General features: G+C 29.6%; 5 protein-coding genes and 1 non-coding gene across 12 annotated transcripts; 3 read left to right on the top strand and 3 right to left on the bottom strand.

The window, feature by feature from the left end:
• The first annotated feature begins 22,266 nt into the window (after positions 1-22,266).
• LOC132938594 (hepatic leukemia factor-like) lies at positions 22,267-88,617 on the top strand. Of its 5 annotated transcripts, none has more exons than XM_061005512.1 (7): positions 22,267-22,726; positions 65,920-65,976; positions 84,089-84,237; positions 85,140-85,446; positions 85,787-85,890; positions 85,994-86,131; positions 86,964-88,617. In XM_061005512.1, the coding sequence occupies exons 1-7, from the start codon at positions 22,648-22,650 to the stop codon at positions 87,045-87,047; spliced, it is 918 nt and encodes a 305-aa protein (XP_060861495.1). In that variant the 5' UTR covers positions 22,267-22,647; the 3' UTR covers positions 87,048-88,617. The 5 variants fall into 5 exon arrangements, with proteins under 5 accessions (XP_060861495.1, XP_060861497.1, XP_060861496.1 ...); XM_061005513.1 differs by lacking the exon at positions 22,267-22,726 and adding an exon at positions 46,588-46,952; XM_061005514.1 differs by lacking the exon at positions 65,920-65,976.
• A 7,089-nt stretch (positions 88,618-95,706) lies between these two features.
• LOC132938428 (ubiquitin-like modifier-activating enzyme ATG7) lies at positions 95,707-102,117 on the bottom strand. 2 transcript variants are annotated; one of them, XM_061005259.1, is made up of 16 exons: positions 101,869-102,115; positions 100,619-100,690; positions 100,299-100,527; positions 100,022-100,220; positions 99,829-99,942; positions 99,518-99,756; positions 99,046-99,143; positions 98,863-98,974; positions 98,651-98,795; positions 97,359-97,517; positions 97,028-97,204; positions 96,820-96,951; positions 96,626-96,735; positions 96,434-96,566; positions 96,184-96,303; positions 95,707-96,126 (listed from the first exon to the last, which is right to left on the bottom strand). In XM_061005259.1, the coding sequence occupies exons 2-16, from the start codon at positions 100,632-100,634 to the stop codon at positions 96,067-96,069; spliced, it is 2,043 nt and encodes a 680-aa protein (XP_060861242.1). In that variant the 5' UTR covers positions 100,635-100,690; positions 101,869-102,115; the 3' UTR covers positions 95,707-96,066. The 2 variants fall into 2 exon arrangements, 1 of the variants encoding a protein (XP_060861242.1); XR_009663913.1 differs by lacking the exons at positions 95,707-96,126; positions 96,184-96,303 and having other exon boundaries at positions 96,626-96,725; positions 101,869-102,117.
• Positions 102,118-102,850: 733 nt separating this feature from the next.
• LOC132939992 (U5 spliceosomal RNA) lies at positions 102,851-102,974 on the bottom strand. The gene has a single exon (XR_009664045.1). It is a non-coding gene; the product is annotated as a U5 spliceosomal RNA (small nuclear RNA).
• A 5,189-nt stretch (positions 102,975-108,163) lies between these two features.
• On the top strand, positions 108,164-112,526 carry LOC132938278 (ATP-dependent RNA helicase DDX42). Its single transcript, XM_061005026.1, has 14 exons — positions 108,164-108,564; positions 108,646-108,790; positions 108,902-109,002; positions 109,091-109,193; positions 109,829-110,126; positions 110,196-110,335; positions 110,399-110,627; positions 110,701-110,969; positions 111,033-111,183; positions 111,529-111,621; positions 111,685-111,818; positions 111,874-111,981; positions 112,051-112,173; positions 112,254-112,526. Exons 1-14 carry the CDS (start codon positions 108,362-108,364, stop codon positions 112,368-112,370), a joined length of 2,214 nt encoding a protein of 737 aa, XP_060861009.1. The 5' UTR covers positions 108,164-108,361; the 3' UTR covers positions 112,371-112,526.
• Positions 112,527-113,795: 1,269 nt separating this feature from the next.
• On the bottom strand, positions 113,796-122,459 carry LOC132938277 (citron Rho-interacting kinase-like). The gene is made up of 26 exons (XM_061005025.1): positions 122,040-122,459; positions 121,733-121,908; positions 121,474-121,655; positions 121,180-121,393; positions 120,731-120,923; positions 120,362-120,576; positions 119,924-120,301; positions 119,757-119,866; positions 119,404-119,686; positions 119,002-119,319; positions 118,623-118,733; positions 118,283-118,543; positions 118,055-118,216; positions 117,749-117,943; positions 117,489-117,683; positions 117,193-117,405; positions 116,921-117,126; positions 116,606-116,845; positions 115,699-116,128; positions 115,472-115,625; positions 115,177-115,402; positions 114,960-115,108; positions 114,727-114,903; positions 114,497-114,655; positions 114,272-114,410; positions 113,796-114,165 (listed from the first exon to the last, which is right to left on the bottom strand). Exons 1-26 carry the CDS (start codon positions 122,227-122,229, stop codon positions 114,054-114,056), a joined length of 5,388 nt encoding a protein of 1,795 aa, XP_060861008.1. The 5' UTR covers positions 122,230-122,459; the 3' UTR covers positions 113,796-114,053.
• An 8,430-nt stretch (positions 122,460-130,889) lies between these two features.
• On the top strand, positions 130,890-133,710 carry LOC132938377 (flightin). 2 transcript variants are annotated; one of them, XM_061005169.1, is made up of 4 exons: positions 130,890-131,047; positions 131,118-131,338; positions 132,355-132,698; positions 133,393-133,710. In XM_061005169.1, the coding sequence occupies exons 2-4, from the start codon at positions 131,174-131,176 to the stop codon at positions 133,481-133,483; spliced, it is 600 nt and encodes a 199-aa protein (XP_060861152.1). In that variant the 5' UTR covers positions 130,890-131,047; positions 131,118-131,173; the 3' UTR covers positions 133,484-133,710. The 2 variants fall into 2 exon arrangements, with proteins under 2 accessions (XP_060861152.1, XP_060861153.1); XM_061005170.1 differs by having other exon boundaries at positions 130,965-131,047; positions 131,154-131,338.
• The last annotated feature ends 1,234 nt before the right edge of the window (positions 133,711-134,944 follow it).

Raw genomic sequence — 134,944 nt, 5'->3', positions numbered from 1 at the left:
TTATCTTAAATATCTAATATCTCTAATTATCTACAATATTATCTGAAATTATATTAACTTAAGTTTAACAAAATTTCCTTTAGTCAAGTTTTGAAGTTTAATGTATTTAAACATAGATGGAGCTCGTTATTCAATTTTAAAATTAACAAAAGAATGAGACAATTAAAACCAGGATCCAATTCCCACCTTTGCTTGCTTTGGGAGACGAATATAATATGACACTTATAAATTCGTAGGTAGGTAACAAAATACTTTGATCACACATATTTGTTTGCTACCTTAAACCTAAAAACCAAAATCGATTTTGTGAAAAACCGATTTTGCGTAAAAATAACTGTTTTTCCTTAATATTTATGTTGTTTTTTTTGGGTCTTTGATAACCATGGAAAATTTGAAAATTTGACCTCCCGAAGCACCAACTAGATCTAACTTTAACCAGTAAAATGGGCGAGACCGTGAAAAGTCAGCCGAAAAGGCAAGGTTACATTTTTGGTCGAAAACGGCGATGCCCATAGTAAAATAAAAGGAGTTGATAAAAGTATATTTAATAATTTATTTATTTTCACGTTATAATATGCTAGCATAATATAATGTAGTTTGTATGTGTTATGGTAACTAATTTTTATTTGAAAATAACCTTGAATACGATATAATTATCGTCGGTGATTATATGATAAGGTATTAAATATTAAATGTATTATCGCTAAAATAATGTTCATCAAGACGTTTTCATATAATTACATATTTGTGTGTGAATTTTTTGTTGTACGAGCTAAATATTCAAAAGGATAAAAATGAAAAAAATAAGTTTTATAAATAATTTATAACTATCTATAACATATGACATATAATATATAAACCATTATTATTAATCGTTATGAACTATATGTACAATAGTTGCATTTTAGATTTAAGGAGAAATTGCATACTACAAAGAATTAGTATTATAATATAATGGTTTTATTATTTTTTTTTTTTTTTATCTTTTTCGTTGGACATTTTTTTTTGTATGGAACGAAAACGAGATGGGTGGTACTTTAAATAGATAAATTTCGATTTTCTCAGCGTAATGAAAAATTACAATCAAGTGACAACCATCGAAAATGTTTGACAAGTCAGCAAGCGTGGTTTTTACCGAACTCTGACGTAGAATCGTTTTTTTAACAATGATGTTTTTATCATTGTGTTCAAAACTAATATCAGAACACACAGGTTTTTTGAACAAAGCGCAAGACAAGTTTCCGTTTACATTTTTACAATTATAAATTATTACTTCATATATATTATATATTGTGAAATAATAATATTGATAGTCGATAACAATTGTACCAATGTACATAAGGTATATAAATACACAATTATATGTCATTACTCACTATATTCATTTCGTGAGCATAATGTTTTTTTTTAACACATAAATCATTTATAGTAACAAATTAATAATATGAGAAAAAAATTATATGGATATGACAGGTGAAAAATTTCATTTGAATTACAAATATCTATTAAGTGATCGCCTCAAATATATGATATATCCCAGGACGCCACCCGTTTGAGCGCGGGTACGTTTCTTTACTAATAAGGTCATTTTATCTCACTTATTTTAGCCCATTTCATGTACGTTTTATAAGGTGGTTTGCGTTTGAGAGAATTTTTAAAAATTGAAATGTGTTATGGAAATTTAGCGTAATGCGTTTGGGCAAGTGATTTTAAAACATTGTAATGTGTTTGGGTGATCTTTTATAATATCCTGGGATTTAATATCCATTTTCTCTCTCATTTTGACAGACTTGGGTTGTTCATGAATTCCACGGGTATGATTAAAAGTGGATTGTTTTGTGTGTGTGTGTGATTAAGAATTGATATGATTTAAAATCATTCTGAAATATTACTAAAATTAAAATAATATGTAAGTTAAATATAAGTGTGTGTAATTAAAAATTGAAATTATGTGCCATATTTTAATATTTAGATTGATATAAAATGCTCTATAGATTTTATATATTATTTTTATCTTAATCTTTACATAAAAGTTATTATTTATTTAATTTACTTAAGAGTTCTGAATAAAACAGCTACCTGGCACAGTGCGTTCCAATATTGGTCATTTAAATCACGGAAAAAAAATTACTATAATATTATAGTTAAACAAATTATAGTAAATACAACTATGTAATAGGTAAAATAACTTAAATGATTAACTTATTATTACTATATAAATATAGTTAATAGTTATGGTAATCTTTACTATATTTTATAGTTAATGCCGTTTTTAATGTTTGAATTAACTAAAAAATATAGTTAAAATAGCACATTTCAGTTCGAATAACTATAATAACTTGGCTATAATATTTTAGTAAATCTGATTAACTTTATAGCTATCCTTATAGCAATTATAATGTACAGTCAATCCTACTATTTTTATTGTACCAACAAACAACTGTTTTGTTTTTTCCGTGATCGCACTCACATGATCTAAAATTTCATCTAAACACGCTTCGAATCGCTTAACTTGATATCCACTACGATAACTCGAATTGTATTTTATAATTTCGGTTACTAAATTATTGTCGGAGCAAACACGGTGAATCGCCCTGTATAGTATCTGTCTATGTAAATAGGTAGTGAATACGTATATTAACATAATTTTAACATAATATTATAACATATGCCGATAGCCATGATAATTTATTATAAAATATGTATTCAATAAAAAAAATATTGGATATAACACAAAATATACAGATAAAAGTATTTATACTGCACGTGTCCTCTATACGAATCAATAGAAACCTGAAACGCATTACAATATTTAAATACTTCAAGTGATTACCTATTATAATTTATAATTGACATGAAAAACTGTATTGTCCTCACGGTCACAGCTAGTATTAATTTTCAGGACGCAGAATAAGAATGTGATCTCACTCACTCGGGTCTATCAAGTCTATCGAATGTCAAGTAAATAATTACGAAGATCATTGGTACTTGGACTGGGAACATGAGCAGTTCAAAACGTAATTTTCGTATTTTGGGCGTATACAATCAAAATATTATGTATACCTAGATAATATTATATAAGTATGTGTTACATATTAATATATTATAGGGTATAGTCGTATAGACTATAGGACAAAGAGACATAGCTGAGTCGCTTCTGAGAGGTCTCTCTGCAGGTCACCGAGGAATAATATATAGGCAGTACTGTTGGAAAAATATTATACGAATAATAAAGAAGGAAGAAAACCCGAACTTATTATTATACATATTATTTGATTGTTGTCTGTTACTATATTTCAGTATTCGTACAATAAAAGCCTTTGTGCATTAACAATAGTTAAATTAAGATTAAACCGCGGAATTCGGACGGTAAAATCAGTGGGTTAAGCGTAACCTAGGTTTAAACTATGATTGTAAAACGGGCTCTAAGTGTACAACTGTATAAGACGTGTTTGGTCACCTCTACCTGATTACTTCATTCTTCTGTTGAGATATTTTTGACAAATCTCCCAAAACATTATTGCTTATCCAATCTGAATTTAGCTGTCATCGTAGAATTAATAACCAAACACAACCCAAATATAATAAAAAATATAAAAAAAAAATATATAAAAAAAAAACTCAAATAGCCTCTATCTACTGACCCCCAAGGGATAAATTCAATACAAATCTATATAAATATTTTTTTACCACTCTCAGTCATTACTTTATCGTTGGGGTACACCTAAACTCAAAAAAACGAAAAATGAGGCTGTAGGTCAATCAACTCAAAAGGCATTTCCTTAAATAATGCTATTAATAAAAAATAATTTTCAATAATAAATCGTTCAAGTCCAATATACTGGCCTATCCCTCCTAAAAATCCGGATATACAAGAAATATTTGTGACTAACATGAGTAACATGTCAAAACAATTATATTTAGATTTTAAATTTTCTTTTGGATACAAAAAAAACATATTGTAATAAAAAGAGCATGGAACTTAAAATAAATAACAATAATCTATAAAGTCATTACTCATTTGGCGAACATATATATTATTAAAAATAAGAAAAAACATATTGATAAACACATGAAATGTAGGTACCTATGATGCGTTGTGCGGTTTTATTCAAAATTGGATAAAACATACTTTGGAAATTAGAACTGCACAATATGTTTTAGTGCTCCTAAACTCATTATTCTAAGCAATTTATTAGTATAATATACCTAGTACAATAATTTAATAATATATTCACTATTGGTCCACGGCAATAATTATATACTGAAATAATAGAATAAATAAAATATTACAACTCGTTTATACACCTATACTTAGTAATTACTGCATTCTTCAGCTAAGCGCATATAGGTACATTAATAATATAATAAATGCAATTTAATTGCATATAATTTATAAATTTTCGTCAGTCCACGTGCCGTTCCCATACGACGGTAAATGTACCTATCTATTATACCAAGGTCCACAACCATAAAATCTTTAATAAAGGTCGATCAACACCTGTACATTTTAGAAGCATGCTTTAATCAAAAAAACTAAAATCTAAGAGGTAACAAACTCAGTGTTGTAGGTAAGTAATTACATTTCTGGTATGACTTGATGAATCAACATTTATTTCAAAGTGTATACAACAATTAAAAAATAATCATAGGGCGAGAATAATAAAAAACAATTAAGATTCCAGTTTTAGAGCAGCACTTTTCAAAACTAACTACAGCATTAATTTTAATATACATATTTATTTAAAATTTTAAAACCTCTATTAAATTACTATCTATGTTATTTGATAGCTTTTAAAAAGCTATAATTGTTAATTTTATATGATAAAAAAGTAACTGATTTTCAACTAAGTTAAGTTATTATTTTCTATTCAACATGTAACTTTTACAAGTTTATAAAAAAGAAATAAAACTTTAAACTTTAAACTTAACTTAATTTTTATTTTATTAACTTCACGTAACGATTTAAAAAAAAATTTGAACTTGCCCAGTCTTGCTAAGTACTAACCCATGATCGTTTTACCTTCGTATTATCTAAGCTAATGAGTATAATGACTAATGAGTAATGACCAGTCTTGAATAGTAAATTAGCCAGCGTCTCAACTTAATAATATTATGAGGTACGGCTAAACGGCGGTATACGATTAGCGATTAACGTTCACTCCTTTAAGTGAGTTTAAGACCAATTTGACTAATACCAATGATGATAAAAACTATTTACACCCCAGCTTATTCAGTCTCAAAGGTCGATCGATTTAAGAAAAGTTTATCACAATAATTTTAGGACAGAAACACATATATATAGTACATATATATATATATAATATACTGTATTAACAATTAAAAATATAATATATATAGAAAAAATATATTATTCAGTAGAAATCGGTTACAATACGAGTTTTAAGGGCCAGCAGGTTTTTTTCGTTGTAACTATAGTAGGTACCTCGTTGTAGGCATATACCGCGGTTAGACTTGGAAGTTAGAACGTTGTAATTCTGATTTTCCGATCAGAAGCGCTGCATCCAAGATTCAGAGAATTTGAAATTCTCTATCTTCATTTTTTCAGCCAGTTGTTGGTCAGTTTTTGCTTGATACCAACTTATGCTACTCGCAATTATAATAAACTTAAAAACGCAAGAACTCGTAGAAATCATCCTTAAATCAGCTTAAAGGTACATAACACAAAAATAAAATGTATATGCGTATACCTGGGGTACCTAATTGTAATAAACAATATGCATATTTACACAACTGAAAAAAAATAGACATAATATAACGTTCGTAGTAAACGGAAAGGACGTTAGCATAGTTCGTTTTATTTTACTCGTTGTAGCATAATATTATATATTTTGTACGTACAATCATATTATATTAGGTTCGTGCCGGGAGTCGGAACCTAGCGTCTTCCTAGATATAAAGTATAACTTGTACAAGCATGCAGTATCTGTATCTCGTTCTAACTGATGCTCATATAGTAGTGATTCCTGTACTAGTAGAATATATTTGCCAATCCTGGGACAACTCGTCCTCGTCCTCGTCTTTTGCATTTCGTTCATCGTCATTTGTCGTCGGCTACGTAGCGGACAGGTGTACCGACGAGTGCATGCGCGTGCGTAAATAAAATACATCGGCCACGTTGCCGACGAGAAACGACGATGAACACAAAAGGACGAGCAAAAGACGAGGACGAGGACGAGTTGTCTCCCAGGATTGGCAAATATATTCTACTCTTACTGTATATATTTTATAGTAAAGTATTTTATTAAACTTTCAATTTCACGAAAAATTTTACGGTTTATGATTAAAAGTGTATCGTTATATTATAATATGTGCGCGGTGAGCTGGTGTGAAAATCCGCACACGTATAGTTATAGTATACACATATTATGAGTATGTTCACTACTCAGTACTCACTATAGAGTATACTAGACAGTATAGGCATTTCAGTTGATGCTCAAGTTGGAAATGGTTAGGGACCTCTGCAGTATATTATACAGTAAGTATGCTATTATAGTACCGATATGTCCTGCATAATATTATATCGTGTGCTGATATAAATTATATACTGTAACCAGCATATAGTAACCAGGTTCATTAATTCTAGTCGTTGGCCGGTCAGTGGTATTCTTTCGCATAGTCGTTCTACCTTTATGGCTTTATATACCTAGTAAGTTTTCATTGATCGCGACTATATGCTCAAACCTACAAAATCAAACCCAATGAATTACGCCGTGCTATTAACTATTTCGATGTCAGCTAAAAACACGGTTATAATAACATAGAATATATAGTGCCTATATGCTTATAATAATAATTGGTATTTACTGCACTATAACGATAACGTAGTCTAGCCGTCTGATAAATCAGCTAATCCTATCCTTCCTCCCGTCTTGAATTTAAATCAGATTTTATGGTGAGTAAATAGTAAATACTAGTTAATAATGTTATGTATAAACTTAAGCGCAAACCAAATTATAAACGTAAACTCACGCACTGGGGAAAAAAAATCTACAACTAAGATATTTCTTTAAACACATTTAAATGTAAAAATTAAAATGTAATGACTAACAGTTACTTGATCTTTTTTTCTATATGCATATAGAAATGTAAAAAGAAAATAGTTAGGTAGGTACTTATATAAATCACTTCTATTCATACTGTTCTATTCTGAATACAGAATAGTATTTGATAATGTGAATATAGTAAACTCAATTAAGTGTTAATTAATTAATAACCAAAATAACATAATTTATTAACAAAATATATTTACTGTGTGTATCTGTAAAAACCTTGTGGTAAATTGGGTATAATTTTTGATTGTGTGGAAACCAAATTTAAGTAATTGTTTTAACGGAAGCTCAGAAAGTTTTAGGAAATATATCAATTAATAACTTTTTAATAAATGGGTAATATACAGTTCACTCAACTTCAAAATATAATAAAAATCAAAACGACGATGCTGTAGATTACTAAGAAGTCACATTAAATTTTATCTCTGTAAATTAAATTAACTCACGAGCTATAAACATTAAACAACCTTATAAATTACCTTTAAAGTATCGGAAATAATATTTTTGATTTATGATTACCAAATAATATTATAGACATAGCTTTACATAAATTAAATAACATAATAATACTGTTAAATACAGCTATTTTAAAAACGGCTGATTATAAAATTATACTAGGGGACTACATCGACTAGCTTACTTAAACCATCAAAAATAAAAGAAGATTATCTCATATTCTTATGTTAATAGCGTAGTTTGGGTTCTATCAATGTTAATTAAAAATTTAACTAGTCCCTCATCAAATACTTTTATTTATCATACATTTGTAAAGAGTAAAAACATGCAAAGTCCATAATATTATATTAATTATATTGATATAATGATATAATATTATTATAATATTTAATTTATATATATTAAATAATTTAAAATAATTTCTAATATATATATTTTATTAATATAATACCAATAACTGTATATTCCAAAATAACCTATCACTATCCAAGTAATTTTTAAAAAACATCCTTTTAAATTTAAATTAAAAGCTTATTAATTAGGAACAAAATAACAAAATATATTATAATAAAGAAACTAAAACCATGTATCTATTACAAAAAAAAAATTAAATAAATACGGGGATAACAAAAAACGGTGGTTATTTAACGATATTATGTAGATAGAAATAATAAATCGAATAATCTTAAAAAATAATTAAACAACATAAACAAAAATAATGAACTTAATGGCAAAGAACCGGCATATATTTTAGCTAATCAATTTAATAACTACTTTATTATAATGCGGCTTCCGATTTAGTCGACTAAGTTGAAAAAGATGATTTATATACCCAATGAAACAATTACGTGAGAAACTACCTTAAAACGACACAAGAACTGTTATTTAACGCCGGAATAGTAAGAATTGCTGTTATCTTTGTTAATTAATGCTTTGCAATGTTAAATGTATATTGTTAATAATACCTATTTGTAAACTACGATAATCCTGGGCCTCCACACAAGTTTCTCTCAGTGAGGGCCAGTAGTATTTTGATATTAAATTAAATAAAAGCAATTATTTCAACAATGGTATAACCGCCTTTTTGTCACGTCCATACGTCATTGGTACGTGTGTAGACGTGTAGTGTGAGCCTATAAGATGTTTTTAAGTGGCTCACCTAAGTCGACAACAACCGACTGCGTTCTTTTTTTGCCACCCATGGCATTCATCATCGCATTTACAATATTTTTTCTTCAACTTAAAAAACATTTCTGTTTAGACATTGACTGTCTATGTGGTAGAGTGGATAACCATGGTCGAAACGTAGACGAATATTTCGTTCGTGTTCCAGTTTCCAAAATATCCGGTTTGCCGCGACTGTGTATATAAGGCCTATACAGTTTAACCTGAAATTATTTGAAAGCGTTTCAAGGTAATTTTTGAACAAAAAATAATACCCAATACTGTTAAATAATATTCCGAAACTCGACGCTATTTTTAATGTAAATCGAAAGTCAAATATTTAAACATATAGTTGACGCAACACAAAATGCAAAAAAAGGTTTCATGGCCATTCGAAAACAAAAAAATTATTAAATACATTTTATTACTTTATTTAATTGTATATACCTACCATCCAAGCATATTATGTTATTCAGCCATAATAACAATTTAAACTGTTGAATATTAAATAATATATTCCGTCTCCCATTGAAGATGTCCCTAAAAAGTAATTTCTTAATTTCTTTCTCGTGTAATTAGCAGCCAAACATCAGCATTACCCTCGCCATATATACCAGTCCCTAAAATATCCAAATTTTCGTACTATACATATAGTCCCAAATCGGTCAAATCTAAATTATTTCTAGATAAACACTATATACCACCATTCACTACTAAGCTGATAATATTAAAAATAGCTACTCTTAATAACAATAAATAGTTTATTATAATAACTATAATAAGAGTATGAGACGTAACAACACAAAATATTGTTTACTGTGTGTCTGTGTAGAATGTTGATAATAATTAAAATGTTATTTGGCCAAAAACCATTAAAATATTTTAAAAAATGCGAAGATGTCGCTCTAATACAGTAGAATACAAGTGGGTCATTGTATAATGGATTGTATTAAACTTGAATTCAATGATATAATAACATTGTATAAGAAAAGCGATTTTGAGCGAAGACGGTTTGTCAGTCTAGATATTTTATATTGTTATTATTTTTTATTCGTTTCTATGGTGATAAACAAAAAGTTAGAAATTAAAATCCCATTTTTAGTGGTTTTTCGTAATTTTTTGGTGGTTTTTCCTGTGGCATTCAATAACTATTGAGAAAATCGAAAAATGACCTCTTTAAAGTACCATATTGATCCAATTTTCTAAAAGATGAGGTACTATATGTTGAAATCGAAGCACTCCTACTGGTAAAAATTTTGTATACAGGATATATAAAAAAAAAAAATAAACACCATTGTAAAACCACTAGCTTCCTCGCTCCGCTCAGAATCTAAAATGTGAAGATATAAAATTATACATAATATTATTATAAAGATTTAATATTAGAATGAAACACTTTTAAATTTCGTACTACACACAATTTTAGGGACTGGCATATACGTACATCGTACATTTTATGTCGTATAAATTATAAGTAACTTATGAATAATAATAAAAAAAAATCGGGCAAAGTAAGTAACCTCTCTGCTGTACAGTGATCAGTGGAAGTCAAGTCCAGTACCTTGTCATTGAGTATACATTACTTATTACTTATTACCGTATTGGATGCGCTAAATTTGAATTCAGTGATAGGTACATTATTCCATACCTACGTAAAACGATTCTGAGTGGAGACTGCAGTCTGTTAGTCTATTATATTACTATTGATTATTGTAGTAGTAAGTTTTACTAGATATTATAATCACGCGCTACAAACACACGTAGGTACAAACTTTAAATAGGCTATACCATATAAAATTAATCTACATGATTTAAAACTATTACTAAGTACCTATATTTTATGAAATATTTATTAAATTTATATTATAATGATTTATATTAACGTATTATAATACTGCGGGTCCGTACATTAGATACTGGACGACACTCGGAGCGATATTCCTGTCACTGACGAACGTTTTCTCTGCGAATATATTATACCAGGATGGATCCCAGGATGGTCGAATAGCGTGTGGTCGGCGGTCTGCGAGGTTTGGTAGTACAAGAACAAAATGCATCTTAATTTTTTATCGAGTTTTAAAACAAATAGGTTTAGACTACAGTCGGTACAGAATAACACTTTGAATTGACGTCTAGTATCGTATCTTGTACTTAATATTAAATAAATACAAATTAAGTAATTCAAAGTAGCATTGTTTATTTTGAACGTTTTATAAATTGAATGTGGAAATCATAAAATACAGATATTGTACATATTAGGCACAATATTATATTGTAGATACATTAAAAATAGTTTAACCTGTGGCCAGTTGTAACCTCACCCCGCCAAAAAAAAAATTGTTACGCATTATCATTAATTAATTATTTTTAGATAAAATTCGTCAAAAATGAATTAAAAATAACACGCCTCTTGAAAAAAAATTCCGGATACGCCACTGAGTTCAACCATTTGTCCATATAACATAAAATATATTAAATATGTAATAATATAACTATTTTAATTAACTGAAACAGTTTAAAAATAACTTAATGTAATGTTAATTTTAATTATAGTAACTGATAAGTATGTCCAACTATTTATAAGAGTTAATATTTTAATATAATGAATATCGTTGTACAATGTACATACTACATATCTAATAATGTATTATTATTGTCTACACTCAACAAGTTGAAATTATTAACGCGTAATTTGTATTCAAAGAGTGAACTAAATTACCAAGATCAAAACGGTCTCTTATCATGCCGCTTTAATATAATTAACAACCCTGCTATCAATGAATAATCGTATAACAAAGTGTAGAGAGTTTGGCTATGTATAGCTACAATAATATTTAAAAATCAAAGTATAGAAAATCACTGTTTACAAGCAGGCTATTAAATTCAATGTTAGTACTTAGGTAATTTGAGAAAAAAATTTTACAAACAATACTATACACCGGAGAAATATGGCTCGGTTCGTAGTTGCTGCATAGTATCCTATACTATTAGTATAGAAACCTCGTCATTGAGTAAGTAATGTATAGTACTGTATTGGATATTAATTATGGTGTTAAATTTAACTCCGATGAAAAATCAGTGCATACAAAAAATGACTCCGAGAGGAAATCCATCAGGCATCTGCCACTATCTGTATTCTGTTAAGTTCTAAGGATATTTTATTATATCGTCAACTCGAGTGACTTGAAACAGTTTGCAGATTTGTATTTAATCAAATCAATATAATATACTCCCAAGATTTAGGAATACATGGAATACATGAAGCATTCTCGAATTAAAGGACTTTCGTATTTCTGATACTAAATATTCTTATCAATCTGATAATTTTTCTAAAAAAAAAACGAAAAAAAATTTTAAATCTGGTAAAAATACGATCGAGAACGGTCATTATCATCGATACTCTTATATATTTATGAGATATTTATTATTTTTTACTATGACGATCGAAAAAGCTGAGTTTTTAAAACTCCATGTATATTCATGCAACGTCACCAAATATATAGAAGTCTGAAAATCCAAGTATATATAGACATATAGTTATATCAACAATATATAATATATATTATTATATAATAATCCATACTTTGAGTTGAATAATTACCTATTAATTGCTGTTTGTAATACTATATCTATTACAGAAACCATCAATAATGATAACAACCTATATAAAATTAAAATACAACGATAACGATTGCTTGCAACGATAATAGGTAATCAAAATATACTCATTACACCCAGAGTACGCCGTGGTTTATGCGTTGTATGTGCGAAATATTTTACATTTATATTTTAACTAGCCGATCCTGTGCACTTCGTTGCCCGTTAAATGTACCAACTCTATATGACTCAAACTTTGTTCAATTCGTTATTTAATATTCGGTGTACGGTGTTCAAAATTTATCTTAACTTTTCTGATGCCTGGAATGAAAATTCTGATTCGCAGCAGTATATTATCAGGTAGGCAATCTACCTGCGGTAGATCGCGGACCCGGTGCGGTTTGTACGTAAGTGTATGATTTAACTCTAAAGTATCAAAGTTATACCAAGTTTATTTTGATATAATACGGCGGATTAATGTAATCAATTAATACATAGTCCTAACCTAACCTAAACGTACTAAATTCCGACGAATAAGAACCAAATTTAACTCTTTTTAAATTAGCCTATCTTCTTCACAGAGACCTGCACACAAACGTATATATTTTAATATAGGCTATAGCTGATCCTGCACACTTTGTGGCCCGTAAAAAATGACAACTCTTAAACAAATTTTGATTGTTCAACTCCTTTTTGGTGTAACTCACTGCAGTAAGTGCAACTCAGCCACCCTGGTAGGCAATGTGTGAAAATTCGATTTGATGCATGCTTGTACCTGATCTGCCCGATTAACCAATAGCAACCAATAATAAATAAATACTATTTCTATTAATTATTTCTCCTATAACCAATATCAATCATTTATAAACAAATATTTCTATCATAAATCTCAAAATCTCTGTTTGAGCACTTCTATTAATTGAATGTAGCGTGATGTTATATAGCCTATGACCTTCCTCAATGAATGGACTATCCAACAAAAAAATAATTTTTCAATTCGAACCAGTATAGCCCCTTACAGCTCTTTTTAAGTAATAAAAAGTAGCCTATGTTTTTTCTCAGTGTATAAACTATCTATGTACCAAATTTCATTTAAATCGGTAATGTAGTTTCGGAGCCTATTCAATACAAACAATCAAATATTTCCTCTTTATAATATTAGTATAGAATAGATATAGATAAAATAGAAAATAACCAAAACGTGTAACTTATATCCTATATGAGCGTGGTGGAAAATTAATTGTTTTAAAATCCCCCAAATACAGATTTATTAGACGGAGGAAAGATAGTTTTGAGAAATGGACATACACTAACAGTAAGTTCATACCTATAGCAAGTTCAATAATAGAAGGTAAAAATCACGCTGTTATAGAGAAATTTTAGGTGAGCAAAGTTCGGAAGCACGAATAAAATATTTACGTTTGTGAGAATTCAATATCGGGGGATTAAAATATTATAACTAATTTTTTTTTTAACTATATTGTTTAATTTCTTAATAATTTTGTGTAATAATTTATAAATGAGTTTTGACTTGAATTTTGAAATTTGAATATCAGAATATGAAATACATACATGCCACGTTGCATAGAATTTCGTTCTCAATAGAACTGTTTTTTTTTTTTTTGGTTCGGCGTCTATTTTATTGTTCCATTTTGAGCGTTCTCGATCGTACGCCAAAAAAGGTAAAACGTTCTCAATCGTTTTGTGACCAAAAGTCTAATATCAAAATTATTACCATTTACTATTTAGTGATCACCATCAAGTGTTCTAGGTTTGTATGAAGAATGTCATATTATAAGGTTTTTATATTTTTGGAAGCAGTTTAAATGCAGTGTTTGGAATTATCTAGATAAAATTAATTGATAAGATTTTTTTGAAATAAATTATCTTTTAAAGTATCTACATAATTATGTTACGATTTATCTAATGTTTAGCTTAGATAAAAAATGGGCTTATCTAGATAAATATTATAATGCCCCTACAAAATTATAAAACCAATGTTACTAAAATTCTAATATAATATAAATTATTTATAAAATTAGAAGAATATATTTCTTGTTATTATTGCCAACGACAATATTACGACAATACGAGAACCTGCATGCGGGCTTGCACTATAAATCGTTCTCTACTACTTACTAGCCATAGGTAATAAGCATATTAAAATTAATTAGGTATAGGTTGATTTCCCCATCCATTTTAAAAATAAATTAAAATTAACTTCGTAGAACTGTATTTCGAAGGCCCAATTCGTTGTTATTATAAATATTATACCACATCTAATATTACAAAAACACTTAAAAAACAATAAAAACAAGCGTGAAAAAATTATATTTATCTAGATATTTATATAGATAAATGTATTGTTGTATTTATCTTTATCTAGATAAATTACATTTATGTTATCTTTATCTAGATAAATTACATTTATGTTATCTTTATTTTTATCTAAATAATATTTTGTTAAAATTATCTTATCTTATCTAGATAATTTTTTAGTTATCGATTCTCAACACTGTTTAAATGAATATATTTTATTCAATCGAAAGTATAAAAAATGCTATCCTTATGTGATTTTTTTCAGCTCATAAAAAGAAAAAGAATATCAAAATCGTTCGAAGTCACTCAGGTTGACAATATTAGATTAATTTATAATAGTAATTTATTATTTTATTAGTAATATGGTAGGTTAAATTAATTTTTCCAAAACCAAATCACATATTTTGTTTAATAACTAAATATATGTTTAATCAGACTTTTCCCGGGAAAAATTAACACACATAATACGGCACATACGGCGCTATATCAGTGTATCTTGGTTTTAGTGTATCAACCTTACTAACCTCAGTTTTCGTGCAAATTGTCAATTGGCATAGGTGTACCTCGCTTTGTAAACTAATTCTACCGAGATAGGACATTCGTTTCTATGGTGATGAACAAAGCGTTAGAAATTAGAATTCCGTTTTTAGCGGTTTTTCGTAATTTGTCGGTGGTTTTACCAGTGGCATTAAATACCATTTTAAGAAAATCTCTAAGGTTCCATCTTGATCCAATTTTCTAAAAGAAAAGATACTATATGTTGAAATTGAAGCACTCCTTCTAGTAGAAATTTTGTATACAAGTTAAAAAAAACACCGGAAATCTAAAATCTAAAATTAAACATTTAATACATTTTAACTATACGATTATTTGTACTAAATATTTGAACTTCAAACGCTAATAAACAATTGTTTAAATAGATGTATTTATATTTTAGATTTTGAGCGAAGCGATGAATGTATTGATTTTACAATGATGTGTGTTTTTTTTTTTTTTTGTCATCATCTTTTAGGACAGTAAAAGTGCTTGGATTTTCTTCAACAGTAACTTTTCTGATAGGAAAGTGAATCTAGATGGTACTTTGGGGGGTCAAAAGTAAACATTTCTCAGTAGTTTTCAAACGCGACGTGAAAAACAAAAGAAAAATTAAAGGAAAACGGGAATTTTTACGCAAAATCTGTTTTCGAGAAAATCGATTTTGGTTTTTGGTGTAACAAATGACCCTACGGTACCTACATGAAATTGTGACTGAATGTTTATATTACCATTTTCTATACACCATAACATTTTCCAAATATTTCACTGTAAAGCAAAGCGACATCCACTCACCCACCTTTTTCTTTTTAAATCTAAGATTTGAAAACGTAATACAAGATTATCCATAAGTTTATCTACCTTTATCAAAAAAAAATGTCTACAAGAAAGTCAAATTAAATTTTTATGAGCGTTTTAAATTCATATTTTTACAACATTTGATATTCACTCGATATCTCATATAACGATTTTCTCATTTTGTTGTAATTAAAAAACGTATGACTGTAGATATTTAAAAATTTCACTGAATGTTTATATTAGCATTTTATATACACCAAACAATTTTGAAAATAATTTGACTCTTTTTGAGCTGTGTACGGACATTGTCAGTTTCCAATTTTTTTAGTTTTTTTTCTACAAATATCAATAAAATGTTATTTGTTGAGTAAAAAAGCGTGAAAATTTAATTCAAGGCTCCTGATATATCGCTACAATAGCGGCTGAAAAATATAAAAAATACATAGGCACAATTTTTTTTTATAAGCATTTAAAGTTCAAATTTTGACAAAATTTATTACATTTAGAATTTAATAATTATTTTGTAGTTAAAAATTTATTAAATGTTCAAATTTTATAGCTAAGGATTGAAAATTGAAAACAAGGCTTCACGTAAATAGGTTATATATAAATTACTTTATTCACAATAATATCAACAAATATACTTGGTAATATCATAGGCTGACTGACCGTTTTTGCTCAGAATCGTTTTTCTTATACAATGATATTACATCATTGAGTTCAAATTTAACACCATACTAATCTAAAATATGTCTATAAATAGTTCAAAAGAAGTCGTCATATTTCAAACTTCATAATATCATGGATTGAAAATGCAAAAAATATTTATGAATATTTTTGAATTACAATGAATTAATTAAAATCGTTATTATTCGATAAAATATAGAATTTCGTCCAATTTTTATTTTTAAAAATAAGTAGGTATATTTTAGATTCTGAACGAAGCGATTTGTGCATTAATGATGCATGTGTTTATTTATTTTTAATTTTTTTATGTGCCCGTATGCCAACACTAAAAGTAGTCGAAAAAATGCTTTGATTTTAAACTTGAAGTGGTTTCTCTAGAAAATTGGATCTAATTGATACTTGTTGAGTGGTCAAAATTGAAAATTTCCAGTAGTTTTCAAAAGCTTCAAGAAAATAAAAATAAACTATACCACGCTACTCAATATTTTTCCCTTACAAAGAAAATCTATGGATCATAAAATAAATATGCTTTTGTTAATAAGTAACCATGACAACAAAAACGTATATTTTGCAAAATCGGTTAGAAAAATAAAATATCTGTACCCAGTCCAAAATCATATTTATGTTATTAAAAAACAAATTAAGAAATTGCCTCAGCACAGAATAGTTTTTCGTTTGATTGATCATTTAATACAAATTTAACATAATATTCATTTAAATAATTACATTTTTTTTTTAAGTCAAAGAAATAAAGAATAAAATATAAAACCGATAGGTTTGTTAAACCCTTAAAAATATGATTTTCTATAATGTTCGTTATAGGTTATAACTGAAAAATCGTTAGAATGATCATACGCGAAAGTCTTTGGTGTGTGAGAGAAAATAAATATTGCGCTGACATTATCTTAACTTGGTGATTGGTTTTATTAGATTGTGGATTAAAAATTGAGTGGGTAAATGGATTTAAATAATCTTGTATTACATTTTCAAATCTTAGATTTAAAAAGAAAAAGGTGGGTAAGTGGATGTCGCTCTGCTGTACAGTAGGTTACAAGTGGGTCACTGTAATCGATGGTGTTAAATTTGAATTCAATGATATAATATCATTGTATGAGAAAAACGATTCTGAGCGAAAACGGTCAGTCAGCCTATGATATTACCAAGTATAATTGTTGATATTGTTGTGAATAAAGTAATTTATATATAACCTATATACGTGAAGCCTTGTTTTAAATTTTCAATCCTTGGCTATAAAATTTGAACATTTAATAAATTTTTAACTACAAAATAATTATTAAATTCTAAATGTAATAATACTGAGAAATGTTTACTTTTGACCCCCCAAAGTACCAACTAAATTAACTTTCCTATCAGAAAAGTTACTGTTGAAGAAAATCTAAGCACTTTTACTGTTCTAAAAGGTGATGACAGACACACAAAAAAAACACACATCATTGTAAAATCAATACATTCATCAGAATCTAAAATCGATTGTCAAAAATTGCTTTTACTTAAAAATTCCCGTTCAACACAAATTTTTTTTTCCAAATTATTATGAAAAGTACTGGGAGTTTTTTACTTTTAATCGTCCCATGTACCAATTTGATCCACTTTCCTACCATAAAGATATTGGAGTTGAAAATATATACTTGTTTACTGCTCCAAAAGGTAATGAGTAATGACGGACACACAAGGAATAATAATTAAACATTAATGTAAAGTCAATGCACTGGATAATAATTAATATGTGCTGCGGATGCTATTTGTATGGTGTAAAACCATAGATTACAATGTAGCGTTATAAATTAACTAAAAACTAGTATAATCTTTAATTAGTTAAATACCTAAGCAAAATGTAAAAAATAATTAATAAGGGGCTTATATTAGGTGCACTACATAGAGTCCTGCAGACAATTCAATATTTGTTTTAGTCAAAACATTTACATATTATAATCGTTGCCGCGTGGCGACTATATATAGTTACACGGCGGAACGCAAACCGAAACAACTGATTATAATATTTCTAAAATATAAACATAATATGCAGTCTAATTAATAGTTGAGAAACATCTTCTATTTATTTAAAACAGCATAATAAAGTTACAAAGTCGGCTTTGCGTTAACAATATTGATGATAATATTTACAACTTAAGTTTTAGTCTTTATGTCTATCGTGGATATACAGTTGCAAATTAGTACATTTATTGGTAGGTTATGGGTATATATAATATTATATTGTGCCATACTGCCATATTATGTCCTAAAATATTTCAAATCATAACATGTTGACGGTTATAGAATAATAAAACGTACGTGTGTTTCTGTGTGAGAATAATAGTTTTTTTTTACCTAGATAACATCGCACAAAATATAGTTTGTTGTTTATATGTGTACGTGAAAACTAGAAAAATTTTTGTTGATAAATATAAAATAATTTAAGCGTACTTACATATCGTAATTTACTTGATTTACACGGTTATTTATGATTATAAATTATATCTGAAGAATAATATAGGTAAACAATCCTTCACTGAAGGTCTTTTAACTCGTTTTATAAGTTTTTTTTTCCAATATAATATATCCTTGGATACCATAATATCATAATTTATTTGCTCGAAATTTATCTTTGAATCCTAATGACAGCTAATATCCCTATTATGTTTATTTCCCCAATAGAATGAATAAAATGGCTCCGGTTGTGGACAGTAATTAATGGTAATTTTTTTCTCATTAAACTATTAAAGTATAAAAAAAAATTAATAAATATAAAATAAAAAATAAATTATTAACAAAAAGTTATAATGAAATGTTATACTTTCGTCATTGTCCATTGATCATGTTTCATGGGTTGGCTTTAAATATTTCAAATTTGCCTACATTTTAGATAAATCCGTTAATTTCAGTTGTAGATTGATCTTCATACCTATATAGATTTCAAGAAACGTACCTATTGGTTAATGGTTTTATATATTATACCTAACGAACGATGTAAGTTTATTTTTATGTCTTCTATTATCGCCCTAAACAGCTTCAATCTACAACTTTGAGCGTGGATTATAGTTGGTAATTTGTGGTCGTTTGTTGGAAATTCTCATTTTCTTAATAATTGGGAATAACAAACAAAAAACCTCAGTTAAATAGGAATATTTAGTTTACTACACCAGTTTTTGACAAAACTGATTTTTTTTTTTATTGTTATTTAAAAATTAATAAAACCATAGACTTGACATTTTCCCCAAATATTAATTATACTTATTTAAACTTATAACGAAATTATAATTAATATTTAATAATATGAAATGTATTATAAAAGTAAATAACACGAAATATTTTAACAATAGAATGTATAAATATAAAAGTACTAAAAATATAACTTTTTTTCTTAAATTATGTTTTGTAATTACTCGTCTTCCAGTAATGTAAAAGAAATAATTTCAAAAACGTTTATAGTTTTTTAGATTAATTATTATACCTATCTTCTGTTAACAACTAACAGAATCATCCAGTAGAGGCAATGCGTTAACTTTAGGCGGCTTTTGGAAAACATACTAGGGGGCGGTGCTTAAATTCACAACAGGTAAATAATAGCAGTTAATCCCCTTCAAAATTACTTTGTTCATAATTCTAATTTTTCGAATTATTGAAATTATCAAATCATCTAAATATTTGTAGGAGTGTATAATATATTAATTAAAATATACTGAAAATGAACAAGCATTATAACAATTCAAACCTAAATTACATTTTAATATAAACATAATTTTAGCCATAAATTTAATAAATTTAAATTTCTAAAACATGAAATCTAACTTAGTTTATATTTAATATACTACATGGACATATTTTTTTAGGGTAATTTGAAGATCAAATTTTTATGAAATTGAATATTTTAATTAATAATAACGATTTAAAATTTTCTTCTGTGATTCAAAAAATATTAATATACCTAATCTTTAATTTATTTTTTATTACCTATTTACAACATTCATACGATACCAAGGTATACTTACTGAAGTTAATAACAATCGTACGTATGATTTACATTTCATACTATATTGTATTATATAATATAGTATAATAATTAATAATTAATAATATTATAACATAACATTCAATGGTTTTGGTAAAAATTAGTTGGACGTTCCGCATTATAAAAATAAAAAAAAATACTTATTGTAGTATAATTATATTATACATAATACGTAACTAAAATATAAATATTTTTAGATGTATAGACGAACCGTGAACCTTTGGAATCGTTTTTCAAATTATATGATTATTATCATTGAATTCAAATGTTTTATGTTATACATATCCATGTAAGTGACCTAGACCGAGCTAGACAATAATAACAAGGTACATAATATATTGTATCCTATAATAGTATACAACTGATCGAATTCTCCTGTTTTATTCCGTCAAAATGAATTGTGAAGTTGCCTAGCTCAAATATATGATAATATACACCTAATATTATTTTATTTCAAATACGACTAGTTAAATATATAGGTACATTTAACTTTTTATCACTCCATCAAATTGTTTTAGCATTAACGCCTTACGGAAGATTTAAATACTATATTATGTAGATAATAATATGTACCTAATAATATATGTTATATATATAATTGAAGTATGATCGACGATTTATTAGGTACAGTGACTAGTGAGACCTGATTTTATATTCTTCGAAAAATATATCAATTAAAAGTTAAATAGGTATGAATTGATTAATGTTTATTGTATTAACTTACGAGTAATAACTAATAATGAATAGAAAAAAAGGTAAAATAATATAATGGTTTTAAAATGTTATCAAGTTCATTGTATTTTATAAATTTTAATACATCATACGAGCAGTAAGCAAAAAAAAAAACAACGTTAAATGTTAATGTAAATTTATATTTTACAGTCACGTTTGATTTACGCTTCGATAGTTCGATGTGTGTTTAAAGTGTGTACACTATACGCTGCAGAAAAATAGTATTATTCGTACCAAAAATTTCTGAAAAAAAAAATACATTTATTACTATTGACCAGTTTTAATACTATTTGTCAACATCAACAAACTGCTACGCACAAAAATGCACTGTTTTAATCTCATAAAATATGATTTATCACGATTTTTACCTATCCAACGCAATTCTGTTTTGATATTCAATATTATTATACAGTACCCATAAATTCCTAAAATATAATTTGTATCCATTTTAAATTCGAAATTAAACGCAATATACGTCAAATAGGCAGGTAATCAAAATGTGGTTATTATCGGTACGGCCGGCGTTCATCATAACAGTGTAGTACGGTCGTCACTCCGTCGATGGCGATGATTTTTTCAAGTACTTACCTATTTTATTATAATAATATAATATCATTGCGTCTATTCGGAATAGGTACGTGTTTACACGGCAAATTTTCATGTGTCGTCTACCAAAATATTAATAGAGACCGTCTGGTAGTAAAGTTATCACACTGTTATCAGCGTTAGATAAAATGATAATATGGATTTGCCCAAACGCGGGTTAATGAAAAATATTAAAAACAAACCGGTCCAATTAGGATGACGTCATGGCTAGATATACCAGACGCTTCTGCACGTCGACCCGTCGACTGTTCGTTCAATCGCCCCGTTCAGTAGGTTGGTAAGTGTCGGGTGTTTCGCGCGTGTTACTTATATACAAGTACTATAGTTGCACTCAGTTGTATTCGTCCACTCCTCGTTTGTTTTGTTTTTTTTTTGTGTTGTTTCAATTCAAAACAACCGAGTTAATTAATCGTTACTGAAGTATATTGTCGATTGTAAAAGCAACGGACACCCATAAATCGTCGATTGCATTTAAATCGTAATCGTGGTTTTCACTGGCATAAAATAATATAATATACGTTTTTTTTTTTCATGTCTCGCACACGTGATCAAAACTGTTTGAGTTTCGTACGTTGGTGACGACGGTTTTTTTTTTGATTAAATTTTTTTTGTTCTCGTATTTGAACGGATACAGATTATCATACAGACGTCATGTGCGATTTACGAACCAACAACGGTGAGTCCATGTTCGATGACATGATACTAGACGAATCGTTTCATCCATTTTTCGGTAAGTAAAAGTATTTTCTTACACATTTTTAAACTTTAAACGACAATATATTATTATGAATTATGATACAATGTAATTTTAAACGTGTAACTAATGCCTACCTACCTAACAATTATTTATTTGAAAATTAGTTGATTATATATTTTTAAAATAGTTACTACTGACTACTAGTGCTTTCATTTTTCAAAAATATTATGTTGATTAACATATCTTATTATAATTTCTAATAATTCTTAAATGTATTATACAAAAATAATTATTAAAATTCATAAGAATATTCATTAGAATACATATTCTAAGTCAGGCTCTGAACCAATATTGCCATTATACGTAAGTGCTAATAGGTATATACAGGAATTAAATTACTTTAAAATGTATTTTAAAACAAAATTACTCTCACAGGATATTTATACAAATATTAAATGGGAATGTGAAAAGTGATGACGCGTTTTGAAAATTATAATTGGAATACTTAATGTCATGTGCGTTATGACTTATGAAAATTATAAACCACGTGGTGCGCAATTGTCTTCATTAAATCATCAGCTTTGATTTAAATACATTTATTTAATGGCCCAGCAACTAATAATCGAGTTAATCGATTAAGTAAATAGTTATTGATATTTATTAATCACATCTATGATCATTATTACATAATAATGTTATCTTATCAAATACAAGTTCAAGTTGTAACGATAGTAATAATAATAATAATATGAAATTCAAAAAGAACAAGATATCTCTTCGGTACAAGAAGCTCATTCAAGGCTCGCTTCTCAATTTAAATTTTTTCATTTAATGTCCATGATTACTTCTAAAAGTAATTGTCGTACTGTGGTTTATAGAAAATACATGGCATTCTAACTTGGGCACATCACGCATTAATGCATTATAGAAGCTATATTATAGTAGCTAGTTCAATAAACGTATACACGCTACAACATAATTGTACTGGTTTTCAAATCCCTGCATGTGAGCACTGGGCGTCTGAGCAATATTACTGTAATTCCGAATTCGATACTTAGAACACCAAAAATAGGTCTATAAAACGGACATTACACACTTTTGACAATAACAACAATAATATTCTTAGAACCCAATTGTATATTATGTGATTCGCATTATAGAGGTATATAATACCTACCTTTATGGCTATATCTAATGTATACGGTTTATTATTTTTAACTGCTTTCGCAGCAAACTATGATGTTTAATTTTGTGCTTCCATTCTAATAATAATTACATCAGCAGATCCTGTATTTTATTCATCATAGTTCATAATGGTATACGCACATATTTTTGCCAGTAATCGTTTACAGGTTATGTACAATACCGTATTTTAATATTCTAACAATCTTAAACCAAAGGTGCATCATCAAAACTAATTACCTGCTGATCTCATATTATCAAATTGCGTAAAAGTAAACCTAATAGTAAACCAAATGTGTTATGATTTATTGTACAGATAATGTCCTAATCTAATAAGTACCTAATAATAACTATAATAATAATTATATTACCTTTATGTAAAAAGTTTAATTCGTACTATTACGTTATAAGTATAATATCATAATATAATTTACTGAATAAAAAATAAAAATTATACACAGCAGTCCTAGTAATAAGTAAACATTTGCAACGATTTCAAACATATTTTGTTATTAATCCTAAACCTATAGGTACACAATCGAACATTTTATTAGAACTACATTTAAATTATTTTAACCGTCTAAACTGCACATTCTACACGCCTTTTTAACAACAAGTCAATCAGTTAATAACGATATACCTATAACTTTCCATCCAACAGCGACATTTCATACATTATTTTGAAAAGTCCATTAATTTTCTCCCGATGCAAAAGTTTTCTCACTTTATTTAATTCCTTAAATACCCCTAGCAAATGCCAGTCTCTCTTTTCTTCTAATTAATATATTATTGTTATTTTTCGCAAAATTAATCTGTTCTACCATGGTGGTTTTAAAATATAATTGTTTTCTATAATAGGTATTTTATTCGGTTAATATTTATTAATTTGTTTATCTCTAAAATATGTAAATGTAAAAAATGATGGTTGTCAGTCTACGAAAAAATAATTACAATAAGACAGTACCTACCTACATTTTTTCCAAATGTTTTGAATTTAACAAAATAATAATATCTTAACATTAGAAATTGCAAGTGGTATTATTAAATATATACGATATTATGTCATAATATATATTATTATTAACTATTAAACTATTTAAACTAGTTCATGGAAATAATATTTACCTATTGTTAATATAGATAAATTATGGTAGACAGATAATTATAATTTACACCACAATGCATGAAACATGAAACATTTCGCAATAGCAAAAGCTATTTTCCAGAAATCATTTATTCAAAAACCAATTCGAACCATCGAAGAAAAAAAATAATTAAATGAACGATAAATACGTTATTTACCTACATCAAATATTGGTGAGGAGCATGATGTCGCCCATACCAATATTATGCTTCTATCTATACGAATACATTTTTTATTCCGTAGTTACAAGTGTTACTACCAATTTTCGTTCTTTGATTTTTAGACGTAATCATCGGATTTTATAATAATATTTACCAAATATCAATAGGCAGACATATCATTATGAGCTATGACCTTAAAAAGAGATCCAAACCTAAAGAAGAAGACTATATAGGTAATGCATTATCTTTAACACAAGTTATCTGATTGTCGGCAAGCACGTAGTATTGAGATAACCTATACTGTTTAATAATAATATTATTATATTTAAACATTTTGTAAATTAAATTGTGAATTTTGACACTGATATCTTCACAAAACCGAGGATGTCTCAACCACGTGTTGTCTACGTCTTACAAGACGTGTGTAAGTAACAGAACATTTACGTTCAGTCGTACTTATTTAGCTTCGTTGGTTTTATTATTAAATTTAATTTACCTATTATAAACTCCAAGGTGAAAAAATTTTCCGTGGTTTGATAAAAAGTTTTTTTGATATTTTAGTTATTTTGAAGCGAGTTATTAGCATTTTGAAATTGTAATATTTTATTGCATATTAACTTGCTTCAAAATTAAAATATCGAAAAAAACCCTTCTAATAAACTACACCAAGTATTTCACCTACACTTAAGTTTAATAACTAGGTAAATTCGCTCTAATATTTAAACTAAATAATCAAAATATGATAACTTCTGAACTTAAATTATTTGGCTTCTTACGCACTTGTTAGACAGAGACAACACTTGCTAGTGTAATGTTATTTAAATATAAACGTTAAACATTAAAGTCTAATAATATTATCACTGACAATAATTCTATTTTCGGATTATATATTTGTGTACCTGTAATCTTTGATATAAATACTAGTATTTTTAATCAATGCTATAATCTATATAATATAATAATATATTACAAACAATTGTCGCCAACCACTACCTCTATGTTATATTATTATTTTAAAACGTTGGCGAACTGCGCACATAATATATATGACGTGCATTTCGTTTGACATTCACTCAATCACACACGGAATGTTCATTAGATTTTAATATTAATGTTTACTACATTGTACGCCAATCGAGACGAAACTTAGATTAGCAGTAAACTGTCACCTAAAGTAGCGTAGACGCTTGTAGGTACAACCATTGGCCATTGGCGTGATTTGTGGGATATGCGAAGGTTAGTTGGCCAAGATTTGCTGGTGATTTCTCGCAGTTCGGAGACAATCAGTATTCACCTCGTTTTAATAAAATCAATAAAATTATTTATTTATACACATAAACATAATATTATCTGATATAATAAAAAATAAATATAATGTATGATAACAATATAATGAAATAAATATATTTGAAAACCGTGGTGGCCAGTGAACTTTTCAGTTATTTATATTTTATGTATGTACCTATAATATTAGATTGATCGATGTCAATGGTCTTGTGATAGATTTAACGTTAAGATAAGGACAGATATTATAATAGTTGTAGCAGTAGATAGTACATCATGTCCTTATAGTAGCATTGCTATGCCAAGAAACGTATCCAATATCTTTGTCGGCTAATTAGACATTTTTTTTAAAACTCAATAGGTAACTGATTTTATGGTTCTAAAACCCAAGTATCGCCGAACTAGGCATAAACCAAACCCATTTTCTTCCATAAATTAGTGTTGGGCGATCTGAATAGATCTTTTTGCAGATCAGTCTTCAGTGTTTACCTTCACAATATCTTAAATTTCTTAATCATATTAGATTCTGAGTGGAACGATAAATGTATTGATTTTCCAATGATTTTTTTGTGCCTGTCATCACCTTTTAGGACAGTAAAAGTGCTTGGATTTTCTTCAACGGTATATTTTCTGATAGGAAAGTGAATCTTATTAGTACTATAGGGGGTCAAATATAAACATTTCTCAGTAGTTATCAAACGCGACGTGAAAAACAAAAGAAAAATTAAGGGAAAACGGGAATTTTTACGCAAAATCTGTTTTTGAGAAAATCGATTTTGGTTTTTAGTGCAACTCTATAACAAATGACCGTAGGTACATGAAATTCTGGAAGAATGTTTATACTAGCATTTTCTATACACCATAACATTTTCCAAATATGTTGAGCTGTTTACGGACATTTTCAGTTTCCATTTTTTTTAGTTTTATTTTGTATAATTATCAGTAAAATAAATCAATAAATCAGTAATAGAAGGCTTTTAGGTGATTGTTTCAAAGGTAGATGAAAAAAATTAAAAATCCTTAGTCACAGTTTTTATTTATAAGCATTTAAAGTTCAAATCTTGACAAAATACGGACAAATCACGAAAATTGGCAAATTATTTTGAGTTAAGAATTCATAAAATTTTTTTTTTTAAATTTAAAATTTGAAAATGTAATGCAAGATTATCCATAAGTTTGTCTATCTTTATCAAAAATAAAATGTCTACAAGAAAGTCAATTTAAATTTTTATGAGAGTTTGAAATTCATATTTTTACAACATTTGATCACTCGATATCTCATGTAACGATTTTCTTATTTTGTTGTAATTCAAAAACGTATGTCTGTAGATAGTTGAATATTTCACTGAATGTTTGTATTAGCATTTTCTATACACCATACAATTTTGAAAATAATTTGACACTTTTTGAGCTGTGTACGGACATTGTCAGTTTTAAATTTTTTTAGTTTTTATTTCTATAAATATCAATAAAATGTTATTTGTTGGGTAAAAAAGCTTGAAAATTTAATATAAGGCTCCTGATATATCGTTCTAATAGTAGTTGAAAAATATTAAAAATACATAGGCACAATTTTTTTTATAAGCTTTTGAAGTTCAAATTTTGACAAAATTTATCAACTTTATAATTTAATAATTATTTTGTAGTTTAAAATTTATAAAATGTTCAACTTTTATAGCTAAGGATTCAAAATTGAAAACAAGGCTCTTAGGCTCCACGTAAATAGGTTATATATAAATTACTTTATTCACAATAATATCATCAAATATACTTGGTAATATCATAGGTTGACTGACAGTTTTCGCTCAGAATCGTTTTTCTGATACAATGATATTATATCATTGAATTCAAATTTAACACCATCCATTACAGATACCCACTTGTAACCTACTGTACTATTATGGCTGGCAAATTTTATTGCATTCAAAGCAAAATTCTGAAATGCCAAATGACGCATCTGGGTACAACAGGCACCTCCTTGTGACGTATTCAAATATACCTAAGTATGAACGGTATTGTTTATATTTTACGATTGAATGAATAGTACAACCAATTAAAGGCGAATAACCCGATATTTTTTTTATGTATTATTGGTGGTTTTAAATAATGAATAATTATATAAAATTCGCATTTTCAATATAGACATATTGAAGACGGCTAATAAGTTGTACAGACAACGACAAAATGTTCTATTTTTGTCGATTGCTGGCTTAGACTAATTGAAAACCGAGGTTATTTGATACAAAATAATCCGATAGCCTAACCATTTCCGTTTAAATGGGTCAAAGGCGAATGAGTATAATCACAGGCCAACGGCGAAGTTGATAATATGTTTATACTGCGTGAACAGTATAAACGATATTTTTCGTTCACGAAATAATTTGACTGATAATATGGCTACGTGATTATACTTCTGTAGCAATAAAATATGAACGGAATATTGTTTAAATTTCGCATTTGGCATTGGGCAAACTGTGTTGTTTTGTTATTTTTCGGCTTCCCGTATACGTAGGTATATTCGCATATTAATAGTATACACGTTCAGCTGCATAATACTGTACTATGATAATTCCTGTATATAATCTACCTATACACAGGTTCTTCTCTGCGTTTTAAAGTGATGTTCACTTCTTCTTAAGAGGATTTCGTACCTACCATGTTCCGTGATATACGTTGGTAAGACGGAGTCGAGTAGTCGACACACGCAGGTACCGACGACGTCCTTTTAACCGTAAACGAAACGAGTGACGTGTGGATAATTGGTCGACCATCAATGGATTCCCACGAAACTCGATACTTCCACACCAATTCTCAAGAAACCCGAGAACGCAAAATCGTGTAGGTTGTAGGTATATAAACAACAGAGGCTTCGAGTCTCTATTAGTTTTTGAATCCGTACACTTAAAATAATGAAAATAAACTGTAACATACCAGTACATGTTAAAATAATGCATCAAACTTTTGCATAGAAACTCTTATATCACGTTTAAGGGAAGGGGTACTAATATATTATATTTGTATTTCAATTTTTTAAATCAAAACAAAATTGACTTTGATCGCATTAATGTCATAGGTTAAATTCATAATGGGCAACAAAGCTTACCTATAAATAGTATATTTTATATATTATGATACACTATTTATATGGTACATCGTACTTGCACTAACCTCCAGCGGCGTGTTGGTAAATAAATGTACGGGCAACGCTAACCATCTAAAAAAAATTGTTAATTTTAAGCTTGAAGTATTACTAATTTTCTAATGTTTCATACTTCAACAAGTAAATATATTTTAGTTTTTTAATTTGCAAATTATAATATGTTAATTGTTCATACTTTAATTGAATTTTGAGTACAATAAATTATGCCACAAATAACTTAAAATAAATAGACTATAGTTATCAATCGATCGCTTTTTCAAAATGTAACGATTTTACCAACTAAATATGCCTCTTTATAGGTACCTACGTACAGATTAACACTTTCTACAACATCTCTATGTAGAATTATAGCCTCATTCAAAACAGGGACAGTTTTTACTTTTAGATTGTCATTAAATAATGATTACAAACTATTTTCAGAAATAAATATTTGGTAATATCTAATTTAATACATTGTAAATTATATATTTAAAAAATAATATAACGAGAATCAGTGTACTTCAACCAGTACAACCTTGTAATTAGTTAAATGAAAACTAAGTACCAATACTGTATAAAATGATTATCTTACAATGATTATCTTACTTGCATGCAGGATTTATAATTCCATTGTGGTAAATTGCACTTAACTATATAGTTTAAATATACAAGGCAATTCAACGAGCATGATCACCCCCTTAATAATTTATATATATTATATTCAAATGCTGTTGTTTACATTTTTTAATATGCCTTAAGGATCATATTATTTATTATTATTATTTATTTATTTGGATGGGCAAATTGCCCAGTTACATTATAATTTTTGTTTATAGTACCTATACAATTTACACAAGAAACAATAATATTAAAATTTAAAAGATGGTTTGTACATTGACAACTACACAGACTTATTTACTAATATTGTATATCTGTTATGCATGATTTTAGTTAGATAGTTTAAAGAAAGTAAATAAATTATTTTCAAATTCTTGAATTTTTCATACTACTTAAGGAGTGTCTGCGATGATCCAAACTTTTGTTTTTCAAATGACCGGGGGGGGGGGGGGCATTTGTACTGAAAATTATTTATTGGATAATTTTTTGAGAATGTTGACTTATCAAATTAAAAATTCGAACGAGTAGTTTCTCAGTTATTAAAATATTTATATTTCATTATATTAAGGCCAATAGTCCTAAGAATAGCTTTAAATAATATAAATTAGATGTAATGGAGCCTTGGAAGATTAAGTATATTTTATTTTACTTTGACAAGTTTTACAAATAACTAAAATTATAAATGACTATATTCTTACTCCTTAGTGCACAAAGTTAAAGAACTCAAAAACTACTTGTTCGAATTTCTATTCTGCTGTCAACATTTTCAAAAAAATTATCCGTTAAATAATTTACTGTAGTAAGGGAAGGTTCTCATTTGAAAAACAGAAGTTGGAATATCCACACGATGATCCTTAAGTAGAACAAAAAAATCTCAATTATTTTGCTGAAGAAAAAAGGGGTCAACATGCTTGGGAATCACCCTGTATAACTTTATTATGTATAAAAATTAAAAACAAATAATAGGTACATACTTAAGTTTATAATAATTGAAAAATTATAATATTCATAAGCATAATACCTATAGTTGAGTTATTTTCCACAGACTTATTTTATAGGTACCTGTTCCTATTTTCTCGGCGAGTAAGGTATCTATATAACTCTATTTAGTAAATATAATAGTAATCTGTTTTGTAATACAATTATTTTTAATGTACCTATTATAATTACGGTTAATAGTAAGTTATTAGTTATTACGGTTAGGTTTTTTGAACAAAATACAGCCATTATCAATATTATATTAAATGGTATTATATATTAATATGTTATTCCTTGTTTTGGAATTTTCTCTGTAATATCATTTTTCTACACTGCCTTGTGTTTATTTTAATTGTTCTATAATATGATTATAATATACTCTATAATCGAATTATGGTAAACATTCAAGTCAAAATAGCTATTTATTATAGCCATTCACTGATACTCATGCCTCGTACTCAGTAGTCAATACCAGTATAAAATGCATCGTCATGACGGTGTGACAACATTGATAAATATATTATTAAAACATATTATATGACTACAACATGAAATGACTGCAATAATCATGCATTTAGATACAATGTATAAATCTTATTCTTCTTCGAAAAAATTATAAAAATTAAATTTTAGATGGTAGGTCTTAGGTATTGTAGTGTCGGCCAATCTGTAACCAGCGTTTACCAACATTATATACACATTTTTAATTACACATAATATGAAGTATATAACCTTCATACAATATTTTTGTCTGAAATTCGTCAATAGACATAATAATATGTCCACTGCCCGATGATATGTTACAAGAAAAAAACTTTTATTTTATTGACTTTACGATTACCTATAATATATAGTGTCCTATTGGCTATTACTTAATAGACAGTTAATAAATAGTTATAACCAAGTTTGATAATTAACCCGATTATTATACAACGAAGGTGATAATTATCTCGTTAATTCCTCATAAGACTATAACTGGATTTTCAAAACTATAGTCTATTATAAATTTATGTTGACACGCCTAATAGTCTATGTTTTATATTTTCCATTTAAAAATTTATTTAAAACTGATATTTCATTATTAAGACATGATACTCGCATTTGTTGCCTCCGTCTTACATAGCAAATGTTCGTTCGCCAGTTTCAATTTAATATGCTGTCAGTTTTAACATTAGAATGAATAATCAAACATTTAGGTAAGAACATAATCCGTGTTCTCTCTTTGGTTTTTACGATTTTTAATTTGTAAGTGAATTATGAGAATTTTCAAATATTAATATTTTACATACTCATATAAGTCATAACTCACCTAAAAGGTTGGTAATAACTAATAACTAATAGGTCAATTCACTCTAATATCAAAACTGACGGAACGACAATTTGCAATATCGTCCACGTATAAGACAGAGACAACACATGCGGGTACCACATCTTTTTGGAGGATATCAGCGCACCGTCTGTTTTCTCTCTCTGGCCCACGCGCATCATAGACAAAACGCATTTACGCAGAATCATTTTTTTTATGTTTTTAAGTAATCATAAAAAAAAAATTTTAAATCTCCCATTGCAAAAACGATAGAGAATAATATTTTTGAGGGTATGACATATCGATTTGTCTAAATATTGTCTCAAAACAATTTAAACATCATTTAAATGTACAAACAATTTTTGTTTATTTTGAAAGTCGGAATACAAAGTCAAACAACAAAAAAAAAACAATTTTAGGTGAAAGCATCTTATATATGTAAGTCAGAGAGAAAACAAATATTGCGCTGACATCCTCTTAATATTATTCGAAATATTATAATATAACATAAATTATGTATCCATCGACCAGCTTTTCTAAGTTACTTTGACTACTGTCTATGTATAATCCATAGGTTATAGATTATGCAATAGAAAATATAGTGTAAAATATAAGCACATTCTTCTAATAAGTACCAATAAGTAAAACCTCGAGTAAAACCAACCATTCAATGTCATGAAGTTCAACCAATGAAAGATTTATTTACTCAAGGCTCCTGCCTCTTGACTACTATTTTCAAATAATTATTTACAGATAGTGTAAAATAATATATATTAATGTATGAGTAAAAATCTTACTTCTTAACATTATAATTAAATGTAAATTTAATGTAAAAAAATTAAATAAGTTATATTTAATAAGTACCTTTGCAAATAAAAAAAAAGTGAAATGCCTATAATTACAATAAACAATATTTTTTGTTTAACAATTCACGTTCTTCGTTTATGGAAAATAAACTATTAATTTATTCTTTGTAAGTTGATTATAATATAAATGAATAATTTATAGTTTAATCTTATTTTCTTAAATTACGATTATTCATTCACATCTGTTGGTATTTATATCAACAAATTAATAGAAATATTGTACTGATACTCAAAGACAGCACAGTACTATTATCTATCTAAAATTACCCTTTTAACTATTCAATATCAGTATGTCACAAATCACATTAATAATAATTACGGGACAAAATGAATGGAACGTGGCACCACGATTTGGTATGGACCCTAATAAATATAAGATTGTACAGAGTCAAATGGATAGATTAATTAAATTGTCTTTTACATACGATATTCGAGTACACAACTACACAAGTGCAGTAGTCGTAGTAATCTTCGAATATACTTAATATTATCTTGAAAACTAAAAAGCCATCTTGGGTGCAAACAAAAATAATGTATTACTTTGTTAACCAAATGTCGTAAAAATATTTAATTTTCCATCCCTAATCTAATCATTATTTTACGCGTTAAAGGTGAGTTCGATTTTACTGGCTCGCACGTTTTACTTATCACTATCCAATAGTCACATACTCACATGTATATAATATGTCCAATAGGTTAATTTCCATCGTCCTTTCCTTCTGAAAATGATATTATGATATTTTGTTGTTAACTATTTTATGTTTTACACAACATATTATAACAACTTCTTTTTATGTACATAATAATTAATATTATGTTAATATCAAAGTTCAGAATGATCAACTATAATTATCAGAAAAATGTCCAAGGTTAACCGAACATTAGAATATATATATTTTATGTATTTGACTACCTATATAGTATTTATTTTAATATATACTTATAATATGTGCCTTGTCCTCGTACATTCCTACCACTATATTTTGGCTTTGCTCACTTTATACCAAAATGCATATCGTACAGCACACATAATTAAACGAATATTACAAATATCTACTTATCGTGTTATTAGTATCTAACTCTAACTAGGTAAACCAAAATAATACGTAAAATGTATTATAATAAACGTGATTTTTTTTATATATAGTTAAACATTTTAATAAAAATTGTTATTAGTTAGAACAATTGCGGTAAGACACATTGAATGACATTATATGCATTATAACACTTTTATCAACCAACGTGTGTGTCGTCTATACAGGGTGATGCACCAAACATGTCTTGAATTTTTTTCAACTACTTTAAGTGTATCCTGTGGCAATACAAGTTAATGTTTTTCAAATAAGAACCATTTTTATTGTAAATTATTTAATGGGAAAAGTTTTTGAAATTTTTATGAACTTAATTCAAAATTTGAAAGAGTAGTTTCTAGGTTATTAAAATGTTGATATTAAAAAAAAATGGTTTTACAAAAATATAAAATATATATAATATAAAATTTAGAATTTATTTTATACTTTAACCTTTTTTACAAATTATTAATGTTGATAGATTAATATTAATTACTAAAACATTTTAAATGACCATAGCCCGTATACCTTCCTAACTCATTATCATTAGTATACAAAGCTAAATAACCCAAAACTACTACTTTGATTCTGATACGTAAAACTGTTCATAAAAATAACCCGCTAAATAATTTACATAGAAAAGGACCCCCTCACAGGACACTTAAGCAGAAAAAAAATCTTAGGAATTTAAATATATTATGACCTTAAAGTATATTTAAAATTTAAAAAAAAATAGATTTTGTATAGTTGTATTATTGGAGAAAAAGGGGGTGAGCATGTTTGGTGAATCATTGTGTGTAAATTACCTATTATAAAAATCATGCTTATACTTTAATACAAGCTGGTCTATATTGTATATTTTAGTACTTATAGGCACACATTTGAAATTTCTATAATATTATCGTTATTACACGAGGCAAACATGGCCATTAGGTATATGCATGCCTTTTTCGCATTTCCATTGCCTGCAGAAATGCAGAACTGACAAAAACAAGTGGTAAAAGTTTTAAAATGTTTTTACTTTTGCAAACAAGTCACAATGTCTAAAAATTATTTATCTACGAAACTTAATTGGTATTTGGTCCGTTGCCTTTCATACAACATTGGTGAAATGTTGGGGAAACGATATATAGTGATCACAGTAGTTATATTGTGGGTATCTAGTAAATCGGAAAAGGCCAGCTCTCCCCCCTCCCCTGTTTTCTCATTTCCTGTGAAGTGCCGATCACGGGACGCGTAATATAATCAAATATGATATGATATTATAATTTGACGACGTGCAGAAAAAAAGCAGTGTGCCAGCGGTACACTATACCATACTTACCTACATATTATTATTATTATGTGCTTGCAGCCGGTATATTTCCGATAAGAGTGATATACGATATAGTGACCACAGAAACCTGGTGTCGGGCTTCTTCGGCTGGGTGTCTGCTGTCGTCGATATGTCGATATGTGGCGCACCCGATACAATATAATATAATATAATATACAGGTAGATATTCCCAACAGTTGACAAATCGTTCAGTGACCCTAACCTACGAGGAAAAAAACAGTTCTGCGGCTTCCCCCGTTTCCCCCCTGGACGGAACGAACACGCAGCGAAAGTAATATACGCACAGAACTAAATCCTCCCTAGAAAAAAAGACACGCGCATTGTAGGGTCGCGTGTATAATAGCCAATATAGGTAAACATATTATAAGGGTCGAGTCAGCGTTATTCGATAAATACGTGTGGTCATTACGGTTTGGAAACGTTTAAAACAGGAGCGGAAAAAACTTTGAAATTCGATAGAAATAATAAAAACCTAACAAGTGTAATTACTATTCTACACTCGAGAAAATATTACACAAAGAAACGGTATGGTTACAAAAAAAAAAATATTTACCAAGACTCGTATAGACTGGGAACGAGAACTTGACATTTTCAACGAATCATTTATTTTTTAGTCAACGTGCGATTTACGTACCTACAGAGTTTAGTTTCTCGTCAGACCACTCAACATACGCAACTTTAAATTAAAAAAAAATTAGGCTATCGAACGATTGAAAACCTTACACCTTTTTTGCAGAACGATTGAGAACACTTAAAATTAACAAAGATCTTATACCACCGACCCAAAATACAATACAATTGAAAACGGTACGTGTAACGTTGCCATTTATTTGTTTGCAATTATTAGTTAGATATAAATTTAAACTTATAATAATATGTAGGTATGGATTTTTTTTTAAATTAAATTTCTATAAATGTAATGATTAATGAGTTAGGTACCTATATATCAATTATAGCGGGATAGCGTAAGCCAACATACTCTAAATATTTTAATAAATTACATACCACATAGATATAATTATTATGAGAGTATTTTGTCTTTTTATTTTATTGGCATTTCTTTTTTTTACCCAGTTATACTACCGTAGCTATTTTCAATATCGTTTTTAATTGAGTTTCAATTATAATTTTAATAACCATCCTTCTCTCGTATCTGGTATCTAAATTACTAATAATATCTGGTGATCCAATTAAATTCCAATAAATATCAAAAGATTATCGTTCGATTACAATTATTAAATTTGGAAACGTCGGAAAAAATAAATAAAGTCGAGCATTTTTAATCGTTTTACTAAAAATGCCGTACTGTTCTCGATCGTATTTTACCGAAAATGTATAGCTAGTTTGACATAACTAACGTTTTGTAAATCAATCATTGTTCAAATCAAGTTCAAGTAACACATTCACTTAATTTCGATCGACTCCAAAAGTATGGTAAAAATAACAAGTATAATAATATATCAAATGGATTTTTGAAATAATTGACTTTGCACCGCGCCATTGGAAAAATAAAACCTGAACACGGACTGCCTTGTTGTAAATAAAATATATCCGCATAAAAAAATCTATTGTACATTATAATTGTTATCATACATTTTTTTTTTTTTGAGAAATGCGTTGTGAATAATATATTGTTAAAACCTTGCACGGTTTAAAGATTTTATTAGGACACTACACCCGCATATTGTGTTGTCTCCGTCGTAAAAATGTACAATATAACAAAAACTGTTTTGGGCGGGACAACTATACTCGCCCAGTATTTATGGTAGAATTACCGAAATTCCACAACGCATAGGGAAGAACGTTATCCGTGTTGTAGCGTAATTATTATTATTTGGATAGCATAAATACAATTAAAGTTATCAGTTTGAGAAAATTAGATTTTTTTTTTTGATTTTTTCGTTTAATTATTAAAAATCATTAATTTGTGCTATCATTAAAATTAAAACGCTACGCCACTGATTAAGTTATTCCCTGTGCGTTGTGGAATTTTGGTAATTCTACTATAAATACTGCGGAGGGGGTGTAGTTGTTCCGCGCAAAAAAGTTTTTGTTATATTGTACATTAATTGTACGACGGAGACAACACATGCGGGGTGTAGCGTCCTAATAAAATCTTTAAACCGTGCAAGGTTTTAACAATATATTATTCACCACGCATTTCTCAACAAAAAAAAATGTATGATGACAATTATAATGTACAATAGATTTTTTTATGCGGATATATTTTATTTACAACAAGGCAGTCGTGTTCAGGTTTTATTTTTCCAATGGCGCGGTGCAAAGTCAATTATTTCAAAAATCAATTTGATATTATACTTGTTACTTTTACCATACTTTTGGTTGTACATTAATAATTGTGAGACTTCTGTGTGTAGCTTCTTCTTAAGACACCGTTTTGTTGGTTAGTGGGCACAAGAATAATGTTTTCAATGGGGCAATACCGATTCACGGTAAAATAGGTAGGACCAGTGCTCGAATTGGGAAAAATCAAGTAGAGTAGCTCAATCCAACGATTTGAAAACTGCGTTCCAAGGGCTCAATTATTCAACACAGACCCGTGGGGAGCCATGCCCACCACCCTACGTACCTCTGCGCACCCCCCACCCCAAATCCGAGCACTGGGTAGGACTGAAGACGACGTGATGTCCGCATGTGTTGTCTCCGTCTTATACACGTACAACTGTAAATTTATTTGCGTCCTACTGCAGAACCCATTATTAGTTATCAAATTTAAAGGAAAGAATATTATCTGTGTTCCGTCGGTTTTTTTGTGTTAATTTTAAAAAGAATTATAATTGTGCAAAGAATTAAAATTTAAATAAGCTCATAACTCGCTTTAATATTAAAATAACTAAACGAACGAGAACGACGATAATATTCTTACCTTTAAATTTGATAATATACTGTAATATTAAAAATTTAAAACTAACAACACAAAAATATATTCTGTTAACGCAAATTTGCTATGTTGTACGTTTTTTAAGACGGAGACAATACATACGTGCATCACGTCCTCAGGGGCGCTATTTCAGAATTTGCGTGGAATGCAAAATAATTTATCAATAGATAACCTTATAATCAGAGCCGATTGCTTTGCTCGCAAAATATTCTAAGATTCAAATATTAATATCATTTAAACAACACAGTAATGTGAATAATTTTCAATAATCGTAGTTTCTTTGATACTTACAAATTGAAACTAGTAGGTACATACTTCATAATGCTGAAATAAAAGATTATAAATATTATTTTTAATTTAAAATGATTTAGGAAAAGTAAATTCAGAAGATAAACTATAAGAGAATTAATTTTATTAAGGCACAAGAATATATTTTATGGAATTTGTGAATAAAAGAATTATGTAATGGTCGATAAACGATAATTATGGTAGTAATCGGTAAAAAAAAATGAAGTTAACAATTTTCAAAACATTCAAATTTAAATTTAAATTTGTTGGTTTTTAATACATATAGAATATAGATAATATTTGTAAAATTTAATATTATGGCAAATAACAGCAGATGTCAGGTTAAATGTCCTCACACACTGCACAGCGGTGGCGATGGCGTTAAATTCTATTGTCTTGTCTTTACCGACGCAGTGAACGGTGAAATGTGTCCTGAAGCAATTCCCCGCCACCGCTGTAGTGTGCAGGGAACTTAATTGTTTTCACATTATTGTGATAAGAATAATACTACTATGTATATTTAAATTAATTAATCGATTATTATATAAAAAAAAAAATCAAATTTGGATATAACTCTGGTTATAATGACGTATTTTTAACGATCATCGTTTGGTCGTAATTATTGATAATACCAACTGTATATTGACTTTAAATATAATAAAATAATATATATGTATATATTATTTAGATATTATGTTAATAATATGGTATACTAGTGCGTATGAGTAACCGAGCTGATGATTTGTCAATTGTTTATATATTCTGATAGAATATAGAACACTATATTATATAAAAAACAATACAATATAGAAACTACCGTTAACAAGGATTTACAAAGATGTTATTTTATTATTACTTTTTTTTGTGTCTGTCATCACCATTTAGGGCAGTAAAAATGCTTTGATTTTTTATTTCAACATCTTTTCTGGTAGGAAAGTGGATCTAGTTGATACTTTGGGGAGTTAAAAGTAAATATTCCAAAAAATAAATTAAGTATTAACATTTTAAGTTTAAATTTGGACAAAATTAAATATTTAAATAAAGAGATTTTAGTTATTTTTTAATTTCAAATATAATTTTTGGGCAAAAAGTAATTTAACCTACTGTATATTACCGACTAATGCCTAATCGTAAAATAAATTACTTAAATCACAATAATATAAAATATACTAATAGTAATGTTATAAGCTGACTACCGTCTTCGCTTTTGCATTATTCAATGATTTTAAATGATTTTAAAGAATTTAACACATCCATTAAAATGATTCTCTAGACACCTAATTTTACAGCAGAGCGTTTCATTATTTTTTTTTCAACCATATTTGATTAAAAATCAAGAAAGTAAAAAATTTACTATACACATTTTACACTGTTACTTATATAAAATAATTCTAAGTATTCTATAACTTTTTTTTGATATTAAATGAACCGAATTTTCTCCATATAATATTTTTAAGGTTCTAAATTTGAAATATTTCAAAATTGAAAACTTCACTGTTCTTGAAATATTTCAATGAAATTATGAAAAATATTTTTTCTTCTTTTAAACGGTGTTTGGTTGTAGATGATTAGAAACAATAAATTGATAACACACTTAGAATTAAAGAAAAACATATTATTTTTGTTGATTTATTATTTCATATTTGTATATTCTATATTTTATAGCGCTGAAAAATATTCCTGGCATTATTTTGAGAATAAAAACATTTTTTTTGCATGAGTTTTAAAATATTGTTATATATCAGCGATCCAAAAGATAATGATTTGTAATAAAGTTGAAGTAAATTCCAACAAAGAAAGGAATAATAGTGTATTTTCAGTAATTATTACCTAAATAATTATGCGTCGGGATATGCACATGTACACACTCAGTTAAATATTTATTGTATAATGATATTATATATAGTTGCAGTTTTTACCATCACGGATCCGATTTGAATTCACAGGTTTGGTATATGAATATAAGGCCTCTATGGGCTTTTCTTTCTGAGAATAATAATCTACAATAATATAATTTATGCATTGATAAAATAATAAAATAAAATTAAGCATTATGAATAAAATGTATATAACTTTAAAAACATATTATTTACATAGTGATATTAATTAATGTACGATCAAAACGAGTTTCAATACAATAAACTTTGTGAGACTCCTGTGCATCTTCTCAGGGATATTTCAGTTTAGAAATGACCAGTTTTCGCGGTAAACAGGTTCCGGTCCTCAAAAATTTGTTATTCATTAATCATTAACATTAAACTGTTCGCCGACATCAATATTTGTTTACAAATTCTTGATAAACAAAAGTCGTCCTATCCCAGTATATCATTTCATTACTGCTTTCACTTACAGTATATTATAATAGGTATACAATACCTAAATATGTGGTCTTGATCTAACATTTTATTTTATAGCTTATAAAAACATATTATGGTAAAAGTTGTTTAGGTATATTATAGAAAACTGAAGTATTACTGATAAACACTGTACTGCACACGTGGTAGGTAGGTATGTTATTTTACGAAAGTATATTACTAGGTACTCATTTTGTGAATTAAAAAACACGTACCTAATTAATTTCTTGTTACAAAACTATTTTAAGTACAAAAATATGATTTTTTACATTAAATTATGGTGAATACGTATTACACAGTTATTCCAAGGATATTTGTACCGTAGGTTAGCTGCATGTAAAAGTGAAACGCAATTATTGCTAGATACAACATGAATGATAAAAATATATCTGATTATACCGCCATTATTCTATCATATATTATATTGTATGTATAACTAGTTTCTATTAAAAACTCGATAGCAAGTATTAGCGTCCTCATACTTGTTTTCCTCATTTCCTAAAACTATTAATATTTATTGTAAAATCTATACCTAATCGAAAAGAATTAATTTAGTTTAAAATAAAAAAACTAATTGCATGCGCCTGAAATACTCATTCGATGATACCGTAAAATAGGAAGGTACCTATTGCATTATTTCTGTGATAAACTAAATTTATTAAATTATAATATTGAATCATTTTTTTATATTGCAAGTGGAGCCGCTTCGCTGGGGCAAAGGTATTATACTATTTATCGGTTCTATATGTTGTTTTTTGACTTAAAAACTGTTTTTCGGACAGCTGAAGTTGCACATTGATTGCAAATTAAACTCCGTTGGTAATTAAGTTTTAGTAATTTTCTATTGATGTTCTAGCTAGTAACTAAATGGAAAAATTGGTAATCTGAGTTTTCTTAGAATTATTTTCCGCAGAATGCCATTATATATTAGTTTAAAATAGCAATAAGTTACTGCTGCAGATTACTTTTGATTTTTCAATTTTTCAGCCCGTGTGATATATGTTTTATATGCTTATAGCATATATCTACCAAGAATATCTTTTCTGTAAATATTTACGTATGCCTCTATGATATATTATTATGTATTCTTTTAGTCGTATCCCATTTTGCCGAATTTATTTTTCAAATAAATTTAATAATTTAAGTTAAATGTATAAGAAATAAATATAGACATATAGTCAATACAAATATATGCCAACAACCTACGCGTAGAGCGCAACATAATAAAACTTATACAGTATATTATATATTTATATTAATACCACAGAAGCAAAAATTAAATAACCAATTAGTAAATAAAAAAAATTATTATTTAAGATACTAATCTTTTTATTGATTATTAACAAGTATTTATTCCGTAGTCGAAATATTAATAATATACAGGGTGTATCTTATGTTATTGTACGTGGAGTTTTTTTAACGATTATGGATCGATGACATGGAATTTCGTTAATACGAAAAAAGACGTGTTTTTTTATTTTTAACAGGCAGTTTTTTTATAACAATTTCAAAATGTTTAAACACGCAGGTGTACCAATAGCAAAATCAACTTAATTTTTTCAAATGGCAACTATTATATTTTTAATGGATTATGGTAAAGCTTTTTTTTTCTGAAAATTTTGAGAGTAAAAGTAAAATAATCAATTTTGGTTCGCTAGTTTATTAACTATGGTCCTCTAAAGTTTAGTAAGATCTACATTAATACTTTTAGTTGAAATAATTGGTATAGGTTTAATTTACAAAATCTAAATAACTTTTTCTTATAACTACCTTTTTTATACACTTAAGTAGTTTAATCGGTAATCTAATGACGCTCAAAAAAAAAAACATAAACAAAATTGTTGGCAAACATAGTTCATTATTTTTATTTTAACATACAATCATCAAAATCAATGTTATTATTTTAATTTGTTATTATAGGTAATCGTAATTAATTACTCCACAGTTACTTTCCCACAATATCATAAATTTGGATTCTTTATTAGGTGGCTAAAGTAATAATGGTAAATTGGTAAATGGTATTCGATTGTTGACATTAATGTCTTAGGTATGTATGGGGGTTAAAAAAAAATTGTGTAATGAAAAAAGTTTTGTGGTGCTCTTCTCGTACTGGGATAAACTTAAAATTACTTATTGGTAGGCATATATTGGTAGGTATCCCATGCAAAGTATGAATTTAGGAGTTGAAATTCATAACCCCTCTTATTTTTAGTTTTTGACATTTATAATTTAAATTTTATTTCGTATTTTTCATATCATAAATTTCTATCATACTTTTCTTACAACAGCATTAATTTGGATTCTTTATTGGGCGATTAAGAACTTAGGTAATAGGTACCTAATGGTATTTGATTCTTGTCGTAATAATATTAAAAAATCTGTAATTAACTTAGATTGACTATTTATCTAAATATCTTGCAAATAGTTTATTTTAAATCACGATTATTAAATAATTCTTAAAGAATTTCAACTGCTAAATTCATACTTTGCATGCGATACCTACCAATATGGGAACTATGGAACTTATGGTTCAAATTTCAAGTTATAAAAGTTGGCAATAAGAAAAATGTATTTAGCTCTTGTAAATTAAACCTATACCAATTATTTCAATTAAAAGTATAAATGCAGATCTTACTAAACTTTAGAGGACCATGATAGTTAGTAAACTAGCGAACCAAAATTGATGATTTGACTATCAAAATGTTCAGAAAAAAAAGCTTTACCATAATCCATTAAAAATATAGTAGTTGCGATTTGAAAAAATAAAGTTGATTTTGCTATTGGTACACCTGCGTGTTTAAACATTTTGAAATTGTTATAAAAAAACTGCCTGTTAAAAATAAAAAAACACGTCTTTTTTCGTATTAACGAAATTCTATGTCATCGATCCATAATCGTTAAAAAAAAACTCCACGTACAATGACATAAGATACACCCTGTATATTACGTCTGAACAAAAAACGACTTAAAGTAATTAAAAAAATATATAACAATTATTACTAATATTATTATTGAAAATCGTCTCATCGGATTATTTAACGCACTTTTTAAGACCTCATATTTTACTATTTTATTTATTTTATACCGCAGTCAGACCTTAAATCCTGACTAGTGAAGATGAAACATATTAACCTCTGTTCCTAATTTTTTATATCAAAACACCTTCTTATCTACTGCTAAAACCAGAGCAAACTTTGAAACTCTGGATAAGCTCTACGTTTTTAATACCTATTACAATAGGACAATTGTAAAATCTTTGTTTTCCTAAAATGTATTAGTAGCATGTATAACTTGTACATCAATTATTAACATGTATTATTTTTTAACTATTTTTTTTTTTATTAATTAACCTGCATCAACTTAGGCCATTAGGTGGTTTTTAACTGTGGGGGAGGGTACTGTAGGTTTAAACACGTGTGTTTTTTAGTGGGCACCTGTAGGTATCTGCCATGCCCGGGTGGGGGACGGCGGCACTTCTCTCCGGACACCGTGACTTGCCCGAAGAAAATTGCCGCCCGCGGCTGAGGTTTTGAACCGGCGTCGGTCCGCTCGGCCACCCCGTCCCCCTTTTAACTATTTATATTACCTATTCTATTCTGTAACACGATTAATATCGTATAAGTGCTTTTAGTAAATTTTTTAGCTAAGTTTATAAAATTTAATGAGTTTAATGTATATTTTACATTAATTCCTTAGTTGTTGATGCTGGATCAACAATAAAATAAAATAATAATAATAATAAATAACAAATGGTGGTCCAATATAAAACAACCATTTTACTTTTGAGTAATACACTCAAAACGCCATACACGTTTTTTTTTGTTGTTGTAAAATGTGATAAATATAGACTCAAGGTCAAACGTTGGTTTCAAATTTAAATAATAAACTACTCTAAACCCTAAAGTGATGCTGTACAAGGCGAGTTCATTGAATAATTATATAAAAAAAAATATTATTATCAGATTATTATGCCTAACATAATAGCATACCTACGCATATCTATGGCGCATAAAATATATCACAATATAACTGCTACTTCTTGTCGCAACTAAATTTTAGTATGCCCACGACGATATGCGTTGTCGATAATAACGAAAAAAAAAACCCTTAAAACCGCGTGTGATCGTTAAAATATTACAGTGACGTTTATTAATTATGATAATGATGATATCGTTGATATCGTTCCAAAATCACCAATATGGCAATATCGCTTTAGAGTAGGTACAGACTATAATAGTATTTACATGGCACCATAATAATATTCACGGCGGCCCTATATCAACGACAACGTTTTGAAGGAATTCCGATATTTATGTACACCAAATAAAATGAACGGATCTTTAGGTATACAAACGACATTCGTTTACAATATTACCTATATTACAATAATATTATACTCAGTTACGATGACACGCGCAAACGCTGAACCACTTGCATATAGGCGTGGCCAGACTTTTACAACAGGTGTTCGCTGAAGCCCGAAATGTTCTAAAATATTCATCGGAATAATGTTTATTAATATTTTGGAATAAAACGTCGTTAGGAATAGACGCGCAGAGCAACGGGCTACACTCTTATACTCCATGAGTATTTTTCATGACATTTTAAACATTACCGTCAGGGTTTAAATCGTAGTCTAGTCTGACGAAAAGAAAAAATATAATAATGATGCATGTGGCGCTATAATATCATACCGCGAGGCACCCGGGCCAGCAACACCCGTAAAAACACGCATGTGACCACTTGTAGTGTTGTATCGTGTGTGCGTGCGTGCGTGCATATTATTGTCAAAAACAATAATTATTAATTATTATCATCACTCCATACAACAACTTGAACAACAACTATAATACTATTATAATTTATAATATATATATATATATTATACAGTACAAACTGATGTACAGTGTGCAGCAACTACACACAGCCGCCGCTGCCGCGCACATCGCAGCCACGCAAATAATGGGCGTCGAAGAGTCCTTGAGCGCGTAAAGATAGCATAACATTATAATATAATATAATATTATACTCTTTTTCAATGATAATATTAGGCGTATCGCAGCGGCGGACGTGCGGGCCGGCGCGGGGGGAAACGTGTATAAAATATTAAAACATTATCAGGTTCTCGATCAAACCGGTTTTATTTAATATTTTTTTTTTTTCCCCATTTTTTTTTTTTTTTTGTTTATCTTTTAATTAGCCGTGACGAAATAAGAATCGGACAGAACGCGTATTCCGTGCCGTGCTGCACACTGTATAGATAGGTACGCGCCCGACCGCCGTCCGTCCGGCTAATATCATACGCGGCGACTATAGCGTGTAGTCGTTTTGCGTTCACAGTGTGTTCCGTCCCAGCCGAATACATTGTGATCCGATCGTTTTTTTTTCCGCGCGTTTACTCATTTCGTGATAGCGTTGCGTTCGTGCCGCCGCCGCCGCGACACGTCGTCACTATAGAGCAGTATCACAACATTGCATTGAGATTTGTTAATAATTCATTTCTCTCGTGAACGGTAAAAAAAAAAAAAGTCATTGGACGCACTTCTAGGCGTTTCTACTTCGGTCGCAGGGAACATTGTATGGACCATTCGGGTCTAAAAGAAGATATCGCTGAAGAATCGGTAGAAATGGGTAAGACGCTGTTGAAATAATAACATTCTCGTAAAATATTAAAATATTATTACCTATCGACGATGTTGCGCACCGCTCTACGTGACCGTATAATAACTATAGCTAAAATGGTATTTTTGTTCAGTAATGACTTTAAATTGTTTGCTTTGCGTTTCTTGCGACACGCGACGTATGAGATGATAGTTCGCTGGGATGCGTACAAAACGAGACGTACGTGACTCGGGGGGGGGGGGGGGGGTCAAAGGTCGGTTCGGAACGTTTTCATACGACGGCCGACGTGAGAAGAACGATGATCCCCGATCCACGAGTTTTTCTTGTTCGAACCCGACGGAGTAACAATATTATAATAATGTAAAATAATTTTGACTACGATAGCGGGAAAACATGTGATTTGCCTAAGCTATTGTCAGTCTGCCGCGATTGTGCGCCTCGATTTAGTCGTTTTATTACTGCAGTCTACAATACTGTCTGTCTGTCATTGTACATTCAACATTGTGTATTATAATATCATGGTTTTTTTTCGTCAGCCTTGCCCGGACGCGCACGCGCACATGTACGACGCACACGCACGCACACGTAAGCCGGAATGTCGGTCGATTAATCGGCGGCGCTCGTTCGATAATATCATATCATTAATATTATCATTTGCACGCGTTTATGATTATTGATTAGTATATTATTATTGACTATTGAGAATGCTTTTCGCCTTGGTACAATTTTGGTGGTTTTACGTTAAACTATGAGTTTAATTACTAGTTACTCATAATAATATGACCTGAAAACACGTAGCGCGTCTCTAGAATATAATATAATTATTATAGCAATATAATGTTCTAAAAAAAATGATTCTGCATAGTAGTGGGCAGTACACGATACTTTATAGTGATGTACTTACACATTTTTTAATGAGTCCTGCAATATAATATTTATATTATAATATTTTAATGGTAAGTGGCCAAAACGTGTCAAGAATTAACCAATAATATTTTGATCACCTAACGTTGTAACGCGAGTACGTTTACACTTGGCTATAGTATTCATATTATAATGATGTTGGTAATACACTAATACGCTTCTCCTACCTTGCACAATATGGTTGTAGCCTGCAGGTACGAAAATTTCAGCTTCGTAAACACTTAAAATAATTAATAACGAAAAATTCCAACGAGTCTTGTTAAATACAATTATATTTATAGGTATACGATAAAAACTTATGTTGACTAAAATTATATGCATTAATATATTAATATTTATACATAAATAATGTGTTTAATGATATCACCTACTTTGTAACAACTTCAATATATGCAATTTGCATTTTAATCTGATATTTACCAACAACCAACTGACTGGTATTGTGGTAGGTACGCAGTCACCAATGTTAAATGTTTTAAGGACGAAATATCTAATGAATTGTACCATAATAACCGTATAGTCTCGTTGATAAATATTAAAATAGTCGTCTCCCTATATAAATTGTTATATCTATTAAATTTAAACATAATCTGTTAATTTAAAATTGCCGTTTGGCGTTTATATATTATAAATAAATAAATAAATCATTAATAACTAAAATATAAGTAAAAATGATAACCTGATTAGGTAACAAATGTTTTTATTTTGACTTTGTTAAACCACGTGTATATTACTGAGCGTTATGACTCCCTATAACCTCACTATGATGCAATAACTACACGTATATTTAGTTGATAATACATTTTAGTTATATTTTAATTTAAAAAAATTACAAAATAGATATTTAAAAAGTAGGGAAACACAAATTTCCAAGTATAAATTAAACTTTTTTTAATACTATTCTTACCTTTTTTGTTAACATTAGCTAAACAAATAAATAATAATTACACTATATTATATTATATTAATACACATGTACACATAACGATTATCGAACACATATACACCTACTTTCAACCATTCAACCCAGAATTAACGTATAGATGAGGTAGGCATTTGCCTGGGGCTTTTTTTTTCTAGTAATAAATTATAGTAGGTAATTACTAATAAGTAATAGTAGGTACACCGAAATCCAACATATTTAAAAAAATTAAAAATTGTATAGCTGTTAATCATTTTAGCTAAAGCATAATATCAACTCACAATAATTATCATATTCTATTTTATAGCAATGCCTGAAGCCTGAAGGTAATAATACCAGTCGTGGTTACGGTTAAAGAGTAACCGTGGCTTTTATGGTATTAGTCACGGATGTAGATAGAGCTTCTATCTACAGCCATGGTATTAGTGGTACATTGTTATCAATCATTGGATAACAATAACAATATTAAAATTATTCTTAAACTATTATGCTTAGGTATATAATACATAATACATTTATATGAAATAAAGAACATGGTATTTACTACTTGCTATGTCAGACGAAAGATGGAACGCCTTTACATTATACACAATGGTGTATCACTCTGTAGCCCGTGTCTTACTTAATAGTTAATAGGTCACAAATAACTAGAAAATAGATGTTTAGATTGAAAAATATGAAATATGTGTACCTTTTTTTAAAATACATAGTGTAACTTTTAATTCATAAAATATTGAAAATTCTCGAGATTATATATTTTGAATGTACCTACCTATTATTTATGTTGAATTATGTGGCCTTACTAATAGGCTTTTAACAAATATCTGCCTATTATCCGGCCCTTCAACTATCCAAAACACCCCAATAAAATATAATATATGTATATATCGTCTTGAATTCTAATTACTTGATATAACAAACATTCTGATTGTAATTTATTATATTATGATCAATTCTGGTGTGCGTGTGTCGTTTACTCCTGTGTATACCGTATCACCCATGTGCTTACACTGTAACATGTGATTTCAGAAAAAATGCCAATGTGGCAATGTTTTATCTGTGAATATGTGCGGCAAGTATTTGAAAATCGCTATATGTAATAACGAATAACGATAACTGAGATTAAGTGATTAGTCGGTACCGGAGAAATAATATATTTTATAATTCCTTCTCATCAGCCATTACTCTATGAATATAACACAAAGTCACACTTGTCAGGCATCATTATAGAACTATAAAAGATAAAATTAAACTAAGATCATTACTCATCAGACGAAGACAAGTATTTTAATAAATATGAATTATCTATTGAAAGCGTCTTATAGCTTTTTAAAAAAATAGCACCAAATAAGTTACAAGTACTAAGGACGTCGATATTCTGTTAGTACAGCTAAAATACTATTTACTTATTGATTCGATACTGACTATACCTCCTACTGCAGATTCGTTGTATTTACTCGTGCGCCCATACAATGCCTATATTAATATATATTTATAGGAAGTGTTATTCAGTAGTAATTCAAATGATGTAGGTACATTTGGAAAAAATCCACTGCGCACCTTATGCGTATAATGTTGGTTATAACCTATAACAGTAGTTAGTATCAGACATCAGCCATTCAACCATTATAATATTAACGACAAATAACGAATGAAAAAAAAGTAAAAAAATAATATGTATTCCCTCTCTGTGGGAAATATGGTTCGAACATAATAATATTATGCTTAATATTATGATACCGTTGTAGTCGCTATAGTCAATAGCGCAATATTGACTGACCTCGCTGTGTCAAACATTCTGTGTACGTCTGGGGTTTCTCTTTCACATATCGACACGCAAATGGTATGCACATAATATTGATTTCCAGTAATGCGGGCGAGAGAAGAGGGAACACACGTATATTTTGTTTCTGAGATTACTGAATAAATCTTTGTCACTCGGCCGTTATATTATAATCACTCCGTAGTGGTTTTTCTCTTCATACGTTTCGCAGCCCAGCATCGGGTCGCGATTAACTATAGACATTGCACCGTACGGCGTACGTATAACATTGTGCACGCTGTATGGATTTACGTGGATAACGTTAATATGTACCTCGGGTGCGCATGCGCATAATTTATACTTCTGCGCCATGCCGTGTTAAAGATATTCACTTTCGTAATAATATACATGTCAATTTATGCAACACGTAAATAACATTTGTATGCATTAAAAAAAAAAAAAACCACGAAAGAAGACCAACGTCATACAACGGCCAAACTTACGATTATATTTTAGAACGATTTTCAAGGCAAACTGGCCGTGCCACATTAACTGTTTCATGAGTTTTCTATTTTATTTTTTTTTTTTTTTGTTTCAATTATGCGCGTAAAATAATATTTTGTTCGGAATAAGACGTGTCCAGACATTGAGACAAACGTTTAAAAAACCAACTAATAATAAATCGTGAGACGTGGGAAGGCGCGCAGCATAAATTAAGTACTATACAATCGTTTAATGATTTTCAATATATTTTTCAGACTTAATAGTTTTTATCTAAATGATTTTTTTTTTTATACTGGAGTTTTAAAAATATCAAAAAACACTGAAAGAATATATTTATATTATATTCAATTTGAAATAAAAGTAAACAATTGGCAATTGAATTTTCGTATTTACGAGTTTTTTTTTAAATTGTACTAGGTAGTTAGTAACTAGGAAGTTAGTTGAACATCAATATTATTCAAATTTAATGGAACTATAATATAATATATATATATTATTTATTGTCATCATATATTCTGTGTTTTTAATGGTAAGCTAATGTTATAAAACGATTATTTAAATGAATTCAATTATACTGAATTATTTATGATTTTTTTATTATAAATAGATACTTACTAAAAAAATGTTTCTTCGATTAGAATAAAATTTAAATATCTAACATGTTCTGAATTAGTTGTTAGATATTGATGTTTTATAATATATAGGTATAGCTAGACATAATGTTTCCGGCATTTCGGTATACACAATAAGTTCAAAAATAACAATATAATATACGAAATAGAATATTTTCTATAGTATACTATGATAAATTACAATAAAATAAAAAGTTGGTAGTACCTACAACCTAACCACACAAATCTTCAATGTACAAATCATACTGAAGTTACAGTATATAAAATAAGAAAAGGCAAATCAATCCATTTTCAAATAAGATCAAACACTATTCAAGTAAAAAACTGTTCACTTATTCGGGAATTAATAAATACTAAATTAATAACCATGAGATATGGGTTGGCCAGGTTGGTTTTAAGATTTAGCGACATGCCGACACGTCAGGTATATAAGATCTAACGGTAAGTAATAAATCATTGAACAAAATATTATACTATTTTTTCACTATTACAAAAATGTGCTTACAGTATCATGGCCGTTCTGTCTCACGTATAAAAACAAAAACATATCTACACTATAATACCTTTATAATATCAACAGTATATAAAAAAACCAGCAGATGCACAGGCCTATACCTGATTAAAAAAACAGGTTCTACATTATATACTATGATTAGAGTATAGGTAGGTACACTGGTACAGAATACACGATACAAATGTATTGAAATCAAATACTGTCATAGTCCATAGTAAGGTTTTCATGATCACATTACAGGAAAAAAAAAATATTGTATTATATTAATTTTTATGATAAATACAGTAACGATTAAATAAATAAATGTATTATAATAATAAAATATTATCATGTATGAGACTGCATCATTCGATTTAATTTTGTACTCAAATTATGCCTCTGTATATATTGGGCTCACGCTCGTAATTTTATTATTATAAATAAATAAATACACTGTTTTCCTATTCAATTTAAATTAAAGATAAAATATGTAAACCGTGTAGTAGTTTGGTAAGTAGGTAACATATTGTTGTAATATATAGCGGTATGATAGTAATGCCGTGTAGGGCCGTATAGAAGAGATAAGCCATCAAATATTGCACCCAGGATAAAACCTCAAAATGCACCATCATTTGTACATATTCACGTACATGAGGGGAATCAACCGCCCCGAATTATTTTAACTTTATACATTTAGTAGCCTAACACTGATTTTGGTTGGTGACTATAAACACGTGTACTTTATGTTAGGTTAGCTATTTTGCTGTAATGTACACAAAGTAATTTTTTATAGTGATTTTCTATTATGTCTATAACAAATAGGTAGTATAAAATCAACAAAGTACTTAAATAATGGTTTTTGAAATAATAGGCGTATCACCTAACAGAAATAAATGTATAGGTAAATTGTATAGCTGACTACAGGTGGATCAGGTTAGGTCACTAATCAGGGTTCTAAAAATCATGTAGATATCATCAAGATAGATAAGAATCGAAACCTCATTGGCTCCTTTAGCCATCTCGATGTGTATTATATTGTTTATTTTATTATTTGTATTTTGTAAATTCGGTAGGTTGACCTTAATTTTTGTTAAAGACATCGCATAAAACGTATAGTAAATAACCTAAGACCAAAATACCGTACAATGGTATTAATTTAGCCAAAAAATGTGTTTAAATATTTTGAAAATTTCACTGTGTATATTGAAATGATAATTTAAGTAGAAATGAAATCAAGTTTCTACGATCCACATTTTTGAATTACCTACAACAAAATTACTATGATGTCGAATTTTACGTGTGAAGTCCAATATTGTCATGATTTGAATATCAAACGCTTATTAAAAACCTGACCGTAGATTCGGTATTTTTTTACCTATGAACCATCTATACTTTTAATAGCAAATAAAATAATACATTCATATAATATTTGAAATTAGAAATTTTTTAAATTATTATATTAAATAAATAAACGTTTATTTGGTTTAAAACATTATTTTTGTTTTGTAATAAAGTTGCGTTTACTGCAGCAACAATGCAACATACATGAATAGGTCTTGTAATGTATTATATTGTTACGTAGTTGGATAAGAATTAGCGTATACAGGTGAGTGTATGACAAATGTCTATTGCCTGCATTATACATTTGAATAATATTTCCATTGGAAACATTATAATATATTATATACTTAATATTCGAATTACACTCAAAGAAACGAATATTTCAATTTTATGACAGGTTTAAAATGTAAAACTATTATTCAAATTAAGTTTTGGCGTACTTACTACTCGTATTTATTGATACTTTGGTACAAAAGGTGTATCCTTCGATTAACTATAGTGATTGATAACACAACATCCTTAACTATAAGCAACATAATAGGATAAAAATATAATAATATATGCCATATTCATTTAGAAATCATGTACTATTATAATACTGATATACCTATTTATACTTTTGGGTATATTTATGAATTATGGTTAAGATGCGCTGCTGAGAATATAATATATTCGTGAACATCTTAATTAATAATATATTATACGTCTGTTTTCATAAAAATGTATAATATTATAAGATGTAAACTGTAAAGGAAAATATATCAATGTAGGTACCTACCTATTTATGTATGTTTTCAAAAAATTTATATTTTATTTTATGGTATCGCTTTCAAGTGGGGGGAGGGGGGTTGACATTACTTCTCCCTAACCACCAAAGTATATTGACCCAATATATTTGATTTTAGTAGCGATATGTTTAAATTTCTTCGACATCAAATTGCGCAATCTATTATCCAGTTTGAATACATTCAAATTGAGGTGCATGCCACATAGGTACCCACATAATATTTATTTATTCTAGAGTAGGTAAATAATGATGTATATTGTATAATATTATAAATTATAATAATAATGAGTTGTGGCATTTGTAACTTTCCGACTTGTAGTAGGTATATCCAGATGTAGATACAGTATTAACGTACCTACCTTGCAGTGGTCTAATGAAAAGAACCGAGATTTTATAAGTACATTTTTTTCCCCGAGATGTTTTAATTTTTAAACAAGAAATTGATATCATTTAATCGATCGGAATAATAAATTATTAACGTTTTAGGTAGGCCCGGGTATCTGACTTATTAAAAATAAAAAGTTGTTTAATTTTGTAATATTTATACAAAACACGCGTAGGACATCTATGTTACCCTAGAAGTGTAATAGAAGTTTAGATTATAATAATATTATTATGATGATTATCGATGAATACTTGTCCGTATTACATTTTACTGCGTGCGGTAGTATTTAACAAATATACAACATCCAAACCGAAACAGTCGTAGCCGGTAGGTATAAAATACGATTAAAAAAAAAGACGGGCACCTGTCAGTTTCAATACCGCACGTCATATTATTATGTACGTTTATAAAATATATGTAAGTACCTATATTATTATTAGGAAAACTGTTGAATATGACACAGCTTCAACTGCAGTCTCTTTCATTCCGTTATATTTATTTTAAATTATGAACGCTGAATTGATTTTAGTTGTAATGTATATACATAGATAACATTATAACAAAACAACAAAGGTTATTAACAGAAAAAAAAAACTCAGTAGAGAACATTTTATAATATTCTACGTATTAATGATGAGAAACATTGCATCATCGTAGTTAAAGGTGCATTACTCTCAAAGTCGGTTTGACCCAACGTCAAATAAAATATTATGTATAGTGTATGATATAATATTAATGCAACACGCATGGGAATTTAGATTTGTTTTCAACTGCGACGAGCGTCAATGTTATTAGTTATTACTTATTATTTATTACCCACACATTTGAACGTGGATATTGTGCTTTGGATTTAGAAGTGTTATTTTAACTGCAGAACTGCAGTGTTATGGCCGTGTTACGCAGGGGGTATCCGAATCATTCTTGAAAGCTGTGGTGATGCATCTGTATGGCCGCTTAGCAGCCCCCATATAAAGGGTGTACCATACACCATTATGTTACCTTACTATAGTGTTAATATAACGTTACTATAATCAATAGCATTTGTTTTATTGTTACTATTAATTAATGTATAGTGTGCGCACTGTGCAGCGCGAAATCGTAAAGAAAAACGTTATGAATATTCGGTACAGGAAATCGTATTTTCATAAACCGTATAATTGAATTTTTAAGTTCGATACCTAGTATAGAAAGTTGTCGACAAAGAAAAGTCTGTATCCTTAGAATACTACGATTCACGTTGAGAGTACACGTGACGTAACGGCACAGCACGTGGGTCCGTGCACCCTGCTCTGTCATTTGGGATACACGGCCCAGGTTTTCAGTTCAATAGTTAGTCAAGTTAGTGTGCATGCGATGGATGTATACTGCGCTTACAGACACTGGATTTATTTTCGACGACAAAAAAATAAATTACAACAATTGCCAATTGGCGAATGACACGCAATGATATTTCCTTACGCAAGTTGCATTTAAGACCGCGGCCCGTATCATATCGCACGTATATACCTACATCGCATCGCAAGATAACTCATCCCACTCGATCGACCCGTCAGTCCGTCGTCCCTTGCGTTTTTCGTCGGTTTTCAGTAGTTCTTCTGGCGAAATTACTATTCGTTTTTATTTCTTTCGAACGTACACATGTGTACGATCCGTTTTATCATCCGACGAAAACATCCGCGTATAAACCGTATCGCCCTATGACATAAACACGTGTCGATATTATAATATTTGTATAATACATTTTATAATCTCGTCTGCGCATCGACTTTAGAATCGGCACCGACATTTTGTACACGTTTTCACTCGAATCGGCCGGTATCACCAATGACACCAATGAGCGTAATAATAATAATAATAATGAAATAGTTTTGTCCTGCCACAGATTGTCGTACCGTAGCCAGAAGATCGCGTTCCCTTTTAATTTTTTCACCATTTTCGTCCCCGTTCGTGTGTCACGAATCCCGTTCACACCTTACTATTATTCGCGTTTACCATAATAATATTTTATATTCTACGCATGGCCGCAAAGTCGACACCGACACCTCGTGCGCCCCTGTAGGAACTGACGTACTGTAGGCTTTAATTTTTTTACAATAATAATTGTACGTTATAATATTGTATTCTATACAAAACGAACAACACCATATACCGACCGCAGACTGTTCTTAATGTGCGCTTAAAACGATCGAAATGATACAAAACCGTCAAGTGAAACAACAGTCACCGATGTCAAATAACCAATGGACCGCTTCCAATCATGAGTACTACCCGCCAAAGACTTACCTCATACCCATACCAGGTATATGATTGTCTCATGATATACCACGTTATAATAATAATATAAGGTATAATATGTATTATTGTGCAGTGTGAATGTTTGATTTATTTTAACGTAAATAAAAATGTTTTGTTTTTGTATTGTTATTATTATAGGTAGGTACGTTGTTTTCGCTGTATATAATATTATTTTCTGATGTGATAGAACAAATAGACGGTTTGAGACATAACATCATAATATAAGACGTAGGTATGATTGATATTCTATAGTCCGTGGGTACACTGGCTAGTGTACAGTTCATATCACATTGAAAACAATTTTATAACTAAACATTTGAGTTAAACGTTTGAATCCCAGATCTATGTTCTACATTATTACCTACTCATTATTTGTAGGCATCAATTTACAATTCTACATAATATCTTTATTTATCGAAAATAATGATTTTAAGTACTTTGATATAGAAAATAAATATGATGGTATTATGATTGATAAATAATAATTATGCTAAATTAAATGGACTATAAACGTTCAACATTATTTATTTTTTTATCAAATTTGTTAATTACATTTTTTCATGTACTATATAGTCTACAATCAGTATTCAGTTGTATTTGTCTTGTTAATCAGCATTTGTATTTTATAAGCTCAAATTGTACAGTTAAAAATTAAAATGTATGACTCATGTTTGTTTTACATGAAATTAAATTTTTTAAATATGTTTTGACTATATTTTTGTATCTACAATTCTATTTAATAATCATTCTCCATTATTTGATTTACCTATTTCGGAGATTACAGAAATTTCAATTAACGAGGATTTATAGGATTGAAAATATAATACAATTAATTTTGGGTGTCTAAATAGTGAATACTACTTAGCCACATGAGTATATTAAATATTTAAATGTTATAAAGCGTGTTAATGTTAATTAAGTTTTACATAACAATTTGTTTAAACTTTATAGTTTATATGACTATGAGTACCTTTATTTTAGTATCTTAGTAAGTAGTATTTTAGCAATTACCTAAAATAACTCCTATCTATTGTTATAATACTGTAGGTACGCACTTCTTTATTTTTTTTAGTTTTTAATTAATAATTATATACATTATAATCCATTTACAGGCATAGCGTATCTTTAAAATAACAATATTATTAAAAGAATTAAAAGGATTTTTAAAGGTTTAGAAAAACATTTATAGATATACTGACTTATTCCCATTATAAAATTAATAGGTTAGCAATTTAAATTATTAAAATATAATATATTAATATAGTATCTAATGATGAACAAAAAAAATTTCAATTCATACGTACAAATAATATTTTTTTTGTACATAAATAATTTATTTATGTAAAGTAAAATTCGCTTTAATATTTATTAAACTATAGAAATTAATATTTACATCGCATATATTTTCATAGTAAAATATTCATTTGATAATATTACTGTAATCTAGGGATTCAATAAAAAATATTAACACATTTTAGTTGTATAAAAATCATTGTTTTAAAGAACAATGTACGGTATATAACTTTTCAAACTTAAATCTGTATTTTAAGTTTAATTTTAAATAAACATTTTATTACTATCGTGTATATATTGCAATATATTGTAAAAAGTACATATTTGATTTAGTAAAATTATATTTTCTGCAACTTATTTTCATTATTTTAAAACACTTATTATTCATTTCTTATACAAAAACTACGATGAAATATATGAGGAATAGAAGAATAAATAATGAAAAGTATTTAAGTTCTATATATTATATTTAGTCATAAACACTATATCATAAGTATATTAAGAGTGAAAACAATTAGGTACCTAGTTTATAATTTATTTTTAAATTGATTTATAAAAATGTGAACTTAAAACTTATACTAAATAAATTATCAATATTTAAGATTTTATATCCAATATATTATTTATAAATTGGAAAATAATAATTGGTATTATAGTATCTATCATTTTAAAGCACTTAGTAATCAGACATTAATTTACGTTCTGTTTTCCATTATTAGAGACACAGTGTTCCATTACAATTTAAAAGTAAAAAAAAAATTTAAATAAAAACAAAAATATTACTATTAAAATAGTTAATGTATTTTGTTTTCAAGTGTCGTTATTAATTAATTTAAAGTTAGTTATATTGTTTGACTTAATATAGTTTATCTAATACAGTAATATATTAGATTTTGATCTGAGTTATGAATGTATTATTTTATACCTAATGATGTGTGGTTTTTTATTTTTGTGGATACACTATTTATATTTGAAAAAATACTTTGATTTTCAATTTTGAGAGTGATTTCTTATAGAAAATTAGATTTAGTTGGTACTTTTGAAGTGTCCAAAATTTCCAGAACTTTCAACATAATCAGATAAAATCTTTGAAAATCGGAATTTTATGGAAAAAACCGTTTTCTACAAAATCTTAGTTTATTGTAATACAAAAAAAAAAAAACCATAGAAACGTATTTTTATGCTTGGTATAATTTTCTTAATATTTTGAATAATTGTTAAGCCTATTTTTATATACATTTGACATTATTGATTTCTATAGGTTTGTTTCTATAAACAACGATAAAAAATGTTTCGCTTGATAAAAAAAGTATAAAAATATAATACACGGTTCCTTATGAGATTCATCGAATTATAAAAAAGTTGAGTGTAATTACACAAATATTGTTTATGAGCGTCTGAAATTTGAATTTTGATCATATAATATATTCTCACCTATAAAATAATGATTTTTAGTTTTTTTGGAATCCAAAATCTATTAACCGTAGTACCTTGAAATATTCCATATTATTATATATTATATACTACCTATTACTTATTTTGTAGTTAAAAATGTATTAATCAAATGTGTAAAATTAGATATTTAAACGAAAAATAACAATTTTAGTTATTTTGTTGTACCTCAATCGAAAATATTATTCATGATGGGGATTTGAAACTTTTATTTATATTAGTATATTCTATATTATACTCAATGCCATTTTTAAAATGTATTTAAATTAATTTTCAGTTATTGCCTATTTAACAAGATAATAAAAGTTTGTACTAGGTACATTGGAGGATCATTTACAAATTTAGAATGTATCAAAAAACATTATTTCAATATTTGTGTACATTATACATAATATGACGTACCTATATACTAATAATAACGAAGACTAAGTTATATATTTTTTCTAATTTAATCTATATAGGTATCATTAGTCCAAGAACTGTAACATCGTGATTGGAAAGTTCTTAATGAGTAACTTTTGCCGGTTTTTGACAAACATCGTCATTTATAGCTGTTCAATGTTCTCTTTAATTTATGAAGTCGTTGGTAAATTCAACTACTTTCACCGGTTTTTACTATGAACCATATGGTTGTAATTTAAATTTTCGAAAACGATTATTTATTTATTTTATCCTTTAGGTAATATACAAAATTTAACTGATTATAAGTATGTATAAAGATCTATTTGTTGTAAAAAACTAAAAACATTGAAGCCATTGAGAAATTTTTGATTATGTTATCGGTGTTAATTGCCGTTTTAAATTTTAATGCACTTCCAGAGATTGATAGCATCAACGATCGTTATTTAAATCTTGTTGCAACAAAATACAAATACTTAATAAATTTCTACCTAGTAACAAATTTTAAATAATATGATTGGCCAAAACAATTTAAATTCATTATTTTGAAGTTATTAAAATGTAGGTACGTGGTTATTTTATTTTATTATTATTAAATACATGTATTAAGTAATAACTTAAATTGGTCTCAATTATCCATAATTTTTTTTATTTATTTTACTATTTTTTTTTGTTTATACTTATATAATTATTATTACAATTTGTATTATTATTCTAACAAAAAATATTAACCATATTACCAGTCGTAAAATTGTCCTATAGAATTTATAAATAAATACACTTAAGCCTTATAAGATCTGAATTGTGCTCAATTAATATAAAAGTCTTCACATTTTTACGTCGGGACTGAAAAATATTAATAATCATTGAGTTGTTGTGCCGTTGGAGACAGAAATTGGATGTGTTCGACGGGACTATAATTTATAGTTAATCATTTATTGAAATTATTTGTAAGTTTGTAATGAAACTAAGGTGTAACCTTAATATTGAGTCATACACTTAGTTCCACTATAATCACGTCTTGTACTTACCAGATTTTAAAATCTCTATGTCACATTGCGAAAATAACATTTATTAATAACTATGAAGTCAGTATTTCAATAAATATAATATTGGTTTTGACCGTATATAATTACACATGCCATGAAATAATTTGTATGTAAAAGTGTATTTATTAAAATATTTAATAAAGCCAATATATAGGTATATTATAGTACAAGCATAATTAGAAGTGAATTTTAACCTCTCGAACCAACTATGCGGATGAAATTGTATAATCGTTCGTCCGTACATTATTTTTTATTAGTTTGAATTTCTCAACCGACAACCGTTATTACTTTGTAGTTAAACATAAAAACGTTTTCATTTGTCTTACATGTTAAGAGGTGCTGTGCAATCTCATCCATCAATACTGAAATATCTGTACTATAATTATGTGCATCACATACACCATTATATTGCTTTATAACGACGGTGCTTGTTAAAAATTAAAATGATGATATTTTCTTTTGTCGAATAAAAATACAGTTTCACGTTACAGACAATATGTGTAACTGCAGTAATAGCCAGCAATATTATCCAGCACATCATGTACAATTGACAAAACCATTCGTTTATCCGAATACAATTTTTAAAAAATTATACAAGTAATATACATATTGTACTTGGTAATACTATCAATTGTATAAATCGTAATGATAAATCTGACAAAAGTCTTGATCAAAACACGACTGTCGCGGTCACTTGATGATTATTATACTGTACGTGTGTATATACGAATTTACGACATTGCAGTGTAAATGTCGAACAAAATAATGCATGCCATTGATGATAATATGCATGTTGGGAAAAATTCAAAAAATGATATAATGGTTACATCGGAGTTTTTGTTTATTTTTTTGCTTTCCGAAGATATTGTAATACAGATACTAGAGAGTACAAGACATGGATAAATTATTATAAACTGTGAGGTAGACAAGAAAAAAAATATCATACAATATTCGAATTAGAATCGAATTTATACCATTTCTTCGGATCGTATCGACAGTCAGTTGTGTGTGGTGCGTGTGAGACACCTGCAGTACCCGGGCGACACGTGTTTTGAAAATCGTTGTGCCGCAATGACGAGTGGGGACAATACGGCGTTTTAAAACCGTACGAATTTCATACCTCCTACCTTCAAAAATATGTATAATAATAATTGTATTATAATATCGACTCGACGACGACGACGATAATCCAGCGGCAGTGTATTATTTCCAGCGATTCTCCGAACCGATCGACATTTTTGTGGCCCGATTGGTGTTGGGTTGGGGGTGGGGTTCCTCTTACAATGCATGCGTTACGGGACACGTGTCCTGTTGGGTTAGCGAACGGGCGGGCGGTCGGACTGGTGAGAGTGGGTGCCGCCGGGTTTCGTGTTCGTGTGGCAAAGTAGAGAGGGAAGGCGTGTTAGGCGGGTGGTGGTGGTGGTGGTGGTGGTGGTGGTTGTGCGTACTGCACGTAACGTGCGCGTTCGTCACGACCGACGTGGAAAACACTCGGACCAGCCGGATTCAAAATATAATTGTTCGTCGTGATGGGGGGGGGGGGGGGGGGGGTGATGATGTGGTAGTGGGTCACACACCCCAACCTCGTTCGTTGTAGTATCTTTTAGTCGGCAAATTCGGTTGTCATGAACAACTCGTCTTATTCTCGACGAATAAAATGATGTGATCATATTTTACACTACAAGTCTACAAACTATATATATATATATATGGAAAATTCTCAATAACAAGGTGGATTGCTCTGCAGAGTCGACTAAGGGATCTTATGAAGTGATTTTAGAAACAGTTCAAGAAATGTTTTTTTCCCTAAAATCTGGATAAAAATACAAAAACACTAGCATTAAGACTTTCTAAAAATTGTTATCAATTGATGTTTCATAGTAGTTCTGTATTTCATGAAGAACATAATGCATAAAATTAAAATGTTAACAGAAAAACTTGAAACCATTCATCTTAATACTAATGCATTAATGCTGTACATTAAATAATAGATAGGTATTAGGTACCTACTATTGAGATTTCAGAAGATATTAATAATGACGATGTAAATATGAGTAATTATAAATATTAAGTATAAATACCTAGTTACCTCTTAAGTCTTAAATCTCTCATCAATTATGTATAACAATAATTAGTAAAATATAAACAATTGTAATACTTGAAGGCTCATTAGCCTATAGCTTTAGACCTAAACAGTCGAAGCCTTCTTTGTAATAGAAAAAAAATAGAATAACCTTGTGAAAAGTTCAATTCAATTAGGTATTGATCCAAATTATAATTATTTTAAGAAGACTGTACCCATGCATTTGTTTTCTCCGTCTTTCACACGTACCTACGACATATCAAATTTGTGTTAGCTAGTTTCATTAGTGTGCTGTTAGTTTTGATATTGACCTATTATCAACATTTAATGAAGAACATTTGTAAGACTGAGACATACGCAGACAACAATCGCATGGGTAGCATTCTCTTAATTGAGTTCATAGGAAGAGATTAGTACCTAAGAAATTAGATTCACATTTATAATATTTATACCATGAACACTTTTTATAGATCAGAGATATAGAATTTTTAATAGATACATAAAATATGTATGGTACTAGTATATTGCCGCTTAAACTTCTGTTCAATGTATTTGAAACCCATCAAACGATTTGCGCAAGTGTTGTCTCTGTCTTACTAACTCGGAACATGTTACATTTTACAATCAGAAGAATCCACTTTTCTCTGTTATTATTTTTGGAGTGAGTTGACCTATTATGAAATTGAAAGGTAATAAATAATAATATTATACAGGCCCCCGCACCATACGTATAATTTATATGATATTTTAATTTTCAAGCAAGTTATATGTGCATTTTAGAGCACAAAAAAATTGTAATTTAAAAGTATACGTGGGGCCTTGAATAATATGTATTCTTACCTTTAAATTTGATGATAGCTAGAGGTCAATTCACTTTAGTATTAAGAATAACAAAGTGAAATTAATTATTTTAAACTTAAAATGTGGTAGGTTTATATTGCGCGTTAGTAAGACGGGGACAACACATCGACTGGGTACGACGCGACGTCCTCTTAAGGGAGTAGTAAATTAAGAAAACACGAAAATGATAATATTGCCGTGCAGGTTTATTACACGAGATATGCCTATTAACAATAATAATATTTTAAAAAACCTTGCGTTTTTAAGTGATTGACGTGAGTGGCGACGAAGAGAAATTAACGTATACGATCGATCGACCAGTCGAGGTCCCGCGCGTGTATAGGTAGGTACAAAATATTATATTATTGAACACTGGAGAAAAATATTATAATAAAACGATACACTCGTCCCCGGAGATTGGCGTGACCGGCGCCCGTCGTCATTACTATAATAATATTAGGTTACAGGTACGGTGGGCGCCGGCGAAGGGTCCTCTCTTCCGGCTAGTTTTCCTGCGCCGAGCACCGAGTGAAATCCCCTCGGTGGTTTTTATTATTATTCGGTCATTTTTTTTTGTTTTTCAATTCGCTCGTCCTCGTCCGGGAACCCTAAACGAAGGAAAACGATTTTTTTCTAGCACAACTTAGTAGTACTAAAATCGCGCTGGTATAACACACGTTTTTAATAACCTAATGGATCGCGACACGATATACAAAGCGGCGGGCGTCTTATAAATATGTAAAACAGACACGTATGCCATATATATGTGTGTGTGTGTGTGTGTGTATATATATATTGAATACATATAAGCGATCGTTTTTAATACACCATAATATAACTTGTCGTCACAAGTGTAATATTTCTGTATATTATACGGGGATATTTGGCTGGGAAAACAAAGTACTTAATACCTTGTTACTGTTGTTGTTGTTGTTGTTGTTGCTATACCATTAGGTACTATTTATTATTATAAAACGTTTAACCGAAAAATATATTATAACATTTATTCATAATGGTCGTCCCATACTATAATATTATTGTAGTGCACGTCGTCGTGTATTGTGGACGGAAATTATTTCGAAAGGGACAAATTATTCACAATAATAATAATGAAATACGCGCGTAAAGAAGAAAAAAAGGTATATGAAGCAACATTACATAATGTAAGGTAATTTATTTTTTATATTGTGAAATGGATGACAAAAATTTCGAAACTAAAGTAAATAAATATCATTGATTATAAATATTTATAATCGATGGTGATTCTGTGCACAATTTTGCCCACCGTGGTAATTGCAATGATACCGTCGTGGTATTGCTGCAAGTTAGAAAAATCTGACTGAAACGTATAAAGTGTAATCGTTATTTTGGGAGGATTCCCATAACTATATTTTTATACATCAGAGCAATATTTTTTTTTCACACATCGGTACAAAATATGAGAAATTTTACGGAAATACTTGTAACGGATAACCGGTCAGAAGCGCTCGTTCGACGTTCCCCCTGGACGTGCGTGCAGCACAACTATCTTGTATGTTCGACGAATTAACTACCTGAAAGTATTTTAGGAGTAAATTAACGATCGGACGACGGCAAAAAATAATGTTTTACGTTTATTGTGATGCACTTTGATCTTTATAAATTATAATATTGCAATTTTTTTCGCAGATATTGCAGTATATTAGTAATTAGTTTTAATGATATAATTTGTATATTATTACTTATTAGGTATATTATTATTATGATGGTTTTAATTGCAACGAATTTGAGCTCATATTTATTATTTATTTATAATTTTGACACGTTTTGTTGCAGGTAAGAAAACTCAATCGCTGGCCAGCGTCCCAAAAAGAGTCAACCGCAAATCTTCAGGTATTTTGTTTGCTCATAACATATCATAGATTTTAACACTGTACTAACACACACGTTAATTGTTCTTCGTTCACGCCAGTAGCAGATTTGATTCATTATCTGGGGGGGGGGGGGGGGCAATATCCATTTGGTCTAAAATTCTACTTATACTCTACTTCTACGGGGCTCGACGCACTGCGGTAGATTTGCCGTTGGGTCCAAACGGTTCTACCGTTCGCGGATTAAAAATAACTTATTATTTCTAGGCATGGACATATAAATATTTTTATGTCTATGTTTATAGGTAGTTAATGATGTCTAGGGGGGGGGGGGCATGGCCTATGGTTCACGCGGAGTTACAATCATTGGTTACGGTAATCGAAAACTCCACATTGTAGACAGTGACAGACGACAGTAGACATTAGTATTTAATAAATAATAAAACTATTAAATAACAATTGGACGGTCGACGTTACTACAATTTTCTACCGAATATGTACCTACACTTTTGCGTTTGAATAGTGATGATACATAATATATAGTTCGAGTGTGTGACTCCTTCTATCGCGACTGATTGAGTACTTTCTAAATATGAACGACAAATAATGTGCATAATTAAAGAGCTAGGTATATTATCCTTTTACTCGGCGACTCGTACTTACACTTAAAATTCTTAATTTTAATTAGCCAAGTTAAAAAAAATAGATAATATACTTTTAATAGTAATTATATATTTTATTGTTACCTATATACAAACGATATGGCACCGGTCTCGAATTTATTCACTTCCAAACGTTGTACCTACTTTTAATCATAAAAATGTTGTACTTACACGCTTTACGTATTATCATATATACTTGCATACTTATATACTTCCATTAATTTCAATAAATGTATATAGGCATCGTATATTCGTTACTTTGAAAATGACAATTTAAAAATGGTTAATTACGAGAAAGTTATAAATTAATTACAATACACTATGAAGTATCGAATGCCATTACATAGCCAAATCGAACACGATATTAAGTAGTTGCCTAAGTATAACGACGTTGAGTCTGGTTTGAAATTAATTAGTGCAGTGGATCTCCCACTAAAACACATTACTTTATAATTTCGGTTGGGTTACGTATGACACGTTGTTAAATTCGAAATCAGTAATAATCACCTACGATAAAATAAATACACAGTTGGATTGTGTTCAAACCATTATTAACATAATATATATATATATATATATGTATGCCAACTATACAAGTTAATTAATTTGTATCGTTCTGATTTGGCACAATTTATAACTCTTTCTACCTACTACGAGTACTACGTACCATAATATTATGCGCTAGCTATTATCAAACAAAATTTTTTTTAAATACGTTATGTTATAGTTACATAAATGTATTCAGAAAATTTATTTATTTTTAATTCGAATAATATGAAATCTACAAGTCTTGACGTCTTGATGTACACACAAAATACAGTGAATAATAATTTATTATATAGCATAAATTAAGAAATTATATGTATATAATATATAATATTATATTTTATTTTATATTTACCTAAATCAAATAAAAGGTAAATATTAATTGAGGCAATAATACAGGGTGATTCGCCTAAGAATTATAACCTTTCCCCCCCCCACAACATCCACATGTAACCGTTCATAATACATTTTTTAAATTTTGAAACTTTTATAATGTACACTTATAAGGACCATAATTTCAGATACTAAAATGTACAATACAATTTAAGAGTATCTTTTGAAAATAAAAGATTTTTTTTCATACGAGAACCACTTATTCTTTAAATTGTATAGCAGTTTTTTTAAAATATGAATGTATCTAAACTAAAATTTGAATTTGCTGCAGTTTTGAATTATTTAACTTTTTGGATAATATTATATTCATGATTATAGGTTTGGAAGTTATGGAATTTTGAAATTATAGTTATTAATATTTAATAATTGGTAAAAATGATCGAAGTATTAAAACTAACTACCTATTACACCAATACATTTAATTTATATTTTAACCAATATTATGGATTGAATATCTTGAGTGCATACGTTTTAATAATTTTGAAACTACTTTATCGAGTTTCATTAAAATGTTCATAAAATCCATCCACTTATCAATTTGTAGTAAAAATGGGTTAGTAGTTCTCATTTGAAAAAAGTAAGCACATTCGTGTATCTACAGAGTATATTCCATTAATGGTATAAAAATTGTAATTGAAAATATGGTCCTTATTTATACTTAAAAACTCCAGAAATCAGATTATGTATGAATACATTCTTGAATGAAAAATTGAGGTGAGCAGTAAGCACCCTGTATAATTATGACATTTTCACTTAAAGTGTTTTTTTAATTAAATATGATTTTAACCTTCAAATCATACCTTATGTAAGTATTGATAATTATTAATATAAATTTAATAAAAAAATATTTTTGACGTTTGTCTATAATAATAATTGTAATATAGCATTTTCATTTAGAGTTTTAAAAACGGAATTTCCAAAATGTTTTTTTTTTCTTTTCTTTTTATATTGGTACCTATATTTTGCTGTTACGCATAATGAATATTTTAACGGTGACTGCGTTGACACGATAATTCATTTCCTGGTTATAGTTATTATTATAATTGGGAAATATAGCTATTCAACATCATCTTCATGGAACGCGAACATATATATAACAAGTAATTTATAATGAATCAAAAATTTAAAAACAAAAATCAAACAGAGAAAATGTTTTTGATTATTTTATTAGTTTTTTACAATTGGAGTAGTAGGTACCTATAGGAATTAATATACTGTCACAAGTTATTATATTAACGGTTTATAAAAAACTATTTAGTTGAAGAATATTTTCAGTACCTAACATGCGTTTCGATCATATTACAATAACTATATATAAGTCTACAGATTATTTTATTTGTGTATTTACATATTGACACGAATTCGTAACTATTAATTATTAGGTGCTTAAATCAAAAAAATAGGTTTAGGTTTTAGGTTTTGCAAATTAAAATAAAATTACACGAATTCTTATTTATGAATCCACTTAATTCTGTTTGTTTTGTTACCTATTAGCTTTTTACAGGAATATTTTTTATAAAACTTTTATCACAACGCGACTATGCAGTAATATTTAAAATAGCGTTAAAATGTTTATATCGAAATTAGATTTATTTATCATTAATAAACTACATTATAATTTATAATTCTGCACATTTCACATTTCGCTAGAGCAAATGATTTATGAAAACCACAATGAAAAGTGTCTACTCGACAGCTTAGACGATTATTATTATTATTATTATTATTTATGTTTTATAATTTCCTAGTGTCTCGTTTGTTTGAATTATTAGAATGCGTTAAGAAATCACGGCGAGAATTTATGTCAATATGGAGATGAGTTTTGAAATATAAATTCTAGTATTGGGTATAACGTTTTTGCACAAGGTTAGGATTTTTTTTTTTCTCTCTTTCTCAAAACGGCTCTCAATACAGCCTTGTTCTCGGCCCGGTATCTCGTTTTATTGGAGGCCACGCGTTGTTCATGGATGTGGGAATAGGAAATCCTTGATCTTGTGTTTGCTACGCAAAACTACCGTGCACAGCCATATTGAATGCCGTCGCCCATACCAGCTGGTTCGGTCCTCCGAATTTCTCGGTAATTGGCTCTGAAACACCGCAAGAAGGATCTCCGCGAGTCCTTATTTTCCCACCGCAGCGTTTGCCTACGGATTACATCGCGAATATACCGTTCACTTCCGCGTAAGAGTTTGTCTGGACTGTGTAGTGGAGTATACCTAACTGTTTTAGAGTGTGCGTGATTGTTATCACGCGCTCGTGCGATTTTCTCCGCGACTATTGGTTACCAAAATACGTTTACACGTCTTAATTTCTAATTGTGACCACCATCCACGAAAACAAAAAAAAAAAACAAGAAAAAAACCAACAGGACAAACATTTTTCAGAATTATTATTATTCAACAAATAACGCGGGTTTGTCTCGTATAAAAGATTTTAACGGTCGTGCACTTTGACTCAGATATTTTCGAATCACTCAAAAGACAAAACAAAACAATTTATATTAAAATCACAGTAATCACATACAGTATTTTATATTTTATTATACTGGCTTATCGTTATAGCCAATAAAATGTTTATAATTTCAACTCTGTATGGTTTAGTTATTTTATATATAAATCGGCCATTTAATTCATTAACCACGAGTATTTGAACATTTAAGACACATATTAATATGACTAGATTCCATAACAGCATTCTTAAGTTGAACCTGAGGATGTCCTATATCTATTATATCTATTATTATTATTATAGACGAAATATTTTAAATTGTATAACGTACACAATTCGATGCATGTATTGCGATTTTTAGCCTTGTAAGTACTATAATAATTAATAGCCAGTATTGGTGTAACAGGTGATTACTGATTTGTTGCTAAAGCTCAAAACAGTAAAGTAGATGCGGTATTCTTGTTGAAAACAAACGGAATTTATTATTCACTGCATTATTGGGTATTCGCTCGATACACAGATATACAATTAATACAAGACTATACCGTACGTAAAACCTACCTATACAAATTGTAACCGTCTAATATTTGTAATACGACGGTGGATTTATAATAATAAACGTGCCAATTATTGCTGTAAAATACCAAAAAAAAAACACGTGGTTATACTGATGTTTTTTTAGATTTTATTATTACATTATTCTGGTTTCTTTCACTTTCACGTACGAAAAACATTAGCGCGTGCTAAAACCGTCGTGGGTTTATAAATAAAACAAATAGGTACCTACGATATTAATATATATTATAATTATACAAACACTTCGTGGACCATAAGTGGGTATAAGGTACACACCAATATCTATATATTGGCAATGTAAATTTTCAATTAACTCGGCTTAAAACCGGATGTGTTTCAAATGCATTCAGAGGGTGTCCAAATTGTTGGTAAACGAGATATGCGTAAAGAGGTTTCTCTAAAAACGGTACACCAAAGGAAAGGCGAACTGGTCTAACGAGATATCGTGTTTGCACTTCGCAGTAGAGAGTGCAAGTGTGTCCAGCTGAACATGTCGTGACGACTTGCCCACGTTATTTAGCCGCACTTAATATACGCTGGGAACATACCTGAAAAATATAAAAATAATATTGAGCATGACTCTTAAAACACAACTGAAAAGTATGAGTTATGACTGAAATACTGTTGTAGGTATATACATTATATACCTAAATAGAGGTATACTTCTGCAGTACGATAATATGCGGATACCCGCGACTTACAGACTCTATCTATTGTTTCCGTATGTTTTTACGATTCTTTAGAAAAAATTCGCTCGTTTTTGGAATACGTTCCAATACAGCTTGACAAAGCTATAATATTATCTGTAGTATTTTTATAGTTTATTATATTTTACAAGGACAATATTGGCTATTTTACCTACAACACGCCGCTAACAGAAGATACGTAAAAACTCGTTAAACAACCGTCAACACCATATGCGATTTGACATTAAGACATAAACAAAACAAAACATGGCGGACAAAAATAAACACCATACAAAATTCAATGTAGTAATTATTATTATGTGCTCCCATAAACTGGAATTTTAAATTCGTTTAACGGTACGCACGCCATTCTTTCGACGATACGTTTACCACCGGTTTAAACTTGTTCAATTTGTAAGAGTAAAAATATAATTTCACTTTTTAAATAATATAAACATTTTTAATTATCAGATTGACGAAGAAAAATTAATGGTTGCTTCACATTGCTAAATGTTATAACAATTTAAAATCATATCATATTTGATAACGGTTATTACTTTTTATTAAATAAATATTAATATATTATGCCATTTACGACAAATTTAATGTTTTTACTAAACGTGTTTTAATTTCTTTCAAACTTAATTACTTGATAAATTCTATCATTCCATATATATTATGTGTGTGTGTACAGGGTACAATTGAGCTATTGTAGTAATTGAGTCATGTATGTTAAATATTAATATATTGATGTAGGTAATGATGTTAAAATTTAAAATTGATTAGATATTTTATCGTTTATCTAAATCAAAACATTATTAGTACATTACTATGTGGTACTCTGACAATCATGTTAACTTTAACTATACAAATATTTCACGGTTATAGGTATTATTATTTATAAGTAATAAAATGTCTTGTATAAATGAAACTGTTTCAACGTATCATAACATAATATTGCATATAATTTCATTTATTATAATAAAGTTTTTGAATGAATGTGCGTAAAATTACTATAATATACTACTACCGATAAACTCAATATAAACGTAAATCATATTTGTCGAATTTTCCATTGAACTTTGATATACTTACATATATTTCATTTGCATTATAAAATATGATTGTTGTTGCTAATGTAAAGCCCTTCGTGAAGTTATCGCAATAAAAGTATATTGTTAATATATAATATACAGGGTGATTTTGCCTCGCAAAATATTTCGTTATTAAACATATTATATTCTTAATCGTTATTATTTCTTAATTTTTTTTCCTTTTCTGAGTAACCATCCCTATATATTTTTAATTTAATACTCCAAAGCAGAATATTCTTCTGAGAATTTTTAAGATAACAATTACCTTTTGATGGAGCTTATTTAATTAGTTACAAGTTTTTGAATTTTAGACATTAAGTAGAGTAGAGTGCCACAGGATACTTAATAATGATAACTACTCAATTGAAATTTGAATTTTATCCATCAAAATTCTCAAAAAAATATTTTGCTTCGGAACTCAAAACATAGGTATTTTTTCAAAAATCTAATACTTTTTGTAATATTGTGAGTAAACAGTTAAAAGAATCATCCTGTAGGCACTATTTATTTTAAATCCGTAACTGTGATTTATTATTTTACTTAATTTTTATATGTCACTATAAGTAATGTATTATAATAATATAACCTACACATTTGAATAGGTTTACCTATATTACCTAGTTTTGAAACCTTCGTATCTGTGTGATTGTATAATAAATAATAGCTATACATTATATATATATATTATACCTATATTGGTATATAACATGCTATGAAACTGAAATAATTTTTTTTTCTGGTTCAAATTAAATTTTATAGTTAAAAATGTATTGCATGCATAAAATATAAAAATTGTCAGGATTATAGAAGATTATTGATTTTTAGTCCATTTTAATTTAATAAATAGTTGTTATGTAAACGTGAAGAGTATAACATTTATTAATGTATCTACTATACCTACTATACTTAAGTAGTTAAGTATGATTCTTTAAAAAAAATAATTAATTTTATTAGATGGCTAATTAATATTATTTAAAGACACATTTTTAAGAAAAAAAGATAACTGTCCTTGAACTACGAAGTGTGGTTATGATCGTAATAAGTAATAATTTTTCCGATATTCGTTTTATCGTATAATATTTTAATGGTGTCTACCATCACTACTGCATAATTCGTTGGCTGTAATGTATACTGCAGCTCACACAATATTATGAACCCAACGGAAACAATATCGTATATTAATATTGGACACAATAGCATCGACGGCCAATCGAAATTCAAATTGACGATTAAGAAAGGATAGGTCCCCGGATATGGATGGTGGACAAATGTAAATTTGGGAGCGATTTATGTGCACATAATATATACATTTTTTCTTACATATTATTATTATTATTATCATCATCATCATCATCATTATCGTCATTATTATTTATGAGAAGCAGATAAGAAACGAAATTGATATGATAATGTCTGGTGAGAAGCCGCGTGGAGAGGGGTACCGTGGTTCGGCAGTTGTGGGGGACCGTGCGTTGCGAGCGCCAAGACGGTATCGGCGGCGTCGGGACTGCCAGTCAGCGCCGGTGCTGCGTGCCGAGATCAGTTCCCCCGAGAACACGCGTGCCCCCGTCGGTAGTCGAAGCACAGTAAAGCTTAAACGTTTCCAGAAAAATTAAATAAAAGACGATTTCATTTTTGTTGTTATTTTATTTTTTCGAAATTTGTTTTTAAGCCGTTTTACGTGATCATGCTGTGATTGGACGTTCGAATTCCGACGGATTTTTTTACGGATATTGAGAAATTATTGTTTTAAGTCTCGACAAAGCTGTCCTACTTGTCTGTCCACCGAAATATATCGTACTGTAGTTTTTGCGCTCGCAATTTTTTTTTTTCGATTTTTTTTTTTTTTTTATTATTATTTCGCGTATATTAACAAACCAAAAATGTACGAGGCAAAGTGTATTGTAATGGACTACCAGCACCACAATGCTCAACTGCAGGCGCAGACACAGCAACACCTACAGCAACTCCAATCGTTAGCTCCGGATTCGACTAGATGGAATCAGTACCAACAGTTTTGGCGACATCAGATGCTAATGAATGGTATTAAATGTTTTATACGAATGATTATTTTGTATTATGTTACGCGTTTTCTACAACTGCTGGACAGGTGTTTCGTTTTAAATTCGCAATGTTTATTCTATGCCGTATATACCTACGCATGAATAATAAACAACACAGTTTAACATATATAATTCGTTTTTGAATTCGTGATTTTCAATTATTATAAAGTTATAAATAACTTCCCAATGTATAATAATATAATAAGTCTTATGCTATCGTCTTAATAATTATCGTTGGAATATTTAATATTAAAAATCACTATTTGAGTATATTTTATAAAAAAAAAAATAACAATTTAATGATACATTTTAACGTACTCGTGTAAATTACTAAGTCATAGTTCAACGTATAGGTATCTTACTCTGTTTGTTTAAATGTATAAAATATAACGTAAGAACTAATTTATTTTCTTCCTAAATATGAAGCATATTTCTTAAGCATTTTCATCACAGAAGAGAGAAAAATAAAGTTAATTCCAATAATGTTCAATTAATGATAATTAAAATATATTATAGTATATCTATACAACCATATTGATGGACAAGTTTGTGTGGTCACGTATACAACATTTCAAACCTCAAGGTGACATTTTTAAGGGTTAAACATAAAAAATTTACTAAAGGTCGACAGTGCGATAAGTTATCGTTTGCGTAACAAAAAAATATTTTTGTTGGTGTACGATTTGATTATTTATCTATCAGCAAATATAGATATTTTTTTTCATTTTGCTGGTAACATTAGGTAACGCATCAAATGTACGTTTTTTTCTATATTTTTTTCCAAAGCTATAATCCACTAACGTTATCATCGTAATACCTCTGAAAAAATTAAACCATTATAACAACATATTAATTACAACATACATTGCACGTATATACTAGAAAATAAAAAAAACGAAAAAGAACTAGTGAGTTTCTTTCGCAATGAAATGAAACAGATGATAATAATATTGTCTCGTCACATTTTGAATACCCAAAAGTGAAATGTCTGTAGAGACGACCTTGAAAGAGACGCACACCACTTTCTATTCGATTCTCGAGCGCACACGTGATTAAGCTTTCATAATGAACAACAATACATTTGGGTCATTACTCATTACAAATGATTTTCTTCTCTTCTGCAACCCCTACTCACTGTGTTATTTATTGTACGTCCGTGTACACCGTACAGGCAATAATATATTAATATCATTGTACGCCGCGACAAATTTATTGAGATTCAAGTGAATTATCCATGAACGAACACGGCAGTACATTTCCCGCTGCAACTGAACTGAATATATGAAAGTAAACATGTCTTATTCACTATTTGTGTAGGTACACTTATCGCCTTAAAAACGAATAAATAGTAACGTACAGAGTGTCATATTATCTCGGCTAACGAAATTTATTGTAATTTATCTTTGAATTACATTTACTGAAGTTTCTAATCCGTTGGGTGTTTACATTGTTCGAGATTATTAAATAGATATCACTTGCGATCATAAAAAAAATAGAATATAGTAATAACAATAAGCACTTAATGCGTTTGCCATGTTAATGTAATAAAACATAATTTTTTTTCCCATTCCCTGCGTAAAAATATTCACTCCTTCTAAGTGACACGTGCAGCTGTTAGTTTATTTGTTCTAAATCCGTTGGACTTTCTGCCGACAATTATTCCACGATGTGCCATTTAACAGAAAATATACATATACACACGGTATATGCACGCACTTTCAATTTCAATGGTCAGCTAATTACTTTTGTATATAATACATAATATGCACATGAGAACGTCCTTAACGAATCTTAATGAGTGAAATTCGAAAGTTTTATAATCGTCATTAATGATCGCAGGGATTTTAAGACGTTAATCAATTTATTTATTATTACACAATATACATTTTATGATGTACGCGCACGCGTTATTCTTTCGATGTGTTTTTTATTCATATGATTTTCACACCTTTGTCTAGCCAATAAATGAAAACAGAAAGCGATATTGAACACTGCAGCGACAACAAAAGCAAACCTATTACCTATATAATATAATATATCCGCTCACGTCAGAACGCGTATAGAATAAACATTGTAATGTATATAATATATATCTGTGTGTGTGTGTGTGTGTGTGTGCGTGTTCGTGTATTGATGAGTGTACACTGTACACCTATGATATTTTTGATTTTTTTTCCTCGTGGCAACTCATACGAAACTTTGTTTCAAGGAAGACGATAGCATTATATTATTATCAATAAGAGTTTGGAGACTTTAACGACAGACCACAAATGCGAAAATCTGGTTGTAAAGTATATTATTATGCGGTTTTTTTTATATTTGTAGTCACGTGCAAAAATAACGTTAAATTCGAACAGTACTCCGCTATAGTCGTTTTTACTGCACGCCGAGGAGCCAGCCGACTGTATTATCCACTTTCACTTGTGCGCCGCTCCGTTATTTCCGGGGTAGCCTTGTTCGACCGGTTAGCGCCTTAAAGAAAGAAAGAAGAAAAAACAAATCAACGACGTGGGCATAGAATAAACTACATTTTTTTTTCATTTCGTTTGTTTTCTCAAGATCGATATTACTGGAATAGAAATTATAAATTACTATTCGACGATAGTGTACAACGCGTGTGTAAACACGGAGATATTAAAATAATATATTATATTATATTTACCGTTGTAGCACTATAATATATAATTCACATATTGTGTGTGATTTTTCTCTTGTTACCTATATTATTAAACGCATTCATCGAAAGTGTATTGAAACAACTGATGTACAACACATATTTTATAGTTAACTTGTTATAGGTACCTACATTGAAATTAATATTGAAGAATTCAGTTAGTATACCTATATGTACCTAGTATTTTGACTATTGGCAAGATGAAAGTATGCTGCAGAGAGATGCTCGAATTAACTCAAAGCATATCTTAGTGAAAATCTATAGTTAATCTATTCGATTATAATAGTATAATGTATAGGAGGTACCTAGATTTCGTTTTGAACTTCTGACGTCAATCATTTTTTTAAATTTTCGAACTTAAATTAAGTTTTGTTACAAATCCCGAACGTAATATTGAAAGGCGCCTCTGTAATACTCGCCTGCCGATATGTATATAGATGGCAAAATGATCATCTATATTTGTCGGTGTATTATATACGTAGCTGTGTTCGTATATTATAATATAACGGGATAACTCTGCACGCGCGGGCAGTGTGAAATAATATTCATATAGCTGCCCTGGTGGTGCAGTATAATAATATTATGCCTATTATACGATTTCCCCTGTCGTGGCCAACACGCAAACGCAGTCACTTTTTAATAATAATAAAAAATAATACACTTAAAATATTCGTCTCTCCCGACTACGTCGTCATAATATACGTCGAGATCCGATCGTGCCCGTGCACATATACACATTATAATGTTATGTGTACGCATATACATTTACTTAGAAATGGCCGCCCACCACGGAGACCTGCAGCACCGTCTGTGATATTGACAATTCCGTCACCGCAGAAGTGAAAGTGTTTTTATTAATTTTTTTTTTTTTTTTCGTCTATAAATAATATGTGCATTTTATATATTTCGTTTATGCACGCGCGCCGGTCCGTCCGTTAGCGTATTTACGCGCACACACGCACACTGCTAAAATATCATATTATTATATTAGTATACATCGTATCCCCTCGGACGTCCGCTCGTTAATCGGCGCGTACACGAAAACTCTCACTTTTTTTCGCTTTATCTGTGTGCCCACGCGCGAATCCCACCGTCCGGCGGACAGTTCGGTCCGGTCGGGATAAACGATAACGGTACTAAATGAAAAATAATAATGTTTATGACTGTAAAAATTGTCGGAGCGAACTTTCCGGTGGGGTCGGCTGGCGGGCGGGCGGGCGGGCGGGCGGGTGGTTGAGTAACATCTATTAAAACTCGCGAATAATAACGGGACGCGCGTTTTTTAATCGGTCGACAATGGGACGCGAGGGGAAGGTGACGGAGAAAGACGTTCGTTCGGTCGGTCGGTCGGTCTTGGTACGTTGGTCACACTACCGCACGTGGCGGTGTGGCGCGACGGGTGAAAGTGAGATGGGAACCACTTTCGCCGGGAAATACCCGCTTGACGACGCCGACGCAACCGGTGTCCTTCCGGAATCCACGCCGCCGCCTTGCGTGATTCGTTTTTATTTTTTCCAATCTCCTACCGAGCCCGGAATCGTTATTAACAGTATTTTTTTTTTTTTCACTGCCGTCTGCAAATAGAAAACACAACGGTAAAATAATTGCCACGCGAACCTCCAGACAACCATAGGCCGCGACCGACGTTATAATACCATGGTATACCTATACTCTCGTTCTCTACTTTATAATGTGTACATTGTACATAATATAACGGTCACAATATTGTTGAAATACCCTTTATTGTACGAAAGTCTAACTTGTGGCAAATATTTTTTTGGGAAATTTAAATACATTTGTGCTTTGTACACTTTGAATCTGTACCGTACCACCGCTGAAATAGGTGCCGGGTTTAATGTCAAGTACGATTTTCTGCTGGTACGATATAATATTAATGACCAATCGATAAGTACTGTAATGTAATAATAAGTGTACACCCTACGAAATTAAAAAACAGGTATGTTACCAAAAATATAAAAATTTTTTAAAAAATAATTAGTTCAATTAATTTGGTTCAAACATTGGGATGTGCCAAAGTTGTTCCCCTGACAAATAATATTCTAATTCGGTATTTGCACCAGCGACAATGTTAGCTTCTTATTAATACCGTAATATAACACATATAAATCAGTGCAGTGTAATAATAAAAAGGATAAGAACGTCTAATTTTCACAGAAGGTGGCTTAAACATTTTGTTTTTACGGTATATTATTAAATATCTGGTGTACTAACCACCCTTGCCGATAATATTATATTTTATATGATTGTTTTGCTGTCGTCTGAAGCTGGTCCGACAACCGGACAATATTGCAGTGTTATTGTGCCATTAAATTGTACATAATATTACATTGTACTGCTCAATTGGAATTATTTATTTATTTTGGTGCAATTAAAACTAATATACCTACTTTATTGTTATTAACGACGTATTTATTTTGGTATTTTAACGACCAAGACGTATACACTTAAAACTACACACGCTATAACAATAATCAATAAGTAATAACTAATGAGTAATGTTGTGCTTTACCCTAATAGGTATTTTATATATGTTGACGACTTTACATGTGCTCGTGAAGACAGACTTTCGTCCGAAATTATTTGATACTCTGATCCTATATTTCTATCCATATACTAAAATGATAATAAAAAACAATTATTAATAATAGGTAAACTGACTACCTTACTAGAATGAGATTATTCATACTTGTATAGTTTTTTCTGTTATCTAAAATGTATCGGATAATAGTTAGTATTGCTATCTTAAGCATATGATTTCGATTTCAAAATATTAGGCTTGACATATTTTATAAAAGAATCAACTACGAAGAAAAAAAATCGACCACAAAACGAATTAGCCATGTACCGAAACTGGCGTTGATAAATGTTACTAATGAGTGAAACGATATTCGTCATCCAAATTCCTGACGAATTCGATATTTTGCGTTACAAGTAGTTGTATACTCCGTTCGTCGTATATGATTTCAAACTGGTTTTTGGATTTTTTTCGACTCGAAAAAAAATGAGATGCGAGAAAGCCAAAAACCCATTGTTGACGGGCCAACGGATGATTTTATACTCGCAGTTAACGCGAAAAAAAATATAAAAAAAAATATTTAATGATGATAATAGTAGCTGTGTAGTTGCGGGTTCTTCGGGCCGGACGACTTGCTCTTCTGCAGACGTTGCGCAATCGGAATAATAATAATAATAATAATATTATATATCCGGACTCTCGAGCAGCACTTTCACTTCGCGCAAACTGCTGCCGCCGCCGCCGACGTAGTCTGCGAGCACGGCATATAATCACATTATACTATAATAATATAATAATGCACGCCGGTATACCGCTACTATTAATGAACACTGCGAATCAGATAAAAAATAAAAAAAAAAAAACGTAATACGTGTTTGCGGACGATATATTTTTCTGAAGAAACGCGCCCGACCGTTTCCGAACGGCTTTATCTAGACGGATTATCAGCAAATAATATATACATACCTCCTATATATAAGACAAATTAATGGAATTTGAATTTTCACACACGTTTTGACGCGATAATCTCAAAATTTTGCGCACACGCGTCGTTTCGAACGAAATCTACTTTGAATAGAAAGTTTAGAATGGCCCGTGGGATATAAATATTAAAAACCGAATAATAAACGAGTAAACGTGTAACGGTTGAAATTATATTTTATGAAATGCATCATTATCGTTTGTATAATATTATTAATTATTATGTATATACACTTATAATATTATTTAGGAACCGTTAATGAACGGCACTTTTGAGACAACATTTTCGTACACCGCCGTTATTTATAAATCGGCCCTTTAAAAAGTACTAAACGACCGATTTTGCTTCAATCGACTTATCCTGCAGAACATAATATGTTATTCCGTTACATATTTTTATTATCATCGTCCAAACTAGTTTTTGTAAATATTATATTTTAGTTTATCGCTTTTAAATATATCTACGCATGCCAATTTCGTAAAATGGAAATTATTTTTATAATTTTGAATGTTATCAGACTTATCTAGCTAATCTTATTGACATTTTTTAATATTATGCGCGTAAATTGCGACGAATTTTTTTTTTTGTTTATCAAAAAATTGAAAGCCAGTGCACCATTTCTGCAATTGTGCATTCCTTATATTATAGCCATTTAGGTACAATATATTTCAACATTACCGCTATTTTCTATATAAGTAATTAGTAATTACCGAGTAAATAAAACACGGTGATCTACAACCATTTTTACTACAATGAATAGAGATTATTAATGAATATTAGATACTGCAGTATTTTAGTAAAAATAATTAATACTGCACACCGCAATCTTTCAACACCTACAAGGCCTGCACCGGTCAACGATGATAAAAAATGATTGATAAATCCATCGTTTACCGTCTACCTTTGTAGTGTAAATATTAAAATGAGTTTAATTTATACATCAAATTGAAACAAAATAATCGAATAAATTTATTATGTCTGTAGATTATTATGATAATTTATGTATAATAAAATCATTAATCCATCAGTAATACGTTGAATCTATTTAGTTATACAGTCATCTCAGTCATAGTTCAACACTGATAAAATATAAAGTAATGCATAATTTCTGAATAAACCATTTTTTGTACACAGATGGAGTCTGAATAATGATTATCTCTATTTGATATTATTTTGTACACATAATTATATTATATTATTAGGCCGTGTATAATTATTACGATATAAACGCGTACAATAATAAAACACCATCAAACGAATGAGTGTATATTAACCAAATAAATAATTTTAGATAGTTAAAAGTGATATCATTAGTGGATACGTTTCACGTTTTTTTTTTAGCGTATACACTAAGTAAAATAATATTGTACCTATGTACTATATTATAAGTAAAATATAAGCTATTAAGTTACGAAAATAATACTTATGTATAATTTCATATTCAAGTGTACTGGTAGGTGAATATATAATATTATAGTCGCCAGTCGGCGAACACAGTAATAAAAGATAATGAATACTTCACAGTATTATATAGTTTATTGTATCTCAACATTTTCCTTTACACTATATTATCAACTTAAAGTGAATAATGTATAATATTTCTCCAGCAACAAATGTCCGGATATTGGGAAAACACGAGTGGGTACACCGGGGTGCAAATACTCGTTCATACATCGGTTTGATTTCTTCGGGTAAATCGAACATTAAACGCGAATTATACACACACACATATAATACAATATATTAATGTGTTTATACCGGGCGTCAGTGTTTCGTTAGAGGGAGGAAGAGAAAAAGAGACAGACAAATCGGACAAGCGCAGATTGATGTCTGAGAGATGAAGACGAAAGTGAAAACAAATCGTAATGGAAGCTAGAACGTAGATTTGACACGTTACGGCTTCCTACTTCCTGCATTACGAAACGATCGCAACTGTAAAACATGTACAGGTATAATACCTACTCTTCTTTGGTACCACGGTAGCGGTGCAATTATCAGACCGGTAAATGTAGGTTTGTCCGCCGTCTCTCTTTGGTTCAGTGTATTTTTTCGCACAATTTTATCTTGTTGGTATATATATATTATATACACGTATAATAATACGTATACGCCTTGTTATTATTTTATTGCACCAAAACCAAAGCGCGTGTGTCTTGTTAACATTTTTTTAAATTTTTTTTTATGCAAGAACGTTTTTGATGATTCGGCCTGCGGTCGTTAGTGGTTTTTAATCATTTATTTTCTTGTTTTTTTAATCGACAAGGACAGAGGTTTTTTTTTTAGATTTTGTCGTCTTATGATAAAAAGAAACAAATACACACATACATTATATTATACATTATACAAACTCTAAATAACGAAACTAATCTCGAACGGAAAAAAAACGAATCATCTAAAATATGTATTCAAGATTAAAGAATGTATATACCTACTTGACAATACGCTGCAGTAAATTGCGCGCGAATCTGGGCAACGATAATTCCTGTATAATATCTACACTGAACATTGAATGTATAATATGGTAAAAAAAAAACCATTTTAGAACCCCCGCGTAGATTCAAGCAATCGACTGTAATCCGTATTTTGCTTAATTCGACGGTATTCGCCAACGAAGCAAAAAATGTGTTAAAAAAACGAATCGAACAGCATAAAATATAATTCGATATAAAATAACAATACTGTCGTCGTTTAATTGCGTCGAATAAGTACAGTGTATAGCCTTGAGTGGTATCCATCGTATTGCTGATATGGTCGTTTGTAATGATATAAATCCATTTACGGCATTTCCTATAATAGTATATATACTAATATATACATTATATCTATCAGACTACTCTATATTATATATTCAAAGTTGTCCGATAAGTATATTATAACTTCGTGGATTCCATATAGATTCAAAGTTTTTTCCCGTATCGCGTGACAGTGTACGGAACAAAATGACAAAAATCAATGTCTATAAATCGGTTTCATAAGTCTAAACCGTGAGCTGATTAATGCATTTCAATGACAGAACTAATGTGTTTTCGTCGTGTTCGCACGAACCGTTTCCTGGAACAAGTTTCAGAAAGTCGACAATTATTCTCATCTTACAAAATATCTCGTTTATTCATTCGTTTGACATAAAAGATGACATACGCAATACGTTCTCGATAGTTATAATATAGTTAGTATATATAGTTTCAAACGGGGGTATACCTACCCAAATCTCGCTAATTCGTATACAGTTGGTTTTTTTATATTGTATTGATTTCTGCTGCGTTTTTGATTGTCAACTCGAAGTTACCTTGGATTACGCCGAAGGCCAATTCCTACGCCGCTGTGATCTAAATATTGCGCATTTTTCATTAACTATTGTGTTCGAAAACGTCATTAATTAACCATCAGTTTAGCTTTCTTATAAAATAAGACAATTAATATTATTTTATGCTGCTGCTAACGAGGTTTTCACGGGTAATTTGATTCGTTTTCCAGGAAAAGCTTGTGGAGTACCCAGAGATGGCAATCCTGATAAAAAAGAAGAAAATGAGCTTTTGTGGACTAACGTCGTAGAATCTCAGTCAGCGTTTCTGGGACCGAATCTATGGGACAACAAAACCATACCATACGACAATGACCTTAAGGTAATTATTATTTTGTCTATATAATAATTTATAAATATGTATATCGTTTATATTCCACGACCAAACAGTAATCCTATAACCGTCGGCTGCAGCAGTGGCTAAACGAATTAAAGAAATTTCCGATGAGCCAACTTATATTATAATGTTTATTCGCCCATCGTAGCCTTTAAATCTTAAAAAATGAAGCCTAAACCACAATTTATTCTACTCATCAGTTTGTTTAGCCATCATACGCACCTATGTAATATTATATTAAAAGTGAGCAAGTATAAGTCAACGTTAAGCTCTATATAAGATAATAGCTAACAAACTATATTTTTATTCTAAAACTTTAAAGTCAATACGGATAAAAGTATTATCTTAAAAATAAGTTAATAATTTTTTTTAAAACTATCACCTGGGTCACATAATATAATAACTGGGCTGAACTTAAAATTATTTTAAATAATAACTAAACATTTTGTTGAAAATTCTATACCTATACTAATTCATTGTTATTGCACATTATAACTTCACGTCTGCGCCTATAGTAGTTTAGGCAATCACACATTTGTATCAACTAAATTATTAAATCAAGGAACATGTATTTTTTACAAATGAACTGGATAAAGCTAAATTTTTACAGTGGATTTTTTTTAACTGGGTCGTACCTATAGTTAAGTAAAAAATAAATAATTAAATTAATAACAAACATAATATTTGTACTGGTCGGCCCACCGCGGTAATTTCAAGTTTTCTCTGCATGCTGGTGAATCGGTAAAACTGGAAAACACAGTGGACCATCCTGCGTAGGGTACACTGTGCCTATTCATAACGTGTACTATATACCATTATAATATTATTATTATTATTATTAATAATAATTGCGCCCAAATCTAACCTCGTGACGCGTTCGGTTTCAGTATTGCGACCTCGACGAATTCCTGTCCGAAAACGGATTGCCGGTGGAAGGCGACCACCAGAACGGAACGACCGCGGGCAACGTTAACCCGGGCACTATAGTGGCGGTCGGCCACCAGGGTGGCGCACTCATGCCGGGCGCCAACAACCGCCTGTCCTCGCCTCCGCCGCCGCCGCCTTCCATACACCCGATACAACACTTGCAGACAAACGGCGTGGGCGTCATACTGACCAAGCGCGAACCGTCTCCGTCGCCCAGCGAACCGCTCAGCCCGATCACCATAAACCCGGCGTCGCCAGCAGATTCAAGTGAGTTTCGTCTAGAAAGTGTATACTTATTATTATTCTGATCGTGGTCGTCGTCGTCGTAGTGAGTGTGCGACGGGACACGAAAAATAAAAATTAGTCGTACTATATAAAAAAATCGATAGGCTGTCGGACCTTTGATACGGCGACAAAACGTTACGATGTATACCTTATTATACCAACAAGTGTTTATCATATTTCGTTCCCGTCGCCATCGTCGATAATATTATTATGATTATATGAATTATATGACATTATGACTATTAATACATAACACGGTCATTACGTATTATTAGTACAACTAGACCTACGTGTACTTATGGTGTGCGTTTCGTTTTTGCAGCATTGTCGTTCGCGTCGTCCAGCAGAGACTTCGACCCGAGAACAAGGCCGTTTTCCGACGAAGAATTGAAGCCGCAGCCAATGGTAAAGAAATCAAGGAAACAGGTGAGAAGGGCCTCGTTAACTTGATTGGTTTATTATTGTCATTACAACGCGAACTTACTCGCGGCTCTATTGACATCCCATATTGACCATAATTTTTCATTAGTTTGTACCGGATGGGCTGAAAGATGAGAAATACTGGGCAAGACGTAGAAAAAACAACATGGCGGCAAAGCGATCGAGAGACGCGAGACGAATGAAAGAGAACCAAATTGCATTGAGAGCAGGGTTTTTAGAAAAAGAGGTATTAAACTCGTACATTGGGACGAATATTATTAAAAGAATATCAATAAAGCTTATAAACTGCAGTGGGTTTAATAGGGGAGGTCCCCATAGGTGCAATTCAAAACGAAATCCGGTATTAAAAATAAAATCAGTTTAATCTTACCCAGCCTATTTCATCGTATCTATAGGTTTATTTTCAGGCACCCAATAATATTTCTCAGTAGAACAATGATAACGATATATGAAAATCACTAAAAAAATATGTGCCTATTGCTTGTCATATTAAAAGTCGAGTGACCACAATTAAGTCCGATGGAAATAACAAAGATTAAAATGATTATACAAAGTTCTATTTCATTAATAAATGCATTAATGATTAATTAATCATGTTACGTCACATTGTACTTCATATAATAATTTATCATCGATAAATATTAATTTATTTCCAATCTTGTAATTTAACTGTACGCGTGTACGGTGTACCTATAAAAAAAAAGGTATTTTAACGATCGATGACCGAATACTTATATACTTTTTATTCATCATTAGGCTATTTTTAATTTACGTGGTTATTACTTATTAGTTATTAATATTTAATAGTTACGGTGAACTAATATTAGGATTTTTATTAAGAAGCCAAAACATAGGTGCACTATAAAAACTGTTAATATAGTCGATTTTAAACCTGCGCAGATTTATCTTAACTTTATATTTAAATTTCTGGGTGTAGAACCGTTTTTGTGCGTTTCGCACAAAATACGTAATACGTATAATACCTTTGCTTTACTAACAAAAAAACAAACAGATTATTAATATAAAAATAGTAAAATATGTATTCTTGTACATTACAGAACATGGGCCTTCGACAAGAGATGGAACGTTTAAAGAAAGAAAATTTAGCACTCCGAGATCGTCTTTCAAAGTTCGAGATCTAGAATATTTACCGTGGATTTGTATGCACCATAATACCCTTACCCTCTGTGTTTTTGAAAAAAAAGAAATACCTTACCCAAATTGTCGTTACTATTTATCGCACCGTTGACCGTCAGCTCGTTAATAAACACTCACTCTTCCAACGCACCGCGGTGGTCGCCTGTAAGAAGTCGTGTATAGAAATGAGTTATATTATAATTAATACGTTGTAGTTTATAAAACATAAAAATGCATATAAACATATATATGTATACAATAATATATTATAAATATTATTGTTATAACGCAACTGATCTCAATTCCAAATACGAAAGAAATTCCACATTCAATGTTATCAAACAATTTATTTATCGGACCTCAGCAGATTCTCAGGAAGAAAACAAATTTGTCAATACAACAGCACTGGATTCAAAATAACATGATATAAAACAAAGTTAATTTTCCCGAGTTTAAACTTACAATAGCATTTAAGTCGATGTACATGGTTTTTGTTGTTCTGTACATAAAATAGGTCTACAATTATTAAATTATTAATTATATTATTATTATTTTATTATTATTATTTTTATTATTATTATTATTATTATTATTATTATTATAAATCGTCCTATTTATATGTTTTTATAAAAATTAAATGCGTGTTAACCTGACATATTATATTAATATAGTCTTGATAAGTATAAAAAAATATTATAAACGTAAAAAAAATAATTCATTGGTACAAGATAAGACTTTATAATATATATATAAATAATATTATATATTATTATAATGCTAATTGAGAAAAAAAAACAGAATTTATTTTCGATTGATTTTTTTTTTTGCATTGGTCATTATTATGTATTGAGAATTGACCCTTCTAGATGCAATTTATTTCATAACATTGTTTATATACTGTAGTGGACGATATGATTTCTTTAGTGAAGTTTTGAGGGATCTGTTTTCGTTTTACATCTATATCGTTGCGTGGGGATTTGTTTTATTTATTTATGCTTCCAATATTGTATAACATGTCAATTAATTCATAAGATCATCACAAATTAATTATTAATTGTTTTATTTTAATATGTATAGATTTCTTAAATATATTATATAATTATCCTTCCTCCTCATTATGATTGACGAGCGTTTTTAATATGTTTAGTTTTACCATTATTATTTAATTGTTTGATTAGATACTTATCTTTTTCTTTATTATTATTTTTAGCAATTAAGTGTTGATTTTTAAAAATGTTTATTTGTAGACATTTAAATGATTATTGACAGCTCGCTTATTGTTTCATAGGATTATTTAATTAGGCTTTAGAAAATTAAGGTATTTGTTCTAAGGATCATATTTGATATTTTGTGAATAGTTACTTTTTTTATAATACTTTAATAACATAATACCTAATTGTAATTTTGTTTGAGAAAACAAACGTATGGGTCAGGGCTGCTGTAAGATTTTCTTTTTTTTTTTCTTTTTATATATATATGAACTTCATATATACATAACATTGTTGTCAAATTATAATTATTTCAAAAAATGTTATTGTTTTGCATGAATATTGAATATACACGAAATGACCATTAGCTTATCATGTTATTGATTTTAATAATATATACCTTCACTATTAGTTTAAAAAAGTATTTCAATTTTTTTTAGTTGAATTAATTTTTTATGATTTTTACAACTACATATTTTGTACTCTATAATTGGACACTATTGGTCCTCACGGAGTTACCACCAATGGCGAAAATGTAAAACCAATCGTTGCACGGTAACATATTTACATACAGAATACCCTTCCTTGACCAGCAGACAACAGTCGCCAACCTTTCAGACTTCACAGGCCAACAATATAGTGATAAGTTTATGGCATAAAATTCCAAGGACCCCATCTTCAAATAATAATAATATGAATCTTTTTAAGGAGATAATAAATTTCTGTTGCTGAACGCTCCTCGAACACTCTGTGCTTAATCATAGCTACGGCCTATAGCTATATTATATAGCCTTCTTATATGAAAAGTATATTATATATTTCATATTTAGATATATTTCTATACTCCCACTATTGCGGATTTGGTTAAAAAAAACAAAAAAAAATTCCCATATTCCATAATATATAGGCATTTTATGATAATATCGTAGATAGATAGGTACCTGCTTATTATCGCAACAGCACAATATGATTATCATTTTTGGTTAACATTAATATAATATTATTATAACATAATTATGGCATCAATAACCTATGTACAAAATTCTTAAGTTTCACAGGTACTTACACAATGGTTATTTTTCTAAATCGTTCATGAATGTTGTACTGAAAATATAAGAAAATTATATGTAATGTGGATGGGTTTCAGTGGCGAACCCAGAGCTTAATTTTTTTTGGGGGGAGGGGGGAAAAAGTTTCAAAATTGGCTAAACACAGTGTAAAACAAAGGAGAACTACGGCGATTGGGGGGGGTGCAAATGTCCCCTTTGCCCGCCACTGGTAGGTTTCGCGCACTTGATGATCGCCGCCTTGTCGCCAACCTATAACTACGGGCTACGGCAGTGCAGGATCCACATCAACGACAATTGACAAATAGGTAACTGGGTATGTCCAGATTTTTCTACGGACCAAAAGTCTGAAAACTTACGGTTCGTCAGAGGCTCATCACTGATGTTTTGATTTTGATTTTCGACCTCCAAGATCGCCTAGTTGCATAATACTATTATGTAGGCAGTATATCCGCGAACATAAACTATTGTTAGGAAATCGGAAAATATGTATTTTTCCTTTGCAAAGTCATGTAGAGATAAAATAATAAAATTATTCTTCTCTTCTTTCGATCGTATTACATTTCTTAGTTCCTTACCTTCTCCCAGACAACTGGCCCGTGACTGACGATACGTAGGTACCTCAGATTCGGTCCGCCGCGACGCATTAAAAAAGTTTGGTGACCATGCTGCAGTGTAGACTACCAAAATGTTCTCCAGTTGGTGACCAAGAAAATTATACCTATACGTCTAATCTAGTCCGAACATAATTTGTTAAGTCAATTGCTTACGGCGGCTACTACAGTCGGTCGTGTCTTAAAGAAATTAATATAGGCAGATGACATTAAGGTGACTTGTAAAGTAACACAAGCGCACAAAGTAAACGCACATAAGTGTGTGTGAGTCTAATCTGTAATCATTTTCGGTCAATATTTCCTAGAAATGTCCTGAATTATACAGTAGGCCCACATGATACCGCCGGTAGGTCGGTCGTCATTTATATAATATTATTTGTATATTCGTCGTCAATTAACTTGAGTACGCGCAGGCATTGACAATAATATTTAATTAGATACCTAAGCCTTTAAAAAATGACTGTTTGACTAAAAAGCCAGACAAAACGGAAGGATTTAGGTTTGACGGATTTAATTTTTTTTAAACTGATTTTAATTGATTTACAAGTTTACTGTATATTGTCATTGAGTCGATTTTGGATATCTATATTTTTTTCAGCTGTGATATTTTTCAATCATATTATTCACCATGACACTAACAATATTCGGAATACTAAAAATCACCTCTATTCAAACCTAGTAAACTTGTTAATCAATCGTCGGCGGATCCGGGGGGGGGAGGGCAAAGGGGACATTGCCCACCACCCAATCGCCGTAGTTTCCCTTTGTTTTACACTGTGTCTAGCCAATTTATGTACTTTAGTACTTTTGCCCCCCCCCCAAAAAAAAAAAAAAAATTTAGCCCTGAATCCGCCACTGTAATCAATCATAATCCGTTTTCAAAATTAAAATTCATCAAACCAAATTCATTCGGTTTTTCTGGCTTATTGGCCTAAAAAACAATTTTTTTCATCGACCACAGCCCCCTTGATTGACTAGTTATTATTTACAATATTTAAATATTTTACCAAAACAGATAAAGTTAAAAATATATTTGTAAATTGTTAAGATTGTTAAAACGTTGTTGACATTGATATTAATGACTAAACCTTTATAGGATTCAAGAAGTATTACCATTAACACTTAAACGTAGAATTTACGAGCGTAACTTAATCTTTAGACTATTATTTGTCTACCTCCGACTTCCTAATAGTTCCGCAATTAAGATTCTTGGGGCCCCGGACAAAGTCAATGTGTAGGGCCCTGAGGTCTACCTAAGTATATAATGTTGTTTGATAGGTTACCTATACAAAAATAAATAATGATGGTGATTTTTTTTTTTGAAAGCTTAAAAATATAATGTGAAGACCCAGCGACCCTTGTATTGAAATATATAAATATAACTAACACTTTTAGTGTTATTTTTTTACTATAAATATTAATTAAAGCTTTCCACACATAAGAGTAAGTCAATAACAACAAAACAATAAAACACTATATTAATATAATTTTATAGATAAATATAGATATTATTATGGATAAATAGACAAATTCTTAGACAGCAAATTAGATAGCATGATAAATTTTAAAAATAAATATTTTTATTTAATATATTTTATTTTATTTAAACATAAGATTACAATGCAATTTTTTAAAAATTTAAAATAGATGCGGGGCGCCGTCGGGGCCCCTGAGCCAACGATTATCGGCCCTTTACAGGGGCATTGCCGCGGCTGCCCCTGCGGTTGTTGCGGCACTGCTCCCTAACGTCACCCAAAAATGGTACCTATCCAATTTCTCTTGACTTAAAAGATTTTTTCTAATTTAGTTTTAATTATTTTGTCTCGTTGTTATTACACTTAGGTATAATAATACAATAATTATTTTATACTGTGAATTACCTATTATGTGACTATGTCATAATATGATCTTATAAATATTGTGTCGCTGTGCGGGATGCCACAAAACTATCAAACTAACGTTACGTAGGTATTAAATAATATAATAAAGAATATTATACTATGATATAACGACATCGTTTTTTATAATAATAATAATAATAATAATATTATAATTACATTCTTATTATTTATTTAATGCTATCATTGCTTAAAGGACCTAATGCCTACGCGGTCAATGCATTTGTGTTGCTTGTATTATAAGTACTGCAACTTCAATGCCCATAAATATACGCGAGATATTATGCTAGAAATGGCAATATTGCATCATTTGTACATACCTACCTGAATTTTCATCAGTGACTGAATCACACATGATATCCCATACCTACCTACGAGGTACTAGCACACTTATAGACTTATATTATAAGTCTGTGACCAGCACGGCAGCACGACATATACATTATGCCCACATATTTACATATTATACTATTATTACAATAGTTAAACTGAGGTTAAACCGCGGAATTCGGCCGGTAAAATCGGTGGGGCGAGCGTAACCGAGCTTTTATAAACTGTGTTTGTAAAACCGAGCCCTATAGTGTTATAAGCATTTGACCTATAAAGATTGTCACAACTAGTATTAGGTACAGTTATAGTTGTCTTAAAAACGGGCACCGGTTAGGTTATCAACGTTCGGCGATAAGAAAACTCGCAGATTACCTCTGTAAAAATAAAAATAAATACATATAAGTAATCTGCTGGTACATATTATAATATGCGAATGGCAATCGTAAAGTAATAAAATATTTTGCACCAACTCAACATAAACGCCATATACTTAATAGGACGTCGGCGCAATATTTGTTTTCTCTCCCAGGTCAAGGCGCAACACTGCAGATAAAACGCGTTTGGTAATATGGTTTTTTTTTTTTTATGATTTTTGAGTAATCCGAGATTAAAACCACCTATTACAGAAAATTTAGCGAATAATATCTTTTGGGGTTCGACGCAATGTCGGTCTTATATTTTATTACCTATTATTTTGCTTAAAAGAGTTGGCGGCGGTGCAGGGTACCGCTGATGCCCACGGTTGTACATCATCCCACTACCCACTACTGCCCACTACGTCCCATGGGTGTCAAATGGATCTGCAGTAATGGGTGCGTGTTAAATTTTTAATTCGATGATGTATATATAATATATTATACTGTATACGAAAAACGATTTTTATCGGAAACTCAGAAAGCCTTGGGTCTTACACGATATTACCCGATTAGTCTGGCGCTGATCCACAGCTACGATTTAGGCCGGGGCTTTGCGCTGAGTATTTCGCCACGTTTTCTTCCACATCCGTCGACATAATAACCAATGCTGCACTTTTGATCCGATCGAAAACGCTGCGGAGTACGCCGTGTACGGCCCCGGCCTTAAAGTGCCGGCAATTTGTAGGTTACTGCTGCGGTGTGCTGCACGAACCACTTACCTACACCGATGAACCTCTGTATGAAACTGTCGAGGTTTAGCTATAAAAATGTTTACATTTTCCAAAATGTTCAACCGCAAATAGTTTGCATATTTTCATGGTTTTGACAAATGTTCGTCAAAGTTTGAACTTAAAATGCTTATAAAAAAATTGTGCGTATTATGTGTATATCTTTAATATTTTCAAATAGTTATCATAACAATACTCTTACGAGCAACCTTATTGACACCTTGTATTATATTTTTTAAACTTTTTGACCGAAGTACCGAACGAATAATTTTTTATCGAAACATAATACCTATACGAAAAGAACAAAATAAATCGAACACGTTCTAAACGATAATGGTGTAACTTCTTGGTGACCAAGTTAATCCAAGAAATTATTTTAATTATTTAATAATGAAATTCAAATTTTCACAAATTTCTATATGGTTTTTTATCTACCGATTATTTTAAAAAGTAATACTGAACATTTTCAGTTTTTATCTTCCAAAAGTAGGTACCAACTAGGTCCAATTTGTTACCAAAAACCACCATCGAAGTTAATGACCAGAGCATTTTTTCTTCTAGTAAGTGTTTCCAGACAAAACCAAAATGTATAATTAAATAGATATTAAATTGTTTTGAGACAATAATGTATATCGATATCATATACCCTCAAAAACATTATTGTCTATAGTATTTGTGTAATGAACGATCTTACTCGCCGAGATTAAAAATACATATAAAAAAAAAAATGATTTTGCGCATCGTCTACATGACGTCTAAGTTGTACGCGGGGGGTCAGATAAAGAAACAAACGGACGACAGTGCTCTGACATCTGCTCAATATAATGTTTAATATTATTTATTTAAGTAAGAATATATTATTATACATGCAAGTATGCAACTCGCGCAACGTATAATAATTGTATTATGCCATAATTAGCATAGCACTTAATATGTTCGATGAAACGATAAACGCATACTACGCACCGTTTTTCAGTGGTCCCGCAGGCTAGCTGTATAAATAATATATTATGTTATAATAATACAAACAAATCCCGCGCGCTTCGTTGCCCGTATAAAAAATCACAACTCTACGAAAAATTGGCATTGATCAAATCCTTTTTTTGGTTGCGGTAAATGCAACTCGGCCACCTTGGTAGGCAGTGTGCGAAAATTCGATTTGATGCACGCTTGTACCTGATCGGCCGAATGACCAATGGAAACCAATAATAAATAAATACTAGTTCCTACTAATTATTTCTCCTATAGCAACCATTTACAAAAAAAAAAAAATGTCAGTATTCGCTTAGTATTATGTGACCAACCGAGTGAAAATCGAGTTTAGTATGTGACCTACCAAGACGATTATCTATATTATGTTCGATGAAACGATAAACGCATACTACGCACCGTTTTTCAGTGGTCCCGCAGGCTGTATAAATAATATATGTTATAATAATACAAACAAATCCCGCGCGCTTCGTTGCCCGTATAAAAAATCACAACTCTACGAAAAATTGGCATTGATCAAATCCTTTTTTTGGTTGCGGTAAATGCAACTCGGCCACCTTGGTAGGCAGTGTGCGAAAATTCGATTTGATGCACGCTTGTACCTGATCGGCCGAATGGCCAATGGAAACCAATAATAAATAAATACTAGTTCCTACTAATTATTTCTCCTATAGCAACCATTTACAAAAAAAAAAAAATGTCGGTATTCGTTTAGTATTATGCGACCAACCGAGTGAAAATCGAGTTTAGCATGTGACCTACCAAGACGATTATCTATATTATGTACGGACAACGTACGGGTACCGATCTATTAACGGGTAAGCTACATTTTTTAAACTTAAGTGATGTACAAAAAGTGTATTGCTAAAAATATTTTAAAAATAAAATAAATATTTTTTATAATAACATAATTTTATGAAATTTTTTGAATAGTTTTGACAAATTGCTGTTATAGGTACCTATGTGTATTCATTCATACATTTTTGTTAAACTGATATTTTATATTACTAATGTATTAATTAAATAGTTGTGAACATAATATTTGACTGTTTTTAAATTAATTATTGGTCTAGTAGATCACATACTAAATGAATACCAATAGTGAAATAAAAATTAAGTTACTATAATATTATTATACAATGTTAAAAATATTACCTATAGATATCTAAGGTTACACTTTGTCTACATAGTATTACTAAAATTAAAAACCAAAAACCAACTTAATGAAAGTATAATACATTGTTAGATAAAAAAGAGACAATTTTTTTAGTTTTTTTAGGAAACTAATTTCCTTATAGTAAATTGCATCCTATCTTAGGATTAATAAGTTTATGTTTTCAGCTTACATAAACCTAGGTTTTAGGTACCTTATATAATTAATTGTGTATAAATAAAATAACAAACTTGTTAAAATATCTAACATGTATAAAATTGTTCAAGTTTATTAATTAGTAGATAATTTTAATTTATAATTATATAAAAATAAATAATACGAGTTTCATGTTCCATTATGTTTTTATATTGTATGATGTAGGAGTAGGACGTAGGACGTACTAATGTACTATTATACTTAAATTCAAAACAATCTAAATCTTAATCATATTTGAAATAATTATAAACTTACATACTATTCAGCATATAAATGTTAATACAATTTTGAAAAATTAAAATAATTGACATTTTACATTCTTAAGTGACGAAAATAATGTTTAAATAAATAATCACAACAACAAAAACAATATAACAAAATGAGCTTAAAATCTATGAAATATATCACACACGTTCGCTATAAGTTCCAGAATCTTCAACATCCGAATCATTAATTTCAAAAATCTATAAATTTAATATTAACATGAAATATTTATTGGATGGTGTTCAAAATGTACTTACTTCGATGTTTTCAAATTCATTCTTAAGTCTTGTTAATCCAGTTAAATCTTCTAAGTAATTAGGATTTGTAAATACGTTGTTTAAAAATTCTTCTTTTTTATTCAAAAAGTCATTAATGACCTGCAAAAAAATAATAAAAGTAAATGCATAATAGTTACATAATAGAATACTCAGTGAGGCCCAGTATTCTTTTTTTTTGAGAGATAAATTATAATAACTATAATAATAATAAAAAATTGTTAAAACTTACTGTTGTTGAACATGCAATACACTGAAAAAAACTTGAAGTAAATGGTATTATCTGCTGAAAATCAGATATAAATCCTCTAATGGAATGAGGTACAATCCCTAAACAACATTTAGCATTCGCCAACACATTGTACCTAAACAAACAAATCTCACTTGAGCAGCTGCTTAACTATTATTGTTTTTATAGACATACTTCAATTGAATGTATGAGACAAATAACTCGACAGCCAAAGCCCCTGCTATGTTGGAAACACCAGGTCTGGTGACTGTGCATTGCTGATCTAGTGTCTTATCTACGAGTGACTTAATTTAAATAATTTTTATCATAAAAATAATGAAATACAAAAAAATATAACTATTTCTATAAAATTAATGATTAAATTTTACATTTCCCGGTGCTGTGACATCATTACAAAAATAGCAGCCTAATTTTTGTTCACCAGTAGAAACATCTGGTATTTTAACTCCATGTCTGATTACTAAATATGATTCAAATCCTAAGGCCGCAGTTATGGCAAGCTAGAACACAAATAACAAATTATAACTGTAATATTTATACATAAAAAAAAACTGTTGATTGAAAATTAATAATTACCTTATTGTGTAATGTAGATAACATAGTAGGCAACCAACGACTTTCTCGAGAATCCGTTAACAAAAATATAATATCATTATCTTCTATTAATTTTGATAATAAATCTACATTTTTATGATCATCAATGTTTGCCGCATGGCCAGGCATTGGAATACTCATAACCACACCAGTACTATTCTAAAAATACAATGTCCATATGTTAAACATAATATCATCTCACAATTGTATTTAATGGTTTCAAATTTCAATATTATATTAGTATATTACTAATGCATAATGATTAAACAGCAATAATAAATATATCAATATTAAATTATTTACTAATACATACAATTTCTGGATGTATTTCACGTAATACATCAGCAGCAGCTATTGCTTTGTAAGTATTTGAATTGATGCAATGAGAGTGCCTGTATAATGACTGCCTTACTGGATTTGAATATGATACTTTTCCATTGTCAATAAATGTTATGTTCCGAACACCCCATGCCTAAGAAATAGAAATCACAATATACAATATATTAAATCATATAAATATACGTAATTTGATTTAAGATGTGCTAGTTGTAATTTTCAAACCAAAAACTAATCAAATTTCATTACCTATTTACTTAATTTAAAAGGTTTTTAAAGATAAAATATGTTTGTTATTCATTATTTTAATTTTTGTAACAGTAAAAAACGTATAAAATATGTTACTGTCAATGTTGATGATTAACCATTATCAATCATAACTCGTTTGAGAAGGAAATCATCGAATTTCAGAGGTTAAACATAATATGATTTAAAGTATTTAAATCAGAAACTTTTTTTTATAACATAGGTCAACAATGTTTACACATATTTCAAGGACCACAAAAAGTAATATATTTTATTCTTGTAAGATAGATCAAGGTGGTCCAACCCGTGGCCCACCTCAAATTCTTAAAGCATTTTTTAGGCCTCCTTTAGAAGACATAATATGTAGTACATGATTTAAGTAATTTTAGTGTTTATAATATGGTGGGAGATGGCGCAGCAGCAGTACTAATTTATATGTAATATGTATTCTATAATGTGATGACTTGTGTATTATATTACAATATGTTTCAACGTTTGTTATAGATTATACAAATAAAAATATTATTTTTTTTTTGGCTGCAGCCCCCTTACGCCGTGTCCTACGTAAATCCGGCGAGTCCGACGATTTCTATTCTGACCGTGCTGTTCCAATTGCGTCCGATGCGGCGAAATACAAGCTGTTTTGTTTTTTGTCGCATTTGTCGGATTCACGTAGGACACAGCGTTAGTGTTTATAAATTTGTAAATTGGCACTCCAACTACTAAAGGTTGGACCGCCCTGAGATGGGTAAATTATTAAATATTAATACTCTATTTTATTTTATTTTACACTGATATAAAAAAATATAAAAATATAAATTATTAACAGTGTTTTCTGTTTGCTATATAATATATAATATTTGTTTATCAACAGATTTCATAAACTTTTAAAATATTTCAATTAAAAAAATATGGGTTTAAGCAAAAGTTAATACATTTTGACCAATATAAATTAAATGTTCAATTGAATCATAATAGGTATTTAATCAAATTTATTGTATAATAGAATAATATTATACAAACCATTAAATTTCTAGCCACACAACAACCAAGTGTGCCAGCCCCAATAATTAGACATTTTGATTGAGCAACAATATCTAAGTTTAAATCAGGAGCAATGCGCCATTTCATTAACTTAAGATTTAGATCTACAGATTCCTTTGCTTGTCTAAAAATAATATTAATAATTAATACAACTACAATAAAATCTTAATCATGTTTTTAAATATACTAACTTTGTAGAGTCCATGGTTTTACTGAGGTCTACATATTTTGGACAGAATATTCCTTTAGCATTTTTTTCCCAGCCCACAAATTTGATAGCATCTTGTCTAAAAGCATTTTCAGCTAAATATAAAACAAATACAAACATGTTGAGTAATTATTTTTTATTTCATAATAATATTACTAAAACTTACAAGATACTTTTATATTAAACAACATGCTTGCTGAAAATTTAGTAGTAGGAGAACCTCGTAATGCTATTACTCTCAACGATGAAGTTCTCATGGAGGGACTAAAAGTAAAATTTACTATTAATACAATTGTCCCACAAATGTTATCAATCAAAAAATAGCAAAAATGTCGCCAACTCTATTCCTTATATCATAATGTGATTTATTTTACTACCAAAATGAGTAATGAATAGTTGAATATAGTTCTACTATAGTAACTTAGTAAAGTACTACATTTTTAGTTAGTACTACTAAGCATGCAATACAGCAAGTTGCCATGGACGGGCTGTTTGTCACCCCCACTGAGTCTACTCATCTGCATGCTTGTGTGTAGTAAAGCCATGTGCAATAGTTGGCAGCCCAGGTCACTTCTTATGTTGAATAAGACTTAATACTCTTAAATTAATATTTATATATTTTTAATTGTATATATTACCAGTGAAATAAAATTAAATACAAAAGATTTCGTAAAGGCCATCCAGGATTATTCAATAAATCTGATGGATCAGCAAACACTAAATAACCATTTGAATCACTTTCTGTACTATTTTTAAGTAAATCAATGTACTCTTTTAGAGTCATAACTGTAAGGTTTCCTTCTTTTGTGGATACAACTCCAAAAAATCCTCTTTGGTTAATTTTTAGATTTTTAAATCCAAAAACCAATAAATCAAACTAAAATATAACAATATTAATATTAATATAATATAATATAACAATGGAATAAAACTCTATTATAATGTTCACCTGTGTAGGAGAAAATATATTTTGAAGAAGAGTAGGTACATCATTTAGACAATACTTTGGCCCGGAAAATGATGGGAAAGCAAACCAATAGTAAAAAATATATCGTTTCAAATCCTAAAATACATAGTAAATATTTAATAACATATTAAATTAAGTAACATAATTATGAACAATAATTAACAAAACAACTCACTGTGTACATTAATACATCAAAAGCTGGAATTATGGATGGGTCTTCGATAGCTTTACCAGAACGGAAATTGTCTAATAACCGCTCACCAAATTCTTTTAATAACTCATTTTTATCACATATTTTAAATGAGTCTATTGTATTTTTATTTAAACAGTAGCCACGGGCAATATATTTAAAAGATGTTTCATCATTAACTTCTCTATAACATAAATTTTAGATAAATACAAATTAATAATTCTAAAAATTTGATATAAAATAAAATGATAAAATGACATACTGATTAAAGGATGAACATTCAAATGACATATATGGATTACTATTAGAAGTATAATATCCAATCAACGGTCTATGGACTTCATCTAGTTTGTCAACTTCTAATTTTAATTGACAAACTTTGAACCAAAAATTAGGATCAAGGCAAGATGATAATGGTTCAAATCGCAATAATGTTTCATCTTTTATTGAGGTCTTTGAATAATCCTCATTATTAGTAGTACTTGCTGTTTCTAAAAATGTATAATGGAGTAATTTATTTATAACTATATTTATTTAGCTATCATAACAATTAATGGTAAAATAATAAAATATATAATTTACCTGTTGAACTAGCCATTTTGTAAATTGATTGATGCAAATGTTACATATTCAGTATTCACAAATATTTTTTTTCTGAAAAATAAAAAACAACAACCATTAACATATTTTACTATTTACATTTATACAATATAGTATTTAAAATTCAATTTTATTACATTCCTGGTAATATTACAAAAGTAAATACTATCAACACATTATTGTAAATACAAATTTCTATAAACACTACCAAATATTTACTTATTTATTATACCTATGCATATTATACACGTATACCTACTTCACTTTAAATCTTAGAAGCTACTGATTGAAAATTTTAAATGCATGATCACGATAATTTGTTTAACGAGTCTTGTCGTACATTTTAACAAATTGTTTGACAATATTATCAAAATAATAATGGTATAATACTTTTTTTTCGTAATTTATTTATACAATTAAATATATAATTTTTATATACATTTCAATAGATTGTTTATACTATAATGGATTTGAAATAAATACTTTTAACATTTAACTTAATACCAATGAAAGAATGAAACTTGTAATAAATATTATTAATATGTTAATGTTTCACTCAAGGATAGTAATGATTAAATATCTTCAATATGACAAGTAATGCAGCACCTACATGTATCTAGATATTATGGTTATTACCAGAAATTTCAAACCGGTAGGGGGATGTTGAAAGAATTTCAAATAGAATTTTTATATTATGAGCAGTTAGGGAGTAAATGTTACAATAATATTTGATAAAATTTAGTTAGATTATTTTGGTTAGTTTTTAATTGTGCTATCCTACTATAACTGATTATTTAAATAATATAATTGTAATAGTAGGTATTATTTTTATTTTAAGCACTGTGTTTTACTAAACGAGATAGTTAAAAAAATCGACTAGGACAAATTCAAAAGAATGGATTGACAAGAATAAGCGAAAAATAAAATAAGGGTGTATTTAGAGAAGTTGAAAATTTTACACAGAAATTACATTTTATACATGTCTTTTTTTCAGGTATACCATTGTACACAATAATTAGCAGAAGTAGTATTCAGAAATCGGATGCCCAATGTGCCAAACTCAATCCAAAGCTACTTGTGTAATACCTACTTAATATTAGGTGCCCAAGGAAAATTAAACTGTTTAACAGTTTTAACTTTTTAAGTATTGAGCACAATTGTAGGACATTTTATTACATCTGTGAAAGTGTGAGACTGTGCAAGGTAGTTAATACATTATAAAATTAAATTACCTTGAAAGACTGAAGAATTAAAGAACTGTTAACTATGAAATGTTCATGAAAATTACTTTTCTGTAGATTTAGCCAAGCCAGAATGCCACCTCTGCCACCGTAGATTATTAGGATCACAGGCTTAACTATACTTCAACAAAAAGTATAAAGTAGGTAATAGGCACAGATATATATCTGTGGTAATAGGTATAATTTACGTTTATAAAAAAAAAAAAAAAGTATTGTCTGTGTCATAACTCATATTATAGACTATCACTATAGTCAGCGAGTCATGTCTGTGATAAGTGATTACTGATGAACTGATTATAGTGATATTTTGTGAAGATAGCTCCAGAATTTATAGTTGGCTACTATACCACTGATAAGAGATTGGTTGATACCAGTTATATTAAGATTCCTAATATTTAACTGTATACATCTTTAGCATTGATTAATAATATATTTTTAATTCTGAACGAAGCGATGAATGTAAGTATTTATTTTACAATGACGTGTTTTTTTTTTGTCTGTTTTAAAGTAGAAAAAATGCTTTGATTTTCAATGTCAGCATCTTTTCTGTTACAAAAGTGAATCTATAGGTACAGTTAGTATCTTAGACTGAGCGGTCAAGAGTAAAAATTGAAAAGCTTCAGTAAAAAAAATTAGGACAAACAGTAATTTTTAAGCACAACCAGTTTTATTTTTATGACAAAGACAAGTTAATTTTTTAATGTAACTCGATAACGATAACATAATTTCTTAGGAGCGTTTGAAGTTCAAATTTAATGTTATATACTTATATTGTATATTTAAATTAGATATGGATGAACTACTAGATGGCACTACTGTTATATTCTTATTATAGCGGACGTAGCAATAATTTTTCGTATGCTGCCAAGTCAGCCAGCACGTACGTACTACACTTCTACAGTGGTTTAGAATGTTAGTTCGACAAGTTACCGTGGTCTCATTAAAACATTTATTATTTCATTGAAGTATAAGAAGCCCGACCAGTTGGTCAGGCAATTAAAAAAATTAAATTTCTAGACTCCTTTGAGTGCTCCCCTCCACGGAAATCTTTAGTAAAAGGCGAAAGATTTTTTCGATTTGAAAGGGAACCGGAGTTGTTTAGGAATGGGTGTTCGGTTCCCTATATACATTCTACAGGGTCACGATGCCGTGCAGTTGATTGATGTTTCCACAACACCGTTAACCCGGTTAGAAAGTCATGGAGGGATCTGTGCCCGTCCAGTGCGAACTTTTGACGTCGCTGGGACGATCGATCGCCAAAACTTATGGTCACCGTCACAGCGCGCCCGAAGTTAACGCCTGAAGTTAACGCCCTAACCGCGTTACCTAATAATTATTCTCGCGAACGCCATCTGTCGACTGATTTCCGAAACACCGGAGCTTGAACGAATTCCTGATCTCCACCATCGCCGGTTTCCCGATGGACGGTCATAGCCGAACAATTATAACAATACGTTAAAAACATGACAAAATAATTGAATGGGGTCCGTTGTTTACCTTTTCTGTTCTTCGGCGGTGGTGGGGGAGCACGTTCGAACAATAGATCTATGTTCTTTAATAAGTGTTTGTTGAAATATTATTATATCTCTAATAAGCCCATGTACCACAACCACACCGTCCTTTGTAATATTCCACACGAAAACAATAAATTATATTTGAACTATATTCAATCATGATATTATTTTTATTTTTTTTTTTGCCCGGCGTTGCCAACATATTTGGTAGCCCATGTATTTCTAATACGTGATTCTATTCTAATAAAAAAAAAAATATTTTCAGATAATATAATTTATAGATTCATGATTCAAATTAGATTAATATTAAATAATAATGCGTTTAAATTATTATTTATTCGTGTTATAGATGGAGACGTAGTAAGATTGTAGCCAGTAGAGACGGTCGGACGGAGGAGATTTTGTTCTTGTAACTTACATAATATAATATTATATAGACAAGAAATACACTTTCATCACCTGACACCTCCTATAAATATTTAAATATTTTTAACAACGATGACAAACCGGGATACATATTATTGTATACAAATAAAAATATTTGTTTTAAACTTCTTTTATTAATAAAATAATATTATCTATACTACCTATAAAAGCGAAATAGATTAAATCTTTGGGACGAGTTGGCTCCGAAACGACTCGTTCTTTTTTTTGTTGCGTTTGTAATTGTCAGGACAAGGTTGTTATGATAGAAAATTTTAAGAAAATCCACCGGAAAAGTGGGAAATCTGGAAGTCAAAAACACAATAGTGGAGCCATCTGTCCAGGAGAAAAATAAACATATTAATTATATATTTTTGTTTATTGTAAAATAAATATGTTAAACTCCTGTGAACAATAAATGTTTTGTTCAAGTATAGGTACCTATATCTATAGATTTCATATATGCATTATGCACCATGCTGCCATCCATTGCTTGACTACGGAATAACGTTGTTTATAATAAATAAATAAATATAAATTTATTCATTTATTTATTTATTTAATATACCTATACGGAGGTAAGTCCTAAAACATAAAATTGCATTACAAAGTAACAGACATTGTAAAAAAAAATAGTCACATTTACTTAAATTAATATAAGTACCTATATTCTTTTCGATTCTGGCCACAACATCAGACATCGCGTAGCAATGAAACAATAAATACTTGTAAACTATTAACTATATAGTATAGAACATAATTAAATCATTAAACAAACATAATTTCGTTTAATATTTTGCGGATGGTCAAATGCAACATTTTCAAAATCGATTGTAGAAGACAGTGAAAAGTGAAAACTGGGGCGAGACAAAATGCATAATTATATCACGTTTACATATTATATAATGCCCGCCACCAGGTCGTAGTTATGTCAGGTTTCTCACTTTTTTACACAATATGTATAGGACGCTCAAAAAAGAGATGACTAAATATCAAACAAATAATACAATCATCATTTAATAATAACGACTTGAAGTTTTCAATTTCAAATATTTGGTTAATGTTAATGTTTGCAGAATGCCATGCACATAATTTTTAGGTTAAACTATGCGTACGCGGGTCTTCAATATGTATACTTATACACAATTTGTGAGGACGTCAGGTCGTATAGTTTATTAATTAGTACCACCTGAGTGTGAAGTTTTGCCGGGACTTCCACTTTTGTATATACATTATACATATATTATAATATGTACAGGACGCTCAAGACATGGCCAAACGATATACTATTAGAATAATTCATGAATATATATTATGATAATTTAAGAACAATGCGACTTGAAGATTTAAATTTCAAATATTTAGTCGATGAAGGGGGTTAGCGCACCACACTTGTGCACTATTTGTCAGGTCGTATATTGCTTGTTTAGTACCTTCTGAACGCTGTTTAAAGTTTTGCTATGTGAGGACTTCACTTTTATCTAAATATATTATATTGTTATGTACAGGGAGCCCAATAGAGACCACGGACAAACGTTATACAAATAGAATAAAGATAGATTATGATAATTTAAGAATAACAAGACTTGAAGATTTAAATTTTAAATATTTGCTCTTTATTGGATGCTTTGCACATTTTTATAGTTTCAACAGTGCGAGTGGGTCTCATGTTAACGCATCTTACTGATACTTATGCACTGTTTGTCAGGTCGTATAGTTCATTCAGTCCCTGGTCCAGCTGACTCACTAACTCTATATATTATATACATAATTATATTAAAATATGTACAGATTACAGGACACTCAATAAAGACATGGCCAAATGTTATACAAACTGAATAAAGTATATAGATATTATATATATTATTATTATAATTATATATATATATATATGTTAGATTTAAAGAACAACGCAACCTAAAGTTTTAAATTTCTAATATTTGGTTGATGTTTACTTATTACTAGACGCCCAGCACATATTTTTGTAGGTTCAGCTGTCTGATGGCGGTTTTCATATATCAACGTACAAGACGTATGCACTATTTGTCAAGACTCAGGACGTCAGGTCATATAACTATACGAAGTTCTATCTGAAGTTTGGCAAGAATTTCCACTTTTGTGTATTTGTCACAATGTCACCACATAGGTACTATGTACTGGACGACCAATAAAGACATGACCAAACGTCCAACGTTATACAAATATAATGTTGATAAAAACAACGTGACTTAAAGATTTCAATTTCAAAAATTTGCTATTGATTTTTGGTCTGGAAGCCTTTCACATACCTAATTATGTACAGGTTAAACAGTGCAAGCAGCTAGGTCTTCATGTCAATGCATTATACTTATATGCAATATTTGTAAAGTCGTATAGTTTTTTTAGTATTAGGACTTTCACTTTTGTGTGTATACATAAATACAATAATAGTATTTTAGTATATAATATATATATTATAATTTGTACAGGTCACCCAATAAAGACTTGGTAAAATGTTATACAAGTATAATATGTGATAATTAAAGCACAACGTGACTTAAAGTTTTAAATTTCTAATATTTGGATGATGTTTGCTTTTTACTGGAGGTCCTGTACAACTTTTAGTAGAATACGATTACGGAGATCGTGGTTCACTACCTTCCACTGTATTAATTATGCACTTATAGTCCAGTCACATGTGCAGTATGCCAGTATGCGTACCTATATATACTTTGATGTGTGGACTGTGGACAATGGAAGCCCGAATTACTTCCGGTATGGAATTTGTGAATGACTATATGTTACACATTAAACTTATAATTTATAGGTTTTTCAAAAATTTTACTTCAATTTCAGTAACAGGTGTTTGAGTGTTTCTTGGAGCGCCCGTCTCATCGCAGCTTCCTGCAGCAGTTTCCTGACGCGTGGACTAGTTGGAAGTCCTTTGGGCTTCCGGTAAATGATTTAATCACACTAATGCTTAAATTTACATACCAGTAAATCTTTGTTTTATTTTGTTTTGAGGTTCCTATTACGATTGTTGTTTTTATCGGACATTGTGAAAAAAGGGCCTACTTGCTGCAATGGGATGGTTGAAACTAAGAAAAATATACCTATAAATTAATTTAATTAGTTTTGAGTTTATAATTTCAGCAATGTGATAAAATTATCAAATCCTTTCAAATGTATTAATTTGATGGAAATAAAGAAATTTTTTTAGTTAAATATTATTGACATTTATTTTTATCTATATATCTAAGAGAAAAAAAATGTTTGTACCTATTACTACCTACCTATGTCCTTTATGCATTCCTAAACCGTTTATCCGGTTACGATGAAATTTGGTACAGACCTTGGGGAAGAAGATAGTTTACATTATAAAACATATTCATATATAAGAAGAATTTATCTTTCAAGACAAATATTCATACATCATGGTCCAAACTCCAAACCGTGATTGTAGCAGTCATAAACTCGTACCCACAGACCACAGAAATAGATATAATAATACCACAGGGCACAGAACAATAATACTAAGAAATAAATAATAACTAATAACTATCGTGTATTCGTGACCTATTGTCTTGACCGGGGAGGGGGGGGGGGGGTACTGACGAATAATTAAAAAATATGTGTAATTAAAAGAGAGGTAGGTAGGTAGGTAGGTTATAACTAGAACTTGAACCGATCCATTTCGTTATATCACACAAAAAAGCGTGCTGTATTCTACAGTTGATAGACAAAAGAAGTTTTTAAAACGCTGCTGAATTATAACGAAGATTGGATACCTTTAATCATTTCTGTGATACGATTTTAATTCTCTTAAATTTATAAAAAGTTATGACTTAGGTATATTATGCGGTAACATATAAGCCATAACTTTTCATCTATTTAAATTTAATTTCTTGGTCCTCTTCGTCACAGTGTCTTAATATCGTTGTAAATAAAATGTATGATACGGATTTTTTTGAAAAATAGTTGCTGGTACGTATAGTATAAATGTATAATACAGTAATATAGTAATATAAGGGCATAAGGCGTCTAAATATTCAAGACTTTCAAGATGAAAAATTCGATACCTATCGACAGGGAATGGTCGTTACGTACAGACTCGTATCCAAGTCCGATACGGTTCGGTCCGTATCGTTTGTATGTTGCACGTGTAACTTCTTGAACGTTCGATATTGACCCGATACGAATCATAGAGTAATATCACCCTATGGAATCATTGGAATCGATGCACTCAAATTTCTTCTATATCTGTGATCCCAACTTTCCAAGACCGCCCACTGCCATGCTATCAAAGGTTTATGTTCTATGATGATAACGGACGATAAGCTCGTTTGTTTTTCGTGATAACAATTGTCAGACAGTACGCACGATTCGTCCCGGTGGTACGCGTAAACTGTTAACTGTTAATACTGTTTATATATTTAGTTATAGATTGCATTCACACGGCTCAGTCGAATAATTTAATAAATCGTCACAATAAATTACAATAATTATTAATAATCGTTACCGAATATCGTTCGGCCCGTTATGGTAATCTTGTGAATCCGCTGGACACCATGCACAACAACAAGATGAATGATAAAATATCGTTTTCGTTCAACTCCGGTGGACGGTCTTCGTCGTCCCGGTCAGTAGCCATACCTCCACCAGCCAACAGCGGACTCAGCAAGCAGGGCTACTCCACTTTGAACGCCATAAACCATTCGGCAATCTCAAACACATGGGGTGTGCCGAAGAAACGAGCAAAAACCGAAGAAGAGTAAGTACTGGTGTGCGCCCACCCACTCCTAGTGACAGTTTTGTTACCATTTTTCTTGACTGAACTTTGATGGTGTTTAAGGTATTTCGAAGACGAAGATGAACAGCAACAGCCTCAACTCGAGTACATTCCTGCACCCGATAGCCCATCTAATAAAAAATCTGACTGCGATTCTGATTCATCTGAGGACCCATTAGATGCTTTCATGGAAGGATTAGAAAAAGAAGTATGTTATGGAATTTTTTTGCAATTGAGTATATAAAGAAAAATTTGTAGGTAATCCAAGTCTGATTCCCTGTTCAGAATAAAAAAAACAAAAAATAATTCATTGTCTTAGGTAAAAAAAGCAAAAACCACTGGAAAAAAAGAAAAAAAGGAAGATGAAAAAGGTATTAGACAAGATATCGAAGAAGAAGACATAGAAGAATCATACTACAGGTGTGTAAAATACCTTAAATTTGACTGTAATATCTAGCGTTGCCGGAATATAGAAATAATAGGTAATTTTTTTTCAAACACTGTTAAGGTATATGGAAGAAAATCCAACAGCGGGTCTCGTTGATGAAACTTCAGACATAGAAATTGATTATGATGAAGATGGTAATCCCATAGCACCACCAAAGAAAAAAGTTGGTACTAAATAATGATTTAATTTTCAAGATAATTATAATTAAAAACAAATCTACTTAACTAAACACCCTTTTACTTGATATATAAATATATATATTTATGTTTAAATAGTCAATACATCAAAGGCAATATTGAAATTGTTAGTTTTTGAGTTGTACACTCATCTACACTTTAAAATAAATAATTAGTAGCATATAAATGAACGGCTTTTGTAATAACAAATAATAATATTTAGTATAATCAGATATTAGTTAAAGCTTTTCATTTTTAGTTTCTACTAATAATAGGAATCAAGTTTTTATTGTAATAAAATGCATTAGTTATTCAAGTGAATTTTACATATTGCTAAGCATACATTTTTGTATATCATAGCTCAATTTTTCAAAATATCTAATTTATTCGATTTTAACTCGTGTGTTTAAAGTAAAAACCATTTTTATATTACTCAGTTTTCACCCCTTCATTAAATAATATATATATAAATTAAAAATAACTAAAAGACTAATGATTTTTGCTCAATTTTGATTTCTAACTTTATGAAATAAATGCGTCTGGTAATTTCGATTTATAGCAAACTATTTACTATATTTATTATAATATATTCTAATATTCTTCTATTTTTTTTCCCCCAAAGGAAATAGACCCATTACCTCCCATTGATCATTCTTTAATCAAATACAAAAGCTTTGAAAAGAACTTTTACTCTCCACACAATGAAATATCATCTTTAACTGTGGATAAAGTTATTCAATTACGTAAGACTCTTGGTCTCCGAGTAAATGGAGCCGATTTACCTTATCCAGTCACATCATTTGCTCATTTTAATTTTGATGATGCCCTAATGAAAATTATTCGCAAGTCTGACTATGTTCAACCCACACCGATTCAAAGTCAAGCAGTTCCTGCTGCACTTGCTGGGCGTGATATAATTGGTAAACTTGAGATATTTAAAAAAAAACTTTTTTAGATTAATATTTTTAACTTATTATAATCATCCATAGGTATTGCCAAAACTGGTAGTGGTAAAACGTTAGCGTTCATATGGCCAATGTTGGTTCACATAATGGATCAACCAGAACTAAAAGAAGGTGATGGTCCAGTTGGTTTGATATTGGCACCTACCAGAGAATTATCTCAACAAGTATAAATTAATAATCAAAAATAGATTGTTAAAAATTATTTCTAAATGTGTTTTGTTGTTCAGATCTATGTAGAAGCAAAAAAATTTGGAAAAATCTATAACCTGAGAGTAGTGTGTTGTTATGGTGGAGGTTCAAAGTGGGAACAATCAAAGGCACTTGAAGGAGGTGCCGAAATCATAGTAGGTACTCCTGGCAGAGTAATCGATCTAGTAAAAATGTCTGCAACCAACTTAACTAGAGTAACGTTCCTTGTACTTGATGAAGCTGATAGAATGTTCAATATGGGTTTTGGTAAGTATTAATGGGATTTTTAATAAGTATTGATGTAATAATTTTTTTTACTATCATATTTGTTAATGTTTAGAACCTCAAGTGCGTTCCATTTGTGACCACGTGAGACCAGATCGCCAAACATTGTTGTTTTCTGCCACATTTAAAAAAAAAATTGAAAAGTTGGCACGCGACATTCTTACTGATCCTATAAGAATTGTTCAAGGGGATGTTGGTGAAGCAAACACTGATGTAGCACAAATTATGTTGGTGATGCCACAGAGTGACAAGTGCCAATGGCTGTTGGATAATATAGTTCAATTTACATCAACTGGATCTATTCTCGTATTCGTTACTAAAAAAGTCAGTTTAATTTAGACATGAAATAAATAAATGAAAAATATAATATATTTAAGCAAATTATAGTTGGATGCAGAACAACTAGCCAGTACATTGAGTCTAAAGGAGTATGAAGTGTTGCTGTTACACGGTGACATGGACCAAGCAGAAAGGAACAAAGTAATAACAAAATTCAAAAAACAAGAAGTCAACATTATGGTAGCCACAGATGTTGCTGGTAAGATCATATTTTTTTATAATAATCGTCTGAAATAATACATTTAAAGAGAATATTAATATAATATATTATAAAATTAATCAGACGTTTGAGAAATCAGATTTGTCACAAAACTCAACACTTTGGAAAGATTACTGAACATGTCTTAGATTAATAGAGTTGCTCTTGATTCCTTCAATTTTCACTGCAAAAACTATTTTTAATGGAGGAAAAGTCGAGATTAAAGAATCCAAAACTGCAATAAAACATGATTCTATTTTTTTTTTGGACAAGTTGGGTTTTTCAAACAATAATGTCTTTTATAAGTTATAATTAATATTTGAATGTTTTTCTTAATTTATGTAGCTAGAGGTCTAGATATAGCTCATATCAGAACAGTTGTTAATTATGACATAGCTAGAGATATTGACACACATACACATCGTATTGGAAGAACTGGTAAAATATTTATTATTTGTCTGTTTAACGGATTTATTTTTTGATATAAAATGTTATTTTCAGGTCGAGCTGGAGAAAAAGGTACAGCATTTACTCTAGTTACACCAAAAGACCATGAATTTGCTGGTCACTTGGTACGAAGTCTTGAAGGTGTGGGGCAGGAAGTTCCCAAACCACTTATAGATCTTGCCATGCAGGTAAAGTCATTATTGAACTTAATTGAAACCATTATTTAACCATATATTATTCTAGAGCTCTTGGTTCAGAAAAAGTCGTTTCAAAGGCGGAAAGGGTAAATCAGTAACTGCCGGGGGTGCTGGACTGGGATATCGAGATCCGTCAGGTTCCAATAATTTTTCGGTTGGTAGTGTTCTATTTCAATGAGTTTAATGCTAATAATATTGTGACATAATGAATTTAATATTGTAGGCATCGAGTTCGTATCAGTGTCCAAAACCTGCAGCTGCAGTACTCCCAGCATCAAAAGGTGGTCCTGGAGCAGGAAGACTGTTGGCACTAAAAGAAGCATTTAAAATGCAATACCAAAACCAAGTATTAAAAATTGCTTTATGGTTTATAATCTACTAAAATTATTAATGTTCATGTATTAACTTTTATTATAATGATTACAGTTTAAAGCCAGTGAAGATCACACTTGGGAACAAACAGTCGGATCAAGTTCATCAGTAAAAGTACATACTGGTCCATTAAAAGAAAGAAAAGCCAAAAAAAACCGATGGGACAACTGAAAAATGTATTTATAAGTAACAATACTTAGATTTTGTTGGAGCTTAAGCCTATTTAACTATTTAAATCATAAGACTTTAATAACGACTTTAGTAGTTGTTTTAATAATAAAAAATTTAATTTAATTTTTCAAAAAATAAAAATCCATTTATCAATGATTTTGTTTAATTACACAACTTTCCGTGTCGTGTCATCAGAGCCGGCCCTAGGCAGGGGCCATGGGCCTTGCGCATTTGTATGAAATTTTGGACCTAGAGTTCTAAATATTATATTTTAAGGACCTACCTGAAACAAACTACCCCAGGCCTAGCTCCACCTTAAGGCCGTTCTGCGTGCCATGCTATATTTGTGAAAACCCACTGAGATTCCAAACAAAAATATGTGAACAATTAATTGATGCTTGGTTATAACTTTCACTGTTATAAAAAATACAAACAATAAATTAGTAGCATTCTCATCACATAATAAAACATAATTTATTATTTTCTATACATTTTAAAATGAAGTAGTTATTAATTGTTAATGAATCATTAATAATGATTTATTAAAGTATGGTAATAAGTGAGCTATGAGCGTGATTCACTTAAGCTTTTACAATATTCAGGGGTTCCACTTTATGAGTACATAATATACTATATATTATTATACTTTGTCCACCGCGCAACTCTGCTGTGCATTTAAATGACAGTGCGAGGTCTAATTTCTCCCACCATTCGGATGCCGGTTGTGCGTGAATTACAACTAGTTGGCCGCTGCCTAGTTGCGCTTTCTCGCTGGACAGGGTATAGGATCATCTTACGATTCACTCGCATTTTAATTACCAATGTAAAATAATGTTCATCAAATCTTGATAGCACATTCTTATTTTTACTCGATATTACATAATTTATTTAATTTCAATAATAAATAGCCAAAAGGTTCACGAAAATCGCAGCTCACTTTTTGTTGGCCCCGTACCACAGTACTGATTTTGGATTAGGTATATAAGCTAATGACAAAAATAAATTGTTTCAATATTGAATGTTCAATTATTTAGTAAATATGTAGTTAATTTTACTTTTGTACAAATTTAAATATTTTTGTATTGTTCTGTTTTTGATTTGTCTTTTAAAACTAAATTATTATTATTATCTCATTAATGCTCTCAAATTCATATGAAATAATTTAGAATTAATTGTGTTGTATGCTATTGAAATCTGTATAATAAATATATTTGATTTTAAGTATAACAATTTGATTATTTATTTAAATAATATAATATCTTGTAGTACACTTCAAGCTATATTGGTATTAAAAAAGTAATTTAATGACTAGTTATTTATAAAAGTGAGTTATATTCAAAAATTGTATGTTTTGTTTGATTTAATATATTATCTTGATTTGTCAAGCAATTACCAATTAAATAAATAAATAAAGACCGGCAACAATTTTTAAAAAGAAGTACATGTTTAATACAAAATCGTGATTAACTTAAAATATGAGTTTTATAAAAAAAAAACAAAAAACAAATGGTTCACTATCATTGTGAAAAATACTTTGAAACAAAACTTAATTAGTTTCGTTAATCAGATAAAACAAAGAGTACTTAAATAGTAAATAGAATAAATAATACAAAAATAAATCTAGATTTAAAAACAGTTATCTTAATAGTAATAATAATAAATAATAATTATAAAAACAAATTTTTAATTACTATTAAATTGTATATTAGGGTTGAAGCAAACTTTTTTTTGATTTTCCTCTGGTTCATCTAAATTTTCCAGCATGGAAGAAGTAAAACTGAACTCTGATTCATCACTGCAATTTGGATTTTTATTAGATTGACGTTTTTTAAATATTTAAAAATTAACTTAACTATCTATTTACTTAAAATCTAAAACGTACTGCTTTCAAAAACACTTACCATGTGTCCTGTGTGTCTAGGGTGTCTAAGGTATCATTTGAAGCTAGTGAGTTTTTAATAATTTTAGATGGATCCAACTGAAAGATACTACATGTACCTTGGAAATCATTTGTGTTAGTCAAACAAATATCGCTACCTCCTAAAAAAAGGAATGTAATCAATGAAATTCAAATCTATATCCTAGGATTCAGATGTAATTAATCAATAACCTAATGTTTTATTTACTTAGAAGTTTAGGACGGTTTATGGTCAAAACTGCTTTATCTTTTGGCTGTTTAGTTGATGTAATACTCCATGAATCTTCATCCACACAACATGACTGGGTAATTTTTATAACAGAAATTTCGGATTCAGATACAATTACTAAAAATGGTTTTTTGAAAGCTAAAACAAAAAAAAATAAGTTATTGAACATTTATTAAATGATCAATATTAAATTTCTGGATTATACACACCAAAACTATTTGGACTGTATGGCCACTTCATTTCACCACCACGTGTTTTCTTGCCATCAGAGTCAACAAACACTCCGTACACATTGTAACATAAAAGATATTCCTTATTTCTCGTCAATTCACACACAAACATTGGTCGATAATCATGTGACTTAGCAACTGAATCAGTAAAAAATCCTGAAATACAAAAATATTTATTAATTGAAACACTGACTAAATTTAAAATTGCTTACTTTTACAACTGAAATTTTCTGTCTCAATTTTGTAAAAGCTGTTGGTTGTAAATATAATTCCATTGGGCATGAAGCAAATGCAATTAGTTGGGACATTGGTTTTCAATATTTTAGTTACAACAAACTGAGTATCTTGCCATTTTAAAACACTTTGAAAATTATAAAAATTACAATATTAATGGTTACATTATATTATATTTATAATTTTAATACTTACGTAACACTATGTTCAGATCCTATAACTACCAATTCATTACAGCGGGAAACTGCAATACAGTTAATTTCTTTCAATTCAGACATAGTTGTATTATTTTTAGATGGTTGATTGTTGCGTATTTCATCTACAATACGAACTACTTCAATAACTGGCTTTGACATATGACTTAATTCAGAATTTAGGACAACAGTTCTCATATTACATTTTAGTAATTCTTTAGTAGTTCCTAAAATACAGACAAACATAATATAAATACATAAAACAAATTAAAAAAAAATACTTTCAAAGCACATACCAGCAATCATTAAAACTAATTGAAGTTTAGGCAAGAATACAAAGTCATTGACTAATTTTGGTCCAACGATAGGGACGAGATCATGTTTAACTTGTTCATTCTCAGATTTTATATGGACTGAAAATAATCCTTCAACAGCACCTAATAAGAATACCTATAGAATCCAAAAATAATAATATGAGAAATATTGCATATTAATGCATAAGAGTATAACACTTTAGATTTACACTTTGTGATATTTGATGAATGCAGTTAACATTGAGCAATTTTTCTTTATGGAAGGTGTATATATTATCTTTGTAATCATGATTTTCTTGTAACTGAGCAGCACTTTCACAATTTTCCAAGTACGCTTTAATTATACTCAACCAATTCTGTTTTTCTGACACGCAAGATACGATAATGTACAAAAATAAGGTCATCCAACCAGTGTTTAAGTTGTACACTTCAATTTTAAACATCTGATCATAATCTTCATTAGAGTTTTTGTCAAATGTTGAATCATTTGATTCTGCCACATCAACAACTTTAACAATATTTGATGACATCATCAATGGCAGAGTATAGAATGGTTGGGTATCATATTTATCGTTGAAAATTAATAGCACCCCTTGTTCAAATTTTGCATACTTTCGATCCCAAATTTGTTTTGTATTGCTAGAAATAAAAAAAAAAAGAAAAATATTTACTCAGAGTATCATATAATGATCAATTAGCCAGATTAGCAGGCTTAATAAAAATAATACATAGTTTAATAATCTAGCATAAATGTGGGAAGTACATCCAAATTATTTAATTATCCATTGCAAACTTATTTTTTTAATAAGTAGTTATGTATTTTAATGCATAAAAACAATGCCTTTGATTAATTTGTTACAAGATGTTGTTGTTTTGGCAATAATCCTGGGGTGTTATTCTAATTGGGCTAGTATGTGTAAAGCAACATATAATTATTCAGATATGCAATTTATAATTTTTGATTTATGCGCACAAGTAAAAATAAAAAATGTATATTAATATGTATTTACTTTTTGAACATGTTAATATACAAATCTACAGTTTATAGTTTAATTTTTTTACGTTTTAATTCTATAATAAATAATTTTGAAATATAAAAAACAATTAAGAACTCACTCCCAAATAGTAACCCATGATTCAATTTCAGTTTTTTTCTCACTATCGCTTAGAACAACAGGTGTAGTGGATTCTTCTTCTTTTTTTATAGGAGTGCAATCAGGTAATAATTCATGCGAACATGTTACATGTGTAGACACCCTACACTCTTGACATTGACTAATTTGTTGCCTACTTACAATTTCAGTTTTACAGTGTGTACATTGTAATCCATCACGTTTGCATATCTTTACTTCAAACCTAAATTTATTTAATAAATTAATAAATATCATTAATACATTGTGATTTTAAGCATTTACGAAAGAGTGAACTTGCTTATGAAATGACTGAAGTTGAGAGAGTGTATTAGATTTTAATTTTTTATAGGCAGGCGAATTAGCTTCAAAATTAAGACAAATGGGCACTAAAGGTGTTGATGGACCTTGTGTTCTCATCATGTTCAATTCAGCTTGAGTTTGATAAAGTTTATTTGCTAGATCTTTAGATTTACTTCTTTCAGAATTCAATAGAGATTCGATTTCCTACATAAATTCATACTACGTTAGGAAAATAATAACTAAGTGAAAAGAAATAAAAAATAATTTTACCTTTTGATCAATATTTTCTTTGTTTTTACCACTGAACAACATATCACCCAAAGTCCTCTTCTTTTTGGTTACATCATCAAACTTCGTTTGTAGGAAATCAATAAGTTTTGTTTGTTGGAGAATGGTAGCATCTGCTTTTATTAAACGTTCCTCGTAATATACTTTTTGTTCCATCAAACCATTCTTATATTTTGAAATTACATTCTGCATAACCTAATATACGAGAATATAAATTATAATTTAATAAGTGAGATAATAAATAAAAAACCATAAATTAACTTGATATTTAAGCTTACATTTGAATCTTCAACCATAGCTTCTAACTGAGCAGTTAATCGAACATTGGCTTCTTTCAAAAGTTGTTTTTGACTAATAGTTTCAGATATTTCAGCCTTCATTTTATTTAACTCTTTGATGACCTTTTCGGATTCAATTTGTAGTGTATAGAACATTGTACTTTTCTCTCTTAAATTAGAGTTGACTTCATCTAACTATAAGAAAAATTTTAGAACTTCATTATTAATTGTTGTTACATAGTTAATACTAAAATAAATACCTGTTTTTTCATTGAATCAATTTCTACGTTTTTATCATGAACTCGATCTGATAATAATTTCAACTCTTCTTTAACATTATCTTGCACACTTTCAAATGTTTTACCCTTACTTTCAGCTAAAATTCTCAATGATTTTTCTTCATTATACAATTTTTTTGCTTCACGCACTTCGTTTCTTACTTTTTCAATTTCATTCTAAGAACATAGAAACACATTTTCAATAAATTGATATAATTACTTACAATACAAATATTGATATAATTAAAGTAATGATAAAAAAATATAAAACATTAGCATAATATACACCTGTTTGGTTTTTATGTCTTCCAAAAATTGTTTTTCTTTGTTTTTAAAGGTTAGAATAGATTCTTCAAAGCTGTCAAGTTGTTCATCTTGGACAGTAACCAGTTCTCGTAATGTTTTAATATTTGTTTCACTTTTATGAAATTTAGTTTTGTACTCAAGAATCTGAAATACATATTTAATTATTTATTTATACAGGAAACAATATTTTTCTATAATTAAATAACTTACTTGTCTTTCAAGAGAAGACTTTTCACTTATTTGGACCTTAGATTCATTATTTATCCTAGTTAATTCATTACTTAGCCTTTGGTGTTCAGCTACTTCTTTGTCATATTTCAATTGTAATGATTCTAATCCTTGATTGAGATTTGTAATATTATCCTGCAATAACTTAAGTTCATCTTCTTTGTTTTTAATTTGCAAATTCTTTTCTTCTTGTAATTTAGCAATTTCTTGCTTAAAATTATTCCGTGCATCTTTGTGATACTCCTAAAACATAATTTTAGTTAACTTTTTTTCCTACTAAAGAAAACTTATAGAATAGCTCTTTGGACTGAATTATTCTTACTCTAAGACTACTGATATTATCTTCCATTGTTTTATATTTTCTTTGCAAAATTCTCAAGTCTAATTTTAAATCACGAATTTCTTGTTCTCGATTTCGCAACTCTGTTTCATACTAGAACAAATTAATTAATTTCAAAAATCAAAAAGGTTAGATATTAATTAACGTATCTTTAGACCAAAAGTGAAACAATTTGATAACCAGGTAAAAAGAACAGCTTAACACCAATGATTAAATTAAAAATATATATACAAATGTCCAAATTTCGAATTTTGTTTTGAAAAACAATTTTGACTATTTATAAAGAATTAAATTAGTTAGTAGCTATTTAGTATTTTATAATAATTTAAAATAATAGAACATAATAATGCTAAATATTTACCTCCTTTTCATTTTCTTTTTCAGAGATTGCTGTTTCATGTTTTTCAAAAGAAAGTAAAGATTCACTGTTTAGACAACAGTTTTGTTGTTGCAACTGAGCTATTTGTGTATGTAATTTTTCAATTTCATTATCTTTTTCATGAGTTATACAATTCAATTTTGATTCGAGCTGAGCTAATTGTGTATGTAATTTTTCTATTTCATTATCTTTATCATGAGTTATACAATTCAATTTAGATTCGAAATCAGAAGCCATTTTCTTACACATATTTTTATGTTCAGATAGCATTGCAAGTTCTTTCTCTGTATACTGAGCGATCTAAATGTACAACAATATATTAAAACAAAACAATAGGTAGTTAAAAGAAGTTTTTATGGGTACTAGGCTTATTAGCACACTTACTTTTGAATTTAAACTGTCTAAGTCTTTTTCTATAATAACTATTTTTTTATTAAGACATTGATTATCAATTTTTAGTTGATTTTTTTCAACTTCAAATGTATCTTCTTTAACTTTCATTTCAGATATCAATGCAGAAACATGATTATCTATACTATTTTCTTCAGTCAACTGTTTTGATCGACGAACAATGTGCTTTAATTTAGATTTAAGCTTAACAATTTTTTTGTTAAGTTGTTCTTCATTGCTTTGATATATTTTAATGTCATCTTGGTGTTTACATAATCTAAAAAATAATTTATGAAATATTTATATTTTATTAAATACTAATAAATAGTCATAAAATTCATCTATACTGTGATTGTAGTTCACTGTTCTGGGCTTGTAAATCTTCATTTTGTACTTTTAATTCCTCAATATTATATAATTCATTAATTGTTTTGATTTCCCATTTATCAATTTCATTCTAAAAATATTATTAATTAAAATAATTATATGAAAAATGTACAAACTGACCACTTACTTTAACCATTTCTGCTTGTTTTTTATGTGTAATATTATTAATGTCGTCATGACTAGTATCACTATTCTCACTGATTTTGGTTAATCTACCTAATTCACTACTCAATGAAGTCACATCTACATGCAACAAAACATTTTCTTCTTCCATTTTTTTAATCTTCCTATCATTTTCAACAAATAATGAGTCATATTCTGCTAATTTGTCTTCATATGCTTGTATTAAAACTTGAGCATCTTCTAATTCCTTACGCTTTACTCTTATAGATGTTTCTAATTCAGGGTTGTTGGTCATAAAATATGATTGATTACGTTTTGATACTTGCATACTATATGTAAAACCAATAAATGGAAGATCTCTGCCAGAAAATTGTTTTTGTTTCTACAAAACACAAAATTAATATTTTGGATGGTTTAAATTTAAAACTTTTTAACAACTTACTTTAAAATCATTTATGTTAAGAGCTGGACGAACACGTTCATGTATTGGAAAATTAGAAACATCATTATCAGATGAAAGAGATGGAATGTAAGGTGGTACCTGGTCATGTAAGCTATTGAAATTTATTTTTGAAAAAATATCCAAATCTAACATCATGTCAACAGTAAACCTTTTGTCTACATGACATACTAAAGACTCGATCATCTGTCTATAAGCTGAAAATTTTAAATTAATTGAATTATGAAACAAAAATTGTTATTCTATTATATATAAGGTATATGTAATTTAACACCATTGACCAATCAACTTTAATGTTAATAGATGACAAAGATACTTATTCATTTTAGGTTGGTACATTGAGGTACTTACATGAAGATACTTTCAAATATGAAGGATACTTCAATATATTGTCAAAGTTTAATATATTTGAATAAATAACTGCTTGTTGTTCAGAATTGAATGGAGTATCCCCAGTTGCCATCTCATATGCAACAATGCCAACAGACCACAAATCACATTGGGGTCCATAACCTTCCAATGACTTTGAACTAGACTGCATAAACTGCGAGTAAATAAAGTAAAATATATAATATACGCACCTTTTAGACAAGAAAAATGTTAACTTCCCAATTCTTTTTCAACAAGTAATATTTTTATTATAAATTTAATTTATTTGTATCTATCAAATGATAAATGAAATGAATGAAAAATGATTTTTGTTCAATAATTTTAATAATGAAAACCTGCACCTAATACTTATAATATTATTTAATTTAAAAAATAAATGTTAAAATATTATTATTTAAATAAACATTTACTATTAGAACTTCCGGTGCTAAATACTCTGAAGTACCAACAGGCATGCGAGCACATATTTTTCCATCACGGTTAAGTTTTGCAGAAGAACCAAAATCAACTAATTTCAAATGTCCAACACGATCTAGCATCATATTTTCTGGTTTTATATCACGATGAGCAAATCCCATTGTATGCAGATGTTTAACAGCCAATAAGAGTTCTGCGATATAAAATCTAGATAAAAATAAATAACAATAATAATAGTGACTAATAAGCACACAATAATAAAATACTTTATACAATATGATAATTACTTAGCTGTTTCTTCTGGTAATGTACCATTAAACTTATCAATTAAATTTGCAAAATCTCCACCTGGGTGGTAGTCCATAACTAGGTAAAGATTTTGAAAGTCTTGAAAAGCATAATGCAATTGTGTTAAAAAGGGAGAACTAGATGACGCCATAATATCTCTTTCGTATTCATAAAAAGCAATCTGAAATAATTGATAATTTATGTTTTATAATATTATAGGTGAATCGCTATTCAGTAAGTAATAGTTATTTTCATTACGTCTCTATGATTAAGCAAATTATCCTTTTTCAACACTTTCATGGCAAAAATATCCTTGGTATGTTTCTCTATTACTAGTTCTACGTCTCCAAAATGCCCTTTGCCGATCACTTGTTTGGATTCAAAATCCAAACGGTTGACTCTGAGGGATTTCAACTCTGGTATAGCCATTTTAACTGAAAACGAAAAATCGTGTCAATCAACAGATTCACATTAAAAATTAGATAAGTACAATCGCCCAATTACACGACGAGGTAGGTACATTGTACGCTCTCTCATGTGCCGACGGGCGCTGATTTGCGCTTACATTTATTCACAAAATTTGTGATCAGCGGATCGCTCTTCATGAAGTCGTTGTTGCATTCGTCAAACAGCAATATGATGGCGTCGAACAGCAGTTCCTTGTTCAGAGCCGTCGTGGCCATAATTGTCGGACCACTGAGCACTTCGCTAATGCGCATTGATCGCACCGATATTGATTCGGCTGCCGGTTCCATCGCGAAATGGTCGTCGGCCTCATAGAAGTAGTATGGACAGACAACAGACCGTGGCAGGTCACACTAATCACACTATTCACTAGGTCCCTTGGAAATAGCAAGTCGGTAAACACAAACGTCACAAACGAAACACCCCAACAACTCGAATTAATAATAACTCAAATCCCAATAACCGAAATCAGGGATATCCGATGTTATACTGAAATCTGAATAACGTTATATTTTCAATTTTGCAGCTGGACGGAAAAAACCGTTGCGGCGGCTCATGGAATGAACACTAGACATTAAACACACAACTACAGCGCCATCTACTGGTTAATTGACGACAACACTGATCAGCGATACAATATTATCTATTCTGTATTTCTGTAATAACTGATAAACGATAATACCATCGCAACTTTCTGTTTCAAATATTCCGATTTCCGACTTTCCTATATAGTTCCGACCACGACCGTACTTATCTACATAACATATATTATACTTATCTATGACCACGACTATAGAGAGCCTATACATTCATATACAGGCTCTCTGACCGCGACCAAGACGTATAAAGATCATTGTTATTTCTTTATAATTGTGAATTGTGATTCCGACCGATAAACTGATTCATGTGAAAGATTTGTAAATCAAAACCAGTATAAAAATGTAATATTTTTAATATCCATAATTTAGAGAAACAACATTTAAACTTTATTGTTATATAATATTTACACTCATATATCACTCTAATGCACCACCTATGCGTAATAAACTAATAAACATATTATATTAATATTACTGTTTTGGTTTTTACTTTTTACGAAAAAGAGTAAAAATTAAAATTATTCAACGCGTGGCGTACCTACATATTATTATGACAATATTATAGTAATATTATAATGTCGGATATTAATATATTATCTGGTATTTCTGGTGATCAATAATAATTATTTGTATCACCTACACATTATTAAATTATTTATGCTAGAGGTATATAAGTTACACTTTTGATAAATATTCATGTATATTATGTACAAATATTTGAAATAATTATATAAATTATTACGATGATGTACAACGTTAAATGAATTAAATCGTACCTGCAGCTTTCGAACATATTTTATACATATAATACTATTATGTGTATTATATATTATATAGGTATAGGTATATTAATATACTATGTATATTTTATATAATATGTTCGTTTATATGTTTATATAATTAATTTAAAATTTTAAATACTTTTACATTCAAGAATATGTATTGAAATTCAAAAGTGTATATACATAATATACAGTATAGTATAGTAGTATACTATACATAGTATAATATGTAACAGGTACGTAAACATATTAATCGTTTAAATATAAATAATGTTAGGTAGATGTGTATGATTCAAATAATTAATTTAACATTTTACCTCATTTTGACATTTTATACAATATTATCATTTATCAATTATACAATTATATATTGACAAAGCTTAATGAAAAGTACCAACTAGAATCACTTCACTACCAGAAAAATGCTGAAGTAGAAATTCAAATTTGTACTTCCCCCTGTGGCAGATATAGGGGGAGGGCAAAAGGGGAATTTCTCCCCCCCCATGCTTCTCCAAAATTAAGCCCTGGATCCGCCACTGAATAAAACCAATACATTCACCGCTCCGCTCAAAATCTATATTACACTGCAGGGTGCAGGGTGATATCTTACATAAGTCTGAAAACTTATTTTATGGCTTAGAAACAAATCACATGTATCCATATTGTTAATTAATATTGAGTAGGTAGGTACTTAACTACTTAAGACTTCATAAGAAAAATGTGCTACCTAAACATATTTGAAAAAAAATAATGACTCATGTCAGCAAATTCCAAAAATAAAATATTTTTAAAAACGTTATTACGTTCCAAATTCATTTAATCAAAAAAATATTGATATTTTAAAAAATTCTAAAAAATAAACTACATGACTTGGATAAATGTTTTTAAACTGTTTTTATAATCAGATTCACAAATTTGGCTATTTTGAATATATCCAAAAAAAATTTAAATCAAATTAATTTTTTTATTTTCAGTGTTTTAATTTTTTGTATAATATAATATGTGTAGCGCACGTGACTATAAATTATATATAAAACACATTTTAAATATTGATTAAAACAAAAGTTATTCCAAAAGTCAGTTCTATCTGTTACACCCTGTATACGTATGCACATTGCACGTAGTTTGCAAACAGACCAAAAACACGTAGAATAGGGATATTATATATGTTTAGTCTCGTGTGTTATTCCGATGAGCAGCTGCTAACATTAACAATGAACAAGGGACGCTATATACCCGTTGTTTTTTGAAGGTAGTATCCGAAAAACTAAAAAATCTCTGTTGTACGACGATGTATTACATAGAACCAACGAAGAATACAAATGTTGAATTAAACTTCAAAACGTTTGTTGTAGATGGAGGTTTTCTCTTATATCTAGTAATTTGGCAAATAAATCAAACTTTTGAAAAAATTTTACAATTATGTGTCTTACATTGAAAAACATTTTGGAAAAAAAGTTTTAATCGTATTTGATGGGTACAATGAAAGTTCACGAAGTACAAACAATTTAGAACGTTATCGACGTATAAAAAATACTTCGGCAGAGATTTTATACGATGAAAATATGGTTTTTACAATTGCACAAAGTGGATTTTTATCAAACGAACAAAATAAAAGTAGATTCATTAAAATTTAAAATGTTATCTACATATTTGAAAAATAATGGTTACGCCGTTTTACAAGCAGCCGATGATGCCGACACAATGATTGTAAACGAGACGATTTTAAAATCAAAAAATGAGCCTGATGTCATTGTATAGTTGGAAAAGACATAGACTTACTAGTTTTATAGATTTCTCTTACTCCAGAAGAAAAAAATATCATCTTTTTAAAACCCGGGAAAGGAAATAACGAAACATATATTTACTTCACTCGAGAAGCTCAAAAATTAATGGAATCAAACAATCTATTTTATTTTTACACGCAATAAGTGGTTGCGACACTGTTTCATGTTTTATTAATGTTGAAAAAATTAAGCATTTTAAATTATTAGAAAAATATCCGGACCTTTTTGCAAGACTGGACTATGTATAGAAAAGTCATCACTTATAATTGTCCTATGTTGGTTGCCTGTTGAAATCAGATATTTGAAATTATAAGTTTTTTCGAAGTTATATGCAAGTTTATATTCATAAAATGTTCTTTTATTTTTTTTTTTTTTTTATTGGGTAACCCGTGGAAACATAGGCCATTGGGTGTGGGGGAGGGCACTGTAGGTTTTTAAATTGGGTAGGTTGGTACACGTGTATGTTGTTTTTTTGGCAGAATTTCTAATGGGGCATCCGTATAGGTTTCTGCCGTGCCCCGGGTGGGGGACACTGTGACTTGCCCGAAGAAAAATGCCGCCCGCGGCCAAGGTATCGAACTCGGGTCGGCTGCGTCGCAGCCGACGCCTTAGTCCGCTCGGCCACTCCGTCCCCCCGTTCTTTTATTATAGATACGGTATGGCGATACTGTATTGTTCTGTGGTATTGCGTATACCAGGGGGTCACATTAAGAATTTGGAAAATTCTCGCGGGCCATATAAATTCTAAGTACATAATATTTATTATCATATGCCGATTGGCCAAAACTATTTTATTTCTTAATTAAAAAAATATACACGTATTATATAACTATAACTAATGAAAATAGAATTACATTTAATAAATAAGTGAAACAATTATTATGAATTATTATTTTTAATGTGATAAATGGCAGATCTTGCTCTCAACTAGCTGCTTTAAGTTAGGGTTATGGTTGGTGGTCGCTATCTTCATCGTTAGTTTAAGGTGTTCCGGTGTTTGTTGGTGAGTCAGGATATGAATTTGTTTTTAATATAATTCATGTTTACGTATTAAATTGTTTCTTTTCTCCTTATCTGCGGGCCGGTCAAAATTCATACGCCATTTGGCGGCCCCTGGCGTATACCGTATTCTAATATTATATTATATATATACATAAATATAACCTCGCGCCTAAATACCTAATAATGCTCGCTTGTAAATACCATTTTCAAAAATCGGTTTCCAACAAAAGATAGTAAAATCTTCATCTTTCTAAATATAGCGTCTTTTTACTATTCATTGTGACTTCGTAGTACTTATCGTAGACCGTATTGTAGTACAGAATAGATTATATTTATTTAATGTATTCTGTGCTTGAAGCACCAGTACGAAAAGGGATGTCACGAAAAAACGTATAATTATTATTATGAATAATTATGAAATTATTTACACCCTCAACTGCCGCGATGCCGCACCTAGCAGTTAAAATATAGCTATATAGATGCGGTGCTGTGAATGCCAATTTCCGACGACGGCACGCGCTGTAGCCTGTATTCACTAACCCACTAGGAAACCAGTCCGTACTCCGTTCTACGATATTGATAAAAAAATTGCACTGCCGCTAACGATAGCAGGCTTTACGATAACGTCGGCTTCTGGCTTCCGCTATCCAATATTTATTCACTCGGTAATAAAAAAATAATAAAAATATTTTAATTTATGAAAATAATAATCTAGTTTGGTTCGGACTCAACACGTGTCGCTTTGCGATCGGCGATTAATTATCTCATTAGGTACCGTCTGGCACTTTGGTGTCTACCTTCTTTAAATAATTATAATATATTATTATTTATTATACACATGATACATTAATACATTATGCATATTATACGTACATGTTTTATAATCTATAATAAGTATTTTATTAGTCTTATTAGTTATTACCAACGACAAAGTAGGTAACACGTATAATACTATAATATACGCAATTTCTAAAAACTATGGCTATGAAATTGTATAGTGTATTGTCACTAACAAAAACCCAATTTTTTCTCAAATCTCAATTTGCCTTTATGATAATATAATTTACTACATATTATATGAATATATGATATATATATATATATAGTTTGTTTTTATTATCTGTTAGTTGTTACGCCAGTCGTCATTCGTCAGGTACTCGCCACTCCGGGTCGTGGTACATAGTGCCCCGTGGCTGGCAATGACCAATATGCAATAAATATATTCTAACGTTCTAATAATAACGCTGAATTACGGAAAAACAAACAAGCGCGCCCACAAGATAAAATCCCACCCGGAGCAAGATGATATAATTACCTATAAATTAAAATCTAATTCTAGCTACAGTAATATTGATATTATATCAAGTGCAATCATCAAACAACTGCAAGACTTTTGAATGATACCTACGATGGCTTTGTTATGACCACAAGGCGTAAAGTACGAAAACGGACGCCACACGGATATTTGTTGTCTCCGTCTTACAAGTACGTTACATAGCAAATTTACGTTCAGCAGATCACGTTTAGCTCCGTCAGTTTAAAACTTAGAGTGAATCGACCTGTTATGAAACTTGACAGTAAGAACATTATCTGTGTTCGTATACGTTGGTTTTATACGATACTTCAATTTTTTAGAAAATTATGCCTATAATTAATATAGCGTAAATTAAAATCTAATGTTTCAACTAACGGAGCTAAGCGTGATCTCCTAAACGTAAATTTGCTATATGTTACACCTACGCACTTATAAGACGAAGACAACAAATGTCCGTGTGGTGTCCTCTTAACGGATGCTGCTCCGTAATATAGGCTTAAAGCTGGAATATAAAAATATTATTTTCACGACTTGCAACTTTTAACGTATTTACATATATTATTATTGGCGTAAATAAAGGGGGGGGGGGGCTTAGTCCCTCCAAATGTCGATCACTTCCCCCCAGTTCAAAATCTAGTAATTAGTACTAATTTTTATAGGCCTATTATGGGGAGGGGGCCTTGAGTCCTCCCAAACAATTTAGTTAATTTGCGCCTATATGTACCTCTATATATTATTATACTCCATATATAGTCTAAACCTATGGTTCCCAATTTGTATGAAGCCATATAAGCATACTTATTACTTTTACAAACATTTTAGAATGTAGATTTTTATTTTTATTATATTGGTTTGTACATAATTCAAAATTTCTCTACCAAGACGATTTGTGATTAAACGTAAAATATCTTCTTTATCCGTTGATCGAGATCGAATCAGCTGAAACCGAAACAAGTACAGCAAAATTTAATAAAACACAATCATAATAATAATTTAAAAACATTTCATTGAGTTTACGGCTTCCTTCTTGTAATAGGTACCCCTATTCCTACAAATATTGCTATTTTTTCCAATCTTTTGTTCTAATTTTTTTTATACACTAATATAAGTAATAATTCTGTGGTAAAGAGCCAGAAGCTGAGAAGAAAATGTTAGTTTTTAGGACAAGTGGTTTTAATTTAAAAAAAAATCAAAAGTAACTAAATGTGAGTTTCAGTTTGGAGTTTTAGAGAAAATATATTTTTTTTTCATTGCAAATTTACATTATTTTTAGTGATAATAAATAATAATGCTCACAAAATAAATGATATACAATAATTGATTAATTAATAATTAAAAAAAAAAAACATGATATCAACTTTTGTCGTAAACGTTTTCTTGCAAAAACCACATAACAGATATCATATAAAACCCCGAGATCAATTTGTTTGCAGAAATTAGCTTCTGGCTCTGAAATATGTACCTCTGAATTATGTTTTTATGTTTAATATATTTAATTTAATTATTTTCTTTTAAAATAAAGGTTATTCAATAAAAATGATTATTATTCATACCTTAAAATTAAAAATATTAGACACTGCAGATTGCACAACATATTATATTAAGTATTCGTTTAACTAAGTTTATTGTGATTATAAAATAATTGTGCAACCTTGTGCATTGTACATGTATGGAGGTTACCATAATAATATATTATTTAACCTGGTCGCAACTCGCAAGACCGTTTTTCTCTGATAAATAACTAATGTTTTATGAACCTTCAACAGAGAATGTACTAGGTACATAATATTTAATAATTTGAAGTGATGAACTAAAAATATAATAACAAAATCTTATTTTTTATATTTAAAATATGTAACGTCCTATCCAATAAATTTGCATGAATCGCTTTCTTACTTTTTTATTAGTCCTTTCCTTTCCCAGGTTCTACAAGTATTATATTTTCCCGTGGTCGTTTTTGCTTAAATAGTTACCCTATTAAAAAACAAGTATTAAACTAAAATTGTTTATATATTTAAAAAACTATTACATATAGATTCTTCAATCAACTGTCTAAAAGTGTCAGCAATAATATCGTTATTATATAGGATCTAAAACATTTATTTATTTGAAGAGACTGTGTATTGTCCACCAATGAATCAACATAATATGAAAATAGGTATAACCTGCAGTGAATTATTTAGGTTATTTTATTTTGTTTGTGAAGAAGTTTGGATTAAAATTAATAAATAATATGCGTTCCTCGTTGAATTAAATCAAATTTCCCAAAGAATATTTTAATATAAACTATATAATATTTAAATATTTAATATAGGTCCATACTTCACACATAACTACATAAGTACATATTATCTGTATTATAATATTCACAATACACATAACATTTAGTGCATAATATTTAGTAGGAACATAATACTGCAACTTTTTAAACAGTTTTTTCCTCAGTTTGAACCGACGACGCTGGGAGAACCATAATAACTATTGATTGTTAATTATTAATTAATATACTTAATAAAATAGTAAAATGTTCGACATTAAACAGAAAAGTTGACTTAATTAATAATTATAGATTTTAATGATAGTTATTTTAAAATCAATCATTAATAATAAATATTGCATTTGCAATTCGAAACAAAAACACTGAATTATTAAATATTCAACCATTTAAATTCTTTGAAAAGAAAGGTATGATGCAAATTTTAACTAGCATAATATGAGTAAATCCAAAACTTTGGTTTCATGTTTTCCAATTTATTGTTTTTGACAGCTTATTTTTAAAACAATTTTAGATAAGATTGACCACCGGGGCCAACTATTTTTTTGTCTGTATGGCAATGAATGAATAAAGGGGTCAAGAACATTTTGTTTGGCCAAATGTAAAGGAAATTATGTATTAATAAAATATAATTATTTATTTATGAGTATTTAAATAATAAATTACCTTACATATTTTAGGAATTCCCCATGTTGAGTTTATTCATTGTATTTTGACATCCCACGAGTTACCACAAACTATGAATATTAATTTTTCATTAAACTAATATAACTGTTTTAATTAAATTTTTTATTAATCAAACTGATTGCATATTATTTGCATTTCATGTATACATCCCACACCCGGGAGCTCATGATTCAGCATTTGGCATACAATACTGGGGGATATTCATGTATATAAGATGGTATACAAACATTTCTCAACCAATATTTCATGATTTAAAATTTATAAAAAACAATTCCAATGAAACAAAAACCGTTACAGGTTTCTTCATCACAAAATATTGGCATTGTTCACCATTGACAATGACAATTAGGACACAATGAGATATCTATAAAGTGTATCGGCGCCAAGAAAGACACACATCTGATCTGAATTCTCAATGGTTCCAAATATTGTGATCGGAGATGTGAATGCTACGTACACTATTTACATACAGTTACCATACTCCCGGACGTACTTGAGGGCGCTTTACACAGGAATTCAACGGCACATTTTGCGATCCCTGAGATATTGGGCATGAGCCATACTCATGGCCACAAGTGAATTATAAGTTGTATGGGCCAAAGGGGTGATCGATTCATTTAAGCTTTCAGTCGGTACTTTATTGGATTGGAATTCAGTTAAGGTTCGTGTGTATATATACTTATATTTAATTTCAAACTGCAGTATTTATTTTATTTTTTGTTTCGTTTTAGTCTTTACAGAGGCTCACGATTTTTATTCTCTTTTAGTAAAATTATACACATCTATCATGGCCGATCCTGATGCACCTGCCTGGATGCTCGACGATGACGTCCCAGACTTCTCTGCTGATGTCGGCGGTGATGAAGAAGCCGTCGAAGAGGATACTGCGCCGGCCAAACCAGTTGAAGCGCCTAAACCACCAGCCGAATGGAGGAAAACTTATAAGCTCGCTGTAAGTAATTTAACAGAATTATTTTCACACGAATTAAAATGTCCGGTAAATACAAGTCACGTAACGATTTTCCAGCGTATAAATTAACAACAATAGTAATAAACTTGTTCGAAATGATATTTTATCGTGTATTCGTATCGTGGGTATAATTATTTATTATTTATTATTTTTAATATTTATAGTTATACATCTAGGTACTCATGTTTAAAACGATTGGATTTGTTTATATTATTATTACAATAGTTTTTAAATGTTTCACAATGTGCATATAACTTCTATGGCCACACAATACGTCTATATTATATTGACATATCGTGAATACGACTAATACGATTGTGTATATACTATCATACATTATAATATTTTGACGACAAAATCGAATGCCTCTTACAATATGTCTCTTATACCATCCATATGTATACCAGATGGTGGTATATACCTTTACACTATGGTACACATTAGTACACATATGGTGTTATAAAATATCAGTGTTGGGTAAACTACTTTTAAAAAGTAATGAAATTACGTTACTCGTTACTTCAAATATTTTTATTTAAACTGCATTTGCGTTACCTAAAATTATTTTTATCACGTTACATTAAATTTTTGATTAATAAAGTAGTGCGTTACAAATAACGTTACTTTTTTTTATCATTTTTTTTAAACCATATTCAATTCATATAATATATATGATTCAATTATTATGTATATATTTTACAATCATAGACTTGGTGATAATAGACCTGTATTAGTGTTTTGTACAAATGTACAATCATCTCACCTATATGGCTGTATAGTCATAAGTCATAAATCATAATCAATTTTTGTTAAATTTTATTTTTAACAAACCCGAACTCTTTTCTTTCTGCTAATAAAGTGATAACATTTATTCCTGGAATGTTTAGTAATAGTTGCGTTACAGTATAATTTTGTAATTTGCGTTACGTTACTATACAACACTGTAAAATATACAATATCGTTATACTGATCGCGGTGTTTATAATGTGACTGTGCAGATCGAGGAAAAAGACAGGCGCAAGATTTTCAGACACTGGGCCCGGCCGACCAGGCTGCAGTACAACATCTTGTACGACTACCAGCGTAATTACTACGACGACTACATAACGTACATGAACAGACGACAGAGGGGACTGTACGACCCGGTCCCTGTGCCGCAGACGTGGGAGGAACGTGTGCTGAGGACATGCACCAAAGACGGCCGTCGTCTGTCGTCGTCCGACTTCCCACTGGTCAAGTCCAAGCTCAACGACTACATGGTAATACCGTCCATTTGCCGGGCAGACCACGACAAGCATTACTACTACAGACAGTACTACGACCAGCTCATCGGCACACCTTGGTAAGTATCGCGGTGATATTATAATATTTAACGCTGTAGAGGTAAGAGGTAATTTTACTTATCTGTACAGAGTATACTTACGTGGTATAGTATGTTATATAACATTTATACGCACAGAGAGAACTTGTTACTATATTATTATTATATAGCACTGTAGAAGGTGATGTAAAAAGACTTTATAAGCACACCAAAATGTTTAAACCTTTAGATGAGTTTCTACTTGTTTTTTATTCGGACATTAAAAATGTATAGGTTGGTAATTTATCCATACTTTTCAGTTATTGAATTAGGCACCTATTTCTTTATACCTTATTCATAGTTCATACATAATTTCACAAACTTAAGCTTTTTTCCTATTTTAATAAATAATAATAATATTCAAATAGGTATTATGTATATTTTATTGTGCTTCTGATTATCACAATCAAACATTTTAGTGACCAAACCAGTAAAACTTTTTATATAGTATATATCCAAACATAGATTGAATTCACATTTTTTAGTTTCGATCAAAAATCAAGGTAAACATACAAACCATATTTTCTTAAGTTTATTACCTATGCATTTATATTTTATACGTCTTAGATTTTCACGGAAATCCAAACAATTATTTGTTTGAACGTATTTTGCTTATGCCTACTTTAGATTTGTTTATTATTGAGATAAATTGTAAGAGTTTATTTTCATATTTCAGGGTTACGTTGTCAACATTAGGACGTCATCCTAATATGTTGGATGTACCACGGCCATCTATTAAAGACCGATTGCATGCTCAAAATATCTAAATTTATCATTTTGAATGCTGCAGACAAATTAGACTTACAACAAACTCTGCTGTACAATATACATACTTTGTATTATAGATCCATCAATCAATAAAACTGAATTTCTACATCATTTATATTTTATAATTATATTTTATATTATGCACATTTCATATACCGATCAACGACGTCTACAACCTTAATTTTATCATTAATATTATGTTGAATAATAAAAATTATATACTTACTTACAGAAATACTTGTTGGTAATATTGTTATCATATATTTTTTTTTACCAAGTTAGTTAATTACACTGCTTATCAATAAAATCAAAGTCATCAAAGCTGATTTCGTAATTACCTGCGTTGAAAACGTAAACATAATATTTACTAACCTATGGATGAAATAAACTTTGTGTGTAAAATCAATATTCAGAGAATATTATTTATATTTTATTTCTCACCTGTTGAGAAACAGTAATCAGCAGTGGTGGATTTTCAAATTTATTTGGGTCGCCTCTACACCCATCAGGTGTCATAAAAAATAATATGAATTTCAAAGCATTATTTATACTTAAAAATAAGTATTGATTGTAGGTTGCCTATTGTTATTTATGTATTATAATATTATATTAATGTAATTTATATTACCTAATAAAAATTTATATAGGTAGGCATTTCAAAAAATAAAATAATTACAAATTATTGTTCAACATATTATTTTGACGTTGGGGGTATCTCATACCCCTACCACCATTAACCCCATGAAACCACCGATGGTAATCATTAGTATTCATTGGTAGTTTCTTTTGTGTATTAACTTCAGTCTGAATTACAAATCTGATTAATTTACACTTTTTAATATAATAATCGCACTGACAAGACGTAACAGGCAACACACTATAAAATTTAAATAAAATATGAAAATTCACTTAAATTTAGTGAATTCTATTTACAAAACACAAAACGATTGTAATTTGTCCGTCATCGTTCATCGCTGCAGAGTGCAGAGTCTTATGGGGATAATAGAATTTATTATAATATAATTCAATTCTGGGATATACAAAGGTAAATGGTAAATCTATTTATTGGTCTAACACAGTGTTTCCCAACCTTTTTTTACTCAACGCTCCTTTTAGATTTTAAAAATCTCACACCGCCCCCCCCCCAATCAATTTTTTAAAATGATAAATAATTTTTTTGATATTATTTAAGTGTCTATAAATATTATACCTATATAATTCTGTTGATTACATTAGGTATTTTATTCTACGTAGTTATACATTTCATTACAATCAGTTATTATAAACAAAAAAAATTTAAATGATAGATGAGCGCCCCCTTTAGCGCCCCCTCATAAAAACGCCCTCTTCAAAATAAAAAATGCCCACAAGGGGGCGGTAGCGCCCACGTTGGGAATCACTGGTCTAACAATACCAATATGCGGCACTATTAAAACATTGACATAATTTTGATGACATAA

Source organism: Metopolophium dirhodum, chromosome 2 (genome assembly GCF_019925205.1).
Source record: "Metopolophium dirhodum isolate CAU chromosome 2, ASM1992520v1, whole genome shotgun sequence".
NCBI classification, from domain to species: Eukaryota; Metazoa; Arthropoda; class Insecta; order Hemiptera; family Aphididae; genus Metopolophium; species Metopolophium dirhodum.
This window is presented reverse-complemented; position numbering and strand designations above follow the sequence as displayed.

Coding starts and splice junctions, on each gene's coding strand:
- LOC132938594 (XM_061005510.1), top strand. CDS start 74,243: ATGTACGAGGCAAAGTGTATTGTAATGGACTACCAGCACCACAATGCT. Junction 84,238..85,139: donor CATACGACAATGACCTTAAG/GTAATTATTATT, acceptor GTTCGGTTTCAG/TATTGCGACCTCGACGAATT. Junction 86,132..86,963: donor CAGGGTTTTTAGAAAAAGAG/GTATTAAACTCG, acceptor TGTACATTACAG/AACATGGGCCTTCGACAAGA.
- LOC132938428 (XM_061005259.1), bottom strand. Junction 98,975..99,045: donor GTTTAATATAAAAGTATCTT/GTAAGTTTTAGT, acceptor TTTTATATTTAG/CTGAAAATGCTTTTAGACAA. Junction 96,304..96,433: donor GTATTGCATGTTCAACAACA/GTAAGTTTTAAC, acceptor ATTTTTTTGCAG/GTCATTAATGACTTTTTGAA.
- LOC132938278 (XM_061005026.1), top strand. CDS start 108,362: ATGCACAACAACAAGATGAATGATAAAATATCGTTTTCGTTCAACTCC. Junction 109,003..109,090: donor ATAGAAGAATCATACTACAG/GTGTGTAAAATA, acceptor AACACTGTTAAG/GTATATGGAAGAAAATCCAA. Junction 111,819..111,873: donor TTATAGATCTTGCCATGCAG/GTAAAGTCATTA, acceptor ATATTATTCTAG/AGCTCTTGGTTCAGAAAAAG.
- LOC132938277 (XM_061005025.1), bottom strand. CDS start 122,229: ATGGAACCGGCAGCCGAATCAATATCGGTGCGATCAATGCGCATTAGC. Junction 120,924..121,179: donor TAGCACCGGAAGTTCTAATA/GTAAATGTTTAT, acceptor ATTTACTCGCAG/TTTATGCAGTCTAGTTCAAA. Junction 117,684..117,748: donor TTGATTCAATGAAAAAACAG/GTATTTATTTTA, acceptor TTTTTCTTATAG/TTAGATGAAGTCAACTCTAA.
- LOC132938377 (XM_061005169.1), top strand. CDS start 131,174: ATGGCCGATCCTGATGCACCTGCCTGGATGCTCGACGATGACGTCCCA. Junction 131,339..132,354: donor GGAAAACTTATAAGCTCGCT/GTAAGTAATTTA, acceptor GTGACTGTGCAG/ATCGAGGAAAAAGACAGGCG. Junction 132,699..133,392: donor CAGCTCATCGGCACACCTTG/GTAAGTATCGCG, acceptor TTCATATTTCAG/GGTTACGTTGTCAACATTAG.